This window comes from Magnolia sinica, chromosome 2 (genome assembly GCF_029962835.1).
Source record: "Magnolia sinica isolate HGM2019 chromosome 2, MsV1, whole genome shotgun sequence".
In the NCBI taxonomy this organism is placed as follows: Eukaryota; Viridiplantae; Streptophyta; class Magnoliopsida; order Magnoliales; family Magnoliaceae; genus Magnolia; species Magnolia sinica.
In genome coordinates, this window is record NC_080574.1 from 32,786,917 (window position 1) to 32,931,095 (window position 144,179).

General features: G+C 41.3%; 2 protein-coding genes and 1 long non-coding RNA gene across 3 annotated transcripts; 2 read left to right on the forward strand and 1 right to left on the reverse strand.

Moving 5' to 3' along the window:
- The first annotated feature begins 11,205 nt into the window (after nucleotides 1-11,205).
- LOC131236913 (auxin response factor 12-like) lies at nucleotides 11,206-62,766 on the forward strand. The gene is made up of 16 exons (XM_058234446.1): nucleotides 11,206-12,039; nucleotides 12,119-12,331; nucleotides 12,535-12,647; nucleotides 12,890-12,988; nucleotides 13,082-13,138; nucleotides 13,223-13,378; nucleotides 13,454-13,538; nucleotides 21,857-21,947; nucleotides 22,055-22,219; nucleotides 22,327-22,449; nucleotides 22,766-22,841; nucleotides 42,290-42,437; nucleotides 55,581-56,578; nucleotides 56,651-56,841; nucleotides 60,986-61,178; nucleotides 62,469-62,766. The coding sequence occupies exons 2-15, from the start codon at nucleotides 12,289-12,291 to the stop codon at nucleotides 61,161-61,163; spliced, it is 2,523 nt and encodes an 840-aa protein (XP_058090429.1). The 5' UTR covers nucleotides 11,206-12,039; nucleotides 12,119-12,288; the 3' UTR covers nucleotides 61,164-61,178; nucleotides 62,469-62,766.
- LOC131236914 (uncharacterized) lies at nucleotides 45,421-46,453 on the reverse strand. The gene is made up of 3 exons (XR_009166943.1): nucleotides 46,400-46,453; nucleotides 46,130-46,260; nucleotides 45,421-46,007 (listed from the first exon to the last, which is right to left on the reverse strand). It is a non-coding gene; the product is annotated as an uncharacterized LOC131236914 (long non-coding RNA).
- A 67,460-nt stretch (nucleotides 62,767-130,226) lies between the features above and the next one.
- LOC131236915 (zinc finger CCCH domain-containing protein 32-like) lies at nucleotides 130,227-136,111 on the forward strand. Its single transcript, XM_058234447.1, has 3 exons — nucleotides 130,227-130,433; nucleotides 133,320-133,430; nucleotides 133,773-136,111. Exons 1-3 carry the CDS (start codon nucleotides 130,317-130,319, stop codon nucleotides 135,792-135,794), a joined length of 2,250 nt encoding a protein of 749 aa, XP_058090430.1. The 5' UTR covers nucleotides 130,227-130,316; the 3' UTR covers nucleotides 135,795-136,111.
- The last annotated feature ends 8,068 nt before the right edge of the window (nucleotides 136,112-144,179 follow it).

Consider the following 144,179-nt stretch of genomic DNA (forward strand, 5'->3'; position numbering starts at 1 on the left):
TCCATTGTTTATAAGTTAAATAAACCTGAAATATAGTATCACCAACTAATGTAATGGAAATTAAATAGCAAGTATTAACTATCTACTCCTATTATTCTGCTGAGCATCTACTCACATTCTAGCTGTAATGTCATCGCGCACTCGATTCCTAGCATCTTTTTCATGCTGAGTTACTCAACCATACCATTGTCGCTCGTCATTAATTAAAACCTCGTAAGGCGTTGGGATACCCTCCCCCATCGGCAGCAGATATACCAATGAAATCGTTGTCCCGTGAAGACTCATTTTCGGTACGTATATAATTGTGTAGGACACAGCAGGCTATCACAATCTGAACTTGTGTTTGAAATTCGTACTGCATAGCACTCTTTTAGATGGAAAATTTGTCTTTCAAAATACCGAAATAACACTCGATTGCATTGCGCAATTGTGCATGTCGATAATTAAACAACTCCTTCATGTTGGCAGGCGCTCTCCTGGTTCGATACTCCTGTAAGTTATATCAAACGCCCCGGTATGGAGCCATAAAATCAAGTGAATGAACGTACCCAGTGTCGACAACATAATATTTTCCTACACATTCGAATAATTGTTCTATTAAGTGAAAAACCAGATGCAGTCATAGTTATGGGACAAGCGACAATAGTTGCAACGGATGAATTAGAAAAACCGGATGAATTAGATTGACATTCTTTTAACAGATAACCAGTACTGTTTAGGACAAGCAAGGGATCATCTGATTGGATCAATGCATTGTGTAGCACCCTCGCATCTGAAGCAGAACCCTCCCAACCGGCTAATACATATGTAAATTTCATATCAAATGAACACGCTGCTAGTACGTTTTGGGAGAAGACCCTTTTGCGATTGTAGAAGCTCGCCTGGTCAACCATCAGCACATGCGCTGGAATGTGTGTACTATCAATTGCACCAACGCAATCCTAAATGTGAAAAATCAATTATCATGAAAGGACCGCACAATGAAGGGAAGTGAAAATTACAAACTTAGAAAACAGAGTTATTGGAAAAATACCTGAAAGTAAGCAGACCAATTTAGATTTGTTTGGATATCTGATGGTGTCTCTGTTCCAGCCTGTTTAAGTAAATCGAGGTACATTGATACAATTGCATTTAGCACACGGTGAAAGTGCTGACTGACGGTCTTACCCGATCGAATAAATCTGTGACCTATGACCCGATTGCGAACATTATGCCCCAACGTGTGTAGAAAAATAACTACTTGTTCTTAAAGGTTAAGATTACGAGTATCACGGAGCCATGTCTTCTCGCGTAGCAGCGTACATAGTTCAAAAAATGAATCTCGATTCATCCTAAGTTGATCTACACAATCTCCGTCGCTAGCTCGAATGATAGAATTGATGAACCTCGCTCGCTCATCATCCCCATGACATGCCGGTTATTTGAACATGTACGAGTGACAATATTCCCCAACAGCCTGTACACAAGCTGCCACCGGTTGAAACACAATTACCCTCTCCATCTCTTCCTCATCTGAATCATCCATCGTCAACTGATAACTTATACTCTCACGTGCAGATTTCTCATAAATATACATCGTAAATAATAGTGGGTATATATATATATATATATATACACCCACTATTATTCAATCCATATACACACGAAACTTTGGGCTCTGAGTGGCTGGATTTTTATATAGTATATGAATACTTAGTCAAGGGTCTATAGGGTTGATATGATTCGACCACCACCTTAATGCAGGGAATAAATATTTTATGGTTTTCAAAAAATTATAGAAGTCCTTGCAAAGCTACAAGATTGAATCAGAAAGGTTTAGGTTTGAGCCATTATGTCATTGTGCTAGTTAGAAATCTTCAAGCATCTCTCTGTGACAAGTAAAAGACGGGGGCTAATAAGCCATGAGAAAATGGTGACATGAGGTTTCATTTTGCAAATAAAAAAGAAGAATAAGAAGAACAGTTACTGCTGCCATGAATGAAACTTGAGAAGAGATGTCTGTATAAATCTACTGCCTACTGCTCCCACTTTGTTTCCTCCATTCCTCAACGAATTTTCTTTCCTGTCATTATAAACAGGACTGAAAAGTTGAAATAACGATTTATTCCCTTGATCTATGGCAATGTAAACTACACTCAAAATCTATCACTGGCAGGCCACGTGTTATTGAATGTAGACTGCTGGTAAGTTATTTTAAACCTTTCATTTTTTTTTTCAATTTATATATGGGACCGCCTAATGAGCTGAGGTGAATTTGAACCAGGCCCTGTAAGCACTAGGTTTGACCTGATTCATGGTTCTAACACATTTGGCACGTCCGACTGTTCTTGGAGAGAATCATGTGACATATGAAGAAATCACTGCACTTCTAATTGGCTACACTGTACTCACTTGGATGGTCCCCAATGAATCACGGTGGAGTGAAGAAATGTAAAAGACTGTGAAAGAAAATATGAAATCCAGAAATGAAAAAGGGATGGTTTCTCTCTCGTGTATTTGGCAAAACAAAGAAACAAAAAAATATAATAGAAAAAAAAAAAGAGACACGCAAGAAAGAAAGAAAGAACAAAGAAGAAAACAAGCTTAAAATGGTGTTACCTGATACAGAGCTATAACCTTTTCCCCACTATATCTCTAAATACCTGTCATTTGGTCTAAAATTAAGCATCATGAGAAAAATAGAACACCCGATTTTGCATTTCATGAAAAAGACAAAAAATACATTGATATAGAAAATTAGAACTTACAAGCTTGCATTGTCTAACATATATTCCAAGACTCCAAAAAAACTCAATGTACAAGAAATAACAAATGTAGATAACAACATTGTATCTATTCTATTCAAGCCATACTACTCATTTGAGAGGTGGGACCCGCTTTGATACCAAAATGGTGGATCTTGGTCATGGAGTCAATGAGATCTCAAACACTTTAACACTTTAATCGTAGACAATGGATAGGAGTAAAGCCACAAGAAATGTTTAAGCAAAGAGAAGAAATAACTTTTTTGATATTCAAACTTCTTCTTTTACAATACTCAAGGAAATTCACAACAGTGAAAATGTGGAATTCCTAACTCAAAACAGAGATTGGTAGCTAGAAGACCAGATACAATGTCCAGTCATGATGAGGTGCACTTTTCTGTTGTTCTAACTTGTTGATGAAATTATTGTCTAGTTCACATTAGGAAGGATCCCACTTTCAGCTACCAATTTTCTTTCTCCCTCATCATGTATCCATGGCAGTTGGCACATGTCTTTGGCGTTCAAGACTGCTGTTCTCATCGGCCCATGTATAAGGACCAAGCTTCTTCCCTAGCTGTGGTTAGACAGTACTAGCCATCTGATTGGTGCAAAATTTTCCTTTAATTCTGGCCTTTTTTCATGCTTCTGCTCAAGATATTTTAACCAACCATTTGTAAATAGCTGATGCAACCCTTACTCTAAATAAATAATATAAATGCTTATGAAAATAAAGAGAAACCTCACCAATACCTCTACAATAATCTATTATCAGTTTCAGCCATGAAAAGAAAATGCTATGAGTGAGACAAAAAAAAAGTAAGATAGATGATATGGACCATACCAGAGATCTTTATCAAATCCAAGGTTGGAGATCAATGACCTTCAATTCATGGAAACCAGGCTGCGAGTAACCAACAGATTTTCAAAAAAAAATTATAGCATTAGGTATACAAGATCAGTATAGTTGAAGTATTTTGAAGGAATCCAACTGTGTGTATATATTGGAATCCAACAGTGTTAGATGAACTGTGTAAATATATATTGGAATCTAACAGTCAGAGAGGACCCCTAAGTTGCAAATGGAACTAATAGTTTAGTTGGAAATGAACAGTGTTAGATTTCAGATAACCCAAAATCTCCAAAATCCAGAAACCCCCATTTTCTTAGTACCTCATGAACAGTAGAAATCAGATATCATAAAACCCTAAAAATCCAGAAATCATGAGCAAAGTAATTTTGAAAAATCCAAACGATTGAATTGAATACAGCATCTTTGAAGCACAAACAGTCATAATGGGAGAAAATCAATTTCAGATTAACTCAAAACCCCCAACATCTAGAAACTCCCATTTTTTTAATACTTCATCAACAGTAGAAATTGGATATCATAAAACCCCCAAAATCCAAAAAAAACATGCACAAAGTAATTTCAGAAAATCCAAACGAATGAATTGAATACAGCGTCTTTGAAGCACAAACAGTCATAATGGGAGAAAATCGATTTCAGATTAACCCAAAACCTCCAAAATCCAGAAACCCCCATTTTCTTAGTACTGCATTAATAGTAGAAATCAGATATCATAAAACCCCCCAATTGCAGAAACCATGAGCAAAGTAATTTCAAAAAATCCAAACAATTGAATTGAATATAGCGTCTTTGAAGCACAGACAGTCGTAATGGAAGCCATGACAGAAATCAGACAACAGACATGCATCTCGTAGGGCCATGGACCTGTCATAACATGAGGGGTTGACATGCATGAAGGATTTACAGTAGTCCATGGTATATCATGCTGGGAGGGAGGAAGAAGACCTACCTCTGCCCTCAGCCGAACCGTTCGATCGCGATTGCAACGGTGATAGTTGTAATGACCGTCGCGATCGACGAGAGTTACATTTATAACAAGGGATTCTTGCAAAAACGTACCTCATACCACCACTCTCGCCATGTCTATCATCTTTGATCCCATCCCGCAGTCCGTACGATGGACTACGGACGGGTGTGGGATGGGCTCAAGGCGCAATCCAGAGAAAGAGAGAAGGATCCGCCTGGATCACCCGAATCCAGCAGTATATCTTCTCAACCACTGTCCTCCTTATCTCTTCGCCCTACCAAATAGGCCATCGCCCATATGCCCTAATGATTTGACTCCCGAATGCCATCCATTACGACCAAATCCCTTTCGATCGCCGTCCAAATGAGCCCTAAAAAGTAAATCCTAGGATTTATTTCTTAATGCATTAGTTCCAAACACCGGATAAACCAAATCCAGGATGATACCTTACCCATGCATTTATGGTAACCTTTGCAATTCCATCCTTCTCAATCCAACCTAATACAGCCGGCCAAACAGGCCCGATTCCGTATCCATGGATGGATACGGTTTCCACGCCTGTCGTGCGTATTATATATGGCGTATTTAACGTAGCCATCACACTCCTTTCATCAAAGCCCACCCTGGCCGCAAAAGTGGAATGAAGGTGTCAGGGGTGAAATGACGTGGTGAGATTTAATTGACGGGTTGTATGCTAAAAAATCTTTTAAAAGCCTAGGCCGATCTCTGCGAGTATATTATTTCATCAGTTGAATCTGGCCATGTCATTTTACCACCAAGGTCGTGTAGGTTCCTCATCACCCAGGACCTGATGAAGGCCTAGTATGTGGTTATACCACTCAACATCTGCGCTCTCAGCTTTCTCAGGTGGGCCTAAAAGCCAATCATGTCACCAGGTGTGACTCATGAAAAGTAGATCAGCCCCTTGTTATAGATCACACCATTCATGGTTTGGCTCATGTGATGAACAGCTTGGATCTCACGCTAGCAAACACATTTGGGTTCCTCCGTGAATTGCACTGGTTTTACCTCAAGTACGTGTCAGCGGCCTCGTCCTGCTAAAGCCTTTCGCAGGAAGTTCCTGCACAGGGATGCTAGGTGGCCCACCTTGATGTTTGACATAAATCCACCCTATTCATCTGCTTTCTGAGATCATTTCAGGATATTATACAGAAACTTAGATGGATACAAAACTCAAGTGGGCTGCATTAGAGGAAACAGCTGTGATTCAGTCACCGCCGCTGAAACATTTTTAAGGCTACAAAAGTTTCCTAGGCCTTATAAACCGTTTGAATGGCATATAAAAACCAAGGTGGGGCCCAAAAAGGTTTCGACGGTAGAAAACTATTTCCCCAATTTCCCTCTCCTATAGCCTACTTGAGTTTTGAATCCACTTCATTTTCGGTCGTATGTCGTTATATGATCTCAGAAAACGATGGACGGGATGAATTTATCACAAACATCACGGTGGACCCCACCTGGCATCCCAGCACAGGAACTTAATGCTAAAAGGCTTTCGCAGGAAATCCGCGTCTTCCCTGTACTCAGCACGCTATTTTCACAAGAAAATAGGCGATTAGTAGCTTAATCCTTACACTTGCTAATAATAAACTTCCAGGTCCCACAGCAGCAAAAGCGGAAGTTTTACAAACTCACACGCATTCTCGATATGAACTTACACGCAGTACACGTGCTAATCTAACAAGCGATCCAGCTGTGGTGTGGTGATGTGCTGGGTGCTGTGGGGGCCAACATGATGCATGTGTTTTATATCTACGCCGTCTATTCGTTTTTCCACCTCATTTTACGACGTGAACCAAAAATTGAAGCAGATTCGAATTTCAACTGGGTCACACCATAAAAACAGTTGTATAATGATACCTACGGTTGAAACGTTTCTATGGCTCACTGTAATTTTTATTTTCCATCCAACCTGATGAAGGGAAAACACGACCCAAAACTTTTGTGGCCCAGTTTTTAGTGGTGGGTGTTTAATCACCACTGTTTCATGTGGTGTGGTCCACTTTCAGATCTACTTCATTTTTGGATTCATATCGTCAAAAGAAGGGAAAAAATGGATGGACGGTGTGGATATAAAATATATACATCAGGTCAACACCCTTCGGGTTAGTGTTGGCAACACCACCCAATCCGCGTCCGGGATAGTACTGTTGTTTTTCCCAAACGATAGTTGGGCGTTGGATCATTTTTTAAACCGTCTATTATGCTTGTTGAAGGATGGCCCGTTAATTTGCTCAAAAGCCTGTTTTTTCGTATACGGTCATCTTAACGGTGGAGGTTACCTTATGCACGGCTCAGATGATCTATGCACACGCTGTCAAGGCTGGCGTGCGTGTTGCGTGTAAAGGTTCGCGTGGGGATGGCAAACCTCCCATAACGGAGGAAATTAATAAAGTAATTCAGAAAGCTTGAAGATGACTCCTGTTTTTCTACAAGCGGATCGTACTCTGACAGCGACATTGAAAGTTGCAGCAGCACATGTCGCTATCACGTCAGTCAAAAGCATACGACCCAAAACCAACGGCTGAGATCCCTTAGTACGGTAAGTATGTGGCCGTGATTAGACATTCTCCCAGGGGAAATTTCTCATCACCTCTCCTTCCGGACACGAATTTCCTACAACCGCGGTCACACGGGAGCCCGTATAACCAAAGCCTCCGTGGGGCCCACTTCAATGTCGGTGTGACACTCAGTCCATTCGCTAGTTTTGTCAGATCATATTACCGCATAAGTCCAAAAATCAGACAGATACAAAACCCAAGTGGGCCACAACACCGGAACCAGTGCAGATGAAATTCCAACCATTGAAACCTTCCTAAGGCCAATGTGACATCTAATTTCCACCGTTTATTTTGAATCTGCGTGAGTTCTGAGCTAAGGTACTAGCATGGGCTGATGCATGGTCGGACGGAGGAACATATGTACAACTGGTGAATGGTTGGACGGAGGAATATATATATATACACAGACATGATGGTGGGCCCACGGAGCTTTTGGTCACGAGGACTCCTTAACCGGGATTGTGGGAAATTCTTGTCCTCTCGTTCTCTCTCTCCCTTGTTTCCGGCGGAGAGGGCTGTAAATCGGTAATAATAGCTACTGCTTTTGCCAGTTACCTCAAAGGCCCACACATGCCACTGTAGCACATCCGTGCAGAATCGCAGACGTTAATGACGTGAGGTCCACATATCAGGTGGGACAGACATGAATTAAAAATGAACCGTTGCCAAAATGATAACAAGCGGTATTCAAGGTGCACGTATCGCTATCTTAGTGAGTTCGTTGGCCTGCTTTTCAGATACGACGTATGCAAGCGGTCGGATGAACGAACTGTATACCTCGGACTTGGGGCGTTTGGGTTTGGTGCTTGGATCTGCGAGGGTGGGAGAAGAAAAAAAGCTCTCGTCTTCTGTCCGTCGGGCACAGACAGGGCCCTATTTGTGGGGAGGCCATCAGGTATCACCGGGTAACAGCGCAGCCCACCTTAATCCAGGGGTGTTTGGCGCATGGTATTGGGAAGGGGATTTGTTTTTTTAAAAAGTAATTATTACATACGGCGGGGATTGTCTCCGTTGCCACGTTACCATCAGGTAAACTTAATTGCATGCTATTTGTAATTAGGTGGAACATTGAATGGATATACCACCATCATTTGAAATGACTAGAATAACAATTGTTATATCCAAAATTATTAGAATAACACATATTATATCCAAATTGTTTATACGTTTTATAACCTCATTTTATGACGTGGGCCTAAAAATGATGTAGATCCAAAACTTATATACCCTATATAAGTTTTCAATGGTAGCTGTTTAATCTTTGCTGCTTTTTATGGTGAGGTCTACTTAGCTTTAAATCTACTTGATTTTTTGGCCCCATGTTCTAAAATAATCTTGAAAAATGGGCGGGCAGTGTGGATATAGCCCATCTATCATGGTGAGACCAACACAACTTGCTAACATTAGTGGAATGGGCATAGGACTCAATGTAATTCCATCTAATCTAATTCCAAGCTTTTCCACTCTTCCCAAACATTAAGTGAGATTGGCACGAGGTCAAATACAATTCCATCCCACCTAATCCCATCTAATATCATTGGCCTGGCGTGCCCAACAGAGTCGGTGATCTGATCCCAATCCCATGGATCTTAAGACAATCCACTGACAACACCATCATTACCTTTAAATCCCATCCAATCCACCCTAATGCTTTCAAATTTGCCTGGTACGTGTTTGGTTTGAGGCATTGGAAGGGATGAGAAGGTTTAATCCCGGCTGGGCGCTCCGAACAGACTGGTTATAGCAATCCCATGGATCTCCAGACAATCCACTGACAACCCCATCATTACCTAGAAATCCATGCCATCCACCCTAGTTCTAAAATAATCTTGAAAAATGGGCGGGCAGTGTGGATATAGCCCATCTATCATGGTGAGACCAACACAACTTGCTAACATTAGTGGAATGGGCATAGGACTCAATGTAATTCCATCTAATCTAATTCCAAGCTTTTCCACTCTTCCCAAACATTAAGTGAGATTGGCACGAGGTCAAATACAATTCCATCCCACCTAATCCCATCTAATACCATGTGCCAAAAGCCTCTTATTTGTTGTATATTCATGCTGTCCATAAGTTTTTTCAACTTATTTTAGTATGTTGTACCAAAAATGAAGTAGATTTAAATTTCAGGTCAACTACACAACAGGAGACAATGATGATTTACCATTAAAACCTTCCTAGGAGCTACATAATTTTTGGATCAATCTGGTATTTGTGTTTTACAGCCGTTCAACTCCGTGTGACCTTGTTAAATTATCAAATAGGCATTCAATGACTACTATTTTCTATGGTCTAGTCCATTTGAAACTTTTCTCTACTTCATTTTAGGTACCACAACCTAAAGTGAGCTGTAAAAGTTCATGGATGGTGTGGATGTAAAACCTATATATCCAAGTGGGCCCCGTGGTAAGGGAAACATTCATTGCGGTGTTACCCGACTAATACTATATCCGCTTCCCCATATACGCTAGGCATGGGTGAAGACTAAAGTGAACCCTCCACCTTGCGGAAGCGGATTTCGTCCGAGCCCGTCCAACCAAAGCCCCTCGCAATGGATTGCGTCTGAACCCTTTTGACCCCATCTCATGTGGGTCACTGTGACTTGTCTGTTTATTCACGCCGTTCATCTATTTTCTCGTATCAATTTAAGGTATTTGTACAAAAATAAATAAGATCCAACACTGAATTGGACCATACCACATCCCGAGCTTGGTTGCATTAAATACACAAATCATTAAAAATGTCGTATTTTTAATACAACCAAGCTCACCATGTGGTGTGGTCCACTTGTGCGTTGGATTTGCTTCATTTTGGTTTCATACCTTAATATTATACGGGAAAATGGATGAACCGTGTGGATAAATACATCATAGCTGGCCCGGCGGGAGATATGGTCGAATGGCTTATTTTCAAACCGGGGTTCGGACGCAATCCACTTCCTCGCTTGCCAAGATTCAGCGGGTCCCGCCTTTTTCGCTCTGCCGTCTAATTATTGTAGGACGCAGGTTGTGGAATAACTCACTACACCAGTTAATTCCGTGGTCCCACGGTAGTATATGACTTTTCATCACGCCTTCTAACTGTTTTTCCAGCCAATTAGGACATGATGCAAAATTGAAGTATATTCAAAGCTCAAGTGGACCACTCCACAAAAAACGGTGGAGATAATGATATCCACCGTTGAAACCTTCTTATGACCCAGAGGGCCCACAGTGATATTTATTTATCGTCCAACAAGGACACACAGACATGGATAAAGGTAAAAAAATAAATATCAGCTTTGATTCAAAACTTCAGTTGCCGAGAAGCTTTCAACGGTAGGCATTCAACTCCCGCCGTTTTCTAATGAGTGTGGTCCACTTGAACTGTGGATATGCTTCAATTTCAACATCGTTAACTAAAATGAGTTGGAAAAATCGATGGACCGTGTGGATAGAACACACATATAAAGGTAGGCCGCGCAGAATTTATTCACAGCGAAATGAGTTACTGTACAATCCGCGTCCAGATTAGTAGATGCAAACCGTCCGATCATCGTCATAGAGACAGAGTGAGAAAAATGGGGAGGATACGGTAGAGACGGTTGCACCTAAATAAGGTAGAGCATCAGTGAGAGAGGTGCTGTATGATGATACTCGGTCGAATGAAGTGGAGGTTATTCGCTTGGCCTGGAACTTTATGTAGGACCCACCATCCATTGATCTAGAACGCTTAACTGGTAGGTTTCATTATAGAGGCCAACGGTCCACATCAAACAGGTTAAATCTACAGATTTTTGGCTTGGATTTTCCTGTGGGGAATTTTGGGGCATGGTATGATGTGGCCAACGGAATTAACAGCTTGGTAAGGTTAGAGCCCCATGAACGATCCACGTCTATTAGGTGGAGTTTCGTGAGGGTAACGTGATGGGGCCCACTAGGTGGAAGGTCAGGATCACGTACAGTAGAGCTGGACATCGTGAAGGATGTTTGTCCACACGCGACGGATGGAAAGCGGCCCATCCTGGAGATAAAAGCAGACCCGCCTCTTTGATATAAAAATCGGAAGCTTTTACAGCGTTTTCTCTTTCTGGTTTGGATGTGAGATGGCTTTCACTTGTAAGAAGAAAAAGAGCTCGAGAAAAGCTCTCTAATGGCGATCTTGGAGATCGACTCCTTCTCGGGCTTAATTTAGGGTTTTTGCAGCGCTTCTCCTGAAGAAATGCGCGATTTCTGCAGGAATTCCATCGTCTTTTGGAGTGTTTGCGAGAGAAGGATCTGGAAGAAAGCTAGAACGAATACTTTCATGGCGATCTGCGCTTTTCAGAGCTTGATTTGAGGTTTCTTTTTCCACGTTTTTCTCAAGGAATTTCGTTTTGCGTACGAGAATGTTTCGGAAAAGAGCTTGGAGGATCTCTTTCATGGCGAACGGCTTTTCTCAGAGCTCGGTTCGAGAATAATTTGGTATTCTTGTGAAGAAATGCATGATTTCTGAAGGGATTTCGTCTTCTTTGGAGTTTGTGTAGAGATGTTCTTTTTTTCTTCTGGAAAAGCTATTTCATGGAAATCTTGGAGAGGGAGAGACGTTTCTAGAGAGTGACTGTGGTTGTTTGATGCTTTTGCAGTTGTGATTTTGCTTTAAGGTAGTGGAAGAAAGTCGAGGAGCTCAATTCCGGAAATTCGGGTGAAGAAATTGCTGAGTGCATAGCTTGGATCTTGTGTTTGACATAATCTAGTTGCGGAAATGGTGATTTCAAAGATGAAATGTATCGTTGTTGCGATCCTCTTCTGATAAAACAGGCGGAAATCAGCAGAATAGAGACTGTAGTCTATTTTCCAGTATGGTTTGAAGTTTGCTGAGGCTTCCTCTCATTTGGCGGAAAGTTCATATACTGTAGTATGTACTTTAACTGGCTTTGAGAACTCTCTGTTTGGCTCATTATAGTCAGAAATTCACGCTGTGCTTCTTTATGAAGATGCAGGTATTTGGTTTCGTGGCCTTGTAGGAAGACACTAATATAGAGGAGAATTTCAGAATTCTGGAGGAGTCCGAATGGAAAACCAGATGAAATTGGTGCGGCATGGTAGACTCTGAGAGAAGATTTCGACATCTTCATGTGAGCTTTGCTAAAGGCTGTTTCTGAAAATGAAGCTTTCGGCCTCGGGCCTGGCTCATCAGGCCCAAGATGGTATGTCTTCATTTTTCTCTTCTTCCACGTTTTACAGATTGTTTTCTCCATGGCTACTAGTCTGCCTGAAATAGCTTTGGGCCCTTTCCAACTAAATTACAAGCCAAATTGAGTAACCGTTTCTATTTTTGCGCCCTAAATTTGCTATAACATCATTTCTACATAAGCCCCAAAGATAACCCAAATCGTGAAATTTATGATAGGAGAAAAGAGATGCTTGAATTCAGAACTCTGGCATGCTTGTGCTGGCCCTCTTGTGTCCCTACCAACAATTGGTACCCGTGTTGTTTATTTTCCTCAAGGACACAGTGAACAGGTGAAATTAAATATCCTGAAAGATTTATTTTTAGGGAATTGGTATTGGCACTCACCCTGACTAATAAATAAGCCACTTTCTTCTACTTGCAATAACGCAATAGCAGAACTTTGTGCTACTGTATCACTGAAAGTAGAAAGAATGGGTGTATTCGTCAGTCAGGTCGATGTAAATAGAGGCTTCCTATTTTCATTTTTCTTCCATACAATTTTACTTTTCTATTGACTCTGTTTTGCGTTGAGGTTGCTGCGTCAACGAACAAGGAAGTTGATGGACAAATACCCAATTATCCGAGCTTGCCACCTCAACTTATCTGCCAACTTCATAATGTTACGATGCATGTGAGTTTCTGCAGTAGTATGTGTATGCATTTTATTCTTTTTTTGGTGAAGTAGGAAGTGTTTAAGAAGAGCCTGTTGGCTGTTGAATTCCAGGCAGATGTGGAAACAGATGAAGTATATGCTCAAATGACCCTGCAACCTTTAAATCCAGTAAGGCCAAATCTCTTTTTATTTCTAATGCAATCTAATTCTTCAATCATTTTTTAAATGTAATTCTGGAAATCTTCTATTCAGCAAGAACAAAAGGATACTTATCTTCCTGCTGAGCTGGGTGTTCCGAGCAAGCAGCCAACAAATTATTTCTGCAAGACATTAACTGCGAGTGACACTAGTACTCATGGAGGATTTTCTGTTCCCCGTCGTGCAGCTGAGAAAGTCTTCCCTCCACTGGTAGGTTCTCTGATGCGCATGCTGTACTCTGCATGACGTTTAATTATCTGATAACAATACCTGCTTGTCTTTCAGGATTTCACTCAGCAGCCACCATGTCAAGAGCTTATTGCAAGGGATCTTCATGATGTTGAATGGAAGTTTAGGCACATTTTCAGAGGTGGGTTAAGAATATTTTGTTTTGCAACAAGTCTTTTATGACCCGTAAGTTTCCCATTTCCTTATTTAAGTGAGAATTTTTATTGTTCACATTAACTGGTACCAGACCCATTTACCTTTAATTGAACAAAATGCTGATCAATCATGGGGGGATCAGGAAAAAGGGAGCGACCTGAACCCTGAAACGAAATTGAATATGTGTAATGTATTAATGGATATGCACACTAATAAATTTATGATAATTTATTTCCTCTTTTGCAATATTTGTTAATTGACAAGTTCATAGACATGGTATTCAAGTTGACATGATCTATTGATTTCTTGCATCTTTAAAAGCTTGAAGCTCGATGTTTATGACCACTCAAGTTTGAGTCCACTTGAGACTTAATCAATTCCTCATCGAGTAACTTGAGTTTCTGAGCTCTATGGTGCCTTTCTCTGCTTTTGAGTTTATGATTGATTTGGAAGGATCACAATAATAGAACCATTTGTAACAAAGCTAAATCATATGAGATGGTGTTCCAAAACGCTAGGTGTAGGGTAGCCTATTGGGCTATGGGGCTTGGTGTTTTTTATGGTTGTACCAAGGGCTTCTATATTCCAATTTTCATTTTTCGATAAAATAATCATTGTCATTAATAAGAAGAACTCTAAAGGGCAAGGAAATGGAGATGCATGTGGATTTTTTTTTTTTTGTTCCTTTTTTTGAGCTGCATGTGGAGTTTATGGGATTGTTTGATGAGATGCTTGTAGCGGGGCACTGTATGGAAGGGAAAAATGTACTCTTTTGTGGCCACCTCGGCCTTTATGTATCCAAAATTCTTTTTTGGATAAAGTAATCAGCCATTAAAGAACTATAAGAGGAAATAGAGACGCATGTGGATTTTTTTTTCTTCCTTTTTTTTTTTGAAACGCACGTGGAGTTTATGGATTTGTTTGACAAAGTGCTCATAGCGGGGAGGGGGACCCTATGGAAGGAAAAGCAAAAAGAACTGTTTTTTCTTTTAGAAAAAAAAAAAAGTTCTCAGAGTAGGTGTTAGAGATGATACCAACATGTGGAAGTGGACTAAAGTTTTCTTTTTAATCTTATTTCCATGTATTCAGTAAAGTTCATCCTTTAAAAAAAAAAAAAAAAGTATTCATTGAAGTTGAAGAAATGCACCATGTAGAAAGGCATGGATTGGTGCTTTAGAATGTGGAGGCCTTTATGTGGATGGTTGCATTGGATAATATTCTCACTCTTGATTATCTTATCATCAGTAACACAACTTCACATGGTATGTTTTATGTGTAAGAGGGATGAAGAATTGCCACATCATTTGTTCCTTCATTGGCAAAGTATTCTGTAATGGTAATGGTGGCCGGAACAGCCACCACCATTGCCATTATGATATGCGCTGCCGTAATGGCTGTTAAAACCTGTATCAGGCCCGCAATTGACCATTACGTGGTGTAATGGGCTGTCACAGTTTGTTTCCCCTGTAACAGCTGTTACGACCATTATGACATTGTAACATTGTTACATAACCGTTTTTTCATACCTTGTTCATTGCCTAGTCGTGATTTGCATCTGTGGCTAGTTTCTCATACTTTTTGTTGTGCATTGGATGTTTCAAGAGAACCACAACTATTGTTTTCAGAGATGGGTTTGGGCCATGGTTTTGCATATTATTTATGAGTTATGACTTGCCATATGTCCGTAGCGGTCATACCATAACAATATTGGACAATCTCGTTATGCAATACAGGTGTGCATCAGCCTGTTACAATAAAAATGGACCATGTTGGACTGTATTCCCTGATGTAGACTGACTCGGGGCTGATATGGCGTGATACAGCCATAAAGGCCCCATTTCAAAAATTTTATTTTTCAAGTTTTCTCTTGATTTCCAATTCTTTCATCATTTTGACTATTGGGGAACCTTAGAAACTCATTTAAAACTAGATCTATACGTATTTTGCGGATCAAACATATGATTTGAGGGAGATATAAACAATTGGAGAGAAATGGACCATTTTAGGAAAAATCGGAAGTAAGGAGTAAGCCATTACTTTGTCCATTTCTTTCTTCTTTTTGTTGTATTTCAATGCAATGGGCCCTAATAAACCAAATCATACTTGATTTGTGTTCGATCAGGGTTTATTTGGTTGAATTTCAACAGGTCAAGCCGACAAACGATATTCTTATCAAAGAATGGTCTGAAACACCATTGCATATATGCTAAAAACACAAAAAGAAGAAGAAGATAGATTAGTGCCTATTTGGTTGAATTTCACCATTGCTTATTTGGTTGAATTTCAATAGAGCAAGTCAGTAGACAACATTCTTATCAAAGAATGGTCTAATAAAGGTATTTCGTATTGGTAATAGTGACAGCTGTAATGGTCACCATCGTTACCGATAAGGGTATCAGTTGTAACGGCCAATACTGGGGGTGTAATGATTGTTACAACCCCCGTAACGGTTGAAAAAAGAATTTGCCCAAAAGATTCTAGAAAAATATCTAGAAAATCTTAGAATAATGTAAATATTTCAAATCTATTTTTTTTTTCGAACATGTTTATGGTAGCACAATAGTCCACTCTTTAGTGAGAGTATTGTATTGGGTTGTCTGCTGAATTTATGAATGTGGTGTCTCTAATGTTTACATACCACAATCAAGCATTAGAATAAAAAATCGGATAAAATGCAAATATACCACTTTTTTTGAAAAAAAAATGGCCATCGAAGCTTCTATTCACCCAAATGCTTCGATATGCTATTTTAATCCTAAAAGCTGTAGTACAAGTGGTCAAAATTTGTTGTAGAATGGTCTAGGAACGTTTTGGAATGAGAAAAGTGAAAACATGAGAAAAAAATGAATGTGGTCGTTTTTCGACCGTTGCAGGAGTGACGGTCGTTATGCCCCATAATGACCATTATGCCCCCCCATAACAGCCAATATGGTTTTTTCTTTTTAAAAAAAAAAACCCTTTTCACTCCGGTATTGCTTAACGATCACAGACGCTACCTATATGTATCAGCCTTTATGGCCATATCTTAACGGATACGGAACACCTTTGGGTCTGATACACTTGGGGTGATTGAGAATTTAAAAAAAAAAAAAAAAAGAAGTCTCATTAAGAAGGGTGATATGATCTTGCTGCCAGGGGAAGGTGCATATGATGGTATCCTGCACTCTTCACGAAGGGTCCAAGTATTTTATGAGGGAGCTTTTGGGGTCTTTAGTTGCGTGGAGGGATTTGTTGAAGGTGATCTTGTCAGTCTATAACTTAAGTCATAACCACAAAATATCAAAAAAACAAAAAAAGAGAGGAAGTCAAAACCACAGCATGTCTTCATTTTTTTATGAGATTTATATGTTAGTTTCTAGGATAAACATTTTGTTTGTATGTGCCTGTAGAGAGGCTAATTAATTGGCTGACACTTTGGGTGTGTCAGTTGCATGCCTCTTTATATCTGGAAAGTCTTTCCTTTTCCTCTATGTAGCTTTCTTTCTTTTTAAATGAAGTTGTTACTTTTTAATTTTAATTTTTATTTTTTAAAAATGAAAGATGAAGAAATTTATTTGGCAAAGCTAAGAGAAATAGAAACAAAATGCAACAAGAAGAGGAAAAACATAGATCACAATAGAAATACAAAGAGAAAGGAAACAAACAAAGGATACAACACACCAGTCCCATGGTTGGGACAAACCCCCGACTACATTAAGGTGCCCAGTCCCTAAACAAACACAAGACTTGAGAAAAACCCCAAGTGAGGAGCTCTTAAGCCGCGAAAGCAACGATTGTTTCTCTCAGACCATATGGCCCAAAGAACCGCTGAGAAAATGATTTGCTACTTCCTTGTGCCTATAAGCCCCCTGCCACTCACATGCCATGAACAAAAAAGGACCGTTAATAGAGGCTAGCATCACCCAACATACACTAGCCAACTCTAACACCCGATTCCATATCTCCGAAGGAAACGAGCAATGGTGGAAGGGGTGGTCAATAGACTTCGCATGTTAGAGATGAAGAGACAAGCATTGGGCAGAATCATTCCCCTTTTTCCTGAGATTATGAATGGTAAGAACTATGAACTTGACTCTTGCCGACCAGCCAGGCGAATGTTGCCACTTTATGGGGAGCCCCATAAGAGCACACGGTTCGCAAATGGCAGCAAGCGACTTAAGGATTTGTCCACGTGAGGAGAAACTGGCGAGGTTCTAGACTAGAGAATCATCCGTTCCCAGATTCGAGGATAAGCCCTGCAAACTAGAGAGGACCATTAGGTTCAATAATTCATCATTTATGGGTTCCTCAACGGTGGATTTTGAAAGAAAAATGAAAACACTAAAGTCATTTGTGTTGCCTTATCTATATTTCAAAAGGATTTGTTGTGCATCTCTACGGGTTCTATGTACAACTACCAACCAACCTACAAAGGGTAGACTAAAGTCTCTGCCCCAGGATCTTGTGACAATCATTTGACACCAAAGTGTTTGTCATATATCTACTTGGATGAGGATGTCGTTTCATAGAGAAGATATCTATGCACAAAATTGTGTAGTTAAGAACTCCCTTTATGTCCAACCGCACACTTATTACAAAAATCAATCATATGGATGTAATTCTTTCAAACAAGAGTCCATCTCTTTTTGGATGAAACACCAATTTAGGGTGACCATTTTGGTGATGAGAATTTCGGCCCATGGCTTCCTACACAAGCAACTGTTTGTTTTCACCACCAATCTATTGGGGACACATCTAGCAACCCTGGCCGCATGGCCAAAATTGTTGTTGTTTGCAATAACACTTAAAGATATTATGAAGCCAAAGGATTCTAAATGTGTTGTCCAGTGATATCTATAGGTTGTCTCATCTGAGTGTTGAAATCGTAGTATATTTGTTACTCTGTTGACGTTGTGGCTGAGAGTGCAAGAACATTACTAATGCTTCTTCTATACTTTTTTTTTTTTTTAATGAACTTTGCATCAGTGAGTCCACCTTTTCCTTGTAGAATGTCATAGGGTCAGATAAAAGCATCTAAATACGTATTTGATTACAGGTCTTTTATCTCATCCGTGTATTATTTGACCAATAAATTATGCTTGCTGTGTGTATGTGCATCACTATAATAAAATGCTATGGTGGTTGTGATGCAATTGCAATTGAATTTATTTGGCTCTTTTCTTGAGAAGTGTTCCTGTTGTAACATCTTCGTCCATAGTACGTGTATCATACTTGACACAAGGATGGACGTGATGAGGTCAATCACCGTCTTCCCCAAGGGGATAATTACTCCGAATCCACGGAGCTTCTCTGGACTTCTCACAGAGATTCCTCGAGTCCACGGGGAGAGATAGAAAATAGAAATAAATTGTAATAAATTCAAAATTAGATTGATTGATGATAAAAATGAATTTACAACCCTTTAAATAATGTTACCAAACCTAGGAAGAAGTTTCATAATCAAACTCCAACTCAAACTCCCTAAAATTCGTGACTTACTATAAAATATTAAACTTACTATTTATAGACGGTCATGATTTCTACTAGACTTCATGGTTTTCGGCCAAAAATAGTAAGTGTCCAAGTTGGCCTAACCACGTTATTCTCCTAAATTTTTAAGGCCCTTTTCATGTTGGGCACGACTCCCAAAGCTTAAAGGATCAAGAGTTATGATCGAACTAAAACTTACTACAAAAAGTAAAAATGAAATTAAAAAGGATTTTCGACCGTTGATTTGATGGAATATCGCAAATTCGGCGTGGGCAACCTAGCGTAGCGGGGTTGGGTGGCTAAAGTAGCTTCTCCTACACCAAAATTGATGCAGAACAATTAACCACTTGCTCTAAAAGCTCGAATTGTTAGAGCATGATGAATTAATCCCTTTTATCTCATAGCCCATGCCCCACATCTCATGGGTTAGGACCTCAGCTAAACCCTCCTTGTGAGTCCCAAATCACATGGGTATCGCTTCACATGAGCCACTCGCCTCACACGGGCCGTCCACCCTGAGTGTGCCCCTGCATCCCATAGGTAACCCCACTTGAGCCCGGTGTGAAAATGCCCATGCCCATGCATTAATCACCCCTGGTGAGGAGTCTCAAACACGATACCTCCCGCTCTGATACCAATTTGATGCAGGACAATTAACCACTTGCTCTAAAAGCTCGAACTGTTAGAGCATGGCGAATTCATCCCTTTTATCTCATAGCCCAAGCCTCACATCTCATGGGTTAGGGCCTCAGCCGAACCCTGATGGGCCCTAAATCACATGGGTATCGCCTCACACGGGCCGCTTGCCTCACACGGGCCGCCCACCCCGAGTGTGCCCCTGCATTCCACAGGCAACCGCACTCCAGCCTGGTGTGAAAATGCCCTTGTATTAAAAATCATATATGGTATGCCGAATAACTTATTCCGCGAGATATGCCTGTATTAGGGTTCTGATGGTCTTCATCACTTCCGCCTCCGATCGGGCCTTCTCTGGTCCATATTGGACATGAAAGTGTCCACGACCCTCTCTACATCATTACTTCAATGACTTGGTATAATTATCATTGCCTGTTTTATCGAGCAACTTGACTTGAGCAGGCAATATATGAGCCTTGAAATGTCGATCTCAACAAATCAATCCTTTGTGGTATGAATTATGGAGATGAAGATAACTGTTGCAACAATGAAAATGGTACCTACTCGTTCGATATGTAGTGTGTAAAATTTGAGCATAAGTGCAATACTTAGCATCACAATAGTCCCAACTCGAACACATGATTATGCTAGTTGAAGTTAACTGCTATGAAGGTAATAGGTGGTCGAGTAAGACATGAAGACTTGTTGAGTTTTGATGGGAAAGAAAGATTAAGCATAACCACTTAATGCGCTACAAACCAAACATGGGGCTGGGTTAATACCCATCATAGGGTATGCAGGACGCATGCACATGACTAAATAAACAAGTGAGATTAATCAGGGATTTAATCTAAATAATTAAAATTCACAAACTATGCTAAATCATCACATATATCAAGAATCAAGCATGTAACTATGAGAGGTTCAGGCCGCATATATCAAACTAAGCAATGCATGCATGACATTAAATACTAAAAGATGGGATCTCATGGGTGTAGGAACATCCAAGTAGCATAGGAATTAGTTTAATTTCAAAAAGGAAAGCTAATACTACCTAAGGTTTGCTTAATTAGGGTTTAGGTAAATCTAGGGTTCATGGGATTTAGGGAAAACTAAAATTAAGGCTTAGGTTGCTTAATTGGTAAAGGGATTTGAGGCATCGGGTCTTAATAGAAGGGAAATGAGGGATTTGTATGGTTGGAAATGTGGAATTTAGGGCCAATTAGGGAAGTTGGGAATCTAGGGTTTACGTGATTTGGGGAAACTTGGATATTTGGGGATTTAGGGTTTGGGTTAGGATTAAGGTATGAGATTCAAGGGGGTTTTGATGTAGAAGCAAGAAGGAATCAAATGGACGAAGAGTGGGTCATACAGCCTGCCATAGGGGTTTACACGTGTGGCTGTACGGTCACACGTGTGGATTATTTTGGCTAGGGTTTCGGGTTTCAAGGGTTGGATTTATACGTGAGGATGTAAAGAGGAAGAAAGGAAGTGATTCTATTGAGTTTTGGTAAAAGGGGAAGAAGAGAAGATGAAAATTTGAAAGAAATACCTCTTTGATGGAGAAAAAGGAATGATACGAAAGACAAGTGGAAGCCTCGCACCTCCGTCGATTAGGAATGGCCTCTCACCAATCCTAATCTCTAAATCACATGGAGAATCCTTCAAATCACATGAAGAAAGAAGAAAAACTTTGAAGTTTTTGAGAAGCAATGGCATGAAGAGACCTCTCCCCTCTCCCCTCTTCTTTTATAGTCTCAAAATTTTGTTTTTACAAAAAGCTCTCAGGAAAGATTTCTTAAAAAAACCATAATATCTAAAGTATCATTGAATGCGTAAAATAAAATAAAACCATAAAATAAACAAAAAAAAATCTAATAAAGTAAGAAATAAAAACTAAGACACCCAAGTCCTAAAGTGTCCACGATCTATGTGGGCCACTATCAAAAGTGGGTAAACAACCCGATATACACTATCCAACGGTCCGATCAATGTATGCACTCAATCAAACAGTCTAGAACTCCACAATACGCACCCCACGTGCATCTTTCCAGTGTGGGGTCTTCAAAGATGCACAACCATGCACGTGAGGTTGTGTGTGGTGCATGTTTTTCATCACTGTTGTGCAGTGTTGATGCTCTGCATCGTGGCATCAATTATTATGACGTATGACGTTTCTTCCCCAATCCCCGCATGCAGGCCAGCCCAAAAGGCATCTTCTTACTACAGGCTGGAGTGTGTTTGTCAGTGCCAAGAGACTTGTTGCTGGGGATTCTGTTCTTTTTATTTGGTAAGACACATCATTTGTTCTGCTTTCATGTATAATTTGCTATATTCGAGATGGAAGTTTATTGATTTTCATTCGTGTTTGCTTGCTTATTTCATCATCACTGTCAGGAATGAAAAGAATCAGCTTTTATTGGGAATCCGGCGTGCCAATCGACCACAGACTGTGATGCCTTCATCTGTTCTATCAAGCGATAGCATGCATATTGGACTCCTTGCTGCAGCAGCTCATGCAGCTGCCACAAATAGTCGTTTCACCGTTTTTTATAACCCAAGGTATCAAGAGATGCAAGATTATTATTATTATCATTATTTGTAACTGGTTGTATTTCTATGTTTACTAACATGCTTATTATGATTTGATGTGGATGCACTTCTTGCAGGGCCAGTCCATCTGAGTTTGTCATACCACTGTCAAAATATGTAAAAGCTGTATTTCACACTCGTGTGTCAGTTGGAATGCGTTTCCGAATGCTTTTTGAGACCGAGGAATCTAGTGTTCGTAGGTATGGTAATGGAATATATCCATATTTCTTGCAAGAATATGAAACTTTCTTGGTTTAGTTAATTTTACTAGTTACTCCATGCAACAAAATACATCTAGCCAGGGACAATCATCTGCCATATGAATGAGATTTGTCTTATTGGATTGTGCCTTTGGTTATGTTTGACAAATTCGTTCCATTTTCTTTTTTTGTTGGTCTATCTTATATTGGCTTATTGGGTCATGACTTTAATTTCATTTGGCAATACAATTAAGATTTTATTTTATTTATTTATTTATTTATTTTTTTAATATATCTGAAAGGGTGTTTAATACAGGTACATGGGCACGATCACCGGCGTCAGTGATTTGGATCCTGTTCGTTGGCCAAATTCTCATTGGCGATCTGTCAAGGTAAATAAGCTTGAATGGTCACTGAAGTCGTATTTCTTTGAAGAGGGCATATATTGGCAACGTCTCATACCAAAATATCAGTGTATTTTTAACACTTACATCCAATGTTTTAAATTGCGTGTAGCGTATAGCATAGCGTTTGGCCCTCTATAGCGTGTAGCATAAGCTACACAATACTTAACATCTTTTAATTAAAATAATAGAAAAATATGATAAAATTTACAACATGCATAATTTCTATGAGTTCTTCACTATGAATCTGGATCATCAACCACATTTCTATGCAAAATCTCTCTCTCTCTCTCTCTCTCTCTCTCTCTCTCTCTCTTTCTCTGTCTGTCTGTCTGTCTTTAGAGATCTCTAAGTGTGAATGTCTGTTTTTATTTATTGAAACATCCAAATTCATGATATGGACCACTATTTGGATGGTCCGGATTAATTTAATGTAGTGCCACGTGTAATAGGGATAAATCATCACCATTTTAAAATAGGTGTTAAACTAACATAGAAAAAACACTTTAAAAATTGGAGATTTCATGTAGCTTACGCTATCTATGCTACACACTATGCCATGTTACATGTAGCATACGCTACATGCGTTGTAGCTTATGTACATGTCCTGTAGCTTATGCTACCAGGGAGTTATGCTACCTACGTAAGCTATGTAGTGTTTTAGCTACGTTACGCCCTGTAGTGTATGCTACACGCTACACTACGAGCACCACTAAAAACACTGCTTACATCAAGCATGGATGTGTGGAGATGTGTTTTTGCTAAAGAAACACATGGCAATATACATATTGGTTTATTTGTAACACATACATGATTCATGTAGCGAACCCTATGTTAACACACTAAATTCTAAGTATTGAGCATATAGCGAAAGCCAATTGCTTTGTACTATGTGAAGATGCTAACTGCTAGCTGATATCATGAAAGTAATTGCCTACTTGGTAGTAATGATTCTCTGTAGTCTATAGCTTATACATGAACTAATGAAGATGATAACTGATCGTTGTCATTATCTAAGCCTTATGCCAGCTAATTGGGATTGGCTATGCAAATCTTGTTCCACCATTCCACTCTATCATGGAACATATCCTTGGTTAAGCCGTAGTTGATCAAGTCTTTTCTACTACCTCCACCACGTCTTTTTGGGCCTTAACCTTGACACTTTAGAGCCTTCAACTTGAACCAACTCATTCCTTCTAGCCGGTGCAATTCTTAGTATCTATTGCAAATCTCCGAATGATCTAAGTCTACTTTCCCTCATCTTATTAACTATTTGTGCTACTTTAAGTTTCCTCATATGCATTTACTTATAATTCTATCCTTCCTCATCTTGTCACTTGTCCATCTGAACATCCTCATTTTAGCTATGCCTATCCTATGAATGTGTTGTTCCTTGACTACCCACATTCTTCTTACAAAGCATGGCTGGTTTATAGCTATCCTAAAAATCTCCCCTTCAGTTTGATTGTCTTGCGACATTCACATAAAATTCCAACGGCAAATCTCCACTTCATTCACTTTGCTCTAAGGTCTCATTTGGCATCTCTACTCTAATTCAATAAGAGCTACTCTAATAAGCTCCTTTTGTTCTAGCTCTTGTTATAAATAAGCTTGTTTGGTAAAATCGCTTTTTCAAAACGGAAAAAAGCTCTTATTTGAAATAAAGCATGTTTGGTAAAATGTTAGACTAAGAGCTTGCTTTTTTTTTTTTTAAATTTTTTTTTAATTTATTTATTTAGGGATTGTTGATGTCATTTTTAAATACTACAATAACTCCATTATAAGAGCAATCCGGACGGTTGTTTTGTTGGGTCTCACCATAAATGGATAGCACCCCAAATGGCAAAAGAATGGATGGCTACCATCGTAATGTTTTTAGACATTTGGTTTGCCCATTATGTCGGAGTGTAAACAGGTTGTGCTGTGCTGGGCCTGAACAATTCGGGCCTGATAGTGCCATATGACGTGGCGTGCCGGACTGTACCTAATGGGCCTGAACAATTCATGCCTTTTTTTTGGAAAGTGAGGCCCGACACGGCGTGCCGTGCTGGACTGTTCCTAACGGGCCGTGCCTATCCTTCCATTCAAAATGAGGCCCGACATGGCCTGCATGCTTAACGTACCTGCCTAAAGGGGCGTGCCGTGCCGGACTGTACCTAACGGGACGTGCCTATCCTTCCATTCAAAATGAAGGCAAAGACACTGATATATTGAAAAAATTACGCTTTATTTAATGTGGATTAAATGTTGAAATGAAGTTACAAAATTCATCATTGGTTGAGTACATCCCAACTAGGTTGGCACCCACTCGCCTATAATGATTGACAGGTAGAAAAGAAAGATTACTTGATAATAATACATTCTTTTGGTTTTTATAAGGAAAAAAAAAACTCTTAACTAAGAAGAAAATATTACATATAATACTGAATTAAACAAACTATTAAATTTCCACTTAATTGATTTTAACTCCAAGAGCATCTTCATCGATCAAGCTTTGCTCTTTACTCTCCGCTTTAAACCAATCCCTCAAGCACACACAACACTCCACGGTCTCTGTTGATAATCTGCTCTTGTAGTCATCCAGGACATGATTACCTGTGCTAAACGCTGATTCGGACGCAACTATAGAAGCTGGAACCGTTAGTATATCTCTAGCCATGACAGAAAGAATAGGAAAACTAGCTTCATGTCCCCTCCACTAGGACAAAACATCGAAATGAGTGGCTTCATCCGGAGTATGAAAAACGAGCTATTCATTTTCTAGATAAATAGCTAATTCAAAGGATAAATTACTAGTTGATCTACCTATTCTTTTATTAAGAATAAACCAAGATGGATCGGATCCAATTAATGGCAGGGTAGGGGTAGAACTTGTTCCTACCTGAGCACCTAACTGGTGCTGATATTCTTCAAAAAGTTCGTTTAATGTTGTCACAATAATGGACGTATGGATTGAATTATCAATATTCATATTTTTGCTACATTCCTCAAGAAAAACTTCTAAACCATATAATTTTATTCTAGGGTCCATAATAGAAGCTAAACAAAAAATTATAGGAATATCTCTCCAATATTTTTAAAATTTTTCTTCCATTACTGCACAATTTTTTTGAAAACTAGCTATATTTCGGTAATTTGGGAAAATTTAACTTATATTATATAAATGGTTTATAGTTTGATTAGACGTTGGATAGTAAATACCAGACAAAGCTATGACTGCATTATAAAAGGCTTGTAAAAACTCTTTTATTATTTTTGCAGTGTCCCTATCTATATTAGTTGTCGAATAATCAAAATCTATGCTTAAGCAAAACTTGGTTATCACATCTTTAAATTCTTATGAAGCCTCTAACATAAAAAAGGTGGAATTCTACTGGTGTTTAACATCCAATAAAAATTTTCTAGCCTTTTTACCTGATCTTTTGCACATGGCTTTGAAGTCCTGATATCTAGCAGGAGAAGTAAAACATAAAACTTATTGATTGCCTAATACGTTCTATGTAAGGGCTAATAAACATTAAACTACCTTGCATGACTAAATTTATGATATGATAAGTACATTATGCGTGGAAAAATTCTCCACTAACATTAAAGGGGATATGGTTTTTTAGAAATCCAATTGCTAAATCGTTAGATGAAGTATTATCCAAACTTATAGGAAAAAAAATGAAAATTTATTCTGAATTTCATATTCTCTAAGGCTATTGAGTATAGTTGAACCTATTTTGGGTCCTGAGTGAGGGGACTCAAGTAAAGAAAATGTAATTATTCTTTTTTGTAATCTTCAATATGAATTTATCCAATGAGTAGTTACACATATAAGCCTTGCCAACCGTTAATTGTGCCAAATAAGCAGTGGCGCGGGCTAGGGTATTGAAGCCCGACACTGCCTGCTATTTTACCGTGCCGTGCCGTGGGCCGGTTTTACTGTGCAGAGCTGTGTCGTGCCACCGGTAGTCTAGATTTACACCCTATGTCGGACATTAGATGTGGATCGTCCATCATATGTAGCCCGCCTCTGATATAGGTTGTCTATCATGTGAGCCAAACCTTCAAGGTGGGTTGTCGATCATGCAAGGCTTGTCTTGGATCTAGACTATCCATCATTAGGGGTTGACCTTTGACGCAGACCATCCATTATGTGGGGCCCACTTTAATATAGGTCATCCATCATGTGGGACACACCTTAATGTAGGTCATCCATCATGTGGGGCCCACCATCAATGCTACTTGTCCTTTATGTGGGGCCTTTCAATGTCCACTACCCATCATGTGGAGTCCACATTCGATGTGTCCATCGTGTGGGCCCCACCTTTGAAGGAGATTGTCCATCATATGGGGGGCCTACTTTTGATATCCAACATCCATCATGTCGGGCGCACCTTTTATGTGGATCATTCATCATGTTGGGCCACTTTAGATATAGGCCATCCACGGTCCATCATGCGAGACCTTGGATGTGGATGTCCATTAGGTGGGGCCCACTTGATGTGGACCATCCATCACGAGGGGCCATACTTTGATGTGGGCCATCCTTCATGTGAGGCTACTCCATCCATCATGTGGGCCCACCTTGATGTGGACCATTCATTATGTGGGGCCCTACCTTCAATATGGGTCGTTCATCATGTGGGCCACAAGCCACCGTTGATGTCAACTATCTATTAGGTGCCCACGTTGATGTCAACCATCTATTAAGTGTGCCCACCTTCAATGTCCATCATCCATTATGTGGGTTCCTCCTTTGTTGTGGACCATCCATCAAGTGGGGCCCACTTGATGCAGATGGTCCATCATGCTGGGCCACTCTTTGATGTGAGCCATCCATCATTTGGGGCCCACTTTGATGTGAACCGTGCATTATGTGGGCCCATCTTGATTTGGACCATTTGTCATGTGGGGCCACACCTTCAATATGGGTTGTTCATCATGCGGGCCCATCTTTAATGTTCACCATCCATCATGTGGATCTCACCTTTGCTGTGGACCGTCCATCATGTGGGGCTCACTTGATGTGGATATACGGGCCACATTTTGATGTGGCCATCTATTATGTGGGGCCCACCTTTGATGTCCACCATCTACCATGTGGGTCCCACCTTTGCAATGGACATCCATCATGTGGGGCCCAACGTTCGATATGGGTCATTCATCATGTGGGTCCACCTTTGATGCCAACCTTCCATCATGTGGTCAGTGGTCCCACTGTCAATGTTTACCATCCATCTGTGGTTCCAACCTTTGATATGGACCATCCATTAAGTAGGGCCCACTTGATGTGGATTGTCCATAATGTGGGGCCACACTTTGATGTGGGCCATACATAATGTGGGACCCACCTTTTGATGTGAATATGCAATACGTAGGCCCACCTTGATGTTGACCATTTATCACGTGGGGCCCCACCTTCAATATGGGTCATTCTTCATGTAGGCCTACCTTAGAGAGATTGTAAAGAGGAGGAGAAGAGGGCAAGATGGGAATTACTCAAAAGGTTCAAGGACAAACTTGTCCAAAACTTATCCAAAAATGCCATAAGCCAAAGAAGCTCTTAAAGAAATAATGACCTCTCCAATGTTGTTGAATTGTATATGCGATCGCACATGCGGCATCATATATTTTTTATTTTTATTTTTTGAAAAATTAAAAAAAATGAAAAATAGGTAATTTTTTTTTAAAAAATAAAAATAAAATTGAAAAATAGATAATAGTTCAAAAAAATGTAAAAAATATATCTAAGAAACCAAGGGGAACTTTCCTAATTTAATAGATAACTAATTTTACATATTAAAAATACATTCGGGAGAAATAAAATTAATTAAACAATAAATTAAACATTTTTTTTGGAAAAGTAATGATTATATTAATCAAGAAAGATACAAAAGAGGGGCTAGAGAGGCTGCGAAGACGGCAACCAAGCTAGACACCTAGAAGGAGAAGGTCATATGCCTTCAAGTCTTGCGATTGGGCCGCCCATTTAATAATGAGGCGCTTAGCCTTTGAGGTTACAACAGAGGGGAGGGAAGCAGTGTCCTGGAAGCATCTGCTATTCCTCTCCTCCCAGACAGACCACCAGACAACGAGAACTACCATATGCCACAGCCTAGATCTCAATTTGTCGAGTAGAATTCCATGCCAAGCTTGGAGGAGCAGGTCTACCGACCCTGGAAAACACCAACCGACGTTGAAGTGGGAGCAGAACTCATTCCAGATTGGATAGGAGAACGGACAATGGATCAGGAGATGATCTATAGATTCTATATTCCTCATGCAACACAGGCATATGTTAGTCAGGGCCATCCCTCTTTTCCTCAAATTATCCATCGTGAAGATCTTTTTGCCTACCAGCCAGCCGAAGATGCTAATCTTGGGGGGGACCGAGTACTTCCATATGTGGATGAACTGGGGCTGATGCACAATAGAGAGTCTCTCCAGCTCCCTGTAGAGAGATTTGACCGTGAACACTTTTGATTTTTCCAAGGTCCAGAGGAGAGAGTCCACGGCTGAAGGAGAAGGCATTGCTCTGTAGATACATGGCCGAGGACCGATAAGTAGAGTCATTTATCCACCAGCCGCACCCCACTTTTCTGTATTTGCACTTGATAACTGAATTCCAAAGGCTCCTGTCATTAGTTCCCTAGCAATGCCTGATTCATGAGCTTCAAGTTTTTGCCCCCTGCTCCACCAGATTTGATCTGACTACAAACAGTTTTCCAGTCAATGAGATGAAATTTTGATACCTCCGACTTTCCATGCCATAGAAAATCCCGTCTCAGCTTATCAATGGATTTGATAACTGAGATGGGGCAGCGATAAATAGACATGAAGTAGAGGGGGAGATTAGAGAGGGAGGCCTTGATCAGGGTGAGGTGGCCTCCCAGAGAGAGGAATCGGCATTTCCACTTGCCCAGATAGGAGCCTAACCTGTTCAGCACCATGTCCCACGCCGACTTCGGGGGAGCTCCAATGCACGGGGAGACCGACAAACGAAGATGGGAGGGAGGTCGCTGCACAATGAAGAGAAGAGGCCCAACGCTCGGTTTCTTCTAGGTCCATGTTGACCCCGATAAGCTTGGATTTAGACAGATTTATCGACTGGCCAGACACTGCCTCGAAGCATCACAGGGTCTTACGAAGATTATCGACAAACACCTGAGAGGCTTTGCTGAATATTAAGGTGTCGTCAGCAAATTGAATGTGGGAGATTGGAGTGGGGAGACCTTTGATGCTGATTCCTTTGAGGATGCCTGCGTTCTGACCTTGATGGAGCATTCTGGAGAGGGCCTCTCCGACAAATAAAAACATGAAAGGAGACAGCGGGTCCCCTTGCCTAAGCCCTCTAGAGGTACGGAAAAAACCTCTTGGCGTGCCATGAGGAGGACGGACTGGCGAGCAGAGCCAATGCCATTCGCCTATCCACTGACGCCATTTGACAGGGAAGCCCATTCGATCTAGCAGGTACTGCAGGAAACCCTAGTCGATGTGGTCGTACGCTTTTTCGACATCGAGTTTGCAGAGGAGTTTAGACCTTGACAGATGGCTAGAGTGCAGACATTCGTTTGCGATTAGAGTATAGTCGGTAATTTGTCTCCTTGGGATGAAGGCGCACTGATTCGCTGAGATGAGCTTGCCGATCACCTTTTGAAGCCGAGCAGCCAACAGCTTAGCGAGGATTTTGTAGGGGCCCCCGAGGAGACTAATCGGTTTGAAATCCTTAAAGGCCGCAGCTCTTGGGAATTTAGGGATGAACGCGAGGAAAGAAGCACCGAGATCCACTGAAAGCCTTCACCTGGCATGGAATTCATGACAGAAAGCCATCACATTCTCTTTCAAGAGCTCCCAAAACTCCTGGAAGAAGAGGATCAGGAAGCCGTCCGGACTCGGGGCTTTATCTCAGCCTAAGCCGACCACAACCGTTTTTACTTCGTCCTCTGAGAAGGGGGACACTAGCAATAGGGCCTCTTCCTCTGAGATTGAATCGAAATGGAGGTTATCTAGCCGAGGTCCCATCAGACTGGAGGAGCGAGCTGAAATGGTCGACTGCTATGGCTGCTATCGTTTCTCTGTCTTCGACCTGAACTCCCTTAACAACGATGCTGCTTATCTTATTGGCTCTGGCGTGCATGCATGCTATATTGTGGAAGAATTTGGTATTCTTGTCTCCCTCCCTTATCCATTTGGCCCGTGATTTTTGTTTCCAAGAGATCTCATCCTCTAGGACCCTGGAAGACAGAGATTGGATCAGCTAGATTCTCTTGGAGAGGATATCCAGGGAGACTTCCCCCTCTTCGATACCCACATCGATGGCATAGATCCCAACCACTATCTGATCGAGATCAATTTGCCTTTTGGCAATCTCCACTGTCTTCCACTGCTTTAGCTTTTCTTTTAACTTTCTGAGCTTGGAGCAAAGATTGAATCTAGCAAAACCTTCCACTTTGAAACTTCCCCACCATTCAACAACCAAGGAGCGGAAGCCATCGATTTTGAGCTAGGATAGATCAAACTGGAACAGTTTCAGGCCCCAATCAGACTCCTCTGCGGACAGAAGGATGGGACAATGGTCTGAAGTCATGCGAGGCAGCGCTGCCTGAGACGTGGACGAGAAGGCTTCGAGCCACTCTGGGGATAGGAGGAACCTGTCTAATCTGGACATATAGGGAGAGGCCCTCTCGTTGGTCCAGGTGAAATGGGAACCCAGCAGCAGGAGATCAAGAAGATCTTGATCATCGATCTAGCAGGAGAACGCCTTCATTGATGCGGGTAACTTGTTTCAATGGGATTTTTCCTTTGCGGATTTGATCATGTTGAAGTCGCCTGCTAAATAGGAAGGCCCCGAGAACCGCTGACGAATCGAATTGAGCTTTGCTAGGAAATCTTTTCTTTTGGCTTCAATGTTAGGGTCGTAGACCGACGCGATGAGGCACTATAGGTCGGAAGAGGCTTCTTGCAGGATGACAGAAACCGAGAAAGACCCTACCTAGCTATCTACTAAGGACCATTTAGCTGAATTCCAAGCCATGAGGACTCCTCCAGCACTACCGCTGGACTCGAGCGCTACCCATTTCGCATTTCTAAACTTCCACAGAGAGCCCATTAGGGAGTCTGAGAAGAGACGAACTTCAGTTTCCTGCAAGCAGAGGACGTCTGGATTCTTGGAACTACTGGAGAATTTGATAAGCCTCCTCTTCTACTTTGACCCCACTCCCCAAACATTCCAGGAGAGAACCTTCATCAGGAAATCGACCTACCTCGTCTACCCTGGTGGGAGATTTCTAGAGAAGATTCTTGTATTGACGTGGGGGGCCATTCGTTACAATGGAGCTCTTTGTTGCTTTCTGATCTGACCAGACAGTTGACGGGGGATTTCGGAACCTGGAGGGGGCGGCCGCGGGATTTGACGTATTGGAACAGAGCGATGAAGTCTTTGGGCTTGTTACTGAAGGAGAGGCCGACCGTTCTGCCTACATGCCCGAGGGCATCTCGTATCCACTTTTTCTTGTGAATCGAATCGATTAACTTTGATCGCTCTCGCTCATCTTCCGTCTCTGTTGCAATGACTTCCTCCTGGTTCAAGGGTTGGCCCATTCGCATCTGCAGCAGCTCTGCTTCGATGACCCCTCCACCAGCGCCATCTTGAAAAAGAGAGACCAGCGCCATGTCTGGCCATTCCTGGTTAGAGAGAAGGGAAGAAGTAGAAGAGGGGGGTAGGTGGGTTCTTAGAAGACCATGACTTGTCAAGGTCCATGGCTTCGATATCCCAATAAGGGAATGGGAGGTTGAGAGCTCGCTGGGGATCCCTCAGTTCCCGCTTCTTCACGGGATTAGGGATAGAGGGGAAGGAAAGGAGATCGAGATAGGGAAATGGAGACTGTTGGAATCGAGGCTGGAAAAGGAGGCCGCGTGGACGGTCTGGAGCCTGAATTGACCAATCCCGCATACGTGTCACTAGAAGGGATGAGATCAGGAGCCTCTGAGCCACCGACGGATTGTATGAGGCTCGATCTTGACTCCCTCGAACCACTAAAATCTGACCTAAGGCTGCCACCTGGTTGCTGCAATGGACTACGATCATTTTTCGCAGGATGGATGCCATTTGGCTTAAGAGGCTACTGACGAGGCCTATTCATGACTAGACACGCTTGGTCGAGGCGTCCTCGGTTGTCACGATGATCGAGATCGGCAGGCGAAAGAGTGGGATCCTCGACACGCCTCCCTAGACGGCGTGGGGCGGTGACGTGGCTCTCTCCTTGAGACACGGATGGTCGAGGAGACTTTGAATGTCAGGAGCCTCGAGAGAGGTAGGCGGGGGAGTGGGGGCGTCTATACGCGTCTCTTTGGGCGTCAGGGTGCTGACATCGCCATGATTCTGGGTGGCTAACTGACGTGAGAGGATTGCCAGTGCTTCGCAGGAGCATGGAGGAGGAACTCCTTCGTTCCTGATCTGAGGGGAGGACAACTCCAGAGTCGCAGGGCGAGGGTCCTTAGTTCTCTAGTAGTCACCCCATCTGGTGTATGGGTCACCGATTGGCTCCTAGAGGACTGGGAGAGATATCAGTCTGTTATCGACGGAGACGGTGATCTGGGAGGGAAGGGGGTCACCTTTGCTTCTTCTCACCCGCGCCTTAATCACCCCCAGCGCTTCGCCGATCTTCGTCTTGGTGTCCAACTCTAAGAGCAAGCCGAGCACAGATGTGGCGTCGATGAAGAATTCGTCAAACCACAGATCGAGAGGGATTCCCCAGATAAGAACCTAGACATTCTCCTTACTGAAGATGGAGAACTCCTCCCACTTTTGGACTTTGAGGACACGTCCATCAACGTGCAGGACACTCGCTATAAGCAGCAAATCTGGTAGGAGGCCCGGAGTCAGCTTGATCCACAGGTCGTTATTCCCAATGGGTTTGATGCTATACTTCGCAGGGCTGATACCGCAACATTCAAGATTCCACTGCCGGACTTGAGGAATAGAAGTTCCTTCTCTGGTTGACACCACCAGCGAGTCTTGCAAGTTTCTTCGAGACCGGTCCAGTAGAAGTTGCTGAACACGGATAATGCCATCTTTCTTAGGCTCCTCTGGGTCGTCGACCTTTACTGTATCCCGGATCATATCGCTGCCGCTATTACAAGTGGGGGAAGGGCCTTGATGAGGGATCCGTCTCTCCGGTGGTCCCTCCTGATTGAGAAGAGCCTCCTTAAAAGATTGGCCCTTTTTTTGAGGAAGATGGATAACAATGGCCGAAGAGGACCCCCCCAGATTAGATATTTTGTGCCTGTGCTCTGGTCCAAATCTCACCCTTTGGACGAGCATTTTCATCCCTCCAAAGCTCTCTCCATGCAACATCTCGACCGCCCTGGCTAATTCCTCCTTGGAGCTCATCCTGACAAGGGCAAAGCCTCTGTAGCAGCCACTAGTTCGGTCCCGTGGCATTACAACATCCATGACTGCTCCTGCCCTGCCGAAAACGCGGGACAAGTTGATGGGGAGCCAGCCCATGGGGTTGCCTCTGACGAACAACGTCGGGAGAGACATGATATCCCGCCTTCTTCTCTCTTCATGGGGCACTTTTCCTTTTCGAGAACGAGCCCGGACCCATTCCCCTTCCTTTGCGCTGTGGGGATGAGTGTCACTGTCTGGGTGTGCTCCTAAAATGCCGCCATCGCCATCGCTTGGGTCTTCACTCTCCGCCATCACCATTGCCAAGAAATCCTAAAGATTTCTCCCATTGGATGCTCCTAGGCTTAGCCAATGACGATGCACAGGGACATTATCCCCAGAGCACTCTTGCAACAACCCTAACAATAAATTAAACATCAAGTTATCAACATTCAACAATATGGTTAACAAGTAAGAAGTAACAACAAAATCAATGAGCTATTTATTTATTATTGTAGAAAATCAACAAGCTACCTTCCTTGAAACTTGAAAGTGCTTGAATCTTGATCTTCCAACTTCCAAGGGAGGGAATGTAGGAGAGATTCCAACTTCCAAGGGAGAGAGAGAGAGAGAGAGAGAGAGAGAGAGACCACTTGGAAGTAGGAAATGTAAGAGAGAGAGAGACCACTTGGAATTAAGAAGTGTAAGAGAAGAAGATAGTAAGAGAGTTTTGGGGTGAGAATATTGCAAATGGAGGAGGTTTGGAAGCCTTTTTATAGGCAAAACGTTGTTTTTTGGCAAACAATAAAAATAAAAAAATTTAATGTGCCATGGCCAATTTGCGATCGCATATGCTATATACGATCGCATACACCATCGCATATTGGCATATGAGATTGCATATGTGCCATGATTGCATATGCGATCTGCATATGGATATACGCATATGCGGCTGCACATGACAACACTAGACCTCTTCATCACTTTTTTTGGAGTTTTTTTTGGTAGTTTCTAAACAAATTAGTAAAATTAGAGCTTTACCAAACGGTCTATTTTCAAAATAAGAGTTTATTTTTTTTTGGAATAAGCAGATAATCTCTTATTAGTAGAGATGCCAATTGACCCCTAATTTTATGCGCAACAAATGACAGTCGATATGTAATATTAGTTTATAATAACCATTAAAAATTTTAGAGGGCAAAGTCTCAATGACTCTTAAATAGATCAGCCCAATGTACAAGATTCTTACCAAAGAATGGTTTGACACACCACTGCATACATGTCCAGAAACAAGTATATATTCTTGTCTTTACAATTTCCCGCGTTTTCTGTGATACTTTTTTTTTTTTTTAAAATAGCGATAATTTTATTAATAAAATGCCAACAATGCTTTTAAAAAACATGTCAATATACTTTTAACTGTCTGTTGTGCAGATGCCTTGCATTCTGCAAGGCACAGTCAATCGTGGAATTCCACGGTTGATCGTGACTCGCTGTGATGTTCACGGTCAACTGTGGTGCGACTATTGGGTTTTGCAATTTTTTGTGAAACGGGGTATTTAAGCCTGATTTTTTCATAAGGTCTTTAATTCAATATGAGTGTTTCTCTCAAGGGGCTAGGGTTTGCCAAGGGAGAGGGTTTTCTACACTTGTAAAGGGCTTGGGAAGGATTTCTCAAGGGATTTAGGGGTTTCTTAGCAGTGTGCATCACAAGGAGAGATCGGGTACATCTATAATCAAGGAAGGTGAGTCTGTACAACTCTAAAGCTTTGATTATAGTGGATCATTCTTGCTTTGTGCCGTGGTTTAACCCCGCAAGCATTTTCCATATGAAATATTGTGTTTGTGAATTGTTTGCTTTGGTTTGATTATCCTGCATTATTATATTGTTCTATCTTCGTTTATTGTGCATTATCTAGGGCTTGATCCGGGTTTGTTGTTGGCTCGGGTTTACATCATTGTGGTTGGATTGATAGCGGGTTCACTCACAACAAAGTGATATCAGAGTGTCAGGTTGAACGTTTGGGTTTGAGCGAAGCTGTCAAGATCAAAATTCGATATACGAAAGTTTGATGGGAAGAATAATTTTAGTTTACGGTAGCGGAAGGTCGAGGACATTCTAGCTTCAAAAGCGTTGTGCAAGGCGTTGTTGGAAACGAAATTGGAGAAGATATCAAATAATGGCTGGAGAAATCTTGAGGAGAAAGCTATGAGCAGCATCAGTTTGTGCTCGTCGGATGAGGTTATGTACAATGTCTTGGATAAGGAATCTCTCCTGAAGATGTGGAGGAAGTTAGAAGATCTGTACATGTCGAAGTCCCTCACAAATAAGTTATTTGTGAAGAAACAACTTTTCGGGTTGAAATTAAAGGAAGGATCGGATCTCCTAAAGTACATGAACTTGTTTACAAAGTTATGTAGCGAGTTGGTAAGGCTCAGAGAGATGTTCAATGATGACGAGAAAGCAGTGCTACTTCTAACATCGCTTCCCTCGTCATATGAGAATCTCGTCACTACTATGCCATATGGGAAGAATACAGTGAAGCTTGAAGAAATCACTGCGGCGCTCGTTTGCAACGAGATGAGGAAGAAGTCAAGTGATGATGACTCTCAAGCGAAAGGGGGTCACAGACGTGGGAAATTCGTGGAGCGGTTTCGGTTTGACAAGAAGAAAAAGTCCGGATCGAAGTCGAAGGCAAATGACAGATGCTTTTATTGCGGCATTAAGGGGCACTTCAAGAGAGACTGCTAGAAACAGAAGGATGACATGGAAAGTAAATGCAAAGGAAAAGCGAACACGGGTGAATCAACGAGTGTAGTAGAAAAGAACTCAGAAGGAGACCTCTTGGCCTCTTCAAGTACGAGTGGTTTCTCAGAAACTTGGATTTTAAACTCAGGATGTTTGTATCACATGTGCTCGGATAAGACTTGGTTTGATTCCTACAAGTCCTATGATGGTGGAACTGTTCTGATGGGGAATGATGCAACATGCAAGGCCATCAGAATAGGGACCATTAAGGTAAGGATGTTTGACGGAGTCATTCGGACTCTTGGTGATGTCAGGCATGCCCCAGAGCTAAAGAAAAACTTAATATCCTTGAGAGTTTTAGATACAAGCGGTTGCACATTTACCACATTCGGCGGGGTATTAAAAGTCACCAGAGGTGCAATGGCTTTGATAAGGGACATAAGGTTGAAAATTTGTACAAGTTTGTTGGGAGCACAATTATGGGTAAGGCCACTACCACCACACGCAGAATCCAGTACATATGATACAAACCTGTGGCATATGTGGTTAGGGCATATGAGCGAGAGGGGCATGATGGAACTCCACAAATGGAAAATGGAAACTGTTGAAGGGAGTTGAGGCATGCAAGGTGGATTTTTGTGAGCATTGCATTTTATGAAAGCAGTGCAGGGAAAGGTTCAAGACTGCTACACACTAGTAGTCGAGTGCTTGACTATATTCATTTCAATGTCTAGGGGCCCATGACAGTTCCATCTAAGGGATGGGCACGATACTTCGTGACCTTCATAGATGACTACTCGAGGACAGTTTGGGTCTACTTCATGAAACACAAGTTTGAAGTGTTCGCTAGGTTCAAGCAATGGAAGTCGAAGTAGAGAAGCAAACCAGGAGACAGGTCGAGTGTCTCAGGTCAAAAAATGGTATGGAGTACAGAGAGACGAAATTAATGGAATTCTGCAAGGATCAAGGCATCAAAAGGCACTTCTCAACTCCAAGGATCCCACAACATAACGGGGTGGTAGAGAGAGGGTGAGAAGTATGTGACTGCATGTGGGGCTTCCTAAAAGCTTCTATGTTGAACCGGTGAATGTGACATACTATATAGTAAATCAGTCACCATCTACAGCGCTTAACTCCAAGGTTGCAGAGAAAGTTTGGACATGCAAGGTCATCGATTACTTGGGACTGAGAATCTTCGGGTGGCCAACATATGTTCACGTGCAAAGTGGACAGAGGTCAAAATTGGATCCATAGTCTAGGAACTGCATTTTTGTCGGGTATGAGAAATGTGTTGAGGGCTACAAACTTTGGGATCCGGTTGCTCAAAAGGTGGTTATTAGCAAAGATGTCGTCTTCGATGAGGCATCGATGCTGAAAACAAATAAGGAAGCTACAAAAGAGAAGTCGGAAAATTATAGTGAGACCGAGAGATTGTCAGTGCAGGTGGAGCCAGTTGAGCAGGTTACTGAAGGTGAAAATTAGTAGAAGCAAGACACTAAGCAAAATAATTAGTAGGATACTCAAAAAAGTATAGCCAGGAGTAGGGAGAAAAGAACTATTAGAGCCCTGGTTCGATATGGGTTTGAGGACATGGTGTCTTTTGCATTGTTCATAGGGAGCGGAGATCCCTCCACCTTTTAAGAAGCAAAATTTGGAAGGATGGTGACAAGTAGTTGTTGACCATGGCAGAGGAGATGGAATTGCTCCACAGGAATCAGACATGAGAGTTGGTGGAACTTCCTAAAGGTTAGCGGGCTATAGGGTGCAAATGTGTCTACAGAAAGAAAGAAACATCAACAGAAAGTGATAATGAAAAGTACAAGGCAAGACTCGTAGTGAAGGGGCACTTGCAGATGGAATGAGTGGATTACAATGAAGTTTTCTCTCCGGTCGTGAAACATATCTCAATTAGGGTACTACTAGCGATGGTAGCGAAATTCAATTTAGAATTGGAGCTACTTGATGTGAAGACGATATTCCTTCATAGGAACTTGGATGAAGTCATTTACATGAGGTAGCCTGAAGGTTTTGAGGAGCTTAGTAAGAAAGGCCATGTGTGTAGGCTGAAGTTGCTATATGGGGTTAAGCAGTCTCCGCAGCAGTGGTACAAGCGGCTCGATTCTTACATGGTTGAGATTGGGCATAACAAGTGCGACTATAATTGTTACATACACTATAGGGGGTACTTGAGGACAAGTCCTACATTTTATTGATGCTTTATGTAGATGATATGTTGATTGCTTCAAAGGACAAAACGGAGATGCACTTGCTTAAGTCTCTGTTAAGCAAAGAGTTTGACATGAAGGATCTGGGTGCTACGAAGATCCTAGGCATGGAGATAAGCAAAAATAGAGTCTAAGAAACTATGACTTTGTTAGAAGGGTTATGTGCAGAAGGTGCTGGAGGTTCCACATGGAAAGTGCTAAACCAGTTAGCACACCTCTAGAAGGTCATTTTAAGTTGTCATCCAGGTCGTGTCCAAGTATAGAAGAGATTTCAGAAATGTCATGGGTGTTGTATACTAGTGCAGTCAGTGTGGTTAGAAGGTACATGGTGAATTTAGGAAATGAGCATTGGAATGCTGTTAAGTGAATTCTCAGATATCTTAGGGGGCACATATAGTATTGGAATCATGTTTGGTGGACACGGAGCTTTAGGTGGAGTTGTAGGCTACATGGATTCCGATGATGCAGGTGATCTAGACAATCAGAGGTCCACAACAAGATTTTCACATCAATAGGCGGCTCGGTATGTTGGAGATCTATGCTATAGTCTATGATAGCGTTGTCTACAACCAAAGCAGAATGCATGGTTGCGACAGAAGCATCAGAGGAGGCATTATGGTTGAAAGGTCTGATAGGTGAACTTTGGTTGAAGCAGGAGGCGATTCGGTTGCATTGTGATAGTCAGGGTGCTATCCATCTGCTAATAAATCAAGTGTATCACGCGCGAACCAAGCACATTGGCGTGAGGTTCCACAAGATACATGAGCTCGTTGCTTCAAGGGATATTTTGTTTCAAAAGATTCATACGGACAAGAATGCCATGGATATATTGACAAGCTGGTGACCACACAGATGTTCAAGCACTGCTTGGGTTTCATCAATCTCACTACCTAGCCATGAATGAGATTGAGCACCCTTGCATAGGGGTGTTGATGGAGTTGCGTTCCAAGTGGAGGGATGTAGGGAGTTGAGCTGGGCATCGGTCCGGATCGGATCGGATTGGGTCCAACTCGATCCGATCCGAAATCTCAATGGCCTAACCCGAACTCGACCCAATCCGGGATCGAGTTCGAGTCACTTGACTCCGACCGATCCGAAATGTGCATTGCCTGATCCGATCTGAGTCCAACTCGGTTAGGAAAATCGAGTCGAATCGGATTTAGCCTGATCCGAAATGGACCGATTTGCTTCCCCAGCTCGAGTGCACTCGCATGAGCGCATGCCGAAAGGACGCCAACCATCATCGCCCCATTCAGACTCAAACCTCCAACCTGCATCTCCTTAAATAAATTCAAAGCCTCCACAAAGAACCCATTTTGAAAATACCTAGTTATCATCGCATTCCAAGATATGGTCTCTCGTTCGGGCATTTTATCAAACACCAGATGTGCATCGTCCAGCAGCCCACAGACGGAATAGAAATGGATGAGAATATTGCAGGCATGAATTTCAGATTCGTATCCAGTTTTGACCACATGGGCATGGATCTGCTTGCCTTCTTGCCGAGAAGGCGAGATCAGGCCTTGAGAAGCGCGGGGAAGGTGTAATCGTTGGGAAGAAAATCGGATTCGTGGGCGGTAGAATAGAAGGAGATTGCGATTTGGGGCGTTTGGCTCTCGGCGAAGGATTTGATAAGGTTGTTGCGGATGAGAGGGGTTGGGTTTGAGGATTGGGATAAGAGGAGGGCATACTCGAGGTTTGATGAATGTTGGTTTTGGAGGCAGGAAGAGAGGAGGTGGTTTTGGGCAGTGTGGTTTTGGGAGAGGCCGGTTTTGATGAGATGGGCGTGGTGCTGTTTGATTTCTGAGAGGGTGGTGGGTTGTTGAAGGAAGGAATTGGTGGTTTTGGAGGGTGATAAAGCGGTTCTGAGAAGCGGGAAAGCAGTTTTGGGAAGTGGTTGGTAAAATCAATGTTCCAGATTCGTCTTCAAGGCTTAGTATTTGGGATTATAGTCAAAATGTGTACACACACACACACACATACACACACACACCACCCGACTCCGGATCGGATCGGTCCGGATCCACCATGATCCGAACTCGATCCGAAATTCATTCGGATCTAAATTACCCAACTCGATCCTGACCAATCCAGGCCATCGGTTCGGGTCAGATCCACCGGATCGGATCTGTTTTGCCTAGCTCTAGCAGGGAGTGGTCTACGTTCCAGGTGGAGGTTGCATAGGAGGTCTTTAGGGTGACTTGGCAGAATGCAAGTCAAGGTGGAAATTGTTGTGCGTATGCCTTGCATTCTGCAGGGCATGATTGACTGTGAAATTCCACAGTTGGCCGTGGTGTGGCCGTCGGGTTTTGCGATTTTGCGCGAAACAAGGTATTTAAAGCCTCTTTTTTTAATTTTAATTTTTATTTTTTAGGGCTTTAATTCAATAAAAGTGTTTTCTCTCAAGGGGCTAGGGTTTGCCAAGGGAGAGGGTTTTCTACACTAATAAAGGGGCTTAAGAAGGATTTCTTAAGGGATCTAGGGGTTTTCTAGAGATGTGCATCGCAAGGGGTGATTGGGTATATCTGTAATCGAAGAAGGTGAGTCTGTACAACTCTAAAGTTTTGATTATAGTGGATCTTTGTCGCTTTGTGCTGTGATTTTTTCCTGCAAGGATTTTCCACTTAAAATATCGTGTGTTTGTGAATTTTTTGCTTTTATTTGGTTATACTGCATTATCATATTGTTGTATCTTTGTTTATCGTGCTTCTGCAAAGCGCACGGATTGGCGGTAGTGTTAGATCTGAATTTTTAACACCTAGGGTTTGATCGGGGTTTGTTGTTGGCTCGGGTTTACATCATTATGGTGTGATATAGAGCAGGTTCACTCACAACACTATCTTCATCTTTTTGTTTTTTTTGACTCATCACTGCTCTTTCACTTTTGCCTTTGGGATTGTTTATTATTGTTTTTTTTTTTTTAACCAGATATTTTGTCGGTCTGCAGTAAGTAGAGAGAACCATTGACATTCAACTGCTTCAATTGTGCTATGTTTCAAATACCTGGGTTTTTGCTTGGATATTTGTATTATTATGCATAAAAATATGCTCGATACTCCAATAAACCTTTTATTTTAAAATGCAGGTTGGCTGGGATGAGTCAACAGCAGGTGAGAGACAGCCAAGAGTGTCGTTGTGGGAAATTGAGCCTTTAACAACTTTCCCCATGTACCCATCATTATTTCCCCTCAGGCTGAAACGGCCATGGCATCCTGGAGTACCTTCTCCCTACGGTATTTATTTCTATTGGAAGTTATTTTCATCCACCAACACCTTCAAAAGAAAAAAAGAGAGTCATCAACTAACAATTGTTTCCTTTAATTTATACTTGAAAATGGTTCTCGGTCCATTGCGGATCTGCTTTGGAAGTCAACAGCACTCCCACTATTACTGCTCTGAACTTGATTATACTGGCTCCATCTTGTTTTCAGTGTGCAGAGTTTTCTCATGAAAATGCAGATTGGATGCGTTCTATATTTAAACTACAGAAAACTAACTACATACTTCATCTTGGAAAATTGATCTGTATTCCTAGGGATTAACAGTTCTAGTTTTCTTCCTGGATAGGCGCTTATAGTATAAGGTGAAGCTACAACTGAAACCTTAGGATTATAGTGTTAGTAGCCATCTTTTCCCCTCAGCAAAACCATTCAATGATTTGACACCTTATTGTGAGATGGGTAGACAATCAGAAGGACAAGTTATGTTCTCAACAGAAAAATTTATATCTGAAAGTGTAACATCTGCAGATGGATGGACTGGGTGCTGAAACAGCTACTACTTCATAATGCCTGTTTCATACTTTTGTCCAGTTGTGTGACTGAGCCATTATCTTGTGCTGATATGATCAAGTGCAATCTAATTGAGGATCAGGCTGAGGTCTGAGATTGATTTAAAACCAAGGGAAATCTATACTTGGTCCTTCAATCTATGGCAACATTAAAGTTTACCTGGATCAAATTATGGGAATGGGTATGCAGTACACTACTCCAATACATGGTGCTTCAGGGGTAGGATCACGTGCATCAGTCCCATACATACACTGTGCATGTGATATAGTTTCATATATGAACTCATATTGAAATGTACATATGAAATGATGGATGTTATTATTATAGACCTGCATGCTTAGTGTTATATTGTAACTAAATAAATAAAAGTATGCATCTCTCAATTGTAAGAATATAGAGCCATAATTCAGGTCAATAAAAATAGTTATCTGGATTACAAATGATCCATAATCTGGATCATTTGATCTGGAATGGAAAATGTGGGGGTTTGTGTTTTAGGTAACATCAGCAGCATTTTAGGTGGTTGTGCAATATGAATTCAAATGTTACTTATGCTTTCAGTCTGGGATGCCAATTTGTGCATAATTGTACTTCATACAGTTCACGGTGACTCAATGTAAGCTTGGTTTACCAAAAGAGCCTTCTCACATTGTCTTCTCAGTACTCCTGGTAATGCGGATAATGCCTTTGTCTTTCTAGAAGAAGAAGAAGGAAAGCTGCTAATGGCTTTCATTTATAAGTTCTTATTCTGTTTGGGCTTGTTCAAATGACCAACAACCCATTACTGGCTATCGTGTGTTTGTAGGACATAAGTCAGCTTCTTGGTAGTATAAGTGCTGACTTGTTATTAATCGCATGTGTAGTAAGTAATGTTGTTAAAAAAGATGTCTTAAATCTTGGATGTCCGAGATTCTTGACTAGTCGAGGGACTAGCTCGACTAGTCGAAGGTCCCTTCGATTGGTCGAAGCCCTGTCTCGACCGGTTGAGGGTTATGCAGATTGTGTGCAGATTGTGCGCGGACTGCATAAAATTGAGGCGGTTTCTAGGGATGTGCGTAAGTGGGAGTTGCCTATCTATAAACAAGAGTCCCTAGGGCCATTTTAAGGTATGCTAAGGCTTTCTAAAGTATTTCAAGGGTTTCTAAAAGGGTTCTAGGTTTTTCAAATGGTGTAGCAAGGGTGAGATTCGAGGTTGTTCGAATCGGGTAAGTCCTTTCTCTTTGTAATTTATGCTTTCATAGTGGAATTTTGTTGGTTTGTGCTGTGGTTTTTTCCTGAAAGGGTTTTCCACATTAAATCTTTTTTTTTTTCTCTTCTATTTGCTTGGTGCTCTTGGATTGCTATCCTAGATCCATCTTTTTGTGATTCCGTAGCACAAATCCCAACAATTGGTATTAGAGAAATCGTTGGGGCACAAATTTGAATCTGCAGAATTAGCATCAATGGGAAGTACTAGGTATGATATTAAGAAGTACTCAGACAAAAATAACTTTTGAGTTATGGAAGATCAAGATGATCAGTTTCTTAACCAAGCAAGGTGAGGGTGGTGCTCTTGAGCCGAGAAAGTCTATTATGACTGATGATGAATGGAATACCCTTGATAAGAAGGCTTTATCCTCAATCCGTTTGTCTCACGGATGAGGTTCTCTATAATGTTTTGAGGGAGAAAACTATAGCTAGTTTATGGGCAAACTTAGAGGATATCTATGCGAAACAATCCTCTAAAAATCGCTTACACTTGAAGCTACAGTGGTATAACTTCAAGATGGTAGAGGGTGGAGATCTGGAGGCCGACATCAACAACTTTAATAAATTGGTTTGCAAATTGCTAGATATGGAGGAAGTGACCAAAGATGAGGAACAAGTGAGGAACAAGCATGCAATGTTGTCAAATAACATATGCGATCCTGTGCGATTGCATATGCGTGTGCACATATGCGATCGCACAATCGCATATGCGGTCACATATTTTTATTTTTTTCCGCATTTTTTCAAAAAATTAAAAAAAAAAATCAGAAAAATCAAAATAAATTATTACATGTCATTGGGACATGAAATGCATTTAATTTAAGTAAAAATAAAAATAAAACCATACTCCATACATGATACATGCATCATACATTTACAATTTAGTAATTTACAAATTACAATATAGTTAACTTCTTAAATGATCTTAACATTAACAATTAACATTTTAGTTAGTACTAGTAGTTACATACTTACATTTAACAAATAACAATAACAAATATGAAATATCAAATATCCATATTCAACATTCAACACTACATGTACATGATAGTGATACAAATACAATACATAATATATCAAGTTATCAATGATTATTGATTCAATATCAAGTTATCAACAAACAATCGACAACATCAACACGCTTAGACTTATGAGACAAGACAACCATTAAACAAAATTAAGAAGTTATGTATTTATTATTTATCTAATCATTAATCATGATATACATTGATCTAGCATCCATTGTGACACGTCACTACCAAGTCCACCACCACCACCACCACCATCATCATCATTCAAGTCATCTCCTTCTTCCACATACACTTCTTCTTTCGTTTCTTCGTCATTTGTACGTACTAATACTTCATCAACATCCAATGGTGGATGATCTTCAATTTAATCATCATTATCACATTCTCCTTCTTCAATCTCCTCAATCTCATAAACGGGTTGACGGCTACTACTCGCCCCCCGGCTTCCCCCCGTCCTTCGCTTTCGAGTGGTACTACTACTTTCACCAGGTGTTGATTCATATGAGGTATCTTCAACTTGTGCCCATGTCAGATCCTCTCCAGCAAATACCGGGTCCTCCGTCTCTACGAGCCACTTGTTATCTGCATCCAACTCATCTAAGCAAATAGGGTCAAAGAAGCCGGGCTTTTCTTTCCTACTTTGGAATCGTTCTCGCAATTTTTGATTGTATTAAACGAAAACCAAGTCGTTGAGCTTTTTTTGCTCAATGCGATTCCTTTTCTTGGTATGAATCTGCAAGAAAGAAAACACATTTGGCATTAGCTATTTAGGTAATTAATTTAGCTTAGGCCATAAAAAAACTAAAGTGTACCAAAAAATAAAACAATTACTAAACAGTCTAAACTTTTACTTACCGACTTGAACGTGCTCCAATTGCGCTTGCAACCACTGGCAGAACACGTGAGTCCAAGAATCTTCATAGCCAGCTTCTTTAGAGCTGGATTCTTCCTGTTCGGGTCCACTCCATAGGCAGCCCATCAATCAGCTGAGAAAAACAGTTTAAGTATAGGTTAGAATCGTTAGATCTCTTAGAGACACTTTGTAGAAAAACTTTTTGTAAGAGTTCAGTACACTGTTGACATGTCTACACTAACATAGTAACATTCATTCATAGAAGTACTTACTGGGTAATTTCATTGTCCGATGTCTTATTACGATATCCCTTGAGAATATCCCTTGAAGTCCAGCAAAGTTGAGATATTGTTCTGTTCTCTTCTATCTGGAATCATTCTTTCCAAGACATCAATAAATCCAACCATATGCATAGTTAGTGCTTCTGCTGGATCAGCAGAAGCGAATAAATAGGCTAGGTTAAGGATGTAAGCAACCGAATACAATGAGGATGAGATTTGGCTGCCCCATCTTCTATCTATAATATCTAAAATTGGCCTGTAATCACGGTCTCTATAGTTAAAATGGTCCATGATCTCATTTTTCGCCCTCTCCATCGCATCATATATGTAGCCCATTGCGGGCTTCTTATCCCCGTCCACCAATCGCAACACAGAGACTAAGGGCTCGGATGATTTTAACGCCTTTACCACCTGAGTCCAAAAACTTTGAGAAAGAATTGTTTGTTGAACCCGTTTCCCGTCAGCCTTCTTTGACCAAGGCTCACTTGTAAAATCGGCCGACACTACAAAGCTTCTAAGTTCTGATTTCTTTGCATGTAGCCTTCGTAGTATTAAAAAGGCTGTAGCAAAACGGGTGACTGCTGGACGTAGCAAGTTACCCCCAATGTATTTTCTCATTCGACTGATAAGAAGGGCGTGTTTGTACATAAAGACCGTGATTCTTCTAGCCCTTGCAATCACGTTTATAAATAATCTACCTATATCTTCTAACATAAGATCAATACAATGGGCTGCACAGAGGGTCCAAAATAAACGTCGCCTCTTCTCCATAAGAAGACGACCGGCTATTACATACGAGGCTGCGTTATCTGTAATTACTTGTACAACGTAGTCCTCACTTATTTCTTCAACTACACTATCTAATAAGTTAAACAAATATTCTCCTATGTGTGAATGACCCGATACATCCACTGACTTTAAGAACATTGTCCCAGATGGACAATTTACCAAAAAGTTATTGAGAGACCGACCGAATCTATCGGTCCATTTATCGGCCATTAGTGAACAACCATATATTTTCCACGATTCCCTATATTCAGCTATGAAGGATTGTGTATATTCAACTTCAGTTTGTAAGCATGTCTCCCTCATTTCATGATATGAAGGAGGTTTAAGCCCAGGTCCAAATTGACCTATAGCCTTAATCATTACCTTGAAGCTTTTTGATTTAACGGCATTGAAAGCAACGCCGGTTTGGTAAAACCACTTAGCAATATATTGAATTATGTTTTCCTATCTTTTTGTTTATACCAGTTCTCTAAATTTGTTTGAGCCGGCCCTTTCCCTCTACCCCTTTGGTCGACCACATCCTCGGGGTGTGGTCTACATCATCTATCTATGGGCCCATGCCCTCGGGCTCTTTTCGATGATTGTACTTGTGGTCTAGACTAGCCTGTTAAAGTAGGGGGAGTGGAACTAGCTTCATCTATATTCACTACATTTATATCTTCATATGCATCTTGTTCCATATATTCCTCCTGACGTAGGGCACTATCGCATTTCTTTCTTGATTGTTTTTCCATATACTCCACGATCTCCCTTCGGATTTCTGGAGTAATTTTGTCGCATACTTTTGCATTTGACCCCGGTAAATGTGCAAGGTGTTGCTTGTGCCTTGCAATGCCACCGGAACTCACAAACCAACATAACTCACATACTATGTGAGTCTTTTCGGTAGCACTACGGTAGTGCCTATACTTCCAACTCGGGTCATTCGACTTGGGCTTCAAAGAGGAAGATTGTGAAGAAATTATGATCGTGGATAGTGGTAGTGTGTGTGTGTTATTAGCACTAAAAAGTAACTAGCTGGCTACTAACTAGAAACTAGAAAGTAAACTACAAAAAAAAAAAGAAAAGTAAAGTAAGAGACTAAGAAGTATATGAAGAAGAACTAAGAAGTAAGAAAGAAGTAGATCTAAGAGACTAAGAGAGTAAGTAAGAGTAAAGACTAAAGAGTAAAGACTAAAGAGCCTAAAGAGATGGGACTTGGGAGAGAGAGAGAGAGAGAGAGAGAGAGAGAGAGAGAGAGAGAGAATCACACACTTACACTTACACACACACACACACTTACACACTTACACTTGTAGAAACTAGAAAGGGAGAATAAGAGGGAGAGAGAGTTGAGTTACACTTACACACTTACACTTGTAGAAAGGGAGAATAAGAGGGAAAAGAAAATGAGAAAAAGAGAGAGTTGAGTTACACACTTACACTTGTAGAGAGAGAGAGAGAGAGAGAGAGATTTATGCACAAATAAAAGTAAAATTACAAATGTAACAACTAACAAATCTAAATGAGGTTCCCAACTTCAAATCTTGTTGTAACTTGTAGTCTTGTACTTGTAATCTTGAAATCTTGTTGTAACATGTTGTAACTTGTAACTTGTACTTGTAAGTTGTAACTTGTAACTTGTAACTTGTAACTTGTAAGATGTAACTTGTAGTCTTGTAATGTAAGTTGTAACTTCAAACTTGTAAGTTGTAACAACTAACAATTAACAAAGTAATATATATATATATATATATATATATATATATATATATATATATATATATATATATATATATATATATATATATATATATATGAATGATAGAAAGAAGTTGTTAGAAACTTAGAACTTAGAACTTAGAACTTAGAAAACTTAGTGGATGGAGATTAGGGAGGACTAGAGGAGTGAGGAGTCTCTTGACTCTTGATCTTGAATATGGATGGTATGAATGATGTATCATGTATCTTGGATTCTTGATTCTTGTTATACCCTCTTGATTCTTGAAAGTTGAAAGAAAAGAAAAGAAATATGGAAATGGAATATGGATGGAGAGGAGTGGATGGAATGTAGATTGTAGATTGTCAAATGTAAAGTGCTTAGTAAGAGAGGATGTAGTAAGAGAAATAGAGAATAGAGAGAGTTTGAGCTTTTTTTTGTAAGTAGGAATGCTTAGAATGCATATATATAGAGTAAAAATTCAGATTTTTTCTTAAAAAAAGGGTAAAAAACAGTCAGAAATCTAACCGTTGGCCAGTATGCGATCGCATATGCCACTGCCGCATATGCGATCGGGCCAAATATATGCGCATATGCGATCGCACAAGCATGTATGTTGTTGAATTCTCTTCCGACATTGTATAAGTCATTCAAGGACGTGATGTGCACTGCAAATAAAACCCTGAGTGTCGACATCGTTATCTCAACCCTTCAAGGGAAGGCCATGAGAAAGCTAAACGGCGACATGGGGACATCTTCCGATGCACTGATTACGAGAGGCAGGAATTCTGAGTGAGGTATAGGATTTTCAAGATCTAGATCCGAATCCAAGGGCAAGGGCAAAGGAAAACTAAAGTGCTGGAATTGTAGGATGACTAGATACATGAAAAAGGATTGTACCAATCTTAAAGCGAAGAAAGAAAACTCAGCGACTTCTTCCAAGGAGGCAAATGTTGTCACATCTGATGAAGAGACAAGTGGTGGTGATGTACTATCTGTGTCCATAATCGGACACTTGCACGACAATCATGGAGATGAGTGGATCCTCGACACAAGAGCGTCATATCACATCACTCCTCATCGGAGTTGGTTCGCCAGTTACAGAGAATGCGATGGTGGACAGGTTTTTATGGGTAATGACAATGCCTGTAATGTTGTGACTATTGGTATGGTGAACATCAAGACGTTTGATAGGATGGAGCGTACCTTGACTGATGTCAGGCACGTTCCTAATATGAAGAAAAGTTTGATTTCTCCTGGTGCACTTGAGGCTATAAGGTGCAAGTTCACTAGTATTGATGGTGTCCTTAAAGTTTCAAAAGGGGCACGTGGTTATGAGAGCGCAAAGGCACGAAAACCTTTACAGGTTGATCGGGAGTACTTCAACAGGTGGAGCGGCATCAACTATTACAGATTCCACGTCTCTACGTATGTGGCATGCTCGTCTGGGCCACATGAGCGAGCGGGGCATGAAGGTACTATCTAATCGTTGTTTGATTTCAGTTTTTTAAAATTCTGATTTAGATATATGTAAGCATTGTATATATGGTAAACAATCTAAATTAACTTTTAAAATTGGAAAACATGTGAGTGTTTGATTATGTGCACTCTGACGTATGGGGGCCATCGCCAGAGGTTTCCATTTGGGGGTCGTCTTGGTTTGTTTCATTCATTCACGACTACTCCAGGAAAGTTTTGAGTTTACTTCATGAAACGTTAATCCAAAGTTTTCACCATATTTAAACAATGAAAGGCAATGGTAGAAAAACAGTTAGGACGAGAAATAAAGGTTTTAAGGACTAACAATGGTGAAGAAATTACTTCCACTGAGTTTAATGAATACTGTAAGGATGAAGGGATCATTAGGCACAACACAGTGTGCCACACGCTCGAACAAAATGGTGTGGCTGAACGGATGAATCGGACTCTCTTAAAGAGAGCCAAATGCATGTTAAGTAAGGCTGTGTTGGGCAAGGACTTATGGACAGAGGCCGTTAACACGATTCGCTGTTTGGTGAACCGGTCTCCTTCTACAACAATTGGATGTAAAATCAAAGCGGAAGTATGGAGTGGTCATATGATAGACTACTCAAATTTGTGCGTATTTGGTTGTGAGGCTTACTCTCATGTACAATTAGTTGAGGGAGATAAGCTAGACCATAGAACCAAAAAGTATATTTTTATTGGCTATGGTGTTGGTGTGAAAGGGTACAGGTTATTCGACAAGGTCACACGCAAGGTCATCACTAGCTGTTACGTTAGATTTGATAAAAGCTCTCTATTCCGCAAGAATGATCAAGAGGAGCAAAAGGAATCAGAAAGGTTGATCGTAAATGTCCAGATTAACACAAATGATACTCAGGCAGAGAGATGCGCAGACAGAGGTACAGGATCAGGTGGAGCAGCCACTTGTGAGAAGAAATCCACCGCGTGATCGTAGGTTTCCGACAAGATACATGGACGACTCTAATATTGCATATGCCCTCGTTACAGATGAGGGGGACCCATATACTATTTAGGAAGCTCTCAGTGAGCCTGATGCAGAAAAGTGGAAGGCGGCTATGGATAATAAGATGGGCTCATTGCACAAACCACACATGGGAGCTGGTGGAGCTTCCAGTGGGCCGAAAAGCGATCGGATGCAAGTGGTTATTTAAAAGAACACAGGATAGATACAAAGCAAGGTTGGTAGTGAAGGGTTATGCTTAGAGAGAAGGAATCGACTTCACAGAGATATTTGCACCGGTGGTTAAGCAGGTGTCTATCAGATTCGTGTTGGCACTAGTTGCCCAATACAATCTCGAGCTGGAACAAATGGATGTTAAGACTGCATTCCTGCACGAGGAGTTGGAAGAGTAGATTTACATGAAGTAACCAAAGGGTTACGAAGTTAAATGCGCAGAGAAAAAGGTTTGCAGGTTAATGAGGTTGTTGTACGGCCTGGAACAGTCGCCTAGGCAGTGGTATAAAAAATTTGATTCTTTCATGTTGAGTTAGAAATTTATTCGGAGTGAATATAATCACTGTGTCTATTACAAGACACTGAGTGATGGTAGATTCATCATCCTAGTATCGTATGTTGATAATATGTTGATCGCTAGCCATTTTATATGTCTGAAATCAACGTACTGAAGACTCAATTATTAGGGACATTCGAGATGAAAGATCTGGGGGCTGCAAAAAGGGTTCTCGGCATAGATATTCATAGAGACAGGAAGAGCAGGCTTTGGTTGTCACAAATAGAATTCCTTGAAAAGGTGCTGATTAAGTATGGGATGGATCAGGTAAAGCCGGTGAGCGTTCCCCACGCGGCTCACTTCAAGTTTTCCTTAGAACAATGCCCTAAAATAAATGAAGAAAAGCAAGTTATGTCTCATGTGCTTTATTTGAATGTAGTTGGCAGTTTATTATATGCCATGGTCTGTACGAGACCAGATATTTCACAGGCAATCGGTGTTGTGAGCAGATACATGTCAAATCCCAGCAAGCAACATTGGGAAGCGGTGAAATGGCTACTTCGATACATTCGAGGTACAAAAGACTGTCTTAACTTTTGAGAAGACGGGCAAAGTTGGTAGGGTTTGTGCAGGCAGTGTGGATTCCAGAAAGTCAACTTTAGGATATTCGTTTGTACTAGTGGGTGGAGCAATTAGTTGGATGTCAAAGCTTCAGTCTGTGGTGGCTCTTTCCACGACCGAAGCAGATTATATGGCAGTGAAATAAGCATTTAAAGAAGGTGTTGGTTAAGAGGCATGATAAATCAGTTGGGACTTCAGCAGGAGGCCGTGCCGATTAATTGTGATAGCGAAAGTGCTATCAATTTGGCTAAAAATTCTGTTTATCACTCATGTACTAAACACATTGTTGTTCATCACCACTTTATTTGACAGGTGCTTGAGGAAGGAGGCGTAACACTGGAAAAGATTCACACCAGCATGAATCCAGCAGACATGCTCACCAAGGTCATTCCTACAGAGAAGTTCAAGTTCTGTGCAACTTCTCTGGGCTTAGCGATGGCATAAAAGAAGAACAGAGTGTGCATGAGAAGTATTGATTGAAGCTAGCATGCGACACAGAGATAAGATAAGATAAGAGAGCTAGAAGCTACACGGTTGAAGATTGAATACATGGTGGAGATTGTTGTTAAAAAAGATGTCTTAAATCTCAGATGTTCGAGATTCTCGACCAGTCTTGGGACTAGCTTGACTAGTCGAAGGTCCCTTTGACTGGTCGAAGCCCTGTCTCGACTAGTCGAGGGTTACGCATATTGTGCGCGGACTGCGTAAAATTGAGGAGGTTTCTAGGAATGTGCGTAAGTGGGAGTTCCCCATATATAAATAGGAGTCCCAAAGGCCATTCTAAGGTGTGCTAAGGCTTTTTAAAGGTATTCCAAGGGCTTCTAGAAGGGTTCTAGGGTTTTCAAAGGCTGTAGCAAGGGTGAGATTCGAGGTTGTTTAAATCGGTAAGTCGTTTCTCTTTGTAACTTATGCTTTCATAGTGGAATTCTGTCACTTTGTGCTGTGGTTTTTTCCTGAAAGGGTTTTCCACATTAAATCTATGTTCTCGTGTTTGCTTGGTGCTCTTGGATTGCTATGCTAGATCCATCTCTGTGTGATTTCGCAGCACAAATCCCAACAAGTAATATAAATATATATATATATATATATATATACACACACACACACACACATGCATACGCACCCCCACACGCACACACACCCCACACACGCACGCCGTGGGATTTCACCACTGGTGGGTACTCGAACCCTTGACCTGGTGTTGAAACTCCCTGGAGTCTACCACCCGGGTAAGAGTGAGGACCCCAATAAGTAATATATCAATTTGTAGGCTTTATTGTTGTTGAAGTGCTTGGATAAAGTTCCTGATACAAGATTTTGGGACCTTATTGTTAATATTTTCAAAACTCAAAAGGTTTTCAAATACAGTTTTTAGTTTATTAGAGCACTATGGATCCCAGTTTAGATATTCTCAAGTTTCTAGAAAGCAGAAAACTCATATCTAATGTCTAGGATCGCCATGACTAAGCCACAGAGAAAAATGATTTGTTGACGATTATCCCTCTAACTCGAAGGTCTCTACCTAATCTATCCTAGATGAAGGAGAAGGTGAGAGCCAAACATTTTAGCCCTTGGACTAGGGCTAGAGAGATGCCCAGAGTTGTGCGTAGGTGGACTCCACATGTGTGAAACGTGTGATGAAGGGAAGGAGAGAAGGGTTCTCTCTCTCTCTGCAGATGATAACAAGGGGGGTGGGAACGTCCACAACTCCCTCATTGTTGCCCTTTCCTTCTAAGATATGATCTAGATATAATGAGTATGGGTTTTAGGGAGGGACATCAATTATGCTACTTTGCCAGTTGCCACCCTACAATCTTCCTTGTTCCCTGGTACATAGGAATCCTTCTATCCAGCTTTTCCATGTACCTCATATTTGGTTCAATCCTTCCACTGTCATGCCTATCTATCATTGATTCAATACCTAGGCGAACCAAGTGGTGGATTCCCAGATCTAAACCATCAAATGTGATCAAAATCTTTTTAACGATTAAAATAGAAGTTTAGTGGTTGAAAATATTTACAAAACCTTTTAAAACCTTATAAGTGTTGGGCCTAATAGAAAAATCACTTGATGAACATTTGATCTCTAAGATATAGGCCACATGATCCTTTTGAGGAACCAATGAATCCCTAGTTGGACCATGTGGCCTCAGCCAGACCTTGATGGATGCACCCAACTACACCCACCATTGTTGGCCACACTATGACCTTTTAAGGTGAGCCAAAGCACATGAAATCAAGACCTTGAACTCCTCAAACGTCCTTGGGTTTAATGATTCATCAAAGGCAGTACATCCTTCTAGTCCAGGTATGATGAACCTCTTGGCCTAGGGACTTTAGCTCGATCTTCCAATCCAAATGCCCAACTGGTCTAATGCTTGGAGCCTATTCCCATGGCATACTCACATTCCTGTGGAGTATGGCAATGGCACACCGACTCACTGCCATCCCAACAGTGGAGGCCTTCCATCCTGACTCATCATCAATCCCCTCACACAAGCTGACCACGAAATAATAACAGTAACCATAGATCTGTTCTACAACCTGCTAGGTGGTCATGGAACAACAAGGTAATGATATCCATGGCCCACGACTCTCCCTTGGTCAGTGACCATTGTGTCCACTCTCAAGTTCTCAAGGACAACTAGTGAATCCTTTTCCTTGAATGTATGTGTAAGATACTCCCACATATTAGGGAGGTAGTGATATCCATGGCCCACGACTCTCCCTTGGTCAGTGACCATTCTCATGTTCTACAACATGTCAATGTATGTTTAAGATACTCCCACATATTACCTGTGCATTGCAACCTGTCCATTAAGACCAATGATCATTCATGATCTGCGGACAAGATCATCAATGGATAAGATTCACACTGGTCTTCCAGGCACAACTCTAACCCTTATCACAACCTCTTATTATGATAATTTCAATGTGATAGATATGGCATGACATCCAGTCCTTCAGTTCTGAACTAAACATAAAATCAACTATCATTTCATTCATGGAAATGTGCAATAGCAAAGCTCTCACTTTCTCTCTCATAATTCTTGACTCAATGCCATGCTTTCTGCTCATTTTAATAGCCATTGTCCTCTTATTTCAGACAGTAAAGAAGATGAAGGTAATGCTTTTATGTGGCTGAGGGGGGATACTGGAGAAAGAGGCCTTCAGTCCGTTAATTTTCAGACACTTGGTATGAGCCCTTGGATGCAGCCGAGATTCGACCCTTTACTCGCGGGAAATGAGCATAATCAATACCAAGCCATGGCTGCAGCAGCCCTGCAGGATATTAGAAATGGAGATTCTCTGAAACAGCAATTTTTACACTTTCAACAGCCTTTACAGTCTCCTCAACAGTTGTGCAGATCCAACCCGTTATTGCAGCAACAAATTATTCAGCAAACTCTGCCTCAACAGATACTTAATGCACAGGCACACAATGCACCAGAGAACCATCCTCAAAACCATTTTCTGCAGCAACAATTGCCACAATCATTTAACATTCTGCAGAAGCAGCAAGTGCAGCAACAAAAGACATATCAAGATGCATTTCAGGTTCCAAGTGATCAGGTTCAGCAGCAGCAATCACCTTTGCCCACTGCATTGTGCCAGAAATCAGTCCTTCCAGAGACGAACATGACATTCTCATCTGGCCTGAATCCGACCTACGTACAGAATATGTTGGGTTCGCTGTGTCCGGATGGAAGTGGCAGTCTTCTGAACTTATTGAGATCCAGTCACTCCACACCGAGTGAGCAACAACAGCAACAATGGGTGCCGAAGTTTCCATCATTGCCGGTTGATCCTTTTAGCAATGCAGTCTCACTTCCACCATTCCCTGGGAAAGATGGTGCACTGGAGCCACAAAATTGCACTGCGGACTCCCAGGCGCATACCCTATTCGGTGTTAATATAGACTCCTCATCTCTCCTCCCCAGCCAGGTGCCTAATCTTGGCACTGGTGTGATTGGGACCGATGCATCTGGAATGCCATTGTCTGCTTCCGGGTTTCAGAATTCCCTGTACAGTTCCATAGATGATCCATCTGATATGCTGCAAAATTCAGGGCAGGTTGATCCAGCAACCAGTACATTCGTGAAGGTGAGGGCAGCGAGGTCCTTCATGCTTTAGTTGGAAACTGTTGGACTGAAATTCCCCTTTTAATTTCTGCAGGTTTACAAGTCGGGGTCTGTTGGGAGGTCATTGGACATCGCCCGGTTCAGCAGCTATCGTGAACTGCGGGAGGAGCTAGGTCAGATGTTTGGGATTGAGGGTCAGTTAGAAGACCCTTTGAGATCAGGCTGGCAGCTTGTATTTGTCGACAGGGAGAACGATGTGCTTCTCCTTGGAGACGACCCTTGGGAGTAAGTACTCGAGAAAAATATCAGTAGAAAAAACCTATTCAAAAATTTAAACTGTCTACAGGCCAAAGGTTTTGATCATATATATAAAGTTAGGTAGTTTTAATTTTTGCAGTCTTTTGTTTTCTATCTTGGGAATGTTTTTGGAAAGAGGTATCATACAATGTTTCCCCCAAGTGAAGTGACATTTTTCCTTGGGCTAGCATCCTTACTGGTGGGGCCATCATTTATGATGATCCATACCATTCATCTAGTAAGACCTATTCTGGATGTGCCATGCCCCAAAAATATTCCAAGTGGAAAATCTGTTCTCATTGGCGAGCCTTTTTCTTATTCAATGTGGACAGCTGTCTTTAATGTTTCCAACTGTCCATTCTCAGCTACCTATTTTATACTTTAGATTGTTCTGTGGAGATATTAGAGTGTGACCTCCCATGGTGTGGCCCTATAGATGAATGGTTCTGATTGGGCTACTATGGCCTAAGCTGCAGGATTATTCTAAGTAGACGCCACTTACTTGTGCTCCCTCCTAGTCTTTTATACTTGATAACATTTTGAAACAGACGCTTCCCCACTTGGCACCCTCATCTGTTGCTGCTTTGCTTAATGCTTCATCGCTTAGCCTGGTATGAGCAGAAAACACTCGTTTCCATGGGTACTGTATAGTACCTCTTTTGGAACATGATCTTCTTCTACGCCATATGTTTTACATGCAGCTGAGAGAATGCATGCTCTGTCTATCATCTCTATTGACAAACTTGAACCTAGAGTATGCCAATTAGGGAGGATCGTTGGTTGAATTGGAAGTAGATTAGAGTTTCGGTTGGTTTTGGTTATTAGATGACACAAGGAGTGAAAGAAAGCACATTTTTGTTTTTCCTACAATGATTGGAAGTGGAGTTGGGCTGGATTTTGGCTGAGATAAAAGGCCCACAGGATGGTCTGTGGATGTTTTCAAGCCTGATTATTGGATGGTCTGTTCCTGACGTTGGGCATACATAATGGTCTGGCTGGATGGCCTGGTCTCTACTGATTTGTTAGCATCATTGAGTTGAGTACTTGGCTACTGGTATGAGCCTGGACCTATATGCTTTGGGCAGGCTTGGTATGTTTGTACCTGTAGTTCCCACTGAGGTTGTAGAGCTCGTTAAAACTGATTTGACCCATCTTAGTGTAAACTGAGTCAACTCATTCAAGCTGAATTGATTTCATGGGAGAAGAAACTGGGTTTTGTTGAAACTGAGTTGGACATTCCTTGCTTTGTATAGGGCTTTCATTGCCTCTCCTATACCGGTTTCTTGGTGTCATTGGTTGATAGTTCAATAAAATATTTCTGTTACCAAAAGAAAAGAAAGAAAAAGACTCTTCTCCATTGTGTTTCTGGATATTGAATCTCGGTTTGGATCATATTCTAAAACCCTAAATAAATGCACGACTATGAAAACTTGGCCAAGGTTTTCATACCTGTCTGCCTATTTCTAATATCTGGGCTCACCAAATTTAGTGGACCAAATTCATTTTTGGCGAGACATCTACATAGTCAGATCCTCTTGATGGATGGCTTGGATTTTGCACCTACCTACTATGCTGGTACAGGGAGTAGTAGCATGTGCCTGAGATGCCCTGTAAGCACGTGGAAGCTTAGCAAAGCCTGTGAAGCAGGGTGTCCCGTATCCGTTGCGAAACGGCCGTATCGGCCGATACGTAACGGTAACGGCCGACACTGTTACCCGATACGGGGTCGAAATGGCCATTACGGAATTCTGTGACCGTAACAGTCGTAACGGTCATTACGGACCTGTAACGGCTGTTACGGGCCTTGAAAAAAAAAAAAAAGAGAGAAAAACTTACATGTTTTCCTTTCTTTGCTTCTTCTTCTTCTTCTTCTTCTTCCTCTTCTCGGGCAACTACTGCTGCGGCCTTCTTTTTCCTCTTCCTCTTCTTCTTCTTCTTGTTCTTCTCTCTCTCTCTCTCTCTCTGTTCTTTCCCTCTTTTTTCTTTTCGGTTTCCCTCTCCCTTTTTTTTTTTGCAAGTGTACCACACGCCAGCTTAGCTGTTGTAGGTACGTGTCACGCTAAGATGAGCACTGACACTCCTCGAGTTCCGAGTTGTACGAACGGTTCAAAGGAGATCAAAGTTACATGGGCTCCACAGTGATGTATTTATTATATCTACACTGTTCATCTATTTTTAAAATATCATTTTAGAGCATTAGCCAAAAAATAAATCGTATCCAAAGATCGTCTGGACCATACCAAAAAAAGCAGCGGAGATGATGATTTTCACCGTTAAACAATTCGTAGGCCCACCATAAGATTTATTTTCCATCCAATCTGTTCATAAGGTCAAAAAGACCTGAATGAAGAGGAAAAACAAATTTCATGTTGATCTAAAAGTTCTGTGATCCAAAAAGGGTTTCAATGGTAGACGTTCAATCCCTCACTGCTTTTTGCAGTGTGGTCCACTTGATAATTAGATCTGTATTATTTTTCGTGTCAAGCCTTAAGACGATCTCGTCAAATGAATGGATGGTTTAGATATAACACATACATCATGATTAGACCCACAGGACTTACTGACTTCAATACACAGGTACACTAGGCGGGTAGCACGTTTTGTATACGTGACACGTGGCCCCATCATAATGTATATATTTTATCCGTGCCGTCCATCCATTTTGCCATATCATTTTAGGTCATGATCCAAAAAATTAGTAAGATCCAAATCTCAGGTGGACCACACTATAGGAAACAGTGGTTATAGAATGCTCACCATTAAAAATTTCTTTGGGTCCACTGTAATGTTTATTTTTCATCTAATCTATTAATTGGGTCACATTGACGTGGATGAAGGGAAAACACACATGTCAGCTTGATTTAAAACTTTTGTAGCCCCCAATAGATTTTTAATGGTGGACGTTTAATTATTGTTGTTTCTTATGGTGCAGTCTACCTGAGCTTTGGATGTGCCTCATTTTTGGGCTCATGCCCAAAAATTATTTGGCAAAATGGATGGACGGTGTGGATATAACACATTCATCACGGGTGGGCCCAAAAAACTTTGACACTTGTGCTACACTTCACAATCTGAGTCCCGCCTAATTCAGGCCCTTAAAAAATTGTACACTAGACATATATTAACTTAAAATTTACCCATTAAATTATGGACTGCAATTGCTAACTAACAATGCCAAAATCAAATTGTTTGAATAGTTTTAATTGTTAATTTGTGGACTTTTATTTTTTAAAATAAGGCCTTTTGATTTTATTTTTTTTTCATGATTCATTATCCAATAAATGTCCACCAATTCATAAGTGGGATAATGGCAATAAATTGCATGAATTTGAGGCTGATTTGGAGCATAGATTGGTCCTCCAAGTCAGCCCCAAATTGGCAACGCCATCTATCTGAATTTAATTTCATTTTTTTAAAGAACTATTAGGAGAAATGATATCAAGTTAAGTATATAAATTAGATATTTAGAAAATTAAATATATGAATTTTGTAGTCAAATTCAGGTTACCTGGTTCAAAAATTAATCAGACAGTCTGATACAACTTCTCACTAAAGAGTGAACCGTTACACCACCATAAACATGTTCCAATTTATAAATGAATGCACATTTGGAATGCTTAGAATATTCCAGATTTAATCCATATTTTTTTGGCAAAAAAATAAAATAAAATTGCACCATTATGGGCCGTTACGCCCCCGTATCACCATTACACCCCCGTATCCGTATCGGTATCGGAGGGCACCGTTACGCCAACCGATACTGATATGGGACACCTTGCTGTGAAGTGAGAAGGGGTTGCACCTTCCCAAATTTTCTTGCATCATTCTATCATCCTTAGTGCTAAGTGACTAGACTATCATGATCATTGTGATAGGACAATTAGAAAGACAATAATCAACAGTCCAAAATTTAATAGTGAACTCATGACTTCATGAATTCTTGGAATTGTTTCTAGAAAAGCAACACCAAACATGCCTTGAGGTTTGGCCTCAAACCAAAAAAGGGCATTCAATTCATTCTTATGTTCTTTTTGGTCTCTGAATAATGTCCAATTAGTTTTGCTATTTGTGAAGATATAGTGTATAATTATGTTCTCTCCTGGTGGAGCTGATGAATTGCCCATTTATGCAGGTCATTTGTGAATAATGTGTGGTATATCAAGATACTTTCACCAGAGGATGTGTTAAAACTGGGGAACCAGGATGATGAGTCCTTGAACCCTATTGGAGGTCAAAAGGTGAGCAGTAGTAGCTGCGAGGTTCGGAACCTTGTGTCCGTGATACCGTCGGTTGGCTCTCTTGAGTACTGAAAGGATACAAAAGTGGTATGTCATGCAGGAACATGATACATGAATGCATCATATCATAAATGCATGCATATGTCCACAGTTTTGCAAATGCACATATATGTGTGTCGACAATGGGATTTCTTAACTAAAACTTCATTCATTTGTCAAAAGGGAGTCTTTTAATGTTAATTATCAAAGGGCCTCTGTGGATGCTTTTGCCCTTTCACATCATCATTGAAGCCTTGTCCCAACTAGTTGGGGTTGCCTACATGAATCCTGCTCTGGCCATCCCACTCTATTGAGGGCCATTCCAAAAAACAAGGGGGGGACGACATTGTCATATCTTTTCTTACTACTTCCACCAACGTCCTTTTGGGCCTTCCCCTTTCTTCCTCACCAACCAACTCACTCCTGATCGGTGTTTTTTTTTCTTTTTCTTTTTCTTTTGTGTCTCTGTTGCACATGGCTGACCCATCCTAACCTACTTCCCTTCGTATTTACCTATTGGTGCTACTCTGAAGTTCCCTCGAATGCTTTCATTTCTAAATATATCCTTCCTCATCTTGCCATTCATCCATCTCAACATCTTCATTTTAGCTACACATGCTATGAGCATGTTATTCCTTGACTGCCGGACATTTTCGCCCTTTTGCATGAACCAGATTAACTTTGAATCGGTTATCATTATGCAAACTTACTGGGCTATTCATTGGATATGTGTGTGTGTGTGCGTGCGCGCGTGTGGCAGTTTTGCTATTCCAAACTCATTGAGCAGTTTCTTTTGCTGTCATCTTGTCGAATTTGAGAAGTGAAAATGGCAGGTTCGGTAACAGAAATAGGCATTTGAAGCTGCCCTCAATTGACTAGAGGAATACTGTAACTGCCATAATTGTAGAAGAAACATCACAGAAGATTAATGCCCTTGGCATAGTACTAAAGATTCCAAAGACCCTTTTATCGGGTGCAAGGCCATCACCCTGGCCTTATTTGTGGAATCTTCTTGTTAAGGGGTTGTACCTTGTTTGTGTCTCAGTATTCTTAGCCACCTTCTGAAATTGGACTTAAAATTTGACTAATATCTCCTGACAACTGTCTTTGCATCTGCTTTCAATCTGTCGAAGCTACCTTATGATTTGTTATTTTATTTTATTTTCAAGGGTAGGTTCCTTGATTGTGTGGAATTGCGGAACAAAGATTCCATATAGCCAGACCCATTAGTTGGGATAATGCTTTGATGATGATTTTTAATTGTAGTCGTGCATTGTTGGAAGACATGCTTTATAGTGGTATTCTAACATGAAGATATCCATGCTTCCATGTATGCAGGCATGTGCACATGATTGTTATAGTTAGATCTCTTCTGGGCATGCGCGTTTATCTCAGTGCTCCGGATGTATTCTTTCGAGCTGCTCTCCGACTTTGTGAATGTTGTGCGCTAGCAAGTATATGAGGTGAAGTTAAGGACTACGGATGGTGTGTAGGACCTGTCATTTCCTCTTTAACGTAAACACATGCAAACCTGATGTCTCTTTTAACTTACTCTGCTTTGTCTACGACTTGCAGTCGACTTACAGCTCTCAGTTCTTGATTACTTAGTAACTATATATACATACGGTTTTACTTAGCATCATCCACCCTCATTTCTCATTCCTTCATTTAATATTATGTGTCATTTTTAAAGCTGGTCACTGCACTAGCTCCGATCTCTTAAAAGAGCAAAAGATGAAACAAAGGACACCATGGGGAATTCATTGGAATATTTGATTTTCCTGTTGGCATTTGGTGACCTAGACTAGTATGGATGTTTTTTTCAGCCCATGTTGAGGTTTTAGGCAGGGTGATTTCATTTTATGTTCCCATCTGGATCTTCAACCTCCTATTGTGAAGTGTGTAGGGTACACAGTTTGGATGATTCTATGATGCACTCTCATTGTTTTTTTTTTTTTATTGTTGGAGGAACTGAGAATGATTTCTTGAGGAGAATCCGTAGCGTGCAGGGTGACATCAGATTCCCCACCATTTGTGTGATGCTTCCTTCAAGCGTTGTAAGAGGTTTGATAGAGTACATCCCAACATGTATACGATGCATCGGGACTTTAGCCTTTGGCCTGGGTTATCTTTCAGTGTTCTAAACTGTTTATATGGTGGGCCACTGCTTGGTTGGGGGATATGTAAAAATAAAATATTATATCGGAATGTTTTAACCCCTTGATCATTTGACTCATTTCATTTGATGGTATTAATAATCAAAAGGTTGAAATGTCCCATGGCGAGTTTGTTTTGGTTATATGACCCATTGGTGGTGATACCATCAAATAAATGGTCTGATTCATTGAAAACAAACCCCAAGCTGATGGAGGAAGAAGTCCCAATGATGCATCGCATTGTGTCCAGATGTATTCTAGAAAACTTATGTGGAAAGCATTCCTCAAAATTGCAGCGATTTACTAAGGCAGTAGCTATGGTAATCAGGAATATTAGGAAGGGAGATGGTCATGAGATTGAACCACCAAAATAATGCTTCTGGCTCCCTGATTCAAGAATTAAAGAATCATTAGCCATGTTAGTATATTCTCTTCTAGGGTGGTTCTTATTCTTTTGGTGATGTCTCTTAATGTAACTTCTCTAGTTGCAGATTCTTGATTTTGTGGAAAGGATTGTGTTTCCTGTGTTTGAGATTTCAGCATCTCTTTCATGGTTCACTTCCATGCAGTTCCAATGGATGTGTTACCTGGTAAAATGCTCGACTACTGCTACTCTCCCTTTGTTTACCAGCTCCTTGTGCTTCCCCATGTGTTGTTACAGGCCATTCATCATGAACTTCCCACCTTAGATGGGTCTGATGGAAATTGCGTTTGTACAAAGTCATCAAAATGGGGACACTTGTTTAAAACCACTACTAAGTATGATTTTGGAAAAAAAAAAAAAAATGAAAAAGAGCAAGAATGGGAATCTCTAGTCTAAAGTTTTCAGAATTTTACTAACAATCCCCTTTTCAAAGATGACTAGTAACATCCGATTATATATCTAGGATGTTGGGTTTTTTCAAAATTAGAAGAAAAGGACTGTGGCTTTGTTGATTGTTGGTGATCATTCATTTGTGAATGGTGATGCCTCTTTATAAAGGGAGCATCATTTGAATTTGAAATGGAATGATGCTATTGTTGAAAAGATACCATGGAAGATGTCTTTTCATGAAAAGGGTCTTTAACATTTCTTGTGATTCTATATAAACCTATTTTTGGGTCGATCTAAATTCACAATTTCCAATAATCTCCTCTCCATCTTCTTCACTATTTTTGTTTTTGGAAGGTTTTTAAAAAGATGTACTTTTCATGCGCTAAACTGTGAACAGTTTTTTAGGTAGTAAATTGCAAACAGTTTTCAAGGGGTAAATTATAATAGCACAGAAGTCAGGGGTGTATGTTGTAAAAGTGTGTTCGGGGTGCGGTGTTATGGTTTTGCAGGATGAAACCTACATTTCTCTAGTTTTATTGGTTTAATTACCAGTAGGGTGCGAACATTGCCTTAAAGATAGTGACATCGTGACATGCCTTAAGCCTTTCTCTAAATGATTAATTTTTTATTTTTCTGCCTCAACCATAACATAGGATGCCAATTGCTTGTGCCCCTGGTAACAGGAAGTTCTTGTATGCGGAGGCTGAAGCTACGACATGTGACCTACTGTGATATTAGAAAAATCCCCCTCGTCCGTCAGTTTGGCAAGCTCATAAAATAGTAGGGGAGCCCAAAACTCAGCTGCGCCACACAACAGGAAACAGTGGGGAGCCATTGAAAGCTTCAAGGCGCCAATGTTTGTATTTTCAGTTCATATCTATCCTAGTGAGAATAATCTGCTTTCAGTTCATCCCTATCCCAGTGAGAATGGATTACAGTAGGTCACATGTCATAATGGACCCTGGGATGGATGGAGCGGTGGGCCCACATTTCTTCCGCCTGCAGCCCGGTGCAAAGGCAATTCGGGTCACTGTATCAAAGGAATTCCTACTTAGCTAAGATTCCTGGATAAAGCAACCAATTAAGCCCTTTAACTAACATGGGACGCGAATGGCCTCTGCCCCCGCCAACAGGCATAGGAAGTTCTTGTCTGTGGAAGCTACTTGATGTCTGTCAGAAATCGATTCTGTCCGTCCATTTTGCCTGTTCATGTTAGGACATGGTCAAAAAAATAAGGCAGATCCACAATACAGGTAAGAGTGGGGATTGAACGCCCAACGAAACCTTTATACGGTCACGGATGTTTGGATGGTTGATAGAGGTTGCGGACCCAGCAATTGGATGGTTGTTGATTGATGATGTTTCGTGCACCTAATCATAGTATTTTCATTGCTAAAAGCGAGGATGCGCAGTCAAATGGCGACTATACATCCACATTAGAAATCGCAGATGAGTTCGTCAATGCAGGCCATCCTAATTCTGGGGCCCCTTTTGAGTTCGCTGTGATCAGATTATTGGTTTAAAATGAATTATCAACTATCATTAGTGAAATTGAAACAAAATCGGCTGGCTGAGATATAATCAGTATTTTATTTTTCCTAATTTTATACATGCATGGAGGTCCCCCAAAATTGGAGTGCGGATCGTCTGTGCTGAAGGCAAAGGAAACTTCTAGGCCGTTGCTTCTCATTGGTCCATGTCATCACCAATGTACGAACTCACAGTGCACACCCATTTTCTCTCTCCCGCAAATAGAATGCGTGCTGCACAGCTTTTAATGTATGAAATTTCTCTGCCCCGCCATTATTTATTTATGTGTTTGATCCACACGTAATGAGGCACATCCAAAGCTCAAGTGGACCACAATACAAAGTAGAAGGGATTGAACAGCTACCATCCACTGCAAGATTTATTTGCCATATAACCACTTCATAAGGCCATAAAGACTTAGATGAAGGGAAAAAACAAATACCAGTTCGATCACAGAAGAACTCTGTGGCCCCAGAATGCTTTCAACGGTATGTCGAAAACTTTTTTCATAATGTGGCCTACTTGAGCCTTGGATCTATCTCATACAATGATATGAAAAAGTGGATGGACGGTGTGGATCTGACACATACATCGTGATGGTCCACAGAAGTCTCACATGTCAACACTTCGGTTTTCTTGGGCTCCTCGAAATGTGCTGCACGTCGCAGCAAGCAACGGAATTTCTTGACTCGTGAATTTGACGTGGGCCTCACGATGAACGTATTTCTTATGTCTACATTGTTCATTCGTTTTTTCAGATCATTGTACCATATGAGTCCAATAACAGGGTAGATTAAAGCTGATACTTGTGTTTTCCTTCATCCAGGTCTGTGTTATGAATATGTTATATGGAAAATAAACCTAACGGTTGGCTCTAGAAATGTTTCAACTGTGTTTCATTCAATTCTCACTGCTTTCTGCAGTGTGGTCCACTTGAGCTTTGGATGTGCGTTTTTTGAGTTAGTGCTTTAGATTGATCTATAAAAATTGATGGACGGCGTGGATCTAACACAAATCATGGTAGGGCTAAAATAGTTCCACAGGAGCTGGTGTGATTAGCAGTGGCGTGTAACAATATGAGAAACGACGGCACAGGAATTCAATGTGCCTCCGAAATTGTAATTGGAATGACATATTATAGATGGGTCCCACTGTGCTCTTCCGAAGCTGTTGTACTTATTTCAGGCCGTCCCGAGAAAAGCTAACAAGAGAGTGACACGTGCATTGCACTGTAAATGAAAAATATATGAGAAATTTTTTTTTAATATACACCTGGCATTTTTGCAGAATGGGAGTCATAACTAACGTAAATCCAATATAACATATCAGTGGATGGTTAGAAAAGTAACGCAGCCAGTTATCCAAAAAGTTTAACAAGTATTTGAAATGAAATGCGGCGAGAATTAAGGAAGTGTGATCAAGTGGTTGAGAGGCCGGATGCGGCCAATCGAGAAGTTAAAGATACAAAATGTGGTCGACAGAAGATGAATAGTTCCAAAGAAAAAAGTAATGAGAGAAGGATCTAGGAAGATGCTCTTTGACAACTATAACTGCTGAATAATGAAAGAAACATTTGAAAAAAAATTATAACGGAACTCTATAAATAACATAAAAAATTAATAGAACAATATGTCTTATACCAATCAAACAAAATCTATCAATTTACTTTATCTTACGTTATCTTAAGAATAATGATAATTTAATAGCGGTAATTCTTAATTGTAGTTCTTAGCTGTAATCCAAATCTATGCTCATACACTGAATTTGTCTTTTATCTAATATCATACAGTTCCTTCAAGAGACGCATTATTGATGTCGCTCTTAGTGACTGCTTGTGAGTTTTTCCATTTGTTTCATTACATTTGTATTCTGAAAAGTCATTTCTTGTGAAAGGTAAAGCGCAACCCACTTTCAGAGGAAGAACCTCACATTTTGATTTTCTCCTGATCATTACAAATTTCTGCAAGTGGCTGAGTAGGCAATCAATATTCTCAGATTCTAGTCATATATGTTTATATTGGACGTATCTGCTTATTTCAACGCTTGTGGTTAAAGTAGATTGGTTTGAATCGACCCGCTATATCAATTCTGGCACGCCCACCCACATTACACATGATAGAAAACAAATCGAGTGCCAACAATTTTTGCCACATCCAGTGGAATTTTGACTATAGATATACCTACCGGTACATTAATCGTGTGAAATCATGAGCCGACTGAGTGGTCATAATGCTTTTATAGCTATTAATGTTATTGTAGCTAACGAACCAACTGATGTTGCTCAAGAGAAAAAATTGCAAGTATAGTAAGTACCTGAGCAAGTGAGTATACCACCCAATTTGGTGCATGTTCCACCGCCACCATACCTAGATAGACATCGACATCTCGAATTGAACCTCTTAAGATTATATTGGCAGGGATAGTGGAAGTTCAAAGATGAATTCAGCATATCACAAAATTATCATGTCTTCAACCTAAACAATCACGAGTTCAGATAGAAACCTTTTAATAGTTGGATGGTTAGCTATGCTAATAACATGAACCGTCTGATGAATATGTTTGCCAAAATGGCACCCGTTGCGCTCCAGCAACAAGTTAACACTAATTCTATTGGAAATCTGGCACCAATACCTCGGCACAGCCAATGCCATAGGCTCTTCCTCCTGTTGAGATGTAGAGTCACATCTGGATAGGGCTACTCGACCGGTCGAGTAGCCCACTTGACTAGTCGAGGGTTGGCTTGACTCAAAGTCCATTGAGCTATGGTTTTCTGAGTCTGAGGTGCTCGACCGGTCGAGGCCCCTACTCGATTAGTCGAAGGTCCGCTCGACCAGTCGAGCAGCCTGCTTGATCAGTTTGCACAGACTGCGGATTTTTGAGTCGGTTTCGCAAAGGGTACGAAAGGGAAGTTTCCTAAACCAGAAATAGGGGTCCCTAGCACTTTTCTAGGGTTATGGGAGTTATTCTAAAGTGTGGACAAATGACTTTCTCTACACATCTAAGGGAATGTTAGTATATTGCTTGTAATCTTATTTTCTTCATAGTGGAAGTTTGTACCCATGGTTTTTTAACCCTTGTTTGGGGTTTTTTCACGTATATCCTGTCTTGTGGTTTGTTTGAAATGCTTTGATTCTTCTTCTAGTTTATATTTCTTCTTGTTTATCGTTTGTGGGTGAGACTGGAGATTAGATCTCGGTTTACTAGCGTTGTTGGCGTGCTGCGCAACAACTGGTATCAGAGCTATTAGTTTAGTTCAATTGAGAGCGATGACGGAGGAAGGGAAGACTAGAATTGAGAAGTTTGATGGTTCAAACTTTGCCTTCTGGAAGATACAAATGGAGGATTATCTGTATCAGGACCTCTGTATTCCTCTGGAGGAAAAGAGAATAAACCAGAAAAGATGACAGATGATGAATGATCTTTATTGGATCGGAAGGCTTTAGGAACGATCCGACTCTCTTTGTCTAAGAGCGTCATCTTCAATATATACAAGGTAAAGACCATAAAAGAATTAATGAAAGCCCTAGCTACGATGTATGGAAAACCCTAAACATCCAATAAGGTTCAGCTCATGAAACAACTATTCAACATGAAGATGTCAGATGGTGGGAGTGTGGCTGAACATCTAAACGAGTTCAATACAGTCACGAGCCAGTTGGAATCCATTAACATTATATTTGAGGATGAGGTCAGGGCGTCATTGATCTTGTCCAGTTTGCCAAACAGTTGGGATGGTTTGGTGATTGCTGTGAGCAATTCTTCAGGGTCGACAAAGCTGAAATTTGATGATGTGGCCGGTCTAATTCTTAGCGAAGAATCTAGAAGAAAGGCATCAAGAGTTTCAAGGGATTCAGGGAATGCTCTAAACGTTGAAAGAAGATGAAGATCGCTGAACAAAGGAGACAATAAACACGGACGTTCTAAGTCAAGGAATAAGTCCGGGACCGAAAGACAAAGACGGGTGTTGATATTGCACCAAGAAGGGGCACATGAAACGTGATTGCAAGGTACTTAAGAAATAAGAAGGAAGCTCTCAAGGCGAAAATGATTCAGTGAATCTATCTGAGGAGAGTGGTACAGAGGCGTTGATCTTGTCTCTTGATGTGAGGAATGAGTCTTAGGTTATAGCCTCGGGTGCTTCGTTTCATGCCACTTCGTGTAAGGAAGTTCTGCGTGATTATGTGTCAGGTGACTTCGGGAGAGTTTACCTGGGTGATGATAAGTCGTGCAGTATTGTTGGAAAGAGAGACGTTCATAAAAGTCAGAAAGATAGAATGGTCTTAAAATTGAAGGATGTCAGACATGTACCAAGTTTAAAATGAAATTTAATCTCAGTGGGACTGTTGGCCGATACCGGATATGTGACAACATTCACTAGTGATTCCTGAAAGATCACAAAAGGTGCCCTGGTGATATCTCGAGGCAAGAAGGAATGTACTTTATACGTGATTTCAGATCGTATAGTTCACTCGCAGTCGCATCAACTGGAGTGAATGGGCAGTTATGGCATCAGAGGTTGGGACATATGAGTGAGAAAGGGATGAAAGTGCTATTGTCAAAAGGGAAGCTACCATGGTGGAAGTCTATTGACTTGGAATTCTGCAAGGACTGCGTGTATGACAAGTAAAAGAGGGTAAGTTTCAAGAAGATAGGACGCGCTCCAAAGACACATCTATTGGAGCTTATATACATTGATGTGTGGGGATCGACACAGATATTATCTCTTAGTGGCTCACGTTATTTTGTTTCTTTTATTGATGATGTTAGTAGAAAACTGTGGGTCTATTTCTTAAAATATAAATCTGATGTATTTGATGTATTTAAAAAGTGAAAAGTAATGGTAGAAAATGAGACAAGTAAAATAGTAAAATGTCTCAGATCAGATAATGAGGGAGAATACTGTGATAAGAGGTTTGAGGAGTATTGTGCAACAAATGAAATCAAACATCAGAAAATGATTCCAAGGACACCTCAGCAAAACGGTGTGGTTGAGCACATAAACAGGACCATCCTTGAGTGTGACAGGAGCATGAGGTTACATGTAGGGTTGCCCAAGACCTTTTGGGCAGATGCTATAAATACTACCGTATATCTCATCAATAAAAGTCTTTCAGCACCATTGGATGTTAGGCTATCAGAAAAAATGTGGACAGGGAAAGAAGTGAACCCTGTACATCTCAGAGTGTTGGTTGCACTTCATATGTTCACATTGATGCAGAGCACAGAAACAAGCTGGATGCAAAGTCCAGGAGGTACACATTTATAGGCTACGGGCAGCATGATTTTGACTACAAGTTTTGAGATACATAAAATAAGAAAATCATCAAAAGCAAAGATGTAGTCTTTAATGAAAAAATGATATACAAGGACAGTGTGTAGCAAAATAAGGCTGATGAAAAAGAATTCATAGAGTTGGAAGAGTTACCGGACACGGGTGTTACAGCGCCACAGGATGATCATGCATAAGAGCATTATGAGGCAGAGCCGCAGACACTGGTTGTGAGGAGATTTACTCAGGAGAGGAGACCCACGGTCCAATACTCACCCTCCTTACATTATCTACTACTGATAGATAATGGTGAACTAGAGTGTTTTGAAGAGGCATTACAGTCAGATACACGGGTTAAGTGGGAGCAAGCCATGGATGATGAGATGGACTCTCTTGAGTTTAATCGTACATGGGAGCTAGTTACTCTACCCAAGGGTAAAAAATCTCTTCATAACAAGTGAGTTTATAGACTGGTTGTGAAAGGGTTCCAACAAAAGGCATGTATCGACTTCACTGAAATATTTTTACTAGTGGTAAAAATGTCTACGATTCGTATGGTCTTGAGTATAGTGGCTACAGAGGACTTACATCTAAAGCAGCTAGATGTTAAGACAGCCTTTCTTCATGGGGGACCTTGAAGAAGAGATATATATGTATCAACTGACAGGATACGTGACACTAGGAAAAGAGAACAAGATGTGTAGACTAAAGAAGAGTCTATATGGCCTGAAGCAGGCCCCGAGGCAGTGGTACAAGAAGTTCGACAGTTTATATCGAGAAATAGTTTTAGGAGATGTCATGCAGACCATTGTTGTTATTTGAAGAAGTTTGATACGTCGTACATCATCTTTCTTCTTTACATTGATGACATGCTTGTGGTCGGTTCAAGCATGAAGGACATCTCAGATCTCAAAAGACAACTGTATAGAAAATTTGTCATAAAGGATTTAAAAGCTGTAAAATAAATCCTAGGCATGAGGATAAAGCGTGATAGGAAACATAAGAAACTGGTTTTGTCACATGCAGAATACACAGCCAAGGTACTTGATCGATTCAATATGGGAGGTGATAAGCCGGTTAACACTCCATTAGCCAACCACTTCAAGCTTTCTAAGGAGCAAGGTACGTAGATGCAAGAGTAACAGGACCACATGGCTAAAGTCTCATACGCGCCAACTATTGAGAGTCTCATGTATGCTATGGTGAGCACGAGGCTAGACATTGCTCAAGCAGTGGGAGTTGTTAGCAGATTCATGAACAACCCCGGGAAGGAACATTGAGAAACTGTGAAGTGGATCCTCAGATTCATGCGAGGTACTGTAGATATATGGCTGTGATATGGTGGATCGAAAATCAAGCTACAAGGCTATGTAGATTCAGATTTAGCAGGAGATATCGACAGGAGAAGAAGCATTACAGGTTATGTCTTTACTCTGGGTAGTTCTGTAGTCAGTTGAGTCTCTCAGTTACAGAAGATAGTATTTATCAGTACAACGAAATCAGAATATATTGCAGCTATAGAAGCGTACAAGGAGCTGGTGTAGATTTAAGGTTTTATGGAAGAGTTGGGTAAGAAGCAAGTAGATTGCAAGCTGTACAGTAACAGTCGGAGTGCAATACACTTGGTTAAGAATTTAGTCTTTCATTCAAGGAGCAAATATATTGACATCAGATATTACTTCATACGTTCATTACTGGAAGATGGATCGATTGCTCTAGAGAAGTATTTACTCCCCAAGTATAGGGTCGTAATGTAGTAATAAACTCGGTGAGACCGAGGTCGAATCCCAAGGGACTGAAACCTATACGTAATATGAAACTAAGTAGAACTAGAACTAGACTAAGATAAAATCTAAATTGAATGTAATTGAGGGAATAATAATAAAATATTTATCTAAAACTTAGAGAATTCAGAGGAAGAAAATTAGAGATTCAGAGGATCCACTTATAGAGATCAGGGAGATCTTATGCCTGTTTCAAGAACTTAATTAGACTTAGAGTCTTATCTTCATCCAGTTGAAGGGTGTAACTATGGAAATCAAAACTGAACTTCCTTTGATCTAGTTTTCAAGAGATAAAAGGTATAAGAATTAGAATGGATTCCGTCACCAAACCATGCCCAGGAGACAAAGTAAACAACAGAATTAAATTAATTAACAACCAATCAACAGATATATGAAGGTTAGGAAGGGTTCCGTCATCTAACCATGCCCAGGAGACGATTGTAAATAACAGGGCTTCTTGACGTCATAATCAACGTAAGTAAAAGAACATGCTCAAAGCTATCACAAACCCATTGTAATTTCACTAGCAACAGACCATTAAAAAAACTGAAAACATTCCCATAATAAAATTAAATCAAGATCCATTCAGTCTAAACAAAAGGCACAAGCACAAAGTCTCCCATCATGCTACAAGCTTCACCTCTTAGCCCTAGCTAAGAAGTTTAGCCACACATAGACATGATTAGGCTAATCTCTTAATTAAACATAATCAAACAGGGAAGAAAAGGAAGAAGGAAAGAAGAACCGGATGCACCCCACTCTCTCTCTCTCTCTCTCTCTCTCTCTCTCTCTCTCTCTCTCTCTTCTCTTTACGTTCAAGCCGAGCTCCTTGGATGCCTTCCACGTTCTCAAGCTCCTTGCCTTTTATAATAATAGGAAGGTCTGTGGAAGAAAGTGTTCTCTTGCAGCTCGTCCGCAATAGAACCGGACTCCAGAATACACACAGTCCCGCGTAAGGGGAGGAGTGTTTTTTTTTTTTTTTTTAATGCAGCAACTGACAGAAACAGAGATCTGGGAATCCTGTCCGGAATCTGATCTAGACAGACATCTTGAGAGTGGTCAGCCGTGATATGGGAGAAGTTTGGACGGTCCAGATGGATGGATCGATCCTCGCCAAGCTTCTCAAACGGACCACAACGTCCAGACGTTTAAAACACTGGCCATTCCTCTCTTCGCTGTGATGTTGGTGGGGCCCACGGAAGGAAGCTTGTGAGAAATCCAGACCGTCCATTCGTCCTCCCATAAAAAACCGTTCAGTCCTGCTTGGTTTTGGATCCAAATCGTGCTGTCTCACGGACGTTTTCTTGGCACCATCCAACCTGCGTTGAAGCCTTCATATACATGCAGCATCTAAGAAAGTCAGGAAACAGGTTAGAGTATGATCGGTTTGACCTACTGATTGCAATGAACGGCTTGGATCATCACGATGTGTGATGATGGTGGCCCACCAGGAGTTGACCGCAACTCCCAGTTGCGAAGAGTCAAACTTCCGAATTTGAATCGGGTCAGCGACCGCTGACCGTTTCCGTCGGTCTGATGCACGGCGAGTACACAGCTTCTGTGCACTCCCTCTCTCGTGAAGTGGGTTGCATCTTGGTGTTTTTAGTAAATCTGTTCCGTCCATCAGTTTTGTCACTCAATTTAAGTGGGTTAAGACCAAAATTGAAGCATTCCTAGATATCAGGCGTGCCCCACGTCAGGATTTAAAGGGATGATCTATCTGTTGGGCCACTTACACAGGGATCCGATGGCTCAAATTTGATGTGTACGGTTCATTTATGGTCCTCAAGCCATGTATGAAGTTTCAAGCAGATCAGATGGTGGGAACCCTATGATCTTGCATCCTGGCTGACTTTCAAACCACTTGAGATTCAGTTTCTTGATTTTCTCATTTTTTGGCATGTAAATCCATCAATCTTGGTCCCCTGGGGTCCGTCCATTTTCTTGGTGACATCAAAACATTAAATTCATGCTTTTAGTACCTTGTTTTGAGTCCAAGCTCATAAATATACTTTGCATCACAAACACGATTAAATTAGGCCGTTAAACAATACCATGTTCGTAAATCCAGGCAATAACTGGGGTCTAATATGCAATATTTGACCCTCAACACAACCTCCAACCAACATCTTGCTAGTCCCAAGCAAATTATGTGAAAAATAAGTTGAGAACTACAGGATAATTTCTATATACTCGAGTGAATTTTGCAAAATAATCCAGATACGAGAGTTTTAAGATTCATGAATGTTGGGTATTACTTTCTCCTGAACTCAAGTGCACGGTAAACCTCATAATCAAGTTCAAAGTATTAATCCATCAATTAAAACAATTCTAAACATTGAGTTCCATGGGTGTATAGTGTAACTTTGACTTATCACAATTAAGAGTCCCATTGTCAATTTTCATGATAACATTAATAATCAAAAGAGTATTCAGGATAACCATAACCTAAACCATAACTTACCATATAGTTCAATTTTTCATTCTTCCAACTTTTGATTTTTTTCATCGATGGCTTTCATGCCGTGTCAACCTTGGGGAATCGAACTTTCACCTACAGGGAGCAAACCTATGGTGAAAATCATCTGCCCAACCCTTTCCATAGGCAACTATTTTGAAGTTGGGTATTTATTTCTATTTATTCAATTCTTCTTTTATTTTTTCTTTTTCTTTTTTTATTGATCATGATGAGCAAAATTTGTCACGCCCAAAACTCGAAAATCGGGCTCACAAAATTTTCGATCGCCGAATCCGGTGCTGACAGCCCCCATAGTACCCCATTCTCGGCTCCCGGCACCCATACACCAGGTTCCGATCCTGGGATCCTATGAGGAGAATTTCAAATATGATTTTTATTCTGTACAAGCATAACCCTCGAACAATAACCACAAGAACATCATCCCAAAATCTACTATGAGCAAAAACTTTGAGTACAGTACGTATAAAAGGGAAATACAAGATAATGAAAGTGACAGAAACTTCAAAAGCTCGGCTGCACACTCCAACTGCGGTGAGACTATGGCTGCGTCCTAACGTCACCTGCATGCATCAATCGTGCCTAAGCTTATAGAAAGCTTAGAGGGTGGTGTAAGTGTGTGCGCAATATGAGCGTGCTTAGAATGCAAGGTCAGAGTAATGCGGAATCATACTGATGAGTACATGAATGCAATCAGTCGTACCAAGGCTGTGCGGTACAAGGTATGAATGCTATCGGTTATATCAAGACCATGCGATGCGAGATGCAACTCAAGCATGCCAATCCTCATACATCTCATCAAATATCAGTACAGTTCTCATTCTTGATAATCACCGGGGTTTAATACACTCCAAATGGCACTGCCCTTCTCCTAGCTGCATAGTCCAAGTGAGCATAAGAAACCTCACTATCCGCCTGACCAATAGTCTGCCAATACCTATCCGACACGTCGATAGCAGACCCATTTACGAGCTGGTCAAACTCAGCCTAGTAATGCCCCCTACCCTCGGGCGAGTAAGGTCACACCACTTTCCAACCGACCACCACACAGTGGGAGATGCGGCCTCCTGGTATTTGGCCCTCGTGTGCTCATATATCCACTCGATCTCGACGTTAGAGTCATCCTCTGGTACTATCGGATTTAGAAATTTTCACCCAGGGACATTTATGGCTCCCCGATGCTAGAAATAATATTTTCGGTATCCAATTTGGCCACTTACGATGTGTTTATGGAGGCTATGGCCCTAATGTCGCTAGGGCATACAATAATCACAATCACACAAATGTAAGTGCATGAATCACCCTATTAAACATGCAACAATCCTGCGCATACTGCGCTCATGTGGGGAAACTCCGCATATCAAGGAGCCCATAAATAATCTGTCCGAGGGCATATGCTATGATCAGTCACTCCTCATATCAAAAATACATATGATGCATATGATCATGAATCATGGATCTATACTAAACATATTATATAGTGATGGGCTCCGTTCATAACGAAGATGGGCCTAGACGGCCTATACCCTACAAGTATGGGCCTATTGATGTGCCCTAGGGAGAGTTACAATGCGGACATTTAACCATCATTGCTCTCACAATGTGGACATCAAACCATCATTGCTCCCAAGGCATGGCCGCTAAAACATCATCACATAAACCATGGTGGAATCGCACATTGCAATGGGCCTTATGTACATCCCGTTGGGCCTCGACCCAAGGACTCCAATACATCAAATGGGCCGCATCACATGGGCCTCATATATATCCAGGTGGGCCTCAACATCGGGCCACAAATACATCAAATGGGCCTCTAATCACATGGGCCTCATGTATATATGAATCATATCAAAAGATCAACTGGACCACACTCCAAATAACAGTGGCGACAATGATCTCCACCGTTAAAATTCCTACAGGGCCTACCGTTACGTATTTTTCTTTTGGGATCCGACCTATTCATATGTTAACATGGAGATAAATGAAGTGAAAGCAAAACATCGGCTTGATCGGAACTACCGTGGCCCTTAAGAAGTTTTGAACGGTGAATGTCACTGTCCCCACTATTTCTAAATGGTGGGGTCTACTTGAACTACAGATCCATCTCATTTTTAGTCTCAAACCTTAGAATGAGCTTCCAAAATGGTTGGACGGTTTGGATGCAACACATGCATCATGGTAGGTCCCATAGGGATGGACGGCATAGATAAATCACATACTTCATGGTGGAGGTCCACATTGATGAAAGGTGTGGATACAATACATACATAAGTGGGTCCCAAGTAGGGCCCACCATAATGTTTATTTTCCACCCAACCTATGGATAAGGTCACACAGGTCTGGTGCCCACCGTAATGTTTATTTTTCCACCCATCCTGTTGACAAGGTCATACAGACTTGGGGCCCACCAAAATGTTTATTTTCCACCCAATCTGTTGACAAGGTCATACAGACCTGGGTGACGAGTAAAAACAAATTTCATATATGACCAGAACTTCTACAACCCACGAAAGGGTTTCAATGGTAGACGTTAATCCTCACTGTTTCCAGCCGTGTGGGCCACCTGAGCGTTCTGTATACGGCTGATTTTGGGGGGCCCACTGCTTAAGAAGGGGCCTAATTAAATGCACGGTGTTGATGTTCGACCCACATCATGGTGGGGCTCGGGCCCACTGGCTAGCTCATGTCAAGGAAGCGGACGCTGCTTGCTGCACTATCCAAAGACGCAGACAGCAACGGCGTCTGTTGTATATAATTTTTTTTTTCATGAGTTTTTAGGTTTTTCCTAGGTGGGGCTCGCATAAGGGAAATCCACGCTGCCCATTGGTTTTTACGACTCAAGACAAGCCAAACAAGCCCAATATTTGGCATGTTTCGGTGTGTAGAAAGGTCAGAGTAAATTTAATGGTGAAAAACTACTGTTTTTTAAGAAATGGCCCGTCAGGTAATCAGATTGAGTTCATTTTTCGGCTCAACGCTTAAAATGATCTGAGGAAAAGGATGGACGGCTTGGATTAAGTACATACATCAAGGTGGGGCCTGTAAGAGTGGCCCACACATCACCCTTAGCCACCCCCACACGTCAGTTCACACCACACTGTCACTCACACCCCCACATCAGTTCACGCTTCATGGTGGAGCCACGTCCAGCGTCCCTGGACGCTGGACCGTTGGATATAACACAGGCATCATGGTGGGTCCCACATGAACATGGCCCACTTGATCTGGATCAACATGATGTTTGTGTTTTTCCTTCCATCCAGGCCCGCTAATGGGCTGGATGATGTAGATCCATCACTTTCATCAGATGGGTCCCACATGAAGGTGAATGGCATGGGGAAAATATATGCTTCATGGTGGGACACATACACACCAAGTGGGCCATTCACCCTTTCATCATCATCACCATACAAGGAAGAGGGAGAGAGAGAGAGAGAGAGAGAGAGAGAGAGAGAGAGAGAGAGAGAGACGGTGATAGAGGGACCCCGCCACTATGGGCCCCTCGTGGTTACATTACATACATCAAAATGGGTCTCACCTATAAGTGGGCCCTCAAATGCAAATCGACGGTAGATCACCCACCTTATTGGCCTCCTTCTTGCTCCCTTAGGCTTGTATGCTCCTATGCTCAACTTTTAATGGTGGTTGATGGGGTTTTGATGGTGGGGATGAGAGATGAGAGGGTGGGCCACACTTGTTGTTTGGGAGAGGGAGAGCTTGGACGTGGGATGTTGTTGCTTGGGAGATATTTTGAGAAATGAGAGAGAGAGAAGTGATGGGTGAAAAGGGATGGGGTGTGGTGTGATGGGTGATGGGTGGAGTGATGGGGTTGTAAGAAAGGGATGGGTGGAGAGAGAGAGAGAGTTGACTTTGGGAATGGGAAGGGATGGGTTGTTGTACTTGGGGTATGGAGTGTACTTGACTTGTACTTGACATTGATTTGATGGGACATGTTGTAGAGATTCCCTCAAAATTCGCAACGCGCGGCATTTCTTCAGAATGAACGTAGACTCACATCTTCTGGCCTGGGTATCGGTTCGATGTGCGAGTCACGACATTAGAACCACAGCGACAGCACGGTCGCTAAGGTATAAGTTTCGAGTCGAGCCAACTTTAGTGTGTAGGACTCGGCTTAGGGTCACGCGCAAACGTCAGATACGGGTCGAGGGTTGCCAGAATTCGACCGGAAGGGCCGCAGAAGTCTACGAAACAGTATGAACTAGGATACGTGTCTTACAACTCTCCCCTCCAAATAAAATTTCGTCGTTGAAATTTACACAATTATTGTAAGTAAACATTACTCATAATAGAAAAGGAAATAAGGCATCGTCATATAAAATCGGAGACAACATACAGGATACAACATACAATCAATCATAAAAAAGATGGGGATAACGCTCTTGAATGTTGGCCTCGTGCTCCCAAGACGCCTTATCAAAAGAATGGTGACCCCACTGAACCTTGACTAATGGGATGACCTTGGTCCGGAGGACCTGCTCCTTCCGATCAAGTATACGAACTAGCTGCTCAATGTAAGAAGCATCCTCACACACCTCCAACGGCTGCCAATCAATAACGAGGACTGTGTCTGACTCACATTTCTTCAGCAGAGAGACATGAAAAACGTTGTGGATGCCAGACAATTGAGATGGTAAGGCAAGCCGATAAGCCACTGTTTTAATGCTCTCAGTGATCTCAAAAGGTCCTATGAATCTTGGGGCAAGTTTACCCTTCGCTCCATATCGAACTACGCTCTTTATGGGCGAGACCTTTGAGATACAGATGATCCCCTACATCAAACTCCAAGGGACGATGCCGGAAATTGGCAAAACTCTTCTGCCGGCTCTGAGCTGTACAATCCTCTACCTGATGATATTGATAGCCTCTGACGTCTGCTGCACAAGCTCAGGACCTAGGAGACGCTGTTCTTCGACTTCGGTCCAACAACTCGAAGATCTGCATGGTCACTATATAATGCCTCAAAAGGAGTCATGACAATGGTCACCTGATAACTGTTGTTGTATACGAACTCAGCCAATTACAAATGTTGATCTCGACTACCCCCGAAATCAATCACGCAGCCGAAGCATATCCTTAAGGATCCGATTGACCCTCTCGGTTTGGCCATCGGTGCGGATAGTACGCGATCTTGAGCCAAGCAAGACCCAATCGCTTTCAAAGCTCCTCCAAATCGAGATGTAAACCTCGGGTCTCGGTCGAAATGATCGAGACTAGGATGTCGTATAGTCTCACAATCTCCTCAAGGAATAATCTCGCAAGCCGGTCCAAAGGCTAAGTCACACGAATCACAAGAAAATGTGCCGACTTTGTCGGATGATCAACGACAACCCGGATGGCGTCATGACCTGCCGAGTCCTCGACAAGCCCATGATAAAATCTATCGACATGTGCTCTCACTTCCATGTTGGGACGCTCAATGGCTACGACCAGGGGGTCTCCGATGATCGGCCTTGACACCTGGCATTGTCACACTCGGCCATAAAACTAGTGATCCGGTGCTTCATCCCCATTCAAAAATATTGTCTCCTTATATCACGATACATCTTCGTCAAGCCAAGGTAGATAGAAAACCGCGATCGATATGCCTTGGTCATAAAATCTCTGCGCAACTCGGGAATATTCGGAACACATAATCGGCATCTGAAATGAAGTCCACCATCGGCACCAATCTGCCAATCTGTCGCTCTCAGATGCTACCTCGCTCGGTAATCCTATAACGACTCGTCTGTCTGGAGCCTCGATCACCCTTGTGACAAGAGAGGGTTGAATCGCAGGCTCAATAGTTGAACGATAGAAGACGCAGACTAAAATTGAAGTCATACTCTACTACATCCTCGAGCATCCTCCACTCCTGAATCATCATGTGTGCCACCAGGCCTAGTGGTTACGGGTGAGGGCATCCGCCACCACGTTCGCCTTGCACGGGTGGTGGAGATTAAAATCATAGTCTCAAAACTCCATCCAACGCCTCTGCCTCATGTTCAGCTCGGACCGAGAGAATAAGTACTTCAAGCTCTTATGGTCGGAGAAGAGCTCGAACCTGACCCCATAGAGATAGTGTCTCTACACCTTCAATGCGAAGACGACTGCTGCCAGCTCTAAATCATGCGTGGGGTAGTTCAGCTCATAGACCTTGAGTTGACGAGACGCATAAGCCACTGGTCTTCCGTGCTGCATCAGGACAACACCTAAGCCGATACATGAAGCATCAGTAAATACAACAAATCCATCACTCTCAGAGGGAAAAGTGAGGACAAGAGCGGACATATGACGGTCTTTCAGCTCCACGAATGCCTGCTCACATGTATCAGTCCAAACAAAATCTGCGCCCTTCCGAGTCGACCTGGTCAACGGGGCTGCAATACGGTAGAAGCCCTTAATGAAACGCCGATAGTATCCCGCTAACCCAAGGAAACTGTAGATCTCGGATGCAGTAGTGGGATAGCCCACCAGCTGTATGCGAAGTTGGAGAAGTGCGAGTTTTGGCAGGAAGAGGTGAGGTTCCTCGGTCACGTGGTGACGAGGGAGGGTGTCGTAATGGACCCCTCGAAGGTTGAGGGTCCTCACGAGTCCTCGAATATATCAGAATATCATTAATGAAGACCACAACAAACTGATCGAGATACGAACGGAAGACCTCGTTCATCAACTGCATGAAGACTGCGGGTGCATTGGTCAATCTAAAGGGCATGACCTGAAACTCAAAATGACCATAACCTGTCCTGAAAGCCGTCTTCGCAAGGTGGGCCATCGGCCACATCTAGGGTCCAAACACTACCAAAAAAAGGAGTAAAGGCTACGGACTATGATGGTTATTAGCTATGGATATAAACTGTAGTAAATTAGTTATGGATTTAATCTGTAGCTAAAGGATAATAAGCCACCACGGCCTAGCTAGAGACAGAAGGTCTCACATGGGACTCTATGGGGCCCACTGCAATGTGTGTGTTTTATTTAAGCTGTCCATCCATTTTGACAGCCCATTTAACCTTACGAGTCCAAAGAAGGAGGCAGATTGAAGCTCAAGTGGACCACACCATAGGAAACAGTGGAGATTAAGTACATACCATTGATCTGTGGTGTGGTCCACTTGGACCTTCGATCTGTCTCCCTTTTTGGATGACATGTTAAAAATAAAAGCTAAAATGAATGGACGGAGTGGATGAACCACATACATCACAATGGGCCCTACAAATCCCTGGAAAAGACCGTCCTCTCTAGCTCCACATAGGTAGTACCAAATCCACGCCCAAAAAAACGAGCTCGCGAGTTTTTTTTTTATTCTCGCGGGCTCAACGTTTCCGTATGCCGCCCTTTCTCGAGGGTTTCTCTATCCCTCTCTCTGTCTCTCCCTTTCATTCTCTTCTCCTCTAGACGTTGAAATTCCAGGCCATCTATTTCCAAATCAAGGTTTCCCACGTTTTAACGGGAAGAATTTCTAGGGTAATCTCTCTCTCTCTCTCTCTCTCTCTCTCTCTCACTCACTCCTCCTTTGCATCTTCCAGCGAATCGGAGAGAAATCTTGTAAGTTTTGGTTCCGTTACTTACCTCTAATCGCCTCCTCTCTCTCTCTCTATATAAATTTTCGTTTCTCAAACCTCAAGCTTTTGCTTGGGAAATCTAGTAATTTCAAAGAAAACAAGGAGAGAGGTCTTCTTTCAGGAGATTTTTAGGGTTGCCCTTTGCAATCTTTCTCCAATTGATCCTGCAAAGGCGAACACGAAATCCAGGTCCGTTCTCATTGCTTCCTCTTAATCTGTTGAAAATTATCCTATCTCCTTATCTATGATTGATGAATTTTTGGATGAATTGACAAACAATCCACAATCGATATACATTGTTTAGTCCATAAGATGGATGTCCACAGTATCATTGTTCTTTTCATGATGTGTTTATGAAATGCCATTGCTCATGATGTGTTTGTGAAAATGCTCATGATCTTAGATTCTACAGTTACATTTCTAGGTCTCACTGCCTTCCTAAATCATGTTTCATAGTCAGTTCAATAGTTATTCCTAATGAGTAGATATCTTTCTATCGGTATTCTTTCTTACTTTTGGATCTAACCACTTTTGCAGTGTGCAGAGAGGTTGTATATGATCTTGTGCAGTGAGGTCTGTTTCACATGTCCTGAAATAATAGAGAAATGCTTATTTCAGTGAATAAGAAAACGTGTCTACAGGTATGATTTGTACATGATCTTGTGCTTATTCAGTGAATCAGAAATGCGTCTACAAGTATGATTTGCACATGATCTTGTGCTTATTTCAGTTTTATTATTACTATTTGGTTATTAACATTGGAATATTGGTATCAATTGATCTATCATTGCCTCTTTGGGATAGCTATGTTGTGCATGTATCTAGTTGTGATGCTAGTTGATGGGAATTGCATATAATTTTTCTTTTTAAAATGAATTTCTACTCTGATGTTTATTCTTTTATGTATTTGTTTAAAACAAATTTTAAGGTGTAGAGAGGCGGGACTTTTTGGCATTCTTAATGACTTGGACCAAAGAAATGTTTATGAGTACTTAAAAGGAATGGTGAATTGTTATAGGATGCATCTTTTTGATGTTGTTAATCAATATAGAGGCACATTCTCTGATGATACATCTGGAAGTGAAGAGAACTATGATGGTGGCATTCTTTTTAGTTGGGCTATGCATCAAATTACTTCTCACCTGAACACTTTGAAGACCATGCTCCCCAAGATTACTAAAGGTGGATCACTTTCAAATATCCTTAATCAGTGCATGGTGAGAAGTTCTCCTTGTTTTTTTTACTCTACATGGTTTTTATGTTTCCATGCACCTTGAAGTACTCTTTATCAGTTGTCTGTTTTTTTTTTTTAGTCTAATTGATTTTTCTGGGGTTTTTCTATGATGCTTTATTATATGGTTGAGGAAATTCATGTCTGGCTTGAATTCTTTGATCATTCATTGTCTGTCTTTTTCATTGTGTATGGTCGTTTAGGAACTCAAACCTAACATCAGATGGTTGAGATGTATGGATCCTTTTAGTTGGCTGTCCCTCTTAGGATTCTAATCTTTATCATCATGTTACTGATTAGCCTATTATCCCTTTTTTAATCCTTTGTAATTTCATGTATCACCTTTCAGGACTAGAATCCATCCAAGAAGCTTTTGGGCAGAGTAGATAATGTGATTTTTGCTCCCATTTTTATTGATGACACTTGAACCTCTACATCTTATTCCTTGAAATGAGCAACTATTACTTACCTGTGTATTTCCAGAAGCAAACCTGAGGCTGATGTTGAAAATCAAACACCCCCTTAGTTAACTAGGAAAGAAGAAAATGCCTTAATTGTGAGGTCTGTTTCACATATCTTGAAATGCCTTGATTTGGACAGTGAAAATCAAACACCCCTTAGTTTCACATTTCCTTATTGCAGCATGTGCGCCTCATCATCTTACTTGTGAGGTCTGTTTTTCTTTCATGATAGGCCAAGTGATCAAGGGATGGGATCAAGGGACCAAGACAATGAAGAAGGGTGAGAATGCCATCAGAGTAAGTATTTGTTCTCAAGTGCATTAGCTTTAAGCACCATGCTTGTCTTTTTTGAGGTCCTTTATTATCCAATATGTCTGAGCATGTGTTGACTGAGCATTTAGCTTTGATGAATGACTACAGATAATGTTTAAATTAATTCTTCATTTCATATACCTTTACCTTATAATGGAATGTGCCTTGAAGCTTAAGTGTTTGGATTCTTTTTTACCCTTCAAGTTTTGAATACCTAGAAAGAGTCATATCATTAAGCTTTGTCTTTCTCGTCTTTTCTATGTTAATTTTTCATTACTTGTATTGGTCGTCTACAACCTATCATTTGGTTTGCTTCCCTATAGAAGATCAGTTTCAACTGTATAACATTAGTTACAATGGTCAAATCAACTCTATTTTACCATTAATCATTTCAGTGGTTTTGGTTATTTTCTAATCTTATAGTACATCATATGAGAAAGAATCAAGTTGGTAAATGCTAATCGAAGGCAGTTATCAAGGATATGCCCACCAGTAATCTCACCTCTCGGATGATTATGTTCATTGGTTGGAGAATTTTTGCCCATTGAATGCCAACCATTACCTTCTCCTGACTACCCACTGGTAATCTGCCGGAATCCTCCAATTTATGCCTAGGTTCACCAAGTTGTTGTCATTTCCAACTGCTCTATGCTTCTCAGTTCTTCAGTTTGTTTGCCACTTATAAAACATCTAAATCACCATCATCTAAGCCTTATCCCGACTAATTGGTGTTGGCTTCTGAGACATAAACAGTGAAAATTACATATGTGCTACACCAACCAAGGCTTTAGAACTTGCCAAAACTAAGTGCACTTGGTTTCGCTAAGGAACAAATTGATAGGTCCCTTTAAAATATATATGTTTCAGGATGAGTTGTTGTGTGACAGGTGGCAGTTTTAACTAACAGAGCTGCAAACTTACATATTCCTAGCTACCCAAGTCTCCCATCTCAGTTGATGTGCCAGGTTCACAATGTTACAATGCATGCATGTTTTAACTCATACTCAATCTTCCTTTAGTCTTTATGTTTCCCTTAGTAGATGCTCTCTAATACCTGTCTGGTTGCATATATTGCTTGGAACTACAGGCAGAGAGAGATGCTGATGAGATTTACACCCAAGCGACTCTTCAGCCGGTGAAGTCTAATGCCAAAGAAATCTATGTAAGTGTCATTTGGTTTTGATGTGCATTGGTTGTCTTCTTTGTCTTGTACAAGATTTTAAAGGAGCATGGGGCTCATGACCCCAAAAGAAGATTTGGCCATTCTAAGGCATTTTTCTAAAATCAGGTCCTTAATCAAATTGGCCATTGACATGGATTTGGGCCAAAAAAGATCGAAATGAAAAATTTGAGAAAACAGGAGAAATTTTCTTTTATAAAGTAAGTATATGGGGCCAAGTAGTTATGTATTTGCTCCATTAAATTTGCTCAAAATTAATAGAGCAGAACTGGATGTGCGTCGGAGCTATCCGGATGAGCGGGGTCCCTGGAAGGTGGGAACCTTTGTTATGACCATGATGAAGTTGTCCATTTCCTATGGATCGCATTGGAGGGGCCTGGCCATTTAGATAGGCCGTGTTTATGTATTTGATCAAAATTAATGGAGCGAGACCGGATGTGCGTCGGAGCTATTCGGAAGAGCGGGGTCCCCTGGAAGGAGGGAACCGTTGTTATAACCATGATGAAGTGACTATGGGACAGCATTGAAAGGGCCTGGCCATTTGTGCTGGATGGCCATGTTTATATCTGTTTATATCTGTATTTGCAGGGACCATACCCTTAACCTAAACCTTAACCTATGACCTAAAACCTTAACCTATAACCTAAACCTCAACCTTAACATAAACCTAAACCTTAACTTATAACCTAAAACCTTAACCTAAAATCTAAAACCTAAACCTAAACCTAAAACCTAAATGTATTATCAAAATTTTAAACCTAAACCTACACCTAATCCTAATCTTAACTCCCCAACCTAAACCTATACCTAAACTTGAAAACCCAAACATAAACCCGATCCCGAACCTGAACCCATTCTCAAATCCCAAACCTAAACCTAAAACCTAAACCTATAACCTATAACCTAAATCAAAACATACAACCTAAACCAAAACCAAAACCTATATCCTAAACCTGAACCCATTCTCAAATCCTATAACCTAAACCTAAACTTGAAACCTATAACCTAAACCAAAACCTATAACCTAAACCAAAACCAAAACCTATAGCCTAAACCCGAACCCATTCTCAAATCCAAAAACCTATAACCTAAACCTAAACCTTAACCTAAACCGTTAACCTATAACCTAAATCAAAACCTATAACCTAAACCAAAACCAAAACCTATAACCTAAACCCGAACCCATTCTCAAATCCCAAAACCTATAACCTAAACCTAAACCTTAACCTAAACCTATAACCAATAACCAAAACTTATAACCTAAACCTGAACCCATTCTCAAATCCCAAAACCTATAACCTAAACCTAAACCTTAACCTAAACCTATAACCTATAACCAAAACTTATAACCTAAACCTGAATCCATACTCAAATCCCAAAACCTATAACCTAAACCTAAACCTTAAACTAAACCTATAACCTATAACCTAAACCCGAACCCATTCTCAAATCCCAAAACCTATAACCTAAACCTAAACCTTAACCTAAACCTATAACTTATAACCAAAACTTATAACCTAAACCCGAACCCATTCTCAAATCCCAAAACCTATAACCTAAACCTAAACCTTAACCTAAACCTATAACCTATAACCAAAACTTATAACCTAAACCCGAACCCATTCTCAAATCCCAAAACCTATAACCTAAACCTAAACCTTAAACTAAACCTATAACCTATAACCTAAACCCGAACCCATTCTCAAATCCCAAAACCTATAACCTAAACCTAAACCTTAACCTAAACCTATAACCTATAACCAAAACTTATAACCTAAACCCGAACCCATTCTCAAATCCCAAAACCTATAACCTAAACCTAAACCCGAACCCATTCTCAAATCCCAAAACCTATAACCTAAACCTAAACCTTAACCTAAACCTATAACCTATAACCAAAACTTATAACCTAAACCCGAACCCATTCTCAAATCCCAAAACCTATAACCTAAACCTAAACCTAAACCTAAACCTGAATCCATACTCAAATCCCAAAACCTATAACCTAAACCTAAACCTTAAACTAAACCTATAACCTATAACCTAAACCCGAACCCATTCTCAAATCTCAAAACCTACAACCTAAACCTAAACCTATAACCTATAACCAAAACTTATAACCTAAACCCGAACTCATTCTCAAATCCCAAAACCTATAACCTAAACCTAAACCCAAACCCATTCTCAAATCCCAAAACCTATAACCTAAACCTAAACCTTAACCTAAACCTATAACCTATAACCAAAACTTATAACCTAAACCCGAACCCATTCTCAAATCCCAAAACCTATAACCTAAACCTAAACCTTAACCTAAACCTATAACCTATAACCAAAACTTATAACCTAAACCCGAACCCATTCTCAAATCCCAAAACCTATAACCTAAACCTAAACCTATAACCTATAACCAAAACCTATAACCTAAACCCGAACCCATTCTCAAATCCCAAAACCTATAACCTAAACCTAAACCTAAACCTAAACCTTAACCTAAACCTATAACCTATAACCTAAATCAAAACCAAAACCTAAACCTAAAACCTATAACCTAAATCAAAACCTATTACCTTTCCCTAAACCTTAACCTAAACCTATAACCTATAACCTAAATCAAAACCAAAACCAAAACCTAAAACCTAAACCTATAACCTATAACCTAAATCAAAACATATAACCTAAACCAAAACCAAAACCTATATCCTAAACCCGAACCCATTCTCAAATCCTATAACCTAAACCCAAACCTAAACCTAAAACCTAAAACATAAACCAAACCTATAACCTAAACCAAATCCAAAACCTAAAACCTAAACCCGAACCCATTCTCAAATCCTAAAACCTAAACCTATAACCTATAACCTAAATCAAAACCTATAACCTAAACCAAAACCAAAACCTATAACCTAAACCCGAACCCATTCTCAAATCCAAAAACCTATAACCTAAACCAAAACCAAAACCTATAACCTAAACCCGAACCCATTCTCAAATCCCAAAACCTATAACCTAAACCTAAACCGTAACCTAATCCTATAACCTAAACTCAAATCCCTAAACCTTAACCTATAACCTAACCTAAACCTATACTTATAACCTAAAACTATTCCCAAATCCCAAAACCTATAACCTAAACCTAACCTCTCCCTAAACCTATAACCTAAACTCAATTTCCTAAACCTAAACCTACACCTAATCCTAATCTCAACTCCCTAACCTAAACCTAAACCTAAACTTGAAAACCCAAACTTAAACCCAATCCCAAACCTGAACCCGATTTCCGAAACCTAAACCATAACCCATTTTCAAATCCCTTAAGCTATAACCTATAACCTAAACCTAAACCTAACCTAAACTTATAACCTTTTCCTAAACCTTTAACTTTAACATAAACTTAAAACCTAAATGTATTCTGAAATCCTTAAACCCAAACCTATACCTAATCCTTATCTCAACTCCTTAGCTTAAACCTAAACTTGAAAACTCATACCTAAACCCGATCCCGAACCTGAACCCGATTTCCTAAACCTAAACCTTAACCTATAATCAAGTTCCCAAAAGCTATAAGCTATAACCTAAACCTAAACCTATAACCTAAACCTAAACCTTAACCTAAACCTAAACCAAAACCTATAACTTAAACCTTAACCTAAACCAAAACCAAAACCTATAACCTAAACCTTAACCTATAACCTAAACTTAATTATAGCCTATAACCTAACCTTAACCTAAACCTTAACTTGAACCTATAACCTAAACCTAAACCAAAACGTATAATCATATGGTGAGACCATTTCTTTTGTGTCAATTTCATTCCTCTTTGAGTTTTTTTTTTTTAATTCATTAAGAAAAAAAAGTGGTTATATATGATGCACTTCTTTCACTGTCTTTCTTTTCCCCAATGGGCATTCTAATTTATGAATGACATGACTGTTTGTAGGATGATGGAATATACGAAGCTGTTGAAATTTCAGGGTGAAGTCGAGTACATTTCTCTAATGAAGCCAAAGATTTGTATTTTCAGCATTATTGTAATTGTAACTGTAATTGATTGTAATTGTAATTGATTGAATGAAGGATTGTAATTCAATGAATGAATGATGTAATTGATTGAATGAAGGATTGTAATTGAATGAATAAATGATTGTAATTGAATGAATAAATGATTGTACAGGTGGTAATTGAATGAACAAATGATTTAATTTTTCAATGTACAAAATAGCTACGGATATTGACCGTAGCCACTAATCCGACAGGTGTAGCCTTTTCAATTTTGGCATATTGCTACGGACTTTAGCTACAAATAATATCCGTAGCTGTTTGAAGTTTTTGCTACAGATATAATTGCTACGGATTATATTTGTAGCTGTTGTGACCTATAGCTACGGATTAAATCCGTAGCCATAGGTTCCATACTTATTGTTACGGCACCTACGACGGCGGTCGTGTTACGGACTAGGTACGGACTAAAACCATAGCCATAGGTCTATGGCTACGGATTTTATCCGTAGCCTTTGCCCCTTTTTTTGGTAGTGGTCAGACATAGTACCTGTTATTGATTGTCAGCCGTTGAAGACGGTAGTGTTACGGACTAGCTACGGACTAAAACCGTAGCCATAGGTCTATGGCTCCGTAGCCTTTGCCCCTTTTTGGTAGTGATCGGAACATAGGTCAATCTTTGAAAAGAACTGTGCACCCTGCAGCTGATCAACCAAATTATCTATCCTTGGGAGCGAGTACTTGTTCTTAATCGTGACCCGGTTGAGCTCGCGGTAGTCGACGTAGAGCCTCAATGAGCCATCCTTCTTCCTGACGAAGAGTACTGGTGCTCCCTACGGAGAACTGCTCGGACAGATGAATCCCAACTCTCGCAACTCGTACAACTGTCGCTGCAGCTCTCGCAATTCCATCGGTGCCTTATGATATGGGGCCTTCGAAATAGGCACGGTACTGGGCACAAGATCGATCTGAAACTCAATATACCGACTAGGCGGCAACCCCGGAATCTCCTGAAACACGTCAGGGAAGTCACAGATAATCGACAACCGATTAATACAAGGAGTAATAGACTCCTCAACGGCACAGGACATCAAATATGATAACGGCTCTTCTCTAGGCTTGGCGGTGAACCGAAACTGTGGCAAGCCTGGTATGCAGAACATGACCATTCTTTGCGGAACAGTCCAAGATGGCGTGGTACTCGGCAAGCTAATCCATGCCCAAGATAATGTTAAAATCTTACATTGGCAACACGAATAGTCAGCGGGCAAAAAGATATCACCGACCAGAATAGGGTAAGACGAACAAAAATGGCCCAATACTGTGGTCTTCCCTAAGGGCGTCGATACGGTCAATCCCTCACTAGCGGAATCTTGTCGGTAATCCAATCGATCGGTAAAAATCCTCAGACATAAATGAGTGTAAAATACTAGAATCAAATAGTACACGTGTGATACATGCGGAGACGGAATGAATACCCTCAATGACTCCTTCAGATGACTGCGGATCCTGTTGAGCCGCATAGAACCTAGCCTGAGCTGGTTGGAGAGGTGCATGTCCCCTCTGAGGTCCCTGGTACTGCTGCTACCTCTGCGGCAGCCTGTACTGCTGTCTCTGTTGCTTCTACAACGGCCTGTACTGTTGTCTCTACTGCTGATGGGGCCTCAGCGGCTGAGGTTGCTGCGGTCGTTACTGATGGGGTTATTGTCGTTGTGGCCAGTGCTGCTGTGGAGGCTGTTGTGGTACTCTCAACTACTTCTACTGAGGTCAAGGACACTCCCACCTATGGTGTTCTATCCCACTGCATTATAGCAGGTATCAGAAAGTTACCTCTGAGATGGTGTGGCTGGAGGTGCCGATGGTGCTACTGGTGGATGAGTGGCTCCTATATCTCTACGGTCATCGATGCTGATGAGAGCTACTGGAGGGGCCCTACCTCTTTCGGCCCCTCCTCTGATCTCGATCGGTCTGTGAACCGGCCCACTTGTCTCGTAAATCTGGGCCCTCTGTACTACCGCCTGAAAGGTCGGGAGCTCATGCCCAATAACACGGCCTCGAAAACAGTAACACAATCCGTTCTCGAAACGGCGGGCCTTCTGCCCCTCATCATCAACCAGATACGGCGTAAACCTCGATAGTGCCACAAAATGGGCCGCGTACTGTGCCATAGACATGTCCCCCTACACTAGAGTCTCGAACTTTAATGCTATCTGACGACGAGTGTGGTCGGGGAAGTACTGCTGCTCAAATCGGTCAATGAAATCCTCCCATGTCTAGATATAATCAGGCCCTACAACATGGGTAATGGAGATCCACCAGTGCTCGACCTCTCCCTATAGAAGAAATACAGCCAACAGAACTCATTGTTGGGTCGTACATGCCATAGTATCAAAAATCTTTTTTACATCAGAGTGCCACCTCTCAGCTGCTGTTGGATCTGGCTCACCCTGAAAACACGGAGAATCGAGCTGTCTGAACGCACGAAGAAGGGCGCTCGCGCGCTCCTGCTCGGCCTGGGCTGGCGAAACAACTGGGCGCTTGCCCTGTCCCTGAAGTGCGGCTGTCACAGCCTGTAACATCTGCTATAACTGAGAGGCACTCACAGGTACGGTCGAATCCACATCGGTCTCAGGTGGAGGAATGACATCCTCAGGCTAGGGAGCAGAGATCTCTGGGGGTAGAACGGGAGTCGTAGTTGGTAAAGCTGGAGACTTAGGTGGTGGAGCGAAGTCGATCGAGTTACTCTCTTGCGCGGGATGTCTTACTGAAAAAACAAAGGCGCCTATCAATCATTGAAAACTCCTAAAGGCACGTTAGGGGACTAAATCGGGAGGTTACGTACTCGGAACCTAATTGACCTAAACTCATACTAGATATGTGATGTTGTTCTGAGTTGTTCCCAAGTTATGCTCTGATACCAACTTCTGTCACGCCCCAAACTCGAAAATCGGGTTCACAAAATTTTTAATCGCCGAATTCGGCGCTGACAGCCTCCATAGTACTCCATTCTTGGCTCCCAGCACCTATACACCAGATTCCGATCCTGGGATCCTACGAGGAGGATTTCAAATATGATTTTGATTTTATACGAGCATAACCATAAGCATAACCCACGAACAATAACCACAAGAACATTATCACAAAATCCACTATGATCAAAAACTTTGAGTACAGTGCGTATAAAAGGAAAATGCAGGGTAATGAAAGTTTGCTGCACGCCCCACTCTCAATGCTGCTGCGGCATCCTAGCATCACCTGCACACATCAATCGTGCACAAGCTTATAGAAAGCTTAGAGGGTAGTGTAAGTGTGTGCGCAATATGAGTGTGCTCAGAATGCAAGTTCAGAGTAATGCGGAATCATACTGATGAGTACATGCATGCAATTAGTCGTACCAAGGCTATGCGATGCAAGGTATAAATGCTATCGGTCATATCAAGACCATGCAATGCAAGATGAAACTCACGCATGCTAATCCTCAACCAAATCCTTATACAGCTCATCAAATATCAGTATAGTTCTCATTCTAGATAATCACCGGGGTTTAATACACTCCAAATCGCACTGCCCCTCTCCCAGCTGTACAGTCCAAGTGAGCATAAGAAACCTCACTATCCACCTGGCCAATAGTCTGTCAATACCTATCTGGCACATCGATAGTGGACCCATTTATGAGCTGGTCAAACTTAGCCTAGTAATACCCCATACCCTCGGGCGAGTAAGGCCACATCCCTTTTCTAACCGACCACGACACAGTGGGAGACGCGGCCTCCTGGTATTCGGCTCTTGTGCGCTCATATATCCACTCAGTCTCGATGTCAGATTCATCCTCTGATACCATCGGGTTTAAGAATTTTCACCCACGGACATCTATGGCGCCCCGATGCTAGAAACAATATTTTCGATATCCAATCCGGCTACTCACGATGTGTCTGTGAAGGCTATGGCCCTGATGTCGCTAGGGCATATAATAATCACAATCACACAAATGCAAGTGCATAAATCACCCTACCAGACATGCACTAATTCTGCGCATACCGCACTCATGTGGGGAAACTCCGCCTATCAAGGAGCCCATAAACAATCTACCCGAGGGCATATGCTATGATCAGTCACTTCTCATATCAAGCATACATATGATGCGTATGATCATGAATCATAGATCTATACTAAACATATTATATAGTGATGGGCTCCGTTCATAACGAAAATGGGCCTAGACGGCCTACACCCTACAAGTATGGCCTATCGATGTGCCCTAGGGAGAGTTACAATGCAGACATTTAACCATCATTACTCTCACAATGTAGACATCAAACCATCATTGCTCCCAAGGCATGGTCGCTAAAACATCATCACATAAACCATGGTGGAATCGCACATTGCAATGGGCCTTATGTACATCCCGTTGGGCCTCGACCCAAGGACTCCAATACATCAAATGGGCCACATCACATGGGCCTCATATATATCCAGGTGGGCCTCAACATCGGGCCACAAATACATCCAATGGGCCTCTAATCACATGGGCCTCATGTATATATGAATCATATCAAAAGATCAACTGGACCACACTCCAAATAACAGTGGCGACAATGATCTCCACCGTTAAAATCCCTACATGGCCTACCGTTACGTATTTTTCTTTTAGGATCCGACCTATTCATACGTTAACATGGAGATAAATGAAGTGAAAGCAAAACATCGGCTTGATCGGAACTACCGTGGCCCTTAAGAAGTTTTGAACGGTGAATGTCACTGTCCCCACTATTTCTAAATGGTGGGGTCTACCTAATCCTAGATCTGTCTCATTTTTCCTTTGCCACAAGCTTTAAAATCATCATTCAAAATGGTTGGACGGTTTGGATGCAACACATGCATCATGGTAGGTCCCATAGGGATGGACGGCATAGATAAATCACATACTTCATGGTGGAGGTCCACATTGATGAAAGGTGTGGATACAATACATACATAAGTGGGTCCCAAGTAGGGCCCACCATAATGTTTATTTTCCACCCAACCTATGGATAAGGTCACACAGGTCTGGTGCCCACCGTAATGTTTATTTTTCCACCCATCCTGTTGACAAGGTCATACAGACCTGGGGCCCACCAAAATGTTTATTTTCCACCCAATCTGTTGACAAGGTCATACAGACCTGGGTGAAGAGTAAAAACAAATTTCATATATGATCCAGAACTTCTGCAACCCACGAAAGGGTTTCAATGGCAGACGTTAATCCTCATTGTTTCTAGCCGTGTGGGCCACCTGAGCGTTCCGTATACGGCTGATTTTGGGGGGCCCACTGCTTAAGAAGGGGCCCCATTAAATGCACGATGTTGATATTTGACCCACATCATAGCGGGGCCTGAGATGGGGCCCACTGGCCAACTCGTACCAAGGCAGCGGACGCTGCTTGCTGTAGCGTCCAGAGACACTGACAGCAACAACTTCTTTTGCATATAATTTTTTTATTTTCATGGGTTTTGAGGTTTTTCCTAGGTGGGGCTCGCATCAGGGAAATTCGCCTCGCCCATTGGCTTCTACGGCTCAAGACAAGCCAAACAAGCTCAATATTTGGCATGTTTCGGTGTGTAGAAAGGTCAGAGTGAATTTAACGGTGAAAAACTACTGTTTTCTAAGAAATGGCCTGCCAAGTAATCGGATTGAGTTCATTTTTTGGCTCAACGCCTAAAATGATCTGAGGAAAAGGATGGACGGCTTGGATAAAGTACATACATCAAGGTGGGGCCTATAGGAGTGGTCCACACATCACCCTTAACCACCCCCACACGTCAGTTCACACCACACTGTCACTCACACCCCCACATCAGTTCACGCTTCATGGTGGAGCCACGTGAATGTGGCCCACCATACATACACACACACACACATATATATATATAATATTAATATAATATTGATGAATATAAATATAATATACTATATATGCTATATACAGGCCCGCTAATGGGCTGGATGATGTAGATCCATCACTTCCATCAAATGGGTCCCACATGAAGGTGAATGGCATGGGGAAAATATATGCTTCATGGTGAGACACATACACACCAGGTGGGCCATTCACCCTTTCATCATCATCACCATACAAGGAAGAGGGAAAGAGAGAGAGAGAAAGAGAAAGACGGTGATAGAGGGACCCCGCCACTATGGGCCCCTCGTGGTTACATTACATACATCAAAATGGGTCCCACCTATAAGTGGGCCCTTAAATACAAATCGACGGTAGATCACCCACCATATTGGCCTCATTCTTGCTCCCTTAGGCTTGTATGCTCTTATGCTCAACTTTTAATGGTGGTTAATGGAGTTTTAATGGTGGGGATGAGAGATGAGAGGGTGGGCCACACTTGTTGTTTGGGAGAGGGAGAGCTTGGACATGGGATATTGTTGCTTGGGAGATATTTTGAGAAATGAGAGAGAGAGAAGTGATGGGTGAAAAGGGATGGGGTGTGGTGTGATGGATGGTGGGTGGAGTGATGGGATTGAAGCCCTTAGCTAGACATGGATTGATCATTCATAGTACACACCTAACTGACCGGAACCCCAAGACCTTGAAACTTATCTCATATCGATCGCCCCATCGCCGCGATCGTGGAGGTACCACCCGTGCGTCGGTATGATACTCCGTTATTAAGATACGCCGTGAAGAATAATAAGTGTATCATGTGCGCATGGCACCATGTATTTTATTCCACACATGTACACAACACATGTCAAGCACACATGTACATGCCACACATGGGTGAGAGAATCTCTACCCATGTGTGTGATGTCACATACCCATACCTCTTCTCTCTCATGTGCATAAAAGTCAACCTTTCTCCATGCCATACACTATGCATGACATCACCACACCATGCCATCCCATGCTCCTTTAATCCACCATTAATTGCAAAGCATGAATTAAGTACCATAATCCTAGCCTAAGCTAATATTAATCACATTAGCTTAACTTAACCAAAATTTTATCTATTTCTTCATAAATACCCCTCCATCCTTTAGCATTTCACCATTTTTCCATAAGAGAGAGAGAGAGAGAGAGAGAGAGGAGTGATCTTGGTGGGCCATCAACTCCATCAATCCCATACCTTTCATCCATCTCAACCATCAATTCCATCCCTTCCATACATCTCAACCATGCATCTAATTCATCAAGGTGAGTACACCCACTCCACTCTTGGTTTGTTTGTTTTTTTTTAATTATTTGTATGATTATTAGTGGAAATGATTTGAGAATAATGATGTGATCAATGGTGTGGATACATAAGAGAGTACATATAAATAATAATAATTAATACTTGTGATGATATGATGATAAGGATGTGATTAATGGTATGGATGCATGGAAAAATAATAATAATAATAATAAATAATTTATTATAGGCTTTATGTGGGACCCATTGATAGTGGGCCCCACCAAAATTTTGTAGTCATCCAAACTGTTCAAGTATGGCAATTTGGTTAGCCACACACTCACACATGCACACGTGCATACACACCAAAGAAAAAAAAAAAGAAGGCAGGCGTCCCGCCGTTTGAAAGAAAAAGAAGGGAAGAGGTGTGGGTCCACAATGGGCCCCACCCATGATGTATGTATTAAATCCACGCCGTCCATTCAATTTTTCAGATCATTTTAGGCGTTGAACCAAAAAATGAAGCCAATCCATTTCTCTGGTAGGCCACACCATCAAAAATCATGTGAAGACATACTAAAACATATGAAAGTACTTGCTGGGGCCCAATTGAAATTTTTATGCATTTGAAACTTGGATTGAACGCTCCACCACGTGGAACACACACAGCAGATAGACTGGATCGTCCTGTTGTGGGCCCCATATATGAGAACAAAAAAAAAAAGAAAAGAAAAGAAAAACAAAACAAAACAACTATCTGACGCTGCATGCAGCGTCTCTGTTGACGCTGGAAAGAGGTGGCCCCACCACAGGCCCTAACTTGATGTATGTCGAACATCAGCACCGTGAATTTGATGGGTCCCCTCTTAAAAATGGGTCATGCCAAAAATTAACCGTACAAAGAACTTAGGTGGCCCACACCATCTAAAATAATGTGCAGACATGGCTAAAACATATAAAAGCACTTTTGGATGTGAACTTGGTTGCATCTGAAACTTGGACTGACCTATCAACCACGAGGGACACACACAACGCTGGACTGGATCGTCCTGTTGTGGGCCTCATATTTGAAAACAAAAAAAAAAAAAATAATATATATGCCGTCAAGCAGCGTCTGCTTAGGTGAGGAAAGTTGTAAGACCCGTAACCTAGCCTGTACCATTCCATAAACTTCTACGGTTCCCTCTAGTCGAGTTTCGGCGACTCGGGACGAGTAGATAGCATTGGCGCATGCTCTTGAGTCACATCCTGTAAACCCGAGCCGACTCAAAATGAGACCTATGTCATTTTGACCGTGCCGTCGCCGCGGTTCCGACGATGCGTCTTGTGCGTCAATACGATGCTCAGATTATAAGATCCGACCCGTGCATTATCTAGGCCGTTGATCGCTTGATTGTGGGACTCACCTATCCCTATTGTTGTACTTCCCTAAAAACATTAATTACTATGATGTCACCCTAGGGGTGACATCACCCTACCATACCACCTTACCTTCCCTTTTCCCCATAAGTCAACTCATTAATTCCCATTACCTCACCATCCCTCTCTCCCATCACTCCCTTACATCATTTCTCTCTTTCACTTCTCTCCATTCCAAGCAATCCCTCCATGGAGCAACCCACGTCCATGGCTCCCATGAGAGAGCTAGTGTGGCCCACCTCCCTATCTCCCATCTCCACCATCCAATGATCATCTCTGCCATTGAAATTGTTTCTTTGAGGCTCTATCATGCATTGGCGGAAGAAGGAAGAAGAGATTTCGAGGTGGGTGCTCCTTTCTTTTCCTCTCATTTTTTTTGTGATGTGTGGCCCACTTGGATGAATCCCATCTTGAGGTATGTTTTATCCCAACCGTACAAGTCATGTGGACCCTACTTTATAGTGATGGAAACACACAAATATCAAGTTGATTTAAATATGGTGGGCCACGTTCATGTGGGACCCACCTTGGTGACACGTGGACCACCTACACGTAGGACCCACTATGATGATTGTGTTATACCTATGCTGTCCAACGTCCAAGGGACGCTGGACAGAGAGTGGCTAAAGTGGTGTGCGTGCACTGAAATGGTGGTGTACTAATAAGCAAAGGAGAGGAAGAAGAATAGTATTTGGAGGTGGGCTGCTCATGCAGGCCCCACCTTGATGTATGTATAAAATCCACGCCGCCCATTTCACTTCTCATCTCATTTTAGGCGTTGAGCCAAAAGATGAGGCTAATCTGACAATCAAGCGGGCCATACTGTAGGAAATGGAAATTTTTACCGTTGAAAACTCACCCAACGATTCTACATGTTGAAAAATACTCAATATTGGTCTTGTTTGGTCAATATTGAGCCGTGAGATGCAATGGTCAGGATAGATTTTCCTGATGAGGGCCCCACCTAAGAAATTCCCTAGAAAAATTGGATTTAGAGAGAAAAAATGATACACAGAATCATAAGGCAGCAACGCTGCTGCTGTCAGAAGACTGCATGGGCGGGCGGACGGCTTGGCTGGACCTCACGGCTCCAGCCGTGGGCCCCACGTGATGTATTTTGAACATCGAAACCGTGCATTTGATGGGTCCCCATGGACCAGCCGTCCATCCCAAAAATTAGCTGTATACGGAACTCAGGTGGGCCATACCATCTAAAATCATGTGATAACATGCCTAAAAATATAAAATCATCTGGTGGGGCCTCCTTGAGTTTTGGATGTGATTGAAACTTGGTTTGGACCCCTAACTTTATGGGACAGATATAATGGACGGAGTAGATCTGGTTAATGTGGGTCCCACCTAGGATTAAAAAAAAATATAAATATATATGCATGCATGTACATTGACGTCCAGACTCTCTGGACGTCCAACGTTAAGTAGGGAGGATCCCATTGGCCCCAATGGTGGACCCTACCATGATGTATGTTCTACATCCACGCCATTCATTTGATAGGTCCCTTTATTTGATACGTTGGTTCTAAAAATCAGTTATAAAACGTTCTCGTATGGCCCACACCATCATCTTTCATGCGGTGGTATGTCAAGCCACATGGAATCAACTGCTGGGGTCCACATGCAGCTTGGATCCACCTGAAACTCTGTTTGGACCCTTAAATTGGTGGGACACACAAAATGAATGGGTTGGATTTGTGAACTACATCATGGTGGACCCCAAGATCACATAATCGTACCAAAAGTTTGGTGGACAAATAAATATTACAGTGGCTTAGTCCACGTGACTTTATAAAGAGGTTGTATGGCAAGTAAACATTGCGGTGGGCCCCTGGCCCATGTGACTTTATCAACAGATTGGATACAAGTAAATGTTGTAGTGGGTCCAATGTCGTGTGACCCTATCAACAGGTTAAAATAATAATAATAATAATAATAATAATAATAATAAATATTGTAGTGGGCCCCAGGTCTATATGACCTTATTAACAGGTTGGATGCAAATAAATATTACAGTGGCCTAGGTTGGATGCAAATAAATATTACAGTGGCCTAGGTTGGATGCAAATAAATATTATAGCGGGCCCTAGGCCCATGTGACCCTATCACCAGATTAGTTTGGATGGAAAATAAACATCATGTTGGCCCCAGTTTGGATGGACAGTATGTTGGGCCCTAGGATGGGTGGAAAATAAACATTTTGGTGGGTCTTACTTAAGACCCATTTATGCATGTGTTGTGTCCACAATTGTGGACCTCCATAGCGGGATATGTGACTTATCTATGCCTTCCATCCCAATGGGACGCACCACGATGCATGTGTTTCATCCAACCGTCCAACCATTTTTGGAAAAATGATTTTAAGGTTTAGGATGAAAATAATACAGATTTATTTATCAAGTGGACCATAGTGCACGGTGAGGATTGAACGGCTATCTTTGAAATCTTGAGACCTTATGATTAGATTAGATGGGAAATAAATGTTATGGCGGGCCTTGAAAATTTTAGTAGTGAAAATCATTATCACCACTTATATTTGAGTGTGGCCCATTTGATATATATGGGGCCCATTGGTGTGGCCCATTTGATGTATGTATGACCATGTTATGAGGCCTACTTTGATGTATGTTGTGGCCCATTTGTCAGGCCCACTTTGATGTATTTTTATCCACGCCATCCAGGGTAGGCACCCCATTATGATATATATCAGGGCTCAAGGGTCGAGGCCCATTAGTGCTGCCTATTTGATACAACCCACTTGATGTGTACGAGGCCCATTAGTGCGGCCCATTGATGCAAGGCCTATTGTGACATGTATTGGGCCCATGACGCGTGACCCATTTGAAGCGTATAAGACCCATGGGTAGGGCCCACATATTATGTATTTGAAGCCCATGAGCAGGGCCCACCTGAGGTTTATATATGGGCCCCATTAATGTGGCCCACTTGTATTTGAGGCCCACGGGTTGCGGCCCATGGGTCGTGGCCCATTGTGATATATACTCGGCCCATACGTCGTGGCCCATTGTGATATATACTCGGCCCATACGTCGTGGCCCATTGAGATGTGTTTCCGACCCATTTAGTGAGGCCATTGTGAAATATTCCTACTCTTGTGATGAGGCCCATTGAGATGTATTTCTGGCTCATTGATGCGGCCCACTTGTTGAATTGAGGCCCATTGGTGTGGCGTGCGGCCCAATGTATCGACCCACCGTGATGTGTAGGTCCACGTGCTGTATGTGTAAGGCCCACCTGTGATGACTATTTGAGGCCCACTTGTTGGATATTTGGGCCCATCTTATGTTTGACTCTATGTGGACCACTCCTTGGGAGCAATGTTGGTTAAATGTCCACATTGCTGGGCAGTGATGGTTGGATGTCCACATTGTGACCCTTCCTTAAGCCTTATCAGGCCCATTCTCATCATTCTCTTAGTGGGTTAACCCAAATAAGTGGGCCCCATTTACCATGGACGGATGGCTCCATGCTACCAGATTTGATAAAACCATGGTCGAGGGCTGATCTTTATATTATGATTGATCAGATGTTCATCTATGGACCCAGTCTTGTCTATGTGACCGGTCGTCGGTGTTGATTATCGAAGCTGATTGTTGGTGTTAATTATCGATGTAGATTATCGGTGTTGATTTGTCGAGGTCGATTGTATTGGCCGGTTCCGATTGTCGAGGCCGATTCTGAGTATCGAATTCGATTGCCATGGCCGATTGTCGAGACCTGCATGATGTATATGTGACCCGTAGTTGAGGGCCATTGTGATATGTATTAAGCCTATGATGCATGGTCCATTTAATGAATTCAAGACCCATGTGTAGGGCCCACATGTCCTCGTGTTTGAGGCCTATGGGCAAGGCCCATTGTGATGTATTCATGGCCCATGGGCAAGGCCCATTGTGATATGTATTAGACCCATGAGCAGGGTCCACCTGTTGTGTATATGTGGCCTTTGAGTAAGACTCATTGTGTTGTATATTAGGCCCTTGTGTGAGGCCGTGGGCCCATTATATGTTTGACTCTATGTAGGCCATTCCTTGGGGGCAATGTTGGTTAAGTGTCCACATGGTCGAGGTCGATTATCGATGCTGGTTGTGGATACCGGTTATGAGTATGTGACAACATATAGCATCATGATACATGCCCATACGCATCATCTTCATTTTTGTTATGATTGGTGGTTTATCATTGCATATGTCATTGAGCATGTTGTTTTTATACTCCCTGGTAGGTGGAGGTTATCTCACATGAGCACACGGTATGTGCGGGATTGATGCATGATCGGATTGTATGACTCATGCATCTCGCATTATGATTACTATACGCCCTAGCGACATCGTGGCCGTAGCCTCCACAGCATATCGTGGATGGCCAAATAGACACCGAAATGTTTGGTTCTAGCATACGGCGCCATAGATGTCCCCGGGTGAAAATCCCTAAACCTCCGTGGCCGGGAGACGCCCCAACGCCGAGACCGAGTGGATACATGAGCGCCCGAGTGCCAAATACCAGGAGGCCGCGTCTCCCACCGTGTCGTGGTCGGTTGGGAGGTGGTGAGGCATTACTAGCCCGAGGGTAGGGGGCCATACTAGGCAGAGGTTGACAAGCACGTGACTGGGTCCGCTATCGAAGTGTCGGAGAGGTATTGGCAGACTATTGGAAAGGCGGATAGTGAGGTTTCTTATGCTCACTTGGACTGTGCGGCTGGAAGAGTGGCAGTGCCATTTGGAGTGTACTAAACCCCGGTGATGATCCCAGAGATGAACTGTACTGATATGTGGATTTAGTGAGCAGGAGTTGCATACTCATTCATGCATTCATTCATTCACTATCTACTCGGGTTGGTGGTACGCAACTAGTTGTTACGTGTGCCTTCGCAATGGCCAGGATTTCGGTTGGGGCGCGCGACTAACTTGAGATCAAGAGTTTACCACATTGAGTCTGACATCCAAATTTAGATATGGGACTGGTTTGGATAGAAGTCCTTTGTGATAGACCCCATAGCCTGCGATACCACATACTATCATCCCAACTTCACACTCCAGCATGGTCATTCCATTCGCACCACATATTGCATTACATCCGCGGCATACGACATCTTGGGTTACTGTGCTTCTGCATTTATATGGTCTAGATATGGCTGACGTATTTGTGAACACATAAGGAATCATATACTCCATTGCATTCTCGGCATTTGATATTTGGCTCTTTATGACTCCTCGTTTGCATAGCTGTTATATACTGTGTAGTCTGATATTGATTGGCTCATGGACTTGTTCGTATTTCCGCTTACTCTGTTATCGTATGATTTATGATCTTGTGAGTATTTCTGTTTACTCTGATAATTCCTGCTCTTGTCAGTATTTCTACTTACTCAGATAATTCATGATCTTGCTAGTATCTTTGCTTATTCCGATATTGTACGATTTATGGATTACCAATATTTCCAGTTTGTATGATAATGGCATTGTATTGGATACTTGTCACTTACCTTGTGCACACACTTACACCACCCTCTAAGCTTGTATAAGCTTATGCACGATAGATGCGTGCAGGTGATGTTAAGTTGCAGCAGAGTTGAGCTTGGAGCGTGCAGTTGTATTCTGGAGCTTCGATTTCGATATATGTATTTTCCTTTCAAGCATTGTACTCAAATGATTATATTAGTGGATATGTGATGATGATGTTGCCTTTGTCAATTGGGTAATCTTGTGGTTATGCTTATTACAAGTTAAATGTATATACAAAAAAAATCCTCCTCGTAGGATCCCAGGATCTAATCTAGCATATGGACGCTAGGACTCGAGAATGGGGTACTACGAGGTTGTTGCGATCGGCGATCGGGATTCCTGCGAATCCGATTTCTGGGTTTGGGGCGTGATAGTGGGCCCCATCACAAGCCCCACGTTGATGCATGTCGAACATCGCACCATGCATTTGATGGGTCCCGTTTAAAAATGGGCCACTTCCAAATTTCAGCCATACATAGAACTAAGTGGCCCACACCATAAAAAATATTAATAATAAATAATAATTACAAAAAAAGAAGAAAAGATTTGAATCATTCGATCATGAGGTATGTGTTATATCCAAACCATCCATCCATTCGACAAGTTTGTCTTAAGGCTTGAGAAAAAAATAATAATAAAATAACATAAGATGATCTAACTATCAAGTGGGCCACACTACAAAAGTGGCAGGATTGAACGTAAACCATTGGAACCCTTTCTGGGTCAGAAATTTTGGAGCAGTATGAAATTTGTTTTTCCCCTTAATTCAGGTCTTTGTGACCTTATGAACAGATTGGGTGGGAAATAAATGTTATGGTGGGCCCGATGAATGGTTTAACGGTGAAATCATTATCCTAATTGCTAATTGAGGAGAGGTCCAGATAATTTTTGGTTATGATTCATTTTTGGATAATTTTCTAAAATGATCTCTAAAAATAGATGAACGGTGTAGGTATAATAAATACATCACTGTAGCACACATGTAACTTTGATCTCCTTGAACCATTCGTACAACTCGAAGCTCGAGCATGTAAAATCATGTGTTAGGTCCACCTGAAATTTGGATGTATCTGAAACTTGGTCTGACCCCTCAACCAAGTGGGACACATAATGGATGGGCTGGATTTATGAACCATACCTCTGCGGGCCCAACAAATAATTATGAATATTTAAGAGAGGGTAACCCTCTCAACTTGTGTGTGGTATGGCTCACTTTGATGTAGGTGTTATGCCACTTAATCCACCATGGTTATGACATGATTTATATTCAAGATCCTCATCGTTTATTTATTTTATCAACCCCTTTGATGGTATGTTACCAAGACTCAGGCCCATCCAATGATTAGATAGCCGTTCATTATGAAATAATGTAAATTGAACTCTCATCACAAAAAAAAAAATTGTTATGGGGCATCCTGATGATGCATTAAATATTCAACCCATCTAGCCCATGTATCGGGTCCCCTCTAGGGCATTGTCCCAAAGATCAGTCAATCCAACCTGAATTGGACCACACAATACAAGGCTATGAGAATAAGGACTTAACTATTGAATCCAACCTAAGGCCATCATGGTGTATCTATTTAATCCATGCAGACCATCCACTTCCTCATATCATTTTAGGACTTGGACTAAAATCAAAGCAGACCTAAGTCGTAGGTGGGTCACACACAACTCAACCTCATGAGAAATCCCCATGGACTCTACTGCATAGGACCCATTATGAATTCCATTGATATGTGAGCCCAAGAATGTTAAGGCCCATTTTGAGTGAACGCCATGTGGGCCCATCAGTGATAGCCTTGTTTGGGCTAACCATTGGGCCTCTTCGATAAGAGTTTGTAATTTCCATGTGTGGAATGTATGACGAACTGGTATTATAATTTTCAAAGTAATGATGATTAATCCTTTAAATGGGCTGATTGTGGACATCCCTTGATCACTTGACACTTTGGTTAGAGTGCGGCCCCAAGTAATAGGATCATGATACTTGTGTTTAAACCCTTAAAAACATGTTTAATTATAACAAATATATAAACTCTAGTGGTGTGAGGGTGTGATATTACCTGTTTGGCCCATTGATCATGTGGGTATTTGATGTATGTATAGCCACCTAATCATAGGCAATGGTGGAGAACATGTAGTATATGTAGTCATCTAACTGTGTGAATATGAAGTACGTACAAGGCCACCTAACCTTATGAAATCAAGTGGCATTGATGACCATTCAACAACGTAGGTTTGTACTTATCGACATAGATACCACCACTTGAATCACACATGACCAAGTTGTACACTAAACCGAATATGATTTAGGGTTATATTACCCAAGCTAATGCTATCAAGATCCTGGATTTTTATACAATGTGATCTTTAAACTATAAATGGTATGATGAAATGTGGCTCTCAGCCCTTAACCATGTGACACCGAATATGAGTCATTATCTATGTGACGTGTGAAGTGGTTGTAGTATAAGACTTATCATAATTGGTGTAGCCATGTATTCGTGGCCTATGGGCAAGGCCCATTGAGATATATTTCCGGTCCATATGATGAAGCTCATTGTGATGTATTTTTGGCCCATGTGATGCGGCCCATAGTGATGTGTATTAGGCCCAGGTATGTGGTCTACCTGTGAAATAGATTTGAGGCCACTTGCAATGTATTCGAGGCCCATGGGCGAAGCCCAATGTGATGTATTTAAGACTCATGGGCGCGGCTCATTGAGACATATTTTAGGCCCATGGGTTGTGGCTCATTGTGATGTATTTGAGGCCCATGTGTAGGGCTCACCTCTTGAGTATTTGAAGCCCATGGGTCGTTAAGCCTGATGTGGTGTATTCATGGCCCATGAGCCAAGGCCCATTGCGATGTGTAGTGCACATATGATACGGCCCAATGTGATGTATATGCGGCCCATGAGTGAGGCCCAATGCGATGAATGTGCGGCCCTTGTGTGAGACCCAAAACGATGTATGTGAGGACCGATGTGAGGTGTGATTTCACCATGATGTATGTATTGATGTTTATGTGGGCCATTCCCTGGGGGAAATGTTGGTTAAATGTCCACGTTGTCAAAGCCGATTGTTGAAGCCGGTTATTGATATCGATTATGAGTATGTGACAACATAGCATCATGATACATGCCCATACGCATCATCTGATATTTGTTATGAGATGTGGTTGACCATTGCATATGTCGTTGGATAGATGTTATGAGACTCCCGATAGGCGAAGGTTATCTCACATGAGTGCACGGTATGCGCAGGATTGATACATGACGTATTGTATGACTCATGCATCTTGCATTATGTGCCCTAGCGACATCGGGCCGTAGCCTCCACAGCATATCGTGGATGGCCGGATGGGACACCGAAAATATTTGGTTCTAGCATACGGGGCCATAGATGTCCCCGGGTGAAAATTTCTAAACCTCCGAGGCCGGGAGACGCCCAACGTTGAGACCGAGTGGATACATGAGCGCCGAGTGCCGAATACCGGAGGCCGCTTCTCCCACCGTGTCTTGGTCGGTTGGGAGGGGGTGTGGCCTTATCCGCCCGAGGGTAGGGGGCATTACTAGGCCGAGTTTGACCAGCTCGTAAATGGGTCCGCTATCGACGTGCGGATAGGTATTGACAGACTATTGGCCAAAGCGGATAGTGAGGTTTCTTACGCTCACTTGGACTGGCGGCTAAAGAGGAAGTGCCATTTGGAGTGTACTAAACCCCGGTGATGATCCCAAAGATGAACTGTACTGATATGTGGACTTATTGAGCAGGAGTTGCATACTCATTCATTCATTCATTCACTATTCACTCAGGCTGGTGGTGCGCAACTATTTGTTGTGTGTACCTTCGCAATGGCCAGGATTTCGGTTGGGGCGCGCGACTAACCTGAGATCAGGAGTTTACCACATTGAGTCTGACTATCCAAATTAGGTATGGGACTATTTTGGATAGAAGTCCCTTGTGATAGACCCCATAGTCTGTGATACTACGTACTACCATCCCGACTTTACTCCAGCACAGTCATTTCATTCGCACCACATATTGCATTGCATTCTCGACATCTGATATTTGGCTCTTTATAACACCTCATTTACATACTGATTTATATTGCGTACTCTGATATTATATGACTCATGGACTTGTCAGTATTTCCGATATTGTATAATTATGGCATGACAAGATGATGATGATGATGTGATTACGGATGCATGTAATATGGTTATGGCTGTGGTATGATTTCCTTGTAGCATATTTATCTTGCCTGCATGTAGGACACACTGCACACACGTGTGTACTCACTAGGCTTTTTGCCTAAGCCTCCTATTTTCCATTTTTTTCAGGGTTGGAGTAGCTTGGAAGACTTAGCTTTCTCGATGCATTGCATCTATTCTTCGATTTGGCAATGTTGACGTTACGTATCTTTTATAAAGCGTTATACTTATAACCATCGTGACTTATGATGGAGAGTGTTGCTTGGTAGTTTGATCATGGATCTTCGTGGGCCACACTTGTTGTTTGGGAGAGGGAGAGCTTGGACGTGGGATGTTGCTGCTTGGGAGATATTTTGAGAAATGAGAAAGAGAGAAGTGATGGGTGAAAAGGGATGGGGTGTGGTGTGATGGATGGTGGGTGGAGTGATGGGATTGTAAGATAGGGATGGGTGGAGAGAGAGAGAGAGTTAACTTTGGGAATGGGAAGGGATGGGTTGTTGTACTTGGGGTATGAAGTGTACTTGACATTGATTTGATGGGACATGTTGTAGAGATTTCCTTGAAATTCACAACGCGCGGCGTTTCTTCGGAATGAACGTAGACCCACATCTCCTAACCTAGGTATCAGTTCGGTGCACGAGTCGTGGCGTTAGAACCGCGGTGACGGCGCGGTCGCTAAGGTAAAAGTTTCGGGTCGAGCTGACTTCAGTGTGCAAAACTCAGCTTAGGGTCACGCGTAAATGTTAGATACGGGTCGAGGGTTGCCGAAATTCGACCAGAAGTACCCGGAAGCCTATGGAACGGTACGGACTAAGATACGAGTCTTACAAAATTCCTAAACTGGTTCCTTCCATGTTTAGTGATTACAAAGATATTCCTTCAATATTGAACTAAAACCTTAATGTGTAAGCGAGATGTGACATGTGAGATCATGATTCAATTAATGTTTATAACTTCTAATCCTGGATTAATAATTTGAACTTAATGGTGAAATCTACCAAATAACTAAATCCAAGAGACATAAATTCCCAACACTCCGTATCTTATACTTCTCAATTCCTGATTATCCTTCAAAATCACTTCAAATTCACAAGAAAGTTTAGAAAATTTTGAAAATTTTTCACAAATTTCACTTAAGACCAAGAAAACACTAATTAGTAACCTAATCTCCCACCCCCAACCTAAAATCTACATTGTCCTCACTATAAAAAAATATGAGCATGCAATGCACATTGGACAACGAAAGTAAAGGAAAAGTGATGGGAAGATAGTACTTGGATGAAGGAATCGAGAGGCTTTTCCATAGAGATTGCAGCATAAGAGCGGCTCGGCATAAGAGTGAAACTAACAAAATCAAACTATCCTAAAATAATGTAGGAAGCAAACTAGCCTAATGGCATAACACCGTCTATCATAGAACAACATAAAGCAAACTACCCTAGTCCTATAAAAGTGATAAACCTACCCATATCTCCATCAGACTAGGAGATCAATCCTGATAAACAGATCAATCAGAGGCATAGACATGTCCTTTGAATCAAATTTCTCAACAAATGGCTTTAATCGATGTCTATTTACTTTAAACTCCTTGTCATTGTCAGGATCTCTTATCTCGATGGCTCCATGAGGATAAGTAGTGACAATAGTGAAAGGGCCGGTCCAACGAGATCGAAGCTTATCAGGAAAGAGATGTAGTCGAGAATTATACAAAAGGACTTTCTGACCTGGCGTGAATGATTTCTGCAGAATATGTTGGTCGTAAAACGCCTTCATCTTGTCCTTATAAATTCTCGAGTTCTCGTACGCATCGTTCCAGATTTCTTCAAATTCATTCAACTGAAGTTTGTGCAGCGAGCCAGCGTTGTCTAAATTGAAATTCAGAGTTTTGATCGCCCAGTAGGCTCTATGTTCCAATTCCATGGGAAAGTGACAAGCCTTCCCATAGATAAGTCTAAAGGGAGACGTTCCAATAGGGGTTTTAGAAGCAGTACGGTAAGCCCATAAGGTGTCGGTCAATCGGATTGGTCAATCCTTATAGTCAGGGTTAACCGTTTTCTCCAAGATGTGTTTGATCTCCCTATTAAAAATCTCAGCTTGTCCACTTGTCTGTGGATGGTATGGGGTACTCACCTTATGAGAGATACCGTATTTCTTCATTATGCTCTCGAATGGTTTATTACAAAAGTGTGAGCCCCCATCACTAATGATGGATCAAGGCGTTCCGAACCATGAAAGAATGTTCTCTTTTAAGAATTTGATGACCGTGCGAGGGTCATTGTTCCAGCATGGAATCACTTCGACCCATTTAGTGACATAGTCTACGGTGAGTAAAATATATAAATTTTCAAAGGATTAAGAGAATTGTCCCATGAAATCGATGCCCCAGCAATCAAATGCTTCAATGATAAGGATGGGATTTAAGGGCATCATATTTCGACGAGACAATGCTCCCAATTTCTGACAACGCTCACAGGCATTGCAAAACTCATGCATGTCCCTGAACATGGTGGGCCAATAAAAGATAAATTATAGAATCTTGGTCGTGGTATTTTTAGCAGAAAAGTGACCACCACAAGCCTGTGAGTGACAGAAGGAGATGACACTCTGATGCTCATCGTCAGACACACATTCTCCTTAAGATTTGGTCTAGGTAATATTTAAATAAATATAGATCATCCTAGAAAAATTTACGCACCTTGGTGAAAAAATTCTTTTTATCTTGCGCAGTCCAATGTGTCGGTATGAAACCTATGACAAGATAATTAGCAATGTCAACGAACCAAGGTGAATGGGAGACTCTAAAAAGTTGTTCGTCAGGGAACATATCATTGATATGTGTCGTCTCAAGAGAATCAGAGGTATTAAGGCGAGAAAGATGGTCAGCCACTATGTTCGCTACTCCATTCTTATCTTTAATTTCTAAATCAAATTCTTGGAGTAGAAGGATCCATCTTATTAAGCGGGGCTTAAAATCATTCTTAGAAAGAAGATACTTGAGTGCCGCATGATCTGTGTAAATAATTATCTTGGATTTGATTAGGTAAGACTTAACGAGCACCATGGCTAAGAGTTCCTTTTCCGTAGTCCAGTAGTTCACTTGGGCAGGATTTAAAGTTCTACTTGAGTAATGAATAACATAGGGCCTCTTATCTTTTCTCTGGCCTAAAACTGCCCTAAGAGCATAATTAGAAGCATCACACATAAGCTCAAAAGGAAGGCTCCAGTCGGGTGGCTGCATGATAGGTGCAGTGGTCAACATGCGCTTAAGTTTAGTGAAAGCTTCCTGGCATTGCTCAGTCCACTCATATGGTGCATCCTTTTGCAGAAGATTACATAAAGGATGAGAGAGGAGACTAAAGTCCTTTATGAATCGCCTGTAAAATCCTGCGTGTCCTAAGAAGGATCACACGTCTCTGATGTTCTTGGGTAGAGGTAGGTTAGAGACAAGATCGATTTTTTCCTTATTTACCTCGATTCCCTTGGACGAGATGATATGCCCAAGGATAATTCTCTTCTGAACCATGAAGTGACACTTATCCCAATGAAGTACCAGATTCTTCTCTTCCCATCTTTTCAGCACATATTTAAAACTCTCTAAGCACTTGTTAAAAGACGGACCGAAAACAAAGAAATTGTCCATGAAGACCTCTAGATATTTTCCCACCATGTCAGAAAAGATACTCATCATACATCACTAAAAGGTGGCATGGGCATTACATAGTCCGAATGGCATCCTTTGGTAAGCAAAGGTGCTATAGGGACATGTAAATGTGGTCTTTTCCTGATCTTCAGGGGCGATCTCTATCTGATTGTAGCCCGAATAACCGTCGAGGAAACAGTAATAGGAATGACCAGCTAACCTTTCCAAAATTTGATCAATGAAGAGCAAAGGAAAGTAGTTATTTTTCGTAACGGTATTTAACTTCCTGTAGTCAATGCACATTCTCCAACCAGTAGTAAGTTTGGTTGGCATGACTTCATTATTGGCATTGGCTACGGTGGTGATTCCGAATTTCTTAGGAACCACCTGAGTTAGACTTACCCATTGACTATCGGATATAGGGTATATGATACCCACATCCAATAGTTTTAGAACCTCGGCCTTAACCACTTCTTTCATGTTTGGATTGAGTCTAAGTTGTCATTGCCGTGAGGCTTTTGCATTATCCTCAAGATATATGCGGTGAGTACAAATCGAGGGGTCAATTCCCTTGAGGTCTACTATCATCCATCTAAGGGCTCCCTTATACTCAATGAGAGTAGATATGAGCATACTCTCATGTTCTTTCTCTAAGTGGGTAGAGATCACCACCGGGTATGTCTCATCTTGATCTAAATAGAGGGAAAAGGTTTTAGGTCAAGCTTCAATGGCTTGAGGTTAGACGATAGAGGCACTACATCGGTTTGGGGTAATTCTTCAAATTGTGGCCTCCACCAATTAACTTCAACTACCGGCGTAATATCAAACAAGGCATATGTCTCCCTAATTATGTCATCATCAAAGTCATGGGAGTGGGTCAGACACGTCTCTAGAGGGTCAGAGGATAAGGTCAGAGGCGTTCTATTTTTCATGAAAGAATCAATCATGTTAATGTCGTGGAAATCGTCATCATCCTCGAACTTTCTGCCATGATTGAAAAAGATGTTTGACTCCAATGTCATATTCTCAAAAGACATACTCATGACTCCATTCCTACAATTGATAATTGCGTTTAAAGTGGCAAGGAATGGGCGACCAAGAATAACGGGAATTTGAGTGCTTATGTTATTGACGGGTTCAGTATCTAAGATAATAAAATCTACAGGGTAGTAGAATCTGTCAACCTAGACTAATACATCCTTTATTATCCCTCTTGGTATACGAACAGAACGATCAGCGAGTTGTAATGTGGTTAAGGTGGTTTTTAATTCACCTAACCCTAACTGTTTATACACCGAGTAGGGAATCAGATTTACGCTCACTCCTAAGTCAAGAAGTGCGTGCTCAATGTGGCAGTTACTGATTATACATGATATGGTTAGGCTACTTAGATCTTTGAATTTTTGCGGCACGTCTTGCTTTAGGATAGCACTCACTTTCTCAGTCAAGAAGGTTTTCTTTTGAATACTTTGCCATCTTTTAGTCGTGCACAGGTCTTTCAAGAATTTGGCACATGAAGGTATTTATTTTACGGCATCAAGTAGAGAAATGTTGACTTTCACTTGTTTCAATACCTCCAGAATATCCTGAAAGTTAGAAAGAGGTTTTGGTGCAACCAATCGTTGGGGAAATGGAGCAACTAGCTTCTCTCGAAGTTTCGGTTCTAATTCTTGTGGGGCATCGCTAGATCCATCATTGTTGCCTTTTTCTGGTTCTTTAGGCTTTTCGAGCCTAACCAGAAGGGTTTTATCAATAATCTTCCCACTCTTGAGAGTGGTGATGGATTTAGCGTGCTCCATCTGATTTGAAGAGCTTGGATCACTTATCTCATACTGTGGTTTAAGATTGGGGAGAGGTTGTGCAGGAAGCATCCCCTTTTCTACAACCGTCATATGTGAATCCATCTTTTGCATAAAATTTGTAAGTTCTCGTATTGCCTGAGCCAGCTCTTGTGTGGAATCTTGAACTGGTTCTTCTTGAGGTTTCCCATGATTTGGATTTTAATTGAAGAAACCTTCAGGGGTAGCGGTTTTTCCATTCCTCCAAGTAAAATTTGAATGATTTTTCTAACCAGGATTATATGTATTAGAGGTAGGTCCATTAAAAGGTCTTTGATAGTTATTCACGGCATTGGATTGTTCATTCAACACTCCTCGAAAGGCAGGTCTTGTAGGACAATTTTCAGTTGTATGAATGTTGCAATCACAGATGCCGCAAACAATTTCATTAACCTTATCCTTCTTTACTTCCATGGCCTCGACTTTCCTCATGAGACTAGTCACTTTATAATTGATAGCATCCTCGTCTTTCAGGAGATACATTCCACTCCTCTCCTTAGATTGAGTCGGCCTAGACGTGGTGTTTGATTTTGGATAAGGGTCCCCTGATTGTGCGTTTTCAGCAAGTCTATCCAGGTAATCGCACCCCTCATCGACATTTTTATTCATGAATTCCCCATTACACATTGTCTCGACCAATTGGCGCATGGAAGATGTCAGTCCATCATAGAAAAAGTTTGTAATGCGCCACGTTTCAAAGTCATGTTGTGGGCATGAACTGACAAGATCTTTGAACCTTTCCCAACATTGGAAGAATGTTTCATCCTCCTTTTGGGCGAAGTTCATGATTGATTTTTTAAGGGTGATCATTTTATGATGTGGAAAAAATTTCTTAATGAACTCCCTTTGTATATCATTTCACGTGCCAATAGATCTAGGACGCAGTGAATGTAACTACATCTTAGCCTTCTCTTTCAAGGAAAAGGGAAAGAGCTTCAGCCTGACTGTATCCTTCGATATGTTTGGAAAGTATAAAGTGGCTATGATCTCATCGAACTCTTTCAGATGTAAATATGGACTTTTTGATTCAAGCCCATGGAATTTAGGAAGGAGTTAGATCACCTCTGGCTTAATATCCATGTGTTCTGTATTTTCAGGAAAATACATGAGGGCGTACTCGCCCCCGCCGGTTGTAAATAATCTCGTAAAGTACGAGGTGGGGGTGCTTGATGCACCTCATTCTCATCCTGAATGTCCTCCACCCTAGGTGGGGGTAGTGCTTCAGGTTGATTTATAGTCATTACTTCAATTAACTCTGGGGATCTTGAGCGGTGTCTAGTCCTGCGATGGACAGTCAACCCCTCAACTAATCCTCCTTTAGTCAAGTGACGTCGAGTGTTATCACGAACCCACTTGGGCATGAAACACTCGCGGTCCTCAATCCAGATTTTAAACATAGACCTAAGAGGAAGAATATAAATGGCAATCTAGAAATAAAGAGGAAAGAAGGAAAGAAGTTACCAAATTCGAAGTCCTAAATTAAGAACCTGTAAAACAAAACAAACCAAGTTAGTTTCTAGAAGATAAGACTTAAGTTAGAGAATAGAGAAAGTAAAGAAATTAGGACGAAGTTACCAATTGAGAAAAGCTATCAAAAATCCTACAAAACAAGAAGCAAGTTAGTTTCTACAATCAGAAAAAAATTAAACCTAAAGTTAAAACCTAATCTTAAACTAATCCTAAGACTAATTAATTTCAGACAAATGTAACCATCAGTCCCTGGCCCCGGCAACTTGTTCACCCCCCAAGTATAGGGTTGTGATGTAGTAATAAACTCGGTGAGACCAAGGTCGAATCCCAAGGGACTGAAACCTGTACGTAATCTGAAACCAAGTAGAACTAGAACTAGATTAAGATGAAATCTTAATCGAATGTAGATGAAATATTTATCTAAAACTTAGAGAATTCAGAGGAAGAAAACTAGGGATTCAGAGGATCCACTTGTAGAGATTAGGGAAATCTTATGCCTGTTTCAAGAACTCAACTGGACTTAAAGTCCCATCTTCATCCAGTTGAATGGTGTAACTATGGAAATCAAAACTGAACTTCCTTTAATCTAGTTTTCGAGAGATGAAAGGTATAAGAATTAGAATGGATTCCGTCACCAAACCATGCTCAGGAGACAAAGTAAGCAACAGAATTAAACTAATTAACAACCAATCAACAAATATATGAAAGTTAGGAAGGGTTCCGTCATCCAACCATGCCCAGAAGACGATGGTGAACAAAAGGGCTTCTTGACTTCATAATCAACATAAGGAAATGAACATGCTCAAAGCTATCACAGACCCATTGTAATTTCACTCACAACAGACCATAAAAAAAACTCAAAACATTCCCACAATAATGTTAAATCAAGATCCATTCAATCTAAACAAAAGGCACAAGCACAAAGTCTCCCATCACACTACAAGCTTCACCTCTTAGCCCTAGCTAAGAGGTTTAGCCACACATAAACATGATTAGGCTAATCTCTTAATTAAACATAACCAAACAGGGAAGAAAAGGAAGAAGGAAAGAAGAACCGGATGCACCCCACTCTCTCTCTCTCTCTCTCTCTCTCTCTCTCTCTCTCTCTTCTCTTTACGTTCAAGCCGAGCTCCCTGGATGCCTTCCAAGTTCTCAAGCTCCTTGCCTTTTATAATAATAGGAAGGTCGGTGGAAGAAAGTGTTCTCTCGCAGCTCGTTCACAGCAAAACCGGTCTAGAATACGCAGAGTCCTGCGTAAGGAGATGCGTAAGGAGAGGAGCTTTCTTTATATATATATATACAGCAACTGACAGAAACAGAGATCTGGGAATCCTGTCCGGAATCTGATCCAGAAAAACATCTTGAGAGTGGTCGGCCATGCTATGAGAGAATTTTGGACGGTCCAGATGGATGGACCGATCCTCGCCAAGCTTCTCAAACGGACCACAGCGTCCAGACGTTTAAAACAGAGGCCATTACTCTCTTCGCTGTGATGTTGGTGGGGCCCACGGAGGGAAGCTTCTGAGAAATCCAGACCGTCCATTCGTCCTCCCATAAAAAACCGTTCAGACCTGCTCCGTTTTGGATCCAAACCGTGGTGTCTCACGGACGTTTTCTTGGCACCATCCAACCTGCGTTGAAGCCTTCATATACATGCAGCATCCAAGAAAATCAGGAAACAGGTCAGAGCATGGTCTTTTTGACCTTATGATTTCAATGAACGGTTTGGATCATCACGATGTGTGATGATGGTGGCCCACCAGGAGTCGACGCAACTCCCTGTTGCGAAGAGTCGAACTTCCGAATTTGAATCGGGTCAGCGACCGCTGACCATTTCTGTCGATTCGGTGCACGGCGAGTGCACAGCTTCTGTGCACTCCCTCTCTCATGAAGTGGGCCTCATCTTGGTGTTTTTAGAAAATCTGTTTCGTCCATCAGTTTTGTCACCCAATTTAAGGGTAAAGACCAAAATTGAAGCATTCTCAGATATCAGACGGGCCCCACATCAGGATTTAAAGGGCTGATCTGTTCGTTGGGCCACTTCCACAGGGATCCGATGGCTCAAATTTAATGTGTATGGTTCATTTATGGTCCTCAGACCATGTATGAAGTTTCAAGCCGATCAGATGGTGGAAACCCTATGATCTTACATTCTGTTTGACTTTTAGGCCACCTGAGCTTTAGTTTCTTAATTTTCTCGGATTTCTGGCGTGTAAATTCATCAATCTTGGTCCCTTGGGTCCATCCCTTGCCTTGGTGACATCAGAACATTAAATCCATACTTTTAGTACCCTATTTCAGTCCAAGCTCGTAAATGCACCTTGCATCACAAACACGATTAAATTAAGCCGTTAAACAATACCATGTTCGTAAATCCAGCCCTCAACAAGAAAATTCATATAAATAAGAATCCTGCGGATATGCTGATCAAGGCGGTCACAAGGGAGAAGTTGAAGCTCTGTTCAGCTTTGATTGATCTTCAGGCTTGAAGACGGGGAGGTGGTGCACTCCAAATGTAGAAGATGTAAGTTTACGGTAATGTGTCTCCAAGTGGGAGATTATTGAGATGTGAAGTCACATTTAGACAGGGCTACTTGACCGGTCGAGTGCCCTGTTCGATCAGTCGAGGGTTGGCTCGACTAAAAGTCCAGTGAACTATGGTTTTCTGGGTTCGAGGTACTCGACCGGTTGACACCGCTGCTCTACTAGTCGAGGGTCCGCTCGACCAGTCGAGATTATGCAGATTCGTTTTGCGAACTTTGCACGGACTACAGATTTTTGAGTCGGTTTCGCAAAGGGTGCAAAAGGGAAGTTACCTAAACTATAAAGAGGGGTCCCTAGGGCTTTTCTCGAGTTATGAGAGTTATTCTAAAGTATGGGCAAAGGGTTTTCTCTATACACCCAAGGGAAAAGGTTAGTATATTACTTGTAATCTCGTTTTCTTCATAGTGAAAGTTTGTACCCGTGATTTTTTACCCTTGTTTGGGATTTTTCCATGTATATCTTGTTTTGTGGTTTGTTTAAAATGCTTTGAATTTTCTTCTAGTTTATATTTCTTCTTGTTTATCGTTTGTAGGTAAGACCGGAGATTAGATCTCGGTTCACTAGCATTGTTGGCGTGCTGCGCAACACCTCCATGACAAAGCACACAACTTGTTCCCGTCCATGTTCTAGTGCAGGACATATGCAATGTACTGCCATTTGTGGATTTCAGGCGTCTTGAGCATGAGAATAAGAATTTAATCCTCGAGGTCGAGAATCAAGAGATACCTGGGGGGCATCCTTTGCCCAAGAATCAACTTTATAATGAAGAGAAATATTAGGTTAGTCTGGAACCACCTCCAATAGTTGTACAACAACATGGGACCATAATCAAATTGTACAACTGGTCTAGGAAGTAGCAAGCCATGCTCTTAGAAAAACTACTACTCCAGTTTATCACAAGCCTTATCCTAACTGGATTAATTGATAATATCCACTGCCGAAGAATTATCGACCGAACTTTTCACTGTTTACAGGTGATATCAGTCAATCAACCACATAACATATATATCGTTTTACCATATGGAATAAAGAATTAGCCAATAATGATTACTATAAATTACAATTATTCAACCATTCACTAACAGGGGTAGCCTTTACTTGGTATTCTAATATGTTGCCAAATTCCATACAAACTTACCATGAGATGCAAGAGAAGTTTCATGCCTAGCTCTTTTATAAGGACATAAATTTCTAAGGCTGATCTTGTACGTTTCCTGCAATTGTTGAGAGATTGGTCGAAAACTATATTGCTCAGTTTAAGAGATAAAAAGCCGATGCAAGGTAGTTATGATGGAGGCAGAATTTTCCAATTAGCCCAGGATGGTTTGAAGTTTAAGCTTCAAAAGAAGTTTATAATGAAAGAATCCACAAATCTCTATGATCTAATTTAAAAGGTATCTTAATATGAGGCTCTGCTTCAGGATTCGATGCGACAAAAGAATGCATCACCATGGATATACTATTATGATCCTAATTATGATGTTATAGTGGCTGAAGTTGAAGCCAAACAACCATTTGTTTGCTCGACACTAATTAAAACAAAGGCAATTGTGCCGTGCAATCAGAAAGTTTAATGGACGTACACCTCTGATATTACTCAGGTTGACAAAATCTTTGATATTGTGCCAGTTGGGAATTTTATCAAAGTTCTTATTAGCCATAAGATACTAACAGTTGAGGAATTGACGAAGATTAATTACTGTAAATGGCATGGAACTCGACCGTATTGTACTAATTAATGTATTATTTTAAAGAATGTTATACAAGACAATATCGACTAAGGATTGCTGAAGTTTTTTGAAAAAAAAAAAAGAAATAATGATGATCAATATTAATCAATTTCTAACAATATGAAAATTGATGTGGCCACTATTAATCCTCAGAAGTTGGTTCAGCCACGACAAAAAAATTGACATTGGAACTAAAAAAGATCAGGCCGAGGAACAGGATACTAGGAAGAGAATTACAAAGTCTATGCATACGGTTGAGAAAATGGAAGTGTATCCAAAGGTGATAAACTTTACTTATCAGAAGCTGTACCAGTGTGACTAATGTGCAAGTCGATCTGACTGAATAGGCAAGCTTATCAACCAAACTATCAAGTAGAGTCATCGTTTATAAATATTGAAAAAGATAATTCTTTTCACATGGTAACAATCACCATGAGTCTATTTCAAGACCAATGATGATTAAATCTCAAGTTACTCAAGATGGAGTTTGGAAAAGGTTGAATGATCCAAAGTTTCTAGTAGTTCCAGATGTAATGACATGTGCTCAAAAGTGATGTTGGCAAAGGCAGCACACATCTAAAAGAAGATAGTTAGCTGTTGTATAAGGTGAACCACACAAATATGATTAGGTCTGATAATTCTAAAAGACAGAAGAAAAGCAGATATCGGTTAATATGGCCGAGCTTCATGTAAAAGTTGAATCAGCTAAGAATGGCCGGAATCTCGAAGAGGAAGGAATATACATAGAAAGATTGACTAAATACTTTAGTGACTAATGCTTTTAGGGTGATCTTTTGATTGAAGAATTGCTTGTAAAAGAAAAATCATTAGAACAAGCTTTATCTAAACCAAGTGAGGAAATTGAGTTTGAAATTATGAATGAAACTGACAAACAACCGAGTTTGAAAATACTTAGGAGGGCAATGTCAGAATTCAACAATACAATTAGGAAAGAGGTAAAGACTATATTTCAGTTTATCCTTGATCAGGTACAACCAATGGGGAGGTAACACATGGACCAACAACCAATTACATTAGGTAATGAAACGACGTTGCTTTTACCTTTTTCCCAAAGGTGAAGCGATTGGGGAGGGGGGCAATGTTGTACCATATTGCTAACCGTTCTGGGAAAAGTCAATAGGAGAACAACATGTGGCATTATACGAGAAATATAAAGTGAATGATAATATTTTTTAAGATATATGGAGTGCTTTTTTCGGAATTATAGCTAGTATAAATTCAATACTACACATCATTGGAAGTAACACGACCGAGTTATTCAAAAAAGTTAGTAAACAAGCAAAATGAAATGGGGCTAAGAATTTAGAAAGTGCAGTCAAGCGGCTAAGAGGTGAGACGCGGCCAATCGAGAAGTCCAAGATGTGAAATGCGGTCGACAGAAGAGGAACGGTCATAAAATGGAAATGTAATGAGAGAGTGATCTAAAGAGAAACCTTTCGACTATTGTAACCATTGGAGTAATGAAAGAAGCATCTAGAAGAAAGTTGTAACAAAACTGTATAAATAATAGAGAAAATTAATAGAGCAAGATGTCTTACACTAATCAAACCAAATCTATAAATTTACTTTATCTTAGGTTATCCTAAGAGTAGCGATAATCCTGTAGTAGTAATTCATAGTTGCAAATCAAATCTACGCTCATACACTGGATTTGTCTTTTATCCAATATCATGCAGTTTTTTTCAAGAGACGCATTTTTGTAGTCTCTCCTAGTGATCGATTGTGACTTTTTCCTTTATTTTATTGCATTGGTATGATGAAAAATCCTTTCTTGTGAAAGGCAAAGCACAACCCACTTTTGGAGGAAGAACCCTACCCTTCAATTATCGCCCGATCATTACAAATTTCTATAAGTGGCTGAGTAGGAGACTGATATTCTCAGACTCTGGTAAGATACATTCATATTGGACGTATCTGCTTATTTCTACGCTTGGAGTCAAAGTTGATTGGTTTGAATCGAGCCGCTATATTGATTCTGGCACATCTGCACACTACATGTGACCAAAAACAAATCGAGTGGTAACAAAAGCATATCCGCTACGGTTGCAATTGGGCTAGTCTAGGTCCACCCCAAACCGTCCTCTTTGGGCTAGGCCCTTGTATTGGCTCTGTCCTTTTTTGTAAGTCCATAATAAAATATTCTACCATTGATTCCTTGGGCCAATATTAACTTTTTAGGACTTTTACAAAAAAAAAAAAACTACTTGTTTAAGAAAGGATTTACTTTACCTTTTTCATAAAGGTTTTAATAAGCTACTTCATTAATTTAATAATTATCATCGAAGCACCTTCGAAAGTTGGGTATGCCATGCAAACAAGATGGTTAGAGACTGAGGAGGGCCCCACTATGATATTTATTTAAAATCTACCCGACCACCAAGTTTGTCACTCGCTATTAGGCCTAGGGACATAAAATCAACCTTATCCCCGATTTGGGTGGACCACACAGAAAACAATGTACAGGTGACACTCGCCCACCCAATTGTCTCCTTTGGGGTGGCCCATCTAAATCGTGGATGGGCATAATTTTTGGGCCCAAGGCTAAATTTTTGTGTGTCATGTAATGGTTGGAGCGGATTTCTTATAATCATCACGATGGGCCCAGTAAAAATAAGGGTGGATGTCTCTTTCCCAATTGTCTCCTTTAATGTAGCTCACCTAAATCACATGTATGAAGTTTTGGCCTTGGGTCTAATGTTGGATCACTCATCTAACCATTAGAGTTGATCTCACAAACACATCACAGTGGGCCCTGCCAAAAGTCAAGGTTGGGTCTAGCATATAATTGGAAATAAGGGGAGAGGGAGGCCCCTGCTTAACATTATTGAAGGGGCCCACCCTGTCGTCTATGTTAAATTCACTCCCACCATTAGAGGGACAATCCTATGTTCGGACCGGGGCCTAAAATATAAGGCTGATGTGTGATTAAGGTGTGCTACCCCAAGAGGCTGTTTGGATGAGAGTAAATGGATAGAATTGAGAATAAATGAAGGTATATGGCACTTGAGGTGTGTTTGGATGGGAGTAATACATGAAAATAAAATAAAATGGAAGTAAACGAGCTTGTAAATGAAATCATTTATCGTGAGAGGATTTGAAAGTAAATAGGGTAAAATGCATTTTTGAGTTCCTCTCGGGAGGTGCATGAGTAAATAAAGTTGTTGTTGTGCACATGTCCACCATACATGTGGCATGTTGATGATATTATGAAACAATCTAATTATTGACTACACCAAAATCACACTAATATAATGATCCAAATTGTGCAAAAGTTAGTCATCTAAATGAATGGTTAATATAATGAAATCATGCGGTCTTTCTTTTTCCACACGAGGATAGAAAAAACCACCTACTTAACATAATTTTATCTTTTATCAAAATAGTTTTTAATATCAGTTATGTGGATGTAGGCCATGCTGGCAAAAGGACTAACACCTTTGTTGGACCCATCTTGATGTTTATGTGAAATCCACTCCAACCACCAAGTGTTGCATCTCATGTTAGGACTAGGGCCCAAAAATAATTATATTAGTGTGATTTTGGTGATAAACAAATAAATAAAAATGGCCATTGAACTACTACATGACCAAAAATAATTATACTAGCCATTCATTTAGATGAACAAATAAATAAAAATGGCTGACCAATGTCGATTTCATCATTTGAATATGAGGTCATTACATTCAATAAAATATTGAAAAATAACCTAGAAAAATAAACAAATGAGAGATAAATACATACCATAGATGATTAAGGAGAATGGTGAACCGGAGGTGACAGGGTATGTGTGATCGCCTAAGTAAGAACTCGGTTGATCAGGATTTTACGAGTACCAAACCTGTAGTACCAGCATCTGGTTGCTTTCCATTGATCCACATCAGGGCATAAAAAATAAGTGTAAATAGGGTGGACCATCATTTTGAATTAGGCTGATATTTGTGTCCCCTTCATCCTGGTGGGACTTACAGTATGAATGGGTTGGATGGCATATAAACTTAATGGTGAGACCTAGGAAGGTTTTAATAGTGGGCGTGCCCACTCCAATTTCCTATGGTGTGGTCCATTTGAGTTTATGATCCACGTCATTTTTTGGGCACATATCTTAACATGGGCTGTGAAACTGATGGATAGAGGAAATGTCACAAAGACAACTCGGTGGGCTGATACGTTCCAAGTCCCCCGCATAGGAAGCGGTTTGCCTGGCGACTTGGTCACCACCCAGATGACCCAATTCCATGGAGCCCACTGTGATGTATATGTTTCATTCATGTCGTCCATTCGTTTTGCCAGCTCATTTTAGGGTATAAGACCAAAAATAATAATAATAATAATCATACATAAAGCACAAGTAAACACCTTTGGGACCAATGAAGTTTGGTTTCAAGCTGATATTTGTGTTTTCTCTTCATTTAGGTCTTTCGGACCATATGAACAGGTTGGATGACAAATAAGCATCACAATGGGGGTTAAGAAGATTTCAACCGTGGGCATCATTATCCCCATTGTTTCCTATGGTGTGGTCCACTTGACCTTTGGACCTACTTAGTTTTTGGGCTTATGCTTTAAAATGAGCTAGAAAAATAGATGTACAACGTGGATGAAACACATACATTATGGTGGGCTCCTGGGGTTTGGATGCCAGAGATATGGAAGTTCATGGGGCAATTCGCTTCCCTATGTGTGTGATCATTAGGCATGGCGGAATGTGGACATGAAGAGAATTGCACCAGAACTCAACAGTATGTTGACGTGGCAAAGTTCAATAGTCCTATTATGAGGTATGTGTTATATCCACATAGTTCATCCATATTTTGAGATCATTTTAAGGCGTGAGCCAAAAAATGAGGTAGATCCAAGCCTCAAGTGGACCACACCAGATAAAAAAGGAAGAGATTGAACATCTACCATTGAAAACTTCTTAGGGGCCACAAAAGTTTTGAATCAAGCTGATGTTAGTGTTTTCCCTTCATCCAGGTCTTTGTGACTTTATGAATAGGTTGGATGGTGTAAACACCTAAAGTGTCAATGCGGTGGTAGATCCACCGTTTTGGAGCCAATAGTGTGTTAGCTCCATCGTTCCGACACCAATGCGGCGGAGGCTCCACGGTATGCGTGGTTTGGTTCTCACTGTGACTCGTTTGATCTAATCCTCTTGACTTTGCTTCGGTCTGCCCGATCTTGACATTGATATCAAAGCTTAGGCTCAGAACAAACGAACCTCACCATCAAGCCTTACGTGTCCCTCTCCAAATGCTAATAAAAGCAGAGTTTGACGAGAGAGTCAGGAAGACAGCGACAGACAAAGTCTGGTAAGAAAGTTTAGAGAGTTTTGGATGAGAAAAAGAAAGAAGGTGAGGGACAGAGGCAAATCTAGATCTCAGATGGACCACGCCACAGGTAAATAATGGTAATTGAACGCTCACCGTTAGAAACTTCCTAAGACCTGTTGTAAGGTTTATCGCAAATAAATATGAGGTTGATCCAAAACTTTTGTGGCCTATAAGAATTTTTTAATGGTGAGTATTCAATCACTACTGTTTGGTGTGGTATTGTCCACCTTAGATTTTGATCAATCTCATTTTTGGGTTCACGTCCTAAAATGATATTGCAAAATGGATAGATAGGCTGCACATTTACTTTTACGAGGAAAATGGATAGTTAGAAGGAACTCACTGTCTATATTTAATGCACGTGTGAAGGCCAATTGATAAGTGGGCCAGCTTGGATTTGGATAACTACGTGCTAATGTTGAGCCCACATGGTAGACGGCCCTAACTCACACACGTGTGAAGCCCATCTGGTAGACAGCCCTCATCTCACACACGTGTGAAGCCCATCTGGTAGACAGCCCTCATCTCACACTCGTGTTTCACATCCGCACTTGTGACCTCTTCAAACTCCCGTTGAGGTATAAAATCCCTTTAAAAGCAAGGGAGGGGCTATTTGACAGGGGCAATGCGATGGTTTATACGCATTTATTGTGAACGTAGCATACATGTAAACTGTACAAATCTTGAGACCTACTGCATGTGAATCATATTCCAAACATCAGATTTGGAAAGCAATACTAATCTCCGATTGATAGGCATTTGTTAAATTCAGTCTGTTGATTATATCCTATCCCCCGCCGTCTACTTTGATTGATCAAATCGAAAATTTAGAAAATATAATTGTTGCTGGTTGTTTTCGGCAATTCGGTTATATGATAAGTGTGGGCATGTCAGAATTGAATTTGCAGCTCAATTCAAACTGAACGATTATGACCCTATGTACCGAGATAGGCATGTGTGCAGTATATGACTGAGGTCGAATGAGATCGGCCGCCTATTTAGCCACTCACTCAGTATTTAGAGGGCATAGTTCATCTTCTAATGATGGGTTACACATTCGCCTTCTCTATGAAATGACTTTTCAATACACATAAAAGAAAAACGAGAAATTGATTCTTACAGTCGGTTGCAAAGAGCAACCGCGACGCACCTTACTAGATGGAGGGTTAAATCCGACGTTTGAGCATAGACCCAAATTACATATAAGAATACTAGCTACTTAATTAACGATACTGATTATACTATGGAATGTAAACAACGAGTGAAAAAGTAAAGGATTACATTAGAAAATGTAATTAGCCTGTGGGAAATTGGAGTGATTACACTAAGGAATATAAAATGACGGATAATTAAAAGATAATGTTTGTGTCTGATTAGGTTGGTACGAGGCTAAACTTTATTATTGAATTTCTCTACCATTTATAATTTTACCTTGACCATTTAGATTCTTCTTATACTTTGATGGTTATTATAACCGATCAATATTGCATGGCCTTCTTTGCTCATGCTCTTCCCATTTGTCCTATAAACACTTCTATATGATTTCTCTTCCATCAACCATTTAAGCAATATTATAGTATCATTCAATGTGCTCTAATTGTACCATCGCAGGATTATTTTTGTATATTCCTACAAATTTTCAAATATATTATGCAAATCCATTTAATACTAATGTAACTCCCTTTAATTGGACTTTGGAGGAATCTACGATAATAAGAATGAACAATTATTAATCTAATTTTTTATCCGGTGGTTAATCCAAAGTGGGCCCCACAATTTGGATGGATTTAGTTGAGTTGAACACGTCCGTGTACCATTTCAAAGTGTATGTGTACGGAACATGTCATTGCGACCTAGTGTAAAAGTCCTTCCCAAAAAAGGATAGTCCTTTTTAGATGGGAGCGGAATAAGCTGTTACCCGGATAACGACTTAAGTGGGTGTTACCCCTACTGTACGGCCCACCTTAATGATGTATTCTATATCCACGCCGTCCATCCGTTTCTCCATACCATTTTAGTAAGTATTACTAAAAATCATGAATATCCAAAACTCACGCGAACCACACCATAGGAAACAGTGGTTATTGAGTGTATCACTGTTAAAGATTCCAAAGGGCCATCGTAAGATTTTCGTGATGTTTCAATCTATTGATAATGTCAAAAAAGATCTGGGTGAAGGGAAAATAAAATATAATATTTATCTAAAGCTTTCCTGGCCCACAAAAAGTTTTTAATGGTTATTCATCAAGGTTTCCATTGGTATTGTCCACCTGGGATTTTCATCTGCTTATGATTTAGGATAACGTCTCAAATGAGATGGAAAAACAGATGAACGGCGTGGATATACAAAAAATACCTCAACGTGGCCTCCACACGGTTAGGGTAACACCCACTAAGCTGTTACTCGGGTAACAGCTAATCCGCTCCCTTTTCAGATAGCTCACCAACCATCCGAGATTTCTACAACTGTTCACCACCGTTTAAAAAATGGTGGTGACTATTCAACTGTACACATGGTATAGTTGCAAGGAAATATGGACCGCCAAAATTATGACCCTACCGTAGATGGAGTATCACCAAAAAACCTACGGTGAGAATTCGTTGAAATTTGGACCACTCATTATTTTATTTTTAACCATCCATTAATTTGATGGTTAGGATTTCTCAAGACATTTCATTTAGAGATGTGCTCCATCCATAGTGTTAACAACCTAGATGATCGGGAGAGTTGTACATGGCACGTGCGAGGATGAGTCACCACCACTATGACGGGAGCATAGCATTTTTAGAGGACACGGATTAGCTACTAACAGGTTGAGTAGCGAGACTCCCTATTAAGTGACGTACCAAGTTCTGTGGGGCCCACCATGATTTATGTATTATATCCACACCGTCCATACATTTGGAGAGATCATTTTAGGCCATTATCCAAAGAATGAGGCAGATCCAAGGCTGGAGTGGATCCTACCACAGAAAACAGAGGGGAGAGTGATGCCCACCGTTGAAACCTTCCTAAGGTCCATCATGATGTTTATTTGAGATCCAAACTGTTAATATGTTAGCGCAGACATGAAAGAAGAGGAAAAACAAATATCAGGTTGATCGAAAACTTTTATGGACCTTAGAACTTTATAATGGTGGGCGTCACTCTCCCAACTGTTTTCTGTGGTGGGGTCCACTCGAGCATTGGGTCTAACTCATTCTTTGGATCACGCCCTAATATGATCTCTACAAATGGATTAACGGTGTGGATACAAAACATTCATTATGGTGGGGCCCACAGAACTTGGTGACTTCACCTAGGCAGCGAGTCTCGCTACTCAACTTATTAGCAGCCCACCCGCGTCTAGATGAAACCTGTTGACCGTACTGGCAAAACTTGGAACGTTTCAGCTTGCTGGATGAAAGCAATAAAGCATATGATAGAGGTGACTCATACACGATAAATGTGGAATATATGTACGTCAATCCAGACCGTCCAACACACGGGGCCCATTGAGGCTAGACAATATGCCTAATATTGCAATGTTCAGAAAATCCTAACCATCCAATTGTAGTCCATCAAACAGAAGGTTCAAAAGAAACTAAATGGCCGTCCAACTTCAACGGTTGAAACGAGATGGTTAAGTCGTCAGTCAGTGCGATTTTCAGACCCATGCTAGATGCATTACGAAGCCGACAATATGGACGGTCCAGGTTGGCATACAGGCACGCAAGGTGCTTTGTGAATGAGTCACCATACTTTACCGAAGAGAAATGCTATAGCCAGTCCTGCGGATAGCTGCAGAATCGATTCGCTACGCAAGTCCCTACCTCATACGAGGGTTCCAAGCCGCTCATCAGGTGGGGCCCACGGCATCCACCCCAACAGAGCAGGCTTACCCGCACATCAGCCCGTGTGTAAGAAAAATCGATAGCTCTGGTAAAATTTTCTCCAACCATACCATTTTTTAAATAACACACGTCTGGCCCACCTGCTGAGTGGGCCCGACCTTACTCTTTGACAGGGCTAGTGGGGCCCAGCTGAACAAAACCCATGAGGGGCGAACTCGAGTGGTACCAGCGTAGAGCTGTACACGAGTCGAGCTGGCCACCAGCTGACCCCATCTCGAAGGCTCCATCCTTGAGCCTAATTGGCCAGCTTGGCTCGGTTCGGCCAGCTGTTCGGGCTAGCGTGAGCCAAAATCTTTAATGTATGGTATTTCTCAAATACACGGAGTGCACTTTCAATTTTTGAGTGCACTTTCAATTTTTTACCGTACGTAAAACAGCAACAATTATTTTATCAAACATTCTGGTAGCAGCATAGATATCAAGATACAAGTGTATTTGTTTCCTATCTATATATTTTTCACCACTGGTTGGAATTATTTTATCAAACACTTGGTGGGTAACATTAATATCATAATACCCAAGCCATCAAACTAGTGTGATTTGAGTTTGATATGAGTTGATTCAAGCTCAAAAAAGGTTAAACACTCCAAAAATCAGCTCGGCTTGGCTTGAACTCGGTTTTGAGCTGAGTTGAATTGGGCTTTTTCAAGTCGAGCTGAGCCAGTTAACTGAGCTAACTCGGTTCGCTCTATGGTATACAGGGCAGGTGTGGGGCTCACCTGATTCATGCACATGATCCAATCCGTCTATCATATGCTTTCAGCTCATGCTATTAGAATTTATATTAAAAACAGAGAGATCCATGAATAAGGTAGGCCACACCACAGGGAAAAGTTTGGAAGGAACGTCCACCCTTGATAAGCATAAAGGGTACATCGTATTTTATATACGAAATCCAGCCCATTCAGACCCTTCAAATAATCTGGATGAAGGGTCAGGCCGTAGTTAAGTAGTTTCGAAATTAATATGCCATGCAGACCCTTCAAATGATCTGGATGAAGGGTCAGGCCGTAATTGAGCAGTTTCGAAATTCACATGGGTTCCTATGTAAATCAAGGGTGGACGTCCCCTGTCATATTGTTCCCTGTATTGTGGCCCACTTGATTGATGGATCAGTCTGATAATTTTCAAGGAGGTGTAATATGAGTTGAGAAATCGGATGAACGGGTTAGATTTTCTCCAAACATCAAGTAGGACGTACATATGTCCGGTACCACTAATAAGCGAACGGATAGCATTCGAGGACGCCCTATAGTTTGAATGGTCCCGAGCAGTTCAACATCGGCCCTAAAATCATTTAAGGTGGGACTCAAAAAGATCAATGGCCCGGATTACAGCACAATGGACCCCACTTTCCAGAACTCAAACCCTGTATATGGTGCAAAGACACGGGCACCGATAGTATATAAATCCTGAAAATGGAAAGTTATCAAAATCCCAAGAAAGCGTCTCCTCTTTTTTTCGTTCTTATTTATTTGAGAATCTCTCTCTCTCTCTCTCTCTCTCTCTCTCTCTCTTCTTTTGCCCTAATTTACAACTCGCCTTTCAAAACCTAACATCTTCAAATCCCTAATCCAATCTCCAGACGCTGTAGAAGAGATCCGCTGACATGGAATATGCCTGCGGAGACTCGAGCCGCCCCAATCGGTCTTCCCCCGCGGAAGATGAGGTGAAGCGGCACACCGATTGCCTCTACTTCCTCGCCTCTCCTCTCACCTGCAAAAAGGTACCTCCTTTCTTCATCGCTCTCTTCTTTTCTAGGGTTTTTTTGGGAGCTTTTCATTACCCTTCTGCATCGACTTCTCTCACAAGATCTTCTTCTAATACGTGTTGAATTCAATTCCTGCGTTGTTTTGTTTTGTTTTGTTTTTCTTCTATTCCTGGTTCAAAAGCTGAGATCTTGAAATAAGATATAGGAGCTTGATGTTGCCGAGAGGATGTGTCAGGAGGAAATCGCATCGTATGATATAAATTCATCTGATATTAGCTAATTAATTGGGAGATTTTTTCTCGTTCTCAATTCGCTTAGGCCGTGTTTGGATCGTAGTCACCATTCCAGAAGCGGAGAAGAATAATTTGCGATTTTGGAATTTCGACTGTTAGTGGAATTCCCGAAAATCAAAACGGGGTCTGCTTGTTCGTATTGGAAACGAATAGCTCTTCATGATTATTGATTCGTGGCCTTTGGAAAGGAAAACGCTGGCCTGTAGGTGTAGTCACGCGAGGGCGTGCCTACAAATTCTGTGGGGCGAACGACTTTGTGTGGATGAGATCCACACCGTCATCAGGTGTGCCCCTTGGTATTTGGCCTTGGCCCCGAACATCACACCGATCCAAAACTGAGGTGTGTCTCACCATAGGAAAGAGTCTACAATCATGCCTAAAACCTTCAAATTCATGTGGGCTCATCTGTTTCAGAACACGGTGATTTTTGGAGCGTCCCTTCATCCTGGTGATTCGCGTCATCTCAATGGAATGGATGACATAAATAATCCACCGTGGGCCCCACGCTCAAAGTAATGGTTTGCACCCCATCCCAACTCATTCCCTCAGTGTGACCCACCTGAGCTTTTGGCCAGCCTGATTCTTGGGTTCCAGGGTGAACATGAGGCAAATGGATCACCGGGTGGATCTCATGCATGTTGTCCCCCGTGTGCCACACAGTTAGCAGTAGCCATTCGCCCTACTTGATTATGAGTAGTTAGGCTAGCGCGATTCCTTTGGAAATTCTAATGAGAGTAGATATCAGAAGTCGTGAATTATTTTAGCTTGTGGACTGAGATGAACGCAGACGTAGGGCATGTTTGATTGTGGCCCTAAAATCACTTATCAACAACACTCCCCTGACAAGGCACCGTCTTGGTAATAATGTTGGACGGATGTATTTGAATGGATTCCTATGGTCCACTTGAAGACCAGATAGAGATGATTTGAAGGTGTCCCAGTTAGATGGTCATAATGGACAGTTTGGATCTTTCACGCGTGCCATCCATTGGCATGTGTAAAGGCTCATGCAATTAAGGTCGCCTTCAACTCATTTTTTTGCGAAAACAGGGTGGGAGGTGTTTTCTTCTATCCATCTGATCAAGAAACCAAAGGGTGAGAAAATTAAACAAATGAAATTGCCCTGGCAGCCAAACGGGCCCATAAATTAGTTTTTTGAAGATGTTAAATTTGGCTATTTGGATTGTCAGAATTTATTGTGCGGTTTTACTTCCATGGGTTGATTTGATCAAAGTATCGTTCTAATTCTATTCATGGATCAAACTATAGCTTTGTTATTCTTTGGTTTTTTGTAGGCTTGTATAGTGCAGTTATGTGGGGTTTCAAACTTCCACTTAACTGATCGACATGTGTTTTATGGCTTGCTACTACCTTCCAAAAATTATCTTTTATAAGCTCTTGTATTGGGGCTACCTTTTTTATCTTGTAATTATCTACAAACTGGATGTTATTCACTATATCCTCTCTTCATTATGATCACTTGCTGGAGTTGTTTAGGCCGTGTATAGGACCACGTAGATAAGCTACTTATTAGGCTGGCAACAACAAATCAGTTGCTTATTTTACAAAAGTTAGTCTAGGAAAAAGCCATTTAAAAGTTGCTGAACACCTTAGGATGCCTTATGGTCTTAAGCAAAAAAATATTGCATTTTTACTTTTGCTGAAGGGAGAGAGATGAGTGAAGAAGAGAGAAGAGATGAGGGAAGAAGAGAGAAGAAAGCTTGTAGAGGCAGTTTATCCTTTGGAGCTGTAATGTCTATTACCATCAGCCTTGTGTGTGACTTCACTGTGATCATCATTTAAAATGTTTTAATAGACGTGGTAAAGTAATTATTGGGCTCTAGCATAAATGCTGTGGACATTGGTTAGGGTGGCAGTGGGCTGTGTTTTGGCCAGTCTAGGCCTGGGCCTCGCTCTACGCTTAAGACCCAAGGATTGAGCCTGGCATGGGCCTAGTATATCAGGCTCAAGCCTGACCCGAAAAATTTGGTTGGGCCTGGGTCTGAGCCTGACCCAAACCAGCCTGAAAATTGGTAAAATCCCCCTTGAATTTTCCTAATCTATCTGTTTATCAAGGGGTCACACATGCACAAAAAATCAACACATAGAGGAATGAAACCAACGGTTGGTATTGCAGGTGGATAGTTGCCCAATATTGATTTGAATGGGATATTTGTAGGACATAACAACATACTTATATAAAGTCGGGTCAGGCTGGGTTGGATTGTGCTGGGTCAGGTTGGGCTAAAATGACTTGAGCTCAAGCCCAACCTGGAAATTGATTGGGCAGATGTGAGGCCCAAGCCTTGTCCACGGGCCAAGCTAGTAGGTCCAAGCCCGGCTCAAAGCCAGTTCAGGCTTGTTGGGCCAGGTTGGCTACCCGGTCCATTATCACCCTTAACATTGGTGCATTCTCATTCATGTCTCAAAGGATTTAGTTATTAGTTGATCCTGTGGTTGTTTTCTGTTGCTTATACGTTTGCATACCATGCATGTAGTATAGATTTGATTTTGCTGCATGTCATTGTGCAAGTATAGCAGTTCTGTTGTTATTATTTTTGGCACTAGAAGCATTAAGAATGCTGCTAACATGACTTTTCATACCCAGGGAAATGAGTGTGAGTTTCGCCACAGTGAAGGTGCTAGGGTTAACCCTAGGGACTGCTGGTACTGGTTAAATGGTAACTGCATGAATCCAAAATGTTCGTTCCGACATCTGGTGAGTCTCTCTTCCATTGTCTTGCTCTCCTGGTTATCATGATACTTGTTCCTGTTTCATGTGTCATATTGATTGTGCGATTGATAAAAACTAAGTCTTTTTCTCATTGTTAAACCTTCTCCATGTTTGCATACTAGAAGTGCATGCATTGGCGATGTGCATGCTTTCATGCTTAGAGCATGTGTTGCCCATGTTTTGGAAGTGCATTTTGCTACTAAAGTTGCATTGCACATTCAAATGCATGTGCCTGCTAGCATGGTCTTTCAACTATATCCGAATCTAAGAGCACTGCCACACCAAATGTTTTCAATCTGAATTTTAATTTCAATGTTTCGTTTTCAGCCACTCGATGGCTTGGTAGGAACTCCGGGGACGGCTTCTGCAGGATCATCTCTGCCTGCGTCTCAAGCTACTGCATCAATGCAAATGCCTGCTACACATACTGCTGGTGCTTATAACTCAAACAAACAGGGTGTTCCTTGCTTTTATTTTCAGAAGGGGGTTTGTTTAAAGGGTGATAGATGCCCTTTCATGCATGGATCGCAGCCAATCAATAATTCAGCCCAGCAGCAGGTGCCAAGGGTTGCTGCCTCTGTTACTGAACCTCCCCAGGCTCTTCAGCAAGCTATTGGGGCCATCAAAAAATGTTCCACCCAGCTGAAGATTCCTAAAGTACATACTGTGAAGCCAGTTGAAATTCCACCAACAGCAGAACCTGACACTAAAGCTGAAACTCTACTGAATAATGGAGTAGCAATTAAGAAAAATCTGCCACCCAACCTTTTGGTTGATGGGCTTCCTAGACTTAAACCAGCAACTGCTCCAGTTGTCAGTGCAAATATTGTTAGGCCTCTTAGTCAGCCGGTTCAGTGGCCATCAGAGCACTTCCTGAATGGTAGGGAGGCTGGTGAGTTCTTCGGGGAGTCTTCTCCCGGTTTCGATGTTCTTGTGGAAGATGAGGTTGATGATTCCGATTACTTCTGTCATGAGAACGACTTGCGAAAAAACCCAGGTCAGATTGGAAAGCGTCTGAACTCGGTGAATAAATTCGACCATGATTCTGCATCCAAACACAGTTCTCGGGATCGGGTACCATATGATGATTTTAGTGACCATAACAGGTACAGACGGTTGCAAGATCAGTCTGGTTGGGAACATCAGAGGGATTCTTCTGAGAGGATTTTGGAGAGGCCATCTCTGCTGGAAAGGGGGTCTCGGGTGGAGGGAAGCCCTGATCGAATCAACGGGTCGGACCTGCGTTACCAGCTATCAAAGCGAAGAAGGGTTAATGGGTCAAGGTCAGCTACTAGTTCTGATCGTCATGCTGAGTTCTATTGGAGGGATGATCGCTACACTGAGGAACAAGGACATCGAGGTCGTTCTCACTCAGACCAACGGCATCCTCTCGAGAGCTCCATTAGCAATCGTCTGCAAGGTAGAATTATGCTTCCAGAAAGATCTTCACCAGAAAAAGATTTGTATTCTGATAGAGAAATGGACAGGAGAAGTTACCGAGTCAGATCATCATCACCTGGCAGGTTGATATCCCACCAGGGAAGGCACCATGACAGATTAAGACGGACGCAAGAGGACTTAACTACAGAGATGAGAAACGTTAGGAGCCGGCAGATGAAAAGACATGAACCTGAAAATTTAAAATTTGCAGCTCCAAAAAGTCTCTCAAAGCTGAAAGTTGCGAAGGTTTCTGATAACAGTGAGGGAATATTGATCAAGAGGGGCAATGCGTCTGTATTTAAAAATCGAGTTGTTGTCGGGGAGCAGAAAAACATGAAGTTGGGAAAAGTTGTTCATCAAGAGCCTGAAGGTTCTCTATCCTTTGAGGGCCCCAAGCCGCTGAGCGTGATCCTGAAGAGAAAGAGAGAAGGGATGTCTGGGAATGGCCCAGTTTCTATTGATGAGGAAAGCAATAAGAGAGAACATGCCTCAGATACAGCAGTAACAGAAACACAGACTGTTGCATCTGTAATGCCCACGATAGAAGCCAACCATGATTTTAGCAGCCATGAAGAGCCCAGTGGGGTTACTGTCAACACAGTTGGAACTTCAGAGCAAGAAGAAGAATATGAAGAAGGTTTGATAGCTAAAGAAGGTGATGAATTGGTTCATGGTGACCAATCTTCACCTCAAAAGGAGGATACTGTGAACATGGAAGACAGTATGAAGCTTGAAACGATGGAAGATCAAGAGCTTGGAATGTATGATCAGAGAGACGGGGAGTATGATTATGAGCCAGATGAGGGTGGAGACAGCAAAATGGAAGAAAAAAATGCAGACGACCCAGAAGATGAATGCTTCGACGATGAAGATGACTTTGCAAGGAGGATAGGGGTGTTGTTCGAGTAGGAAGATATATTGAGTGGAGAAGGCAGAGGGAGGTGTGTAAGTCATTTTACTCACTGAATTGTTGCCAATCAATATGCTCTCGTATATGGCCTTTCCTGCAAAGTGCAAGGAAGTGGGTTCATTTATTGAGAGCTGACTGAGCTTAAGTGGATTTTGAGCTAGGGTGCCTTGAGCTGTTCTGTACTTCTGCTGGCTCTGTGGTTTCCTCAAGTGGGTTGGATTTGAATCTTGAATTTGTACCACTACATTTCAAACTGATCCATACATGTAATATTTATTTGGTAATTGATGCCATCCTCGCTGTTTAAGTTTCTGAATTCCAATTGCCTGGACCAGTTTTCGTCGATCTTTTATTTGTGGAAGCTGCTGTTTCTTTCTTGATCTCCCCACCCAAGTGCACTCACCAACATTGGACACGCATGAGTTACCCTTACCAGCGAACCTCATTTGCACTGCCTACTGCTACAATGTTGTATTGTGTGTTGAGACTAGAGGAAATGAGGAATGTCGTTTTTGTGTATTGAGACTTGAGGAAATGAGGAACGTATTTTTGTGTATTGAGACCTGTGGAAACAGGAATGACACCATGTTCGGGCAGAGGAACACTGATTCGGTGAGGCTGGGGAAACACGACGTGGGTGAGGGTGGGAAGGTTGGGCCCCACTTTGATGTATATGTTGTATGTCCACGTTGTCTATCTGTTTTGCCTTTTAGGGCATGGGACTAAAAATGAAGCAGATCCAAATCTCAGGTGGACCACACAGGAAACAGTGGTGATTGAATGTTTGTGGGCCACGAGTTTTGGATCAAGCTGATATTTGTGTTTTCCCTTCATCAACGGGATGGATGGCAAATGAACATGACAATGGGCCCTAGGAAGTTTTTAATGGTGGGCATTCAATCACTACAGTTTCCTGTGGTGTGGTCCACCTGAGAGATCTCTATGTGCTTCATTTTTGTGCTCATGCCCTAAAATGAGCTGGAAAAATGGCATGAATATACGACAAATACGTCAAGGTGGCCCCCATGGTCAGAGCCTTACCCCACTGTCACAGCCTTACTGAAGCGGGTGTTTTGCCGGGCCTCACTGAACCTGCGTTCCTGGCGTAGTTGCTCATGCACACACCTACTTGAGACTGAGCTTCAACATGGCTGGAGTGTAAGGCAGAATTTCACATTGATTTGACTATCCCAACGGTTTGATTGATGGGCTTTTGCCTGCTGAAGTTGAACCAATAACTCTTTTTCTTTCAAACCGTCTGATAATGATGGTTGGGATCATCTGCCCATTATGATATTTGGGTAGGGTCCCATCCTCAGCAGGGCCCTGCAATTTTTAGTGGTTTGGATTGAAGCCCACGCGTGATACATGTCCAGTGTAATCCATTTGAAACTTTCATGAAAATAAATAAAAATTGAGGGAGTTTTCAAAGAAAGATAAAACTAGTCTGTTAAAGAATAATTACAGTAGAGAAATACCATAGAGGAATCTTAAGGAAAAAGTCTGTAAAATAATAATTACAGCAGAGAAATAGCGTAGAGGAATCTTAAGAAAAATTCAGCCCGAAGAAGCTTTCCAAGTAAAAATGAAAAAAACTCAGTTGTCTACACATCTTGAATAGTATATTTTCTGCTAAGAGCTATCAATATAAGGTGACTGTCATAGACCTAAAGCTATCAAGGTGCTGTGCTGCCCCGTCAGGCTTGACCCACCTCAGGCCATGCTTGGGCTGAAATACTAAACCTGAAGGCCGGACCTGGGCCTAAAATTTAAGCCGTTATTAATTGGGCTGGGCTTTGGCAGTGTCTAAGAGCCTGTCATCTCTGCTGAACCATACCCACCTTAATCCGTTCAAGGTTTCAAGGGCATTTTGTCAATATCATCTATGATGGGCACACATAATGAGTAGCCTAGATCTTGCACAAGAGAGGGTGGCTGGGCTTGGGCTTGGCTGGAGTCAGACCAGGGTCATGCATAGGACTATCCCAGCCTGTTTGTTATGGTCCGTCATGATCTTGGGCCAGACTCAGTTCTGGGTTTTACTTTGCAGGTAAGGTATGGACTGATGTCGGCCCATTGGCAGCAGTACATAGAGCTGTATGGATTGAGTACTTGCAGATGATTGTTTACCATAGTTACATTTGTGATGACAATGGATATACAGTGGTTGACGTGGATACTATCGAACAGTATAAGCCTGTGTAGACAGTGCTCTCAAGTATCCTACATTTGTGCAGGTGGTACGTGTAAGGGCTTTGGACCTTCCATCAGATGGCCCCACATAGGATGAAACGTATCCTACCTACGGAGACCACAACTATCGGAAGAGTGGGGCTATGTTAAAAACAAGAGAGTTTTTAGAAATCTCCCTCACAATGTGATTAGAAGATGTTTATCTATTATAAATTTATAGGAGAATAGTACAATGGCATTAAAAAAATATATACTACAAAGAAATTTGATTTTTTTTTTTTTTTGGAGATTGGATTTTTCTTGATTGCGTATTCGATTTCTCTTGATTAGAGATTTCTCATTTAATTTCTTTGATTTTGGAAAGAGTATATTTTATCACTCTTCTGCAAACATGGCCCGGGAGCAGACTGGAGGCCAATTTTGAAGTTCAAGGAATGATGAGTATCTTGTGACAGAGGCTTTGCGAAGATATCTACCGGTTGATTCTTAAATGCAACATACCGAGTGACCAAAATCCCCATTGCACCTTCTCACGTACAAAATGATAATCCAATTTGATAGGTTTCATGCGAGCATGAAATAAGAATTTATTGTCATATGTAGAGCACTAATGTTATCACAAAATAGAATGAAAGGCAGAGGAAAAAAAAAAACGTATGTCTAGAATAGGTTGAAGTCTGGTGCATGATGAATTGAATGGAGATATATGTAGAACAACTATAGTGTTAGAACTGGGGGTGTATGAGATGGAGATGGAGTAGGCCATGAAGATGAGGCACGATCAGTATATGGACCAACTTCCCAGTTAAGCAGAGTAGAGAGCTCCCTTTGAATTTGTGTGTCACCATATAGAGTATAGGATTGATATAAGTAAAAATATGTTAATTAAAAACAACATGTCTAGAACTCAAAACATGATTAGGAGATGTTCATCCATTAAAAATTTATAGGAGAATAGTACAATGATATAAAGGAAAATAAATATTACAAAGAAATTTGATTTCTTTTGATTGGAGATTGGATATCTTTTGATTGCAGATTTGATTTATCTTTATTAGAGATTTCTCTTAGTAGAGAGATTTGATTTCTCTGATTTTGGGAAGAGTATATTCTATTTACATGAACTCTCTCATGTTGATCTCATACAAGCATTCGGTGTAGCCACTGAGTGTTTGATAACAAGTGATAAAATGCTCTTCAGATTTCAATTGGACTTCGATGAAATCATCCATGAGCAACTCAAGACCTATTGAAAATCTATATTGATCAAATGGGTAGGACTCTAGTATGCTATGGAAACAACCGACGGACCTGATCGACATATTTGAAGCTTGACAAATCATATCCTGGTCAATAATCTATACTCTCTGAAAAACCCTGACTGTGCATCTCTCCAATTTGATTGGTCGATCTTAGATACGAAAGTCAGAAAAAAACCTAATATTCGAGGACATTGAATACCTTCTTTAAATCGTAGAACGCACACAACAAAGGACAAAACAAATCCCTGGCTCACCGTAAGCCGACGGTCCACATGGCATGCTTTATATCTAACAAAGATATTCCCCAACTCTTCAAATGAGAAGATCTAAAAGCAAGGGCGCACTATGACACAGTCAGCTCGTTACTAAAAAACAGATGGAGTTTATAAATTCAACACAGCTGCCACTCTCGAAAAGTCTAGTAATTCCTAAGTAACATTGAAGTACTGCTCGATTTAGGAGGCTAACCCTGAGAAATCGTCCACGGAAGAAGTTAGAAAAGTTAAGAATATGGTTGAAATCGAGGATATCTAACTATCCCTTCGTAGAAAAAGGATGTCTAATCTTCCATTTTCTTTCCTACATCTTAAACAAAATCGTATCACATTCCACTCCACAAATTCTCAATATATACACAACATTAGCTCATACTTCTTATTTTCTTTATTTTGCAATCTCCTCTCTTTTATCTTCTTTACATTGTTCGCCTACTTGAAGCCCTAAACTCTATAATGTAAAATTAGGACTGGATTTTATTTTTTTTACTGTATTTTGTTTTATTTTACATACTTGGAACCATTTGATTTTGTGAAGTAGGGCTAAATAATTCTTTGTTTTTGCCTGCTCTGCCTCTTGTGGGTTATGTAAAGCACGATTAGATATATAATACCGAAATTCTACTAATCCCCCTCCCCCCAAATTAGAAAATTCTAAAAAGTAGAGATTGCACATCTTGCGAATAAAAGATGGTGCCTAATCCATTCATCTTCTTTCACTGAGACCATTGTTCGAAATCTACGGTAATATATTAACCATATGAGTCACTTGAGTTGGAAAATCTTGTGATTTCCTAACCTTTAAACGATTATACAATTTCAAACTGATTGTAAATTATACGCTTTATTTGGCTAGTGATGACTTGAAAAATCAAATGTATTTTTATATTTGAGTCAATACAAGACCCTACTGCACAACCAAATAAAAAAGAAGCTCGGTGCATGCTCTGCAAGCGGTGGTCATAGATTCTTTGTCGCATCAGTGTAATTTTTGAGTTATGCACTTGTTTGGCTTCAATTTGGGGATTCAATCATTTGTGAGTATGTCTGTATCTATCAGGTGTGCCAAAGTTGAATGCGACTCGACTCGAACCAAACCTCTTATGACCTCGGGCGCCGAAATAAATCAATTAAGACAGGATCTGAGAAGATCGGCAGTCTATTTAGCCCCCAATTTGCAAAGAATCAGGTGATATGTTAAGAGAGGGTCAATCCTTTAAATAAGAACTTTTTTCCTTAAAAGCATGGACTTTTTATTACCGCAACAATAGCTTGTAATGTTTATGAATAAAATAAATACTTAAAAAGTAAGAAACATAAAACTAGGTATTGATTTTATTAAATTGAAAAAGAATAAGAATGAAATAAATTGGCAGATAAGTAAATAAAGTAGAGGTAACTACTGACGGCAGTACGTGCAGATGAAGCGGCCGTGGATGGTTGACAATCATTTGAACTTGGACGATCAAGAGACAGTTGTCGTTTGGCTAATTGATTGTGGCATGGAGAAATCACTATGTGAAGACTTAGAGATTTGGAATCCAATGATGAGATCGTGGAGAACTAAACTAATTTACCCTAGTTGATTCATACTTATTGTAGCATTACTCTGGATAGAAGTAGAGAGGCTAAACTAGGTTAAGAAAGGCATCCACGTGTGATGAAAAAAAAAACCTTCTATCATTCATTGTTGATTACTTATATATATATATATATATATATATATATATATTATATTCATGTCTTTCTTTTGTAAAGACCAATAAACCAGGTAGTGTTATGTTGAATAAGTATTGTGTTTGATTGAATTAATTAGAATAAGAACTTTTCATTCTTTGTTGCTTTTATAATTTTAAATTGATTGTAGCTGATAGGTTTCCATATATACGTGGCCAGTTATATTTAATCACGTGTCAATGTATTTCACCGTATTAGTGTTACACTGATTTACATATCCTCTTAGACAATGTCCTCGTCTAACTTTCAGTTGTGTTAACAGCTCCACCTATTAACCTATGTTTGAAGTAGTAATCTGGGCCATTTAAATTGCCATAACATAGGAAATCAACTTTTTCCCTTATGGGTAATCTTTTTTCTTTTAAATTTACACACATCCCACATGGGCACTGGAACCATGACCTGAGTGTTGAAACCCACTCTTATGGGTAATCCTTACGGTTGATCCAACAGCCAATAATAGCCCATCCTGCCATTGCTACATCATTTTAATTTTATATTACTATTTTATTAATCCAAAATGCATGGCTAATATCTATTGACTAGACTTCCATCTAATCCTTTCTCACATTACTATTGCCATTATTATTTTCTGGTGGCTGCATTTTGGTAGCCCATTCAAGTAGGTCAGATTGTCTGGTCCAACCTGGGTTTCCAAACACTGTTTATTAGGCTTGGAATAGGGCTGGGCTAGTCTGATGCTTATTCAGCTCCAGCCCATGAACTGAGAAGCTGAGTCCTGAACATCGCCAGGGCCGTGATCCAACAAAGGTCCGGCCTGGGGTTGGTTCATGATCGGATTTTGAACATTTTGGGCCAGGCCTATTTAAAATACTGATTTTACCTGGCTCAGGTCCCATTGAACTAATGAATTATCATCTGATCTTTATACTGAGAGCGATCATCATCGTATTTTAATGGATCATTGATGTAGTGTGGGTTATAGGACCCATATACGGGTTATGCCAGGCCGGGCCAGCCCAGCCCAAAGAACGTCCAGCTCTAGCCCATGAGCTTAGGTGCTTGTCAAGGCCCAGCACTTACCGCATTGTGCTTACCCTGGAGCCCACTGTTCCAAATGTTCAGCCCACCATTGTTGAATAAGCTGTGTTGGGTCAAGAATAGGGCTGAAAGTTGGACGGATTCAATCTAACCGAACCGTGACCGACCCAACATTGGGTTGGGCTCAGGCAGGAAATATTGGGTTTGGTCTTGGGCTTGGGCTCTACAAATACCAACCCGATAAAACTTGGGTTGGGCTTGGGTTGAAGTATTGGGTGGCCCGGCCTAATCCAAACCTAATTGATATATAATTTACTTATAAATTATAATTGAGAGCAGCTTGTCTTTGTTGAAGGCATATGAAATTCCACTGCCGTCGGGTTTCATTGGTTCATGTCAATTCCGATGACTCAAGCTCTCTCCCAAATATATTGCATGATATACAACATTTTTAAAAGGGTAGTTGTCCTATGTTTTAGTTTGTTTGTTTAGAAAAAAAAAAAATGAAATTCTTTACCACAAATAATTACATATATCATTAATAAAATCCTAGGTAAAAAAATAAGACCTATATTGGAGTATAATAGATTAATGTAATAACGAAAGTATTAGCATGTATCCACATGACGAACTTGACTAAGCCCGCTTAGGTTGAGCTTGGGCTGAGAATTCTTATCACGAGGTTGGGTTGAGTTTAGTTGGGTTAGGGTTGAGGTATATGAACCTTGTGTTGAGCTAGGGTTGATCACCAACCTGAACCAACCCAACCCACTTGACTTTCAGCCCTCCTGAAGATTTCAGGCATGTGTCAGTTGATGGCCCTCAAGGGTCTGTGACGCAGGGATGAACGTGATGAGGTCGAGCACCGTCTCCCTCAAGAGGATAACTGTTCTGAATCCACGAAACTTCTCTGGACTCCTCACAGAGGCTTCTCGAATCCACGAGAAAGAAAGCAAGCAAAATAGAAAATAAATTCTATAAAATTCAAAGTTGATTAATGAATGAAATAAACGAGTTCACAACCCTTTAAATAGGGGTACCAAGCAATGAGAGAGAAATCAGAAGCAAACTATAACTAAAACTCCTAGAACTCGCAACTTACTATAAATAGTAAACTTACTATTTATAGACGGTTGTGATGTCTACTAGTGCACAAGGTTTTCGACCAAAAATAGTGTCCTATTTGGCTTCACCAACGTTCTCCTAATTATTCTGAGCTCTTTTCACGTTGGGCGCAACTCTTAAAGCCCAACAGATGAAGAGTTATAATCAAACTAAAACTTAATATTTATAGTAAAAACGGAATTAAAATAGGGAAACAACCGCCGATCCAGGGGTATTTTGCAAAATCAGCTTGAGCAACCTAGCATGGCAGGGTTGGTGGGCTAAAGTAGCTTGTTCTACCCCAAAATCATATATTTTATGCCCAATAACTCATTACGGATTGTGAGATACGCCCGATTTAAGGTCCGACGGTTCGGATCACTTATGTCATCGATCGGCCCTTTTTCTAATCCATCTTGGCCATGAAACTGTCCGTGACCCACTCTACATTAGTCCCCTCCACTTCAAAAGAACTCGTCCTGCTCTGGTGCATGATACTTGGTCAGGTCCGCAACGTCGAAAGTCCGTGAGATCGCCATGTCATCTGGAAAATCAATAATATAAGCATTGTCATTAATCTTTCGGATGATTAGGACGAGTTCCATTTTTTTATTCTTCAACTTGTTGTATGTTCCAATCGAAAATATCTCTTTGCGCAAATGGACCATAACGCTGTCACCCACCTCGAACATTTTTTGTTGCCGATACTTATTCGTTTGTTCCTTGTACTGCTCTTTTGAGGCATGTAGCTTGGTTTGTACTTCCGCATGAATGCCCATGATTTTGTCAGCCATATGTTCTACTGTAATGC

What these genes read in the sequence shown, in the direction of transcription:
- LOC131236913 (XM_058234446.1), top strand. Translation starts at nt 12,289, where the DNA reads ATGAAGCTTTCGGCCTCGGGCCTGGCTCATCAGGCCCAAGATG. An exon ending in AGAAAGTCTTCCCTCCACTG is followed by an intron (nt 13,379 to 13,453) that starts GTAGGTTCTCTG and finishes CTTGTCTTTCAG; the next exon opens with GATTTCACTCAGCAGCCACC. An exon ending in CTCATTGGCGATCTGTCAAG is followed by an intron (nt 22,842 to 42,289) that starts GTAAATAAGCTT and finishes TTTAAAATGCAG; the next exon opens with GTTGGCTGGGATGAGTCAAC.
- LOC131236915 (XM_058234447.1), top strand. Translation starts at nt 130,317, where the DNA reads ATGGAATATGCCTGCGGAGACTCGAGCCGCCCCAATCGGTCTTCCCCC. An exon ending in CTCCTCTCACCTGCAAAAAG is followed by an intron (nt 130,434 to 133,319) that starts GTACCTCCTTTC and finishes TTTCATACCCAG; the next exon opens with GGAAATGAGTGTGAGTTTCG. An exon ending in AATGTTCGTTCCGACATCTG is followed by an intron (nt 133,431 to 133,772) that starts GTGAGTCTCTCT and finishes TTTCGTTTTCAG; the next exon opens with CCACTCGATGGCTTGGTAGG.